Source organism: Mesocricetus auratus, unplaced genomic scaffold (genome assembly GCF_017639785.1).
Source record: "Mesocricetus auratus isolate SY011 unplaced genomic scaffold, BCM_Maur_2.0 Super-Scaffold_100051, whole genome shotgun sequence".
Classification (NCBI taxonomy): domain Eukaryota; kingdom Metazoa; phylum Chordata; class Mammalia; order Rodentia; family Cricetidae; genus Mesocricetus; species Mesocricetus auratus.
The window spans coordinates 698,326-842,504 of record NW_024429228.1 but is presented as its reverse complement, the minus strand read 5'-3'; the positions used below and the strand labels follow the sequence as shown (position 1 = coordinate 842,504).

The window sequence follows — 144,179 nt, the reverse complement described above, 5'->3', positions numbered from 1 at the left end:
GGGTATCTATTCCCACAATGAGGGATGCTCTCTCAGCCTGGACACTTGGGGGAGGGCCTAGGCCGTGCCCTGAATGAAATGACAGACTCTGGAGATCCCCCATGGAAAGCCTCACTCTCCTTGGGGAATGGAGTGGGGATGGGGGGTGCTGGGAGAGGCAGGGGATGAGGGGAGGGAGCTGGGATTGACATGTGAAGCAACCTTGTTTCTAATTTAAATAAAATAATTATAAAAACATAAAAAAATGAGAAACTTGACAAAAAAAGATGTGGTGTTCTGGGAGGAATATTATGACTAGACACATGATTGTCTTGGGATGCTTCCACAGTGAAAGTACTGTGTCCCACTTGGAATGTCCAACACTAAGGTGAAAGACCTCCTTTCACCTGTCCTTGGAGAAGTTAGAGAGCAAAGAGAAACCTCTGAGAAGCGGCAAAGACAAGTGGTGAAATGTTTTCATCTGGACTCTTTCAAAAGCGCCAGTGTGGGTCACAACTGACCTTTGAGTTGAAACCTGAGAGGCTCCAGTTTCTCTGTGAGCAGCCAAATTTAAATATTTCCCTCTCATTGATTGCTGCTTAGCGGCACATGAAACCTAGGCTCTACAATCAGAGACCCCGAGTTTCTGTTGGGTCCCACAGTTTGTTAGTATGAGGCCCCTCGGACAAGTTACTTATTTTTCAAGGACCCTGTTTCCCATTGGCAAAAAAAAAAAAAAAAGGAAAGAAAGAAAAAGAAAGAATGAAAGAGAAAACAGAATAAAAAGATTTTCTTCACTGGTTGATTCACTGAGTTGCTTGGGTACTAACTATAACAAAAGCGCTTAGAACAGTGATCCATTATGTAGAACACAGAAAAAAGAAATGCCTTTCAGTCCATAGTTTCCTTGATCTTCAAACATACTGTTCTTTTGGATGAAAGGAAGGTTTATTTGGTACTAATTAATTTAGCAATTATTTTAGTTACCTTCTGGACTGCAAGGCGGGGGCGCAGGAACGGGAGAGAAGGAGCTCACATCTTGAGACTGCGTCAAGTGTTGGTGTCATGAGGCAAATCTCTGGGGAGAAACGGGATGCGGAAAAGAGACGACACTTCTGGAAGTGTCCTGGGGTTTCAAAGCTTCCGGAGTAACCAAGCTACTCTTCAGAAGACTGCATAAATTCATTATGTATGTGCACTCAACAGGACATTATGGAGCATTAAAACAAAACCAGTCATGGAAAACTGAGGAGACCAAAGTGCGAACTAGAGAAAGAAACCAGCCTGAGAAGTTGCACAGTGGGTTTCTCATATGTATGACATCCTGGGTAAGGCAAAGCCATAGACATTGCAAGGTCACAGTTGCCAGGTGTGAACAGGTATGGAAGCTGAGTAGAGAAGGTTGTTTTTTTTAGGACAGTGAAACTATTCTATAAGATGCTGTAGTGGTGGCTGGTTGTCATTGTAGGCTTGCCGAGATTCACAGAAGGTACAATACCAAGAATGACTCCTACTAGAAAAATACTATAATGTGTAGATTGAAGATGGTTGTGGTATATCCATGTAGGTTCATCAGCTCTAACAAATATAGCTGTCTGGTGGGGAATTTTAAAATTATTATTATTGTTGTTATTATAGTTATATTACTGTGGGAGTATGCACACCGCAGAACCTGTGAGGAGGTCAGATGACAACCTTCCAGAGAGTTTGTGGGAAAGCTCTGTACATTCCACTCAGTTTTGCTGTATAAATCTAGAACTATTTTAACAAGAATATCATACTAAAGAGATCATAAAACAAAGCAAAACAAAATAAAAACCTTCATGGAGAACAGAGCTCATACTTGGCAAATAGACAGTGGGCAGGTATGGGCAAGAGTACCCCTGGAAAACAACCCAGAAGAAGAGAAATAGTGGTTCGGGGTGGATGGAGTTTGGGGTGTGGGATGTGGGGTGTGGGAAAGAGTGTGTGCTGATCACCACACAGATGAAATGGGATCCAATGGTGGAGACACATTTTAATGTCTGTACAAGTAACATTTTATTCCTTGGATTTATATTACAGAGATCGAAATGCAGCCCTTGTGCCAATTCTTTTTTTAATTTAAATTAAAAACAATCTTATTTTACATACCAATCCCAGTTCCCTCTCCCTTCCATCCTCCCATTCCCACTACCAACATCCCCATCCCACCCCTTATCCACTAATCGAGGAGAGTGAGGCCTCCAATGGGGGACCATCATAGTCTGTCACATCATTTGGGGCAGGACCTAGGCCTTCCCCTGTGTGTCTATGCTGAGAGAGTATCCCTCCATAGGGAAGGGGCTCCCAAAGCCCATTCCTGCACTAGGGATAAATGCTGGTTCCACTGCCAGAGGCCCCAGCCCAGCCCCCCCAACTGACACCCATGTTCAGGAGGCCTGGTTCTGTCCTATGCTGTTTCCTCAGCTGTCAGACTGGGGTCCCTGAGCTCCCATTTGCTCAGGTCAGCTGTTTCTGTGGTTTCCCCAACATGTTCTTGACCCCTTTGCTCATCACTCCTCCCTCTCTACAACTGTATTCCAGGACTTCAACTCAGTGCTTAGCTGAGAATCTCTTCTACTTCCATCAGCTACTGGGTGAAGGCTCTAGGATGGCATTTAACATAATCATCAATCTCATTATAGGGGAAGGGCATTTAAGGTAGCCTCTCCACTATTGCTTAGATTGTTACTTGGGGGTCATCCTTATGGATCACTGGAGATTTCCCTAGTGCCATATTTCTCGTTAAACCCCTAATGGCTCCCTCTACTAAAGGTATCTCTTTTCTTGCTCTCCTTATCTATTCTTCCCCCAACTCAACCTTCCTGATCCCTCATGTTCTCCTCCCCTCTCCCCTTCTATCTTCTCTTTCTCCTACTTCCCTCCCCTCCCTTAGTGCTCCCAATTTACCCAAGAGATCTTGTCCCTTTCCCCTTCTCCTGGGGTCCACGTATGTCTCTCTTAGGGTCCTCCTTCTTTCCTGTCTTCTCTTGGGTTGTGGATTGTAGTCTCGCTATCCTTTGATCTATGTCTAATATCCACTTGCAAGTGAGTACATACCATGTTTTTCTTTCTGTGTCTGGGCATACCTCACTCAGGATAGTTTCTTCTAGTTCCATCTATTTGCCTGTGAATTTCAATATTCCGTTGGTTTTTTTTTTTTTTTTTTACCACTGAGTAGTACTCCATTGTGTAAATGTGTCACATTTGCCTTATGCATTCTTCAGTTGAGAGGCATCTAGGTTGCTTCCAGATTCTGGCTATTACAAATAATGCTGCTATGAACATAGTGGAACAGACGTCCTTGTGGTAGGTTAAGATTTATTTATTTATTTATTACGTATACAGTGTTCTGTCTGCATGCATGCCTGCAGGATAGATGAGGGCATCAAATTTCATTATAGAGGGTTGTGAGAAGCCCTGTGGGTGCTGCTGGGATTTGAACCTGGGTCCTCTGGAAGAGCAGCCAGTGCTCTTAACTGCTGAGCCATCTCTCCAGCCTTGTGGTATGAATGTGCATTCTTTGGGTATATTCCTAAGAGTTGTATTGCTGAATCTTGAGGTAGACTGATTCCCATTTTCCTGAGAAACCGCCATACTGATTTCCAAAGTGGCTGTATGAGTTGGCACTCCCACCAGCAGTGGAGGAGTGTTCCCCTTTCTTCACATCCTCTCCAGCATAAATTGTCATTGGAGTTTTTTATTTTAGCCATTCTGACAGGAGTGAGATGGTATCTCAGAGTTGTTTTGATTTGCATTTCCCTGATGGCTAAGGATGTTGGTGACTACTCTCTTGAAAAGTGGGATGCAGAACTAAATAGAGAATTCTCAATAGAGGATTAGAGAATTGAAAGGCACTTAAGAAATTACTTGTACCAATTCTAGAAGAAGGTGGGGAGAATAACTCTAGGAACTGGAATTGTTGAGCATGCGAGTGGCTGGAGATGGTGTTTGTCTTTAGAGTTTCAGTGTCCATGTATGGGCAGATACACAGTGGCCTGGGTTCCTGGGCAGGAGTCAGACCATTTTATTTAGGGAGGAGCAGGTAGGGGACCTGGAGGGAGACAGTTCCTGCTCCTCCTCTTTAGTCAAGAGCTAGAAAAAGAAAGTGAAGAAAAAGAATGACAATTGTCTGTCTTGGGACTATTTTATTTCTATATTTTGACCAGTGTACAGTGGAGGCTTCCTTGTTCAGAATTTGAGTATGAAAGTATTTGCATTCCCAGAAGAGCTCACTGTCACTCTTCAACTGTGTCTTGTGCAAAACATCCTGTTTAGGGGACGGAACTGACTGCGAGAAGTGGGAAAAGGGTACAAATGGGTAGGGGGAGGACATGGTCAGACTGCATCAATACTAGGTTGAAAATGTCCTTACGAATCCAGCATTATGTGCAGTGAGTATATAAGTATACTACACACACACACACACATACACACACACACACACACACACACACACACTCACCATACACACAGATCCCAGGAGATGTACACTCACACTGTTAGTTTGATCTCTGGGGGCTGGATCACACTTTGTCAAGAATAAGGTCGATATAAACATGACTAGGGGAAAAATCTTGGCCAGCCTGGTCAATGACCCTATTACTCCCACTCTTTAGAGTTTAAACAGATGACTCAGGCAGAATTTACCCATGGATTTTTCCATGTTGTTTTGAGAAAGCACCAGTTTCAACCAAGCTATGGATGTTACTACCTTTGTGTATGAAAATCCCCGTAGCTGCATTATGCAAGAACATGAGGGGTCAGGGAGCCAGGGTTCCTGAACAGAGACAAAGCCAAATGGAGATGACCAGTTAAAGTAAAAAAGCAACTTTAATTTTGAGTTTTAAAATATTTAGGGAGTATGTGTGTGTATGTATGAGTGTGCATGCCTGTGTGTTTGTATGTGTATGCATGGTGCATGTGTATGTGTGGTGTGTGTATGTATATGTGGTATGTGTGTGTGTGTGGTGTGTGAGTGTGGTGTATGTATGGTGTGTGTGCATGGTGTATGTGTGGTATTGTGTGGTGTGTGTGAATGGTGTGTTTATATGTGTCTGTGGTATGTGAGTGTGTGCACATGTATGTATATGTATGGTGTGTGTGTGTGGTGTGTATGTGAATAGAGTGTGTGTATGGTACATGTGTGAGTGTGTTTGTGTGTATATTTGTATGAGTGTGTGTATATGTGTATATTGTGTGTGTGTGTGTGGTGTGTATGGTGTGTGAGTGTGGTGTATGTATGGTGTGTGTGCATGGTGTATGTGTGGTATTATGTGGTGTGTGTGAATGGTGTGCTTATATGTGTCTGTGGTATGTGAGTGTGTGCACATGTATGTATATGTATGGTGTGTGTGGTGTGTATGTGAATAGAGTGTGTGTATGATACATGTGTGAGTGTGTATGTGTGTATATTTGTATGAGTGTGTGTATATGTGTATATTGTGTGTGTGTGTGTGTGTGCTGCACACATGTAAATGATGACTTGTAAATGAGGATTACCTGTAAGAGGCACTTCCCTCCTTCCACCTTGTGAGTTCTTGGAACTGATCTCAGATCTCTCAGGCCCAGAGAAGCAAAATGTGAAGATTTCCTTGGAACCTATTGAAGAGAGTCCTTAAAAACTGTGGTAAGGATACTCAAGTGTAGCTCTTCACAGTTGTGGGCTTCTAGCAGGGGAGGGAAGGACTCAGTGGCTGCTAAGCAGCTGGCCTCTGGGAATTTGACCATGCTAGGGTGAGTGTATGGAGCACAAACTGTACTTGGTGGGGTTTTTGTCTTTGTTTTTTGTTATTATTATTATTACTAGTATTATTCATTATTATTATTATTATTTTGGAGAGGAGAAGAGGGTGGACCTGGAAGGAATGGGAGGTGAGTGTGATCATGGTGTATTGTATGAGATTCCCAAACACATAATAAAAATATTATGTTGGGAAAAAAACTCCTCTGGAAGAATATGAAAGGAGCGTTTAAGTGCTAAATACAAAGTGCTGATGTTTTTCATTAGTCACTATTATGAATTAGTCTTTTGCATACACTTAATTCTGAAGAAATCATTAAGACTCTTGTGGGGACACTGGGAATGAAGCCAGTGTTTCCAGCACAGTAGAGCAAGGGCTCAACCTCAGAGCCACACCCCATGCCTAGAAACTTCATTCTGAGACTGATTAAACTGCCTAGGCTGACTTCAAACTTGCAATCCATCGTCCTCAGCAGCTGAAACTGCAGGCATGCTAGTTGAATGATTATTTTTTAAATAACGGATTTGTTGGATAATAATAGTAAAATTTATTAATTAATATAGAGAATTAAATTTCAATGCAATTTAAGTTCCTGACTGTTGCATTTATGCTATATACCAGTACTGCAGCCAAGGCTAAGGTCATAAATTGGTTTTAAAATTTGCCAGAGATGAGCTCTCTCTATGCTTTCTACACCTCCTTAGGTTTCAGTCTATGTTTTAGTTACCTGTTCAGTTTTCACTCTGTAGCTATTTTCACACACTGAGGGCTGAGTCTCTGTCAGCCTCCTCAGGCCTCTAGTACTCAATCCATGTTTAGGCACAGAAAGTAACACATAAATCATGAGTGAACACCAATGGTCAGGAAATGGCCAGGAATCCATCAGTTTCCAGGTTCCTCTACGTTGAGACATGTGCCACATACCTTCTGCTTGGCTTCCCTGTCAGGCTCCACCCTTCTCTCCACACTGATCTCTGCCCTAGGAGTTGACTTCTGTCGATTCAACTGAAGGGGAACCCAAGAGGTAAAGGGGTTGTCACAGCCTTCTCAAGGCAGTTCTGACTTACAGCCAGCTTCCAGTGGTTACCCCCCCCCATGCTGGTCTAGAGAGACAATGCTCCTCTTCAAAACTTTTTGTGACTTTATGATAACTCACTATTCATGTAGAGTTCCTACTGTTGCCTGCGGTTTGTCTATTTTGTTGTGAAACTTCTGTCACTGAACCCTGCAGGAATGACCAAACTTGAGTATGACATTTCTTTTGTTCAGAGTCCCTGGCTGAAACAGATCAACTATTACAACAACAAAAATCCATAATTTGGGGCATGGGAGATGAGTCAGTGGGTAAGAGTACAGAGCAACTGTGAGGACTGAATTTGAATGCCCAGAAGCCAAGTGACAGCTGGACACACAGTGGGAACATCTGTCCTCCCCTTGCTCCTATGAGGAGATGAAAGCAGAAACAGAGAGTCCCTGCAATCTCAAGGGCCAGCTAGCCTACCAGGTACAGTGGAAAAACAATCAAGAAATCCTGTCTCAAACATCTTGGCAGGTGACAGCCAAGCCCTGAGGTTGTCCTCTGATGTCCACATATGCATCACACACACACACACACACACACACACACACACACACACACACACACAGAGAGAGAGAGAGAGAGAGAGAGAGAGAGAGAGAGAGAGAGAGAGAGAGAGAGAGAGAGAGAGAGAGACAAGAGACAAGAGACAGAGAGAGACCATGATTTTTTGGTTTTTCAAGATAGGATTTCTCTGTGAAATAGTCCTGGCTGTCCTGGAACTCACTCTGTAGATCAGGCTAACCTCAAACTCAGAGATCCACCTGCTTTTGCCTTCTGAGTGCTGAGATTAAAGGCATATGCCACCACTGCCCTGCCACCTACAATTCTGTACTGTTTGCTTCTAGACACCTCAAAAAGTTCTACAAGTATACACTTCTATTGGTCTCATCCTACTTGCGATGGTTTGAATGAGAATGGCCCTATAAACTCATACGTTTGAATGCTGAACTTGTTGGAGGAACTCACTGGGGACAGGCTCTGAGGTTTCAAAAGCCCACACCATTCTGGTTGACTCTTTTTTTTCTTCCTGGTTGTTGTCTGCACATGTGGGCTTTCAGCTACTGCTCCAGCACCATGCCCACCTGCCTGATGCCATGCTCCCTGCCATGACAGTCATGGGCACCCCCTCTGAAACTGTAAGTGAGCTCTCTTCAAATGCTTTCTTGTGTAAGTTGCTTTGGCCATAGTATCTCTTCTCAACAATAGAAGCGTCACCAAGACGCTACTAATGTATCAAATCCGTCCCACAAGCCACTGTTTTAGCTACTTTCCTGTTGCTTTGACTTAAAACAAAGGCAGCAAGCAAAGAAAGTATTCATTTTAGCTTATGGTTGCAAAGTGGATGCAGTCCCATCGTGGTGGACAAGGCTTGGCATGAGACGGCCAGGGGCCAGGGACAGAATGCTGACTCCCCCACATTTTATCCTCACACAGGAAGCAGGAGGGGAGAAGGAAGGGAAGGAGGAAGGGAGAGACAGAGACAGGAAGAGCACAAGAATGCAGGAAGTGCAGTTAAGCTATAGAACCTCAGCACTCTTCCCCAGAGAGGGACTTCCCCAGTGAGGGACTTCCCTAAAGGTCCTGTGACCTTTCAAACAGTGCCACCACCTGGGAATCAAAAGCTCAAGTATATCCAAACCACCACAGCGACCCACCCTTAAACTAAGGTCACACCTGCTTTCTTCCAGGGCTCCATTACTGACCCCCATCTGTCTTTGGGGTGTTTCTTTCTCTTGGAAATTTTAAGACATCTCTCTTAGGAGCAGTTTCATGTGTAAAGTTAAAGATAATACGAATATTATGGTTTTTTTTTTTGAGTATGGTGGACATGATGGCAAAGGGAAGGAAATACTTGCTTAGCAAGGTTAAATGACTTCTTTACTAAAGGTCTCCAGACCTCGGAAGTGCATGAGAGGGAAGTGAAGACTGTCTCTCAAGTCAGACAAGTTAGACAACCCTGGTTGCCACTGAGCAGTGCTTGGCGCTCTTCAGGCCACAGCTGAATAACCTTGCTCTCTGAGTGTGTTCTTCATCTCATCCTTCTTCCTTCATTCGTATTCACACAAAAAGTCAATAAATACTGACAAAATTGGCCACAGTTCTAAGAGACAGCCCATCAGTTCTGTGTTGACCCGAACTCAAAAGCTGTGGGGTGAGGTAGAAAGTGGCCGGTACTCCCTGTGACTTCCAGTCTGAGGTACTGGTGGGGACCCACCTGGTCATTCATTTACATGTTTGCTGTTTTTATTTATTTTAACTTTTAAGTTAGTGTGTGTGTGCCCGAGTCTTTGCCCGAATGCATGTGTGTGTGTGTGTGTGTGTGTGTGTGTGTGTGTAAAAAGGAGGCCAGATCCCCTGGAGCTGGTGTTACTTGCCCTTGTGAGCTTCCAAGTGTGGGTTCTGAGAGGTGAACTTGGTCCCTTTACAAGAACACTATGTACTTTTACCCCCGAGCCATCTCTCCAGCCTCAGAGGTTTTGTAACCTAGAACAGTTGCAGATGAAATTTCCCCCGCATCTTTCTGGTCTTACTCCTGAGTTATATGGGGTAGAAAAAGAATGGGCCTAAGGTGAAAGAGTAGCATATATCGGTGCTTGTAATATCCAGGGAATTTATTTGTCTCACTCTCTTTTCTGAAGGAGCTCACAGCCAAGTAAGAGAGGAAAGAACTGAAAAGAAATAGAAATCACACAATGGATGTAATGTAGCCTAACGTAACCAATGTAACAACATCGCAGCCTTAGTCCATTTTCCATTGATAGAGTAGAATACCTAAGGCTGGATACTCTGAAGAAAACACTTGTATTTAGCTCATAGTTTGGGAGGCTGAAAATCCAAAACCTGTAAGCTTTGTTGATTTGACTCCTGGTAAGGTGTCCCCAGCTAGTTCACTTCATGGTGAGTGACATCATTGCGAAAGGGAAAGATCACATGGTAGACAAGAAGTCAGAGACCAGAGAAGGGCATTCTACCCCACCACAGGGTTCTGCCCCACCACAGGGTTCTGCCCCACCACAGGGTTCTACCCCACCACAGGGTTCTCCCCCACCATGGGGTTCTACCCCACCACAGGGTTCTCCCCCACCATGGGGTTCTACCCCACCACAGGGTTCTGCCTCATCAGAAGGTTCTGCCCCAGCTATGGGGTTCTGCCTCATCACGGGATTCTGCCCCACCACTGACCGAGGATGTATAGAGCCAGGACTGTGGATAAGAATCTCAACGAGTGTGAACCAAGTAAACAATCCATCCTCCTTCCATGTTCTGCTAGGTATTTTATGACAGCGATGAGAACGATGACTGATACAGAAACTTAAGCGAGACGTGTGGCTGTTGCTGTGACTCTGTTCACACGTACTTCAGAAACTTTGGGATTGGTTTGTGGTAGGAATCTGGGGATGTTTGGAGGCAGGGGCTTGAGCGGCCTGAGAAGGCTGGAAACAGAGCAGAACAAGTGATTCTGATGGGGGCTCAGAAGACCAGGATGCCAATGCACATGGATGGTGAGGGCTGGCATCACAGGGTTTCTGAGGGGACCTCTATTTGCAATTGAACTATATGCCAGTCCTCTTTGGTAAGTCCATATTTTGTCTGAGTAAATCTGAACTTACAATAATGGACTATGATAGTTTGAATGTAAATGCACCCATTAGCTTATAAGGAGGGGTACTATTAGGAGGTGTGGCTTTGTTGCAATAGATATGGCCTTGTTGGAGGAGGTGTGCCATTGTGGATGTGGGATTTGAGGTCTCATATATGTTCAATCCATGTCCAGTGTCTCAGTTCATTTCCTGTTGTCTTCAGATCAAGATGCAGAACTCTCAGCTCCTTCTCCAGCACCATGTCTGCCTGCATGCCGCCATGTCCCCATGATGACAGTGGACTAAACCTCTGAACTGTAAGCCAACCCCAATTAAATGCTTTCCTTTATAAGAGTTGCCTTGGTCATGGTGTCTCTTGACAGTGGCAGAAACCCTAACTAAGACATGGACTAATTAATTTAGAGGAAGACATTTTAAGTCAGCATAACATTTAGTACATGGCATCGTTTTTGCTGGTTGCTTTTAGCCAGTTTTATTGTGAGAATCAGAGGTAAAGAGCAGAACAGAATGATTTGAAAAATATGCAATTTGGCCAGGAAATGAGTATATTTAGAGCCAAGAATAAATAGAATGTGGCTATTAAAGAAACTGTTACCATTAAATAAACCCGTATTTTGCACCGGGAAAATAGAGAGGAAGTGTTAAGGGCCTCTCGTGAATCAGCTAGCCCTCACCCACAACGTGGTCACGGGAGGAAAGGTTTTCATTCATTTATGACTGTGTTGAGAAAGGAGCTCTGTACAGCCTGCACACGCAGGTTCTCTTAGGGGACTCTTCCCTAGGTCCAGTTTCTTGGATATTCAAGGACAAGTTGGACAGAGTCTGATAGAGCCTTAGCACTGTTCACATGTTTCTGGTTGTGTAGGCATGAAAAGTGCAAAAGTTATAGGGTTTTGGAGGCCAGTGTTTTGATTAAGAGGCCAGGCAGTGTGTGATGGGGTCCGATCCCCTCAGGCAGTCTCTGGGGTGGGGGTCTGTGTGTGAAGCTGTAATAGTAGCACTCAGGCCACAGCGATGACCCCAGGACACAGATTTTTTGTAGGAGAGAGCCACAGACAGTGAACACAGTCCAGGAGAGAGGCCTCAGGGACAGGGCTGCCCCAGCCTGCTGGAGCTCAAAACTCACTGTTGCTGGATATGGAGTAACAGAATTCAACCTTGTGGAATTCTGTCTTGTTTTGGTCCCGTCCATTTTTGCTTTTCTCCCATTCTTCAGTTTGGGGTCTGGGAATGTTTATTCTGCGCTACGAAATACTACAAGTATATAACTTCGTTTTAATGTTACATGGGTTCACGGCTAAAACTTTATCTTGAGTCTCAGAAGTCTTTGAATTTGGACTTTTGAACAATGTTGTAACTGATAAGAGTATATGGTCTCTTGGGGATGAAATTTCTTATTAGTAGACATCTATGAATCTTTTAGGGCCTAGGGACAGAATATTATGGTTTGGATAATTAAATGTTCCCCACAGGCTCAAGTGCAAACCCATGCTCCCCAGCTGGTGGTGCTATTTTGGGAGATATGGAAGCCTTAGATGGGGCCTATCTGGAAAAGACAGAGCTCCAGTCCACATCCTTGAAGGTTATACTGGGCACCTGTCTTTCCTTTTCACTGCTTTCCATCCACCATGAGGGGAAGAACTTGCTCTGTACTATACCCTCTAACCACTGCGAGGTTCTTACTCCGTATTATACCCTCTAACAACTGCAAGGTTCTTACTCCGTATTATACCCTCTAACCACTGCGAGGTTCTTACTCCGTATTATACCCTCTAACCACTGCGAGGTTCTGCCCGAGTGCATGGGCCCAAGCCACCATCGACTGAGCCCTCCTATACCACGAGCATAGCAATCACATCCTTAAAAATTCAGTAATAGCTTCTGGAGAAACAAAGCAGACCCACTGATGTCTATTTGTCCAGCTAAGTACAACTAAACATCTGGAATGATACATCTAAAAAATAAGAAGTATTTTTTGAAATTTCTGAAAGTTCTGAAAACTAGAAATAATAAAGCAGACTGGTCGAAGGTCTTGGGACCCAAAGGACATCACATGGTAGCAAGTTCCTGATTTGTTGGCTTGTTGCCTCATATGTCCCAGCAGAAGGAGAAGATAATCCAGAAATGACAACAGAAGCTCCTGCTCTCTAGCCAAAGGACCTAGGAGGGAGCAGGCTAGTAGGCAAAGCACTTTGAGAAATGAGTCACCCCACGGCTTCTTTGGTGGTCCTCAGAGCACTGCATGTCTGTGGTGGGGCATCACATGCTGGCACACACGTGTGGCAGAGCTAAACTGCTTATGTGACAAGTCACAGAGCAAAGCAAAGAGGAAGAAACTGCGGCCCCACAGTTCCCTCCAAGATGCCCCCTAATGACCTGGACATCTTCCACTAGGCTCCAGCTGTTAAAGATGCCACACTTTTCTCCAAAGCGCTACTCTGGGGATCAGGCCTTTCACACATGGGCATTTTGGAGCACGCCATTCCCAATCCTTAGCCACCATAAAAGCAAAACACTGGGAGAAAACACCACAGAGCTTATCATCAAAAGTCAGCTGGACCTAGAATACAGTCCAGGACACCCTCTTCAGAGAAAGCTATTATTGGTATATTTGGCAATTTTTTGGCAAATTTAAAATATTTCAGTAAATGTAGTTTGCTTTCTGTTGACCTTTACTTACATGAGATTTTTATTTGTAATACAAATATTTTATTGGATAGTTGAAAACATTGATTTGTTATTACATACACATGAATCCTCTTTATGCCAAGGGACCATTACTGCTGAAAAAATGGTTTCTGACTGGTTGAAATCTTCTCCAGGGATATAGAAGAAAAAATTGAAATCATGTGGAGCCCCAAATCCATCATTTACCAGCTGTTTAAAATTCACTCACTCTTGGGAAGTCCCTGTTTTCCCATTCTAAGCTGAAAATACTAGCACTTTCCTCATTTAAACCTGCTTTTTAGTTTGAGATTCAGATGATATCATAAACACATGTGTGATGGTACTATAAAACACGATATAAATCTGAGTGGTTTTGCACTGGATTTCTAATGGATTTAATGGTAGAAGGTACCTTGGCCAGTTGGAGCCAAGGGGAGCCACAAAGACACCATGCAACAGGTCCCATGTGAGAGGTTTATGGGGGTGGGGTGTGCAGAGGCTGCCTCTGACCAAGGGCAGAAGGAAAAGGGAATGGGGAGAGAAGGTGCTTGCTTTTTATAAGGGGTCATAGCACATGTGACCGGTGTTGCACCTTGGTGGCTGATGATGATGTGTTCTGTTGTCACAGGGTCCCTGAGGTTTGGCATCTGGAAATGCCTGAATGCTGACGGGAGTGACACATTTTTTTTCTTTATACCTTCACATTCTAACAAGACGCCTTCAACACAGCATGTGTGGGATTGTCAGATGTCTCTCTGAATGACACAGAAAACTATCTTTGCTCACGTGGAGGCAGTTAATGCTGTAGAGACATCAGACCAAGTGGGTAGGGCAGAGCCGAGAGACGCAGGACTGTGGAAAGCAGTTTCTAAAAGTGGAGACTGGGTTGCTGTCGTCGCCAAGATAATAACTGGGAAGTGACTTGGAGGAAGTGAAAATGTGAGCCACGTGAACACTGGAGGAGGAGAATTTGAGGCAGAACTGGTGTATCTACCGCCTCTCTTACTTGAGGAAAATCCAAACTGTAGGTGTGGGCGTGACAGAGTTAGGCAAGGAAAGAAGGAGAAAATGACATCAGAGAAGTCAGGGAAAGGGAAAAACTCTGTGGGCTATGACTAGGGAAATGGGCCAACTCAGAGTTGTGAGGGGCAGAGCAACACAAAGAGACTCGCCTCTCAAATCACTACCACACCAGACTGCTCTCTGGAATGAGGACGGAGGCTGAAGACAGGGCAGGATGAAGCAGAGGGACAGTCGAGTTCTTGTAGTAACTAGGCAAGACATGGCGGTGGCTTGTGTGGTGGTGATAGAACCAGACACACAGGGAAGGATTCAGATTTGGGGTATATTTCAAAGGAAAAATCAACACAATTTCCAAACTGACTGATTATAGCGTATCAAAGAGATAGAAGGCTGTAAGATGACTCTAATTGTGTTGACAACTAGAAAACCCAAACTGCCAACTGAGGAGGAAGGGCCCGTTGGAGGGGCCAGCTTGAACAACAGATCAGGAGAGAAGTGAGCATATTAGATTTGAAGTGCCACTAAACACCCAATACAACCACCCAAGATGTCTTGAACATAAAAGGTTAGACTTGGGAAGAAGATCTATGGCAAAATTAGCAACGGGAAACTGTGGGGCACGAGTGACGTTTAAAGCTGTGAGACTGAGGTGACAACGTGAGAATGGAGAGACTGAAGGATCAGTAAGTGAGTTTGGGAGCACCGGTCACTCTAAGAAAGTCAACCTTTACTCCACACCCAGCCCTCCCACAGCCTCATCTACAACCGAGCCTACTCCCTACCATCCAACCCTCATTTCTCTACAGCCTACCAGCTCCGGCCCAAGTCCCACAGCAAGTGGCCCAGGCTAGTCTGGCCACCCATGCCTTGGCAGTAGCCATCCTCTAGTCTTCTACAAGGCTCCAGTTCCTGTGCCCCAGCAAAGATGACCACAGAAAGCCACAAGCAATGTGGCTTTCTGTACAGAGCTGTGGAGTCCATTCCCTACAGACACATCTACTAAACACTCCCGTGTCTAAGGTTTGGGAACATTGCTGAAGAAGAGGCTGGTAAGACTCAGAGGATCAGGGAGTTTGCTGTGATATCATGTCTCCCCTAATAATATCAGTAATACCTATAAAGTCTCACCAACATGACTGCCCAAATGTGAGCTGAACAAGGACGATATCGTTGGACATGCCAAACCGGACAGCCAAAAGCCCAGGAGACCTCAACACTACACAAACAACTACAGGCAAAAAAGGAAAGCTGGGAACAGGAGAGAGCGACCGTCCCAAGAAAGAGCACTGTTTTCCAGTGCCAAACAGTCTGCCCTGGAGACTTACACACAGGTAGCAGCATATAGATTGAATAAGTTATATTTAGAAATTCTATATTTACACATACATGCATGCAATAACAGTTAGCGAAAAGGGAGGCCATGATTTTGAAGGAGAGAGTGGAAGGGTATAGGTTTGGAGGGGGGAAAGGAAGGGAAAATATTATAACTATTAAATCTCAAAAATAAAACATTATAAAAGAGGATGCTGTCAGAGCAGACTGAGAAATAATTACAAGGAGAGCCATGGACAATATAAGAAATAGGCAGCATCCTGGAATCCAGGAAAGTGAATCAGGAAGAGAATATGATCAATTTATCAAATACTTGAGTTTCTCAAGTGAAAAAGGACTAGGGCCTTTCTATTTAGCAATCTAAAAGGTTATCAGTGACCCTGACATGGGCAGTTTCGATAGTGTTAACGGGTCAAATTCCTGTTTAAATTGGACCTAAGAAAGAACATGAGGACAGGAAATAGAGGTCATGGCACGTCTCTCTCAAGAAGTCAGCCTTCAAAGAGGAGAGAGGTGTTAGGGTAGCTTGCAAGGGAAGAGGGCTAACAGGGTTTTGTCAGGAAGGAAGAAGTATGTACATGTGTGTGCTAGGAGGAATGGGGCTCAGGGATGTATGTACACGTGTGTTCTACCAGGCATGGGGTGCAGGGATAGGACATAGGTGAGCTAAGCCACTTACTTCTGCATAGGGGCTTCTTTGGACAGCGAGAAGGAGGGACTCTAGGGTATAGAAACACAAAGGAGGACAGATGACACACAGGGACATAATCAGCTCCTTTAGAGAAACACCCTCTCTGGGAAGACACAGCGAGAGTGCAGATGTGGCGAGAGGGCCAGTGTCCGTATGATGGCGTCTGTTTATTTATCAGGGCAATAAGAAGCGCCATGATTCAGTAGAATGCAAAGGCAGGGTAAGAATGGAACATCTGTGGAAACGGAAGGCAGGAAATGACTTCCTAAGAAAGTGGTAGAGTGAGTGACTAAAGAAACGCCTGTGACTGATGGGATGCATCAATGAAGGACACAGACGACAGATTTTTATCATTGTGGGTCTGCGTGCTACAGAGTTGACAGTAGGTGGAAAACCTAAGTGTGCCGAGAATACAGTAGAGAATCCCAGTCGAGTGGTTTGTGCTTTTCACAGACAGGGTATGGGTTGTGGTGGGTACCTGCAGCTTTCCAGGGCTGTGAGGGCAGAGAGGGCAATGGGGTTGCGACTTTGCAGCTTCAGTTATTGAGGAGATGGGAGCGTGAGGAGCAGCGAAGGTGCAAAGTCTGTGGGTGGAGGCTGCATTGAAGACTGAACGTGGTTAGCGGTCTGACACATGTGCCGCATCTTCCTTGTTCCAGGCTGTGTTTAAAAGAGTGTCTAGGGAGGCAGCCCCAATCAGAGACAATTCTCATCATTATAAGATCTCTATTTTGTTTTTCCTTAGTTTTGTCTCTTTCGAGAACACATGTTCTTGAATATGAATTTTCATATTCAATGAATCAAGCTCCCAAATAACCTATAATTTTCAAATTAAAAGTGAAATGAATTTTCAGAGGGAAAAAGTTGAGAAAATTCATCACCTACTTTTAGAAAAAGCATAAAAAAGTGTTCTTTAGCTGGCAAGAAAATTGCCCAAGACCGCTGAAGTAGATCGAGCATGAATGCTTTAGGCTGAAGAAAAGATCCAAGCTAGGAGTGCTGAGGTATGCAGATATCAGAAGAAAGCAGATGATAATTAACACATAAACACAACAGTACCAACTGATGGTGCGATGCCATTCCAAGAGCCACAAATACATAGATAAAGGTAAAGAACATGATGTAACTCAGTGTCAGGCCAGCTTGGGGGTGGAGTAAGTGAGCCTGAGAATTCTAGAATCCAAGCAGTATCCTGGAAGAATAAGGCACAAGGATTAGTCAAAGGTGCTGGTTATAATCCTGTTAAAGGCGGAAGCTATTAAATAAAATAGTAGAAATAAAATCAATAATTAAAAAATTATCTGAAGGAGATAAAAAATTCAGATAGGAAAGGAAAATCACCACAGGACAAGCAGGAACAATAAAACCGCAGATCCCAAGCAATACCAACCTCCATCACCAGTGTACCAGTGTCTAAACATCTTGCCATAGTGAGAAAGTTAAAGGGCAGGAGAGAGGACTCAGACAGTAAGGTCTGTGCAAACACACGGACACTAGCTCAGTCAGCAGCAGCCATTGTAGCGCATTCACGGCCCCAGTTCTTGGGAGGTGGAGAAAGCAGATGGCTGGGACTTGCTGGCCAGCTGGTGGAACCTCAGAGGTGAGCCTCAGGTCCAAGGAAAGGCCACCTCAAAAACAAGGTGGATGGCTCCTGAGGATCAGCCCCTGGGGAGGACCTGTGGCCTCCAAATACACACACATGTGTGCATTCACTGGCACACACGTGCTTACATACACACAGTTTGCACACACAAGTGTGTGCTTACAGCATGATCCAGCATGTGTAGGTATACCCAGACACAGACACACACAGACACAGGCACACACAGACACAGGTACACACAGACACAGACACAGACACAGACACACACGCACGCACAGTGGGGAGTTCCTTTTAGTAGTACAAAGGAGAAATACAGTTTGTCATCGTGTTTTAGGCTAATTAATGCATGAGTAACTGGAGGGACTTAAAAAAGATAGAGCTGTTTCTTGTTATCAAACAAATGCAGAAGGAGCCCCTGAATTAGCTATGATGCAGATAATGTAGTACTGACCATAACCCTAAAAGACATCTTCTTGGACAACAGGATCTTGAAAGCTCCAAATCAGGATCCCGAGAAACTAAAACCCAAATGTTAAAATCCTGAAAGTCAGAAGGGTTTTTGTTGTTGCTGTTGTTTTTAACTTTTGTCACCTTATTTGTTATTATTTAAATTTCAGCATTCCTCTTTTATTTTGGTTTCTTGAGTGTTTTTATTTTTCAAAATTTTTATTTATTGTTAATCTTTATTACCCACTGGTATATATTTCTTTTCGTCAGTCAGTCTCCACATTGAAATGGAAATTATATACAGATGTTTAGACTCCTAATTTGTTTTAGGCATCTCTTTGCAAATGTTCATTTATTTATTTATTTTTCTTTTCTCTTTTTTAAAAAAATTTTCATCTTTTGCAGATTTAAAGTGCATTGTCACACCACATACTTCATGTGTAAGCACTCTGTGTGCATAAAAAACCACTCAAGTTCTTCAGCAAATGGAATTCTCCTCTTGGAACACATGCATTTGTAAAAGAAAATTTCCCAGGACCTAGACTCTTTGGGTGAGTCTCACGCGCAGTGTCAATCCAGTATGATTTGTGATTAATCTTACCAGAAGACTTACCTTGTCTGTCACTGTAGTTCAAAGGTTTACTTTATATATCATTTTAAAGTTGTGTGTATGTGTGTATGCCTGTGTGTAAGGAGGTGCTCTAAGTGCAGGGACCATAGAGTTGGATCTCGCTGGAGTTAGAATCACAGGCTGTTGTGTGGGGCTAGTACGGGTTCTGGGAAACAAACTCAGGTCCTCCGTAAGACCAATATGTACTCTGAACTGCTGAGACACCTCTCCAGGCCCTTGCCACTGTATTTTAGATGACCACATTGAAACAACTGAGTGCACACATCAGCTAATCACAGTGTGTATGTTTACGCAATTCATTTCCTGACTAGTTTCTTTTTATTGTACCTTTGAGAATTCCATACATGTATATAGTCAAATATGATCACATCTACTCCCATTTCCCCCTCCAACTTCCTGCATGTCCTCCCAAGAACTCTCCCAACTCTTGTGTGTAATATCATATTCCGTAAGTGCAGTTGGCATTGTCCCTGTGAACATGACCGTGAGACCATTCCCTGGCGTGGTCTCACTAGTGTGGAAACCTACTAGTGACCACATCTTCAAACAGTGGTCGTGCCCACCCCAGCCACTATCTACTGCCAATAGCTCCTCAGTAAGGGGCAGACCTGGAGGTTGTCTACTCCATCTATGCTGGAAATCTGGGCTGGCTTGACTTTGTATAGTTCTTGTGAAGGGGACCACAGCTGCTGTGAGTTCATGAATGCAGCAACCACGTCTTGTCCAAGAGCCGGCATTCCACAGCAGTCCTCCCCATCTTTTGACTCTCACATTCTTTCTGCCTCCTCTTTGTGACTGAGCCCTGTGGGGTGCAGTGCTAATATAGATGTCCTGTTTAGGGCTGAACACTCCATTTCTTAGTCTCAGCACTTTGACCAGTAATGCAGCAACCCATTGACAGCTGTTCATTGCAAAAACAAACCGTCCCTGACCAAGGTTGTGAGCAGCCAAGGTCTACAGATGTAAGCATAGATGTCCAGAAGGCAATTTGACACCTTGACCATTGAGGAAAAAGGAAATATTGGATTCTATCCTAGAATCTATAATCTCCCCAGCCATGGGCTTTTGACCAGAATTACAGGCATAGTCACGAAATTCCCTCTGGTAGAATAGGTCTCAGATCCAAGGAGAAAACAGTTCCCTAAAACCATCACGCCGTTATTGCACCAATGGGCACATCTTGTCCATCAAGTCTGCATGGTAGCATGCAGGAGCAGGTCTAGGTAAGAACTTCTGTCTTTGTCTCTCCCAGCAGCCTGCAGGGCACTTTTGACATCGTGAAAACTATTCATCAAGGAGGGAGTTTCCAGGTTGATTTGAGACTGACTTCTCTATTTCCGGCGACCAAAGTGTGTGGTGTCTTTGGTAATCAGGTCTTAAAATATAGTTATTGTGGATGACCAAGGCCAATCAAGGATGATAGCTTATATTGTTTTAGAGATTTCTGCAATCTCCCTGACCAGCAACTCATAGGGCTGGTATCCCTTGATGTATTCTGTGATTTTCATCTAAACACACATTTTCTGGGAGTGACATTGTCAACCCATTGCAGAGTGATCCTGCTTGAACTGTTTTTAAAGTTGTTGTTTCGAATACTAACCATGGGTTTCTATAAGACTTTTTCATAGACCCTTAGCTATGTATGGCTTCTGTGTGGCTTGTCAGGCTCCCTTCCTTTGAGGCAACCCTCCCCTTTACTTCCTGATTTTCCCCAACACACATGACCTTCATGCTTAAGTCTTTTGGCCCTCAGTAATCCGCTTCCATTAGCATGGCTCCCAAAGGCCCCTTTAACCACTTACGCTTATGTCCATGGCTAAAAACACAAGACCAATGATCTGAAGCTAGGGTCTGTGTGTGAGAGAGAATGTGCCATATTTGTCTTTCTGGGTTTTAGTTACCTTAGTATAATTTTTTTCAATTCTATCCATTTATGTACAAATTTCATTTTTCTTTAGAGCTGGGTAGTATTACTTTGTGTACATGTACCATATTTTTCTTACTGGTTCATCTGTTAATGAACATTATTCCAGTTTGATTTGTGTCAACATGACACAAGCTAGAATCATTTGGGAAGAGGGGCTCTTAGGTATTTGAGAAAATACCTAACTAATGTTTGTCTGTAGGCAAATCTGTAGCGCATATTCTTGATTACTGATTGATGAGGGGGAGCCCAATCTACTGTGTGTGGTGGCATCCCTGGGCAGAGGGTTCTGGGGGGTATATAAGAAATCAGACCGAACAAGCCATGAGAAGGAAGCCACTAAGCAAGACACCTCCAAGGCCTCTGCCTCAGTTTCTGCCTCAGTTTCCTTGGATAATGGTCTAAGCTATAAGATGAAGTGAGTCCCTTACTTCCCAGGTTACTTTATCACAGTAACACAAACCTTACTAAAGCAGACATCACACTTGATTCCATTTCCCAGCTATTGTGAATAACGCAGCAATGAACAAGGCCGTGTAAGTGTCTCTGCACTAGGACGTACAGTCTGTTGTGTATACACTTAAGGGTGGTATACCTGGCTCAGGGAAAGCCTCTTTCTAGTCACTGAAGAAACCTCTAGACTGACGTCCACAGAGGCACTGGTTCACACTCTCACCAGCAGAGTGTTGACTTATCTCTTTGTGATGGCTCATCTTCTCATAACTGTTACAGTCATGCGATTGCTACATTAGTGTATGCAAGCATTCAGAAATGCTATCATTGCCTAGGTTATTATGCAAAGTGTCCTGGGAATCTGTAGTGTTTTAGATGTTTCTCAAACAAATCTTCCTTTGAGTTTAAATAAGCGTATTTCACATACTGTCTCGTTTTTTTTCTATAATTGAGTGGCCAGGATTTTAGATGGTACAGATTTTCATTTTTGGCAAATAATATGTAAGTATAGCCATGGAGGCATGGCTTCTCTTTCCCTGTAGAAACTCTGTTGACCTACCTGCTAAATTTTGTTCTCGTGCAGGGAACGGAGTAGCTCTTACAAGGACAACCTGTGGGTTGATTCAGACAGACAGACAGACAGACAGACAGACAGACAGACAGAGCAATGGCCTTTGTTCTCCACTTCCAGTCTTTGTTCATTTATGTTTTAATTCACACTCCTCTTACTCCTTCAAACATTTTGTTTTACTCCCTCTGACTTTCTTAGATTGGAGATTGACAAGTGTATATCACCCCTTAGATGCTACTGAATTTTGTAATGTCCTCCAGGTACCCAAAACCCCCTGTTGCCCAAACTCAACAATTCTAATTGCTTTGGCCTCAGAATATCTTAGAATGATAATCAGAACGCCTGCTAGAACTGTGAAGGGCAGGTCATGTACCCCACCGAGGAGACCCCTTGTGGTTGGGGTAGGCTGGGTATTGAGCCCAAACCTGCAACTACATTCATACCAATCACAGCTGCAGTCACCTCCCCGCAATCTACCCGAGCCGTTTTCCATGTGACGAGCTGGACAGAGATGCTCGGGTGTGAGCATCTGAGCTGCCGGCCCCTCTTCTGGTCTACCTTGTCTGCCTCTTCTACACTTTTAACCATTAACAGCAGTTGCCATGTGTGAAGTGTCCCTATGTGGGGGACATTTTACACACGTCTTCTCCAGTCTTATTAACACTCCTATTTTAATGGATTTAGGGACTAAGTTGAGAATTAAATAAACCACCCAGAGCCAGACAGCCCGGTAAATGGTAGGGTCTGTGTGACAACTCCCCCTGTGCTCTGCATGCCTTGAAGGTTGTCTGGAGATCTGGGAAAGCAGTGAGACAGATGTTGTGCTAATACCACAACGGGAAGGAGAAGGCTCAGCGGACAAGCCAGCTATGGAACTAGGAGAAAAGCAAACCCTTATTGAACAGGTCCTACGTTTTAAAAACGACGCTAGGAGCTTTCACAATAACCAAGTAAGGGAGACAGACTCTTAAGAAACTGAAGCCTAGAGAAATAAGCAGTGTCCACAAGCCAGACACCAAGCTAGGAAGCTGTTGAATGTGAAACTCGCTTGCTTGAAGTGTGGAAGGCAGCGATGTTGTATTACCTGTTTCAGCACTTTTGTTTTGGGCAGAGCAGAGAAGTTAATGAGAACTGACAAGGAAGCCCTCTTCACATATGTGCAAAGACTGACACTTTAGCGTCAAGGCAAGTCTGAGATAAGAGCACAGAGCCAGGACAGCAGCAGGCAATCAGCTTTGTCTTGGGGGCCAGCCCCAAAGCTGTGGCTTTAGCGGGGCCTTAGCTACTCTGAGCACCGGTTTCTTCACGCGTGAAAACAAAAACGAAAAGCATGCGCTTTTAATCATGGAACCATTTAAAATCCTTCTCATCCCTTAAGTTCTGCGTCTCTACGGGAGACGCCAGCCTTGTTCCTCTTCTTCAAGTGGCGTATGGTGATGATTCTGGGCCGGACCTGCATAATCCTCAGCATCCGGGATTGTTAATTGGTTTTGGTGCCCTGGACTAAGGCTGAGGATGCAGAAGTGACCGCCTTGCTGCTCTTGCTGGCTTCTCCGAGAGCGCCTGCTTGTTGAACCTGTGGACACCGCCTCCCTAAAGCGATCTAAAGGAAAAGTCAGCTTGGGGAAAGTGTGACAGTCGCTTTCAGGGGCCCGGCAGCCTGACAGGAGGGCTTATCTGCTGCAGCCGGTGCTGCGCTGCGGGCGGCTGGCAGCTGGCCCGGGTGGGCGGCAGCGGAGACGCGCGCCCCTGGCGGCGAGGGCGACTGGTGACGCTGGGGCCTGCAGAGCCAGCGGGCTTGCGGGAGCTCTCCTGCGGGCCCGGGCCCTCGCCCCCGCCGCAGCGGGAGGCGTCGCTGGCGCCGGACGCGTGTGGGAGGCGGGGACGAGCCACGGCGAGCAAAGTCCAGGTCTGCCACCCGCTGCGACAGACACGCGTCCAAAGGCCAGGTGAGCGAGGCCGCGGCGGGAGACCCAGGGCGGCGGGAGGGAGGGTGGCTGCAGCGGGACCCGCCCGGGAGCGGCTCCCACCCGTGCGCCCGGCTCTGCGCCTTCGGCCAGGGGTTCCCCTCTCCCGGGAGCTGGGCTGGATGAGCTTGGTCCTGAGGCTGTGGTTTCTCCCCAGGCTGAGATGGATCTTGAGGCTGCAAGGAACGGGACAGCACGGCGCCCCGGGACACTGGAGGGCGACTTTGAACTAGGCAGCATCAGGTATACAGGGCCACAAGGCACAGGCTTTTCATTTATACCTGGGTCCTGCAAAGAAGTTGACAAAGTCGGTTGCTGCCTCGGGCCTCTGGGAAGAAGTTTCAAGTGGCCTTGATGAATGTCACCCGGGTTCCTTTTGGAACGGTTCAGAGAGAAGAGGCTGTCTTCAAAACTGCTCCCCTCCTGGGGGCACGGGTGATTTGATGAATATTGGGGTTGTGTAACTTTTGTTGCATTTTTATAAAGTAAACATTTAAAGGCAACTCCCTTTAGCCATCATCTGGCTACAGCTGGTCGAGCTTCAGACACCTGCTGTTGATGGCTGTGCTTTTGACTTAGGGTAGTGAAGCAAGACACCCTCCCTCCCCTCGTCCCCTTATTTCTCTTTGTTTCAGGATTTCCCCCTCCTCCCATGGGTACACTGTTTTCCCCATCTTCTCTCCCCTCTGTGTGTGTGTGTGTGTGAGAGAGAGAGAGGGAGGAGAGAGAGAGAGACAGAGACAGAGACAGAGACAGAGAGACAGAGATGGAGAGCAACCTCATTCTTCCCTAACTTCTGCTTCCAAATCATTTTTGTCCAAGTGCAAGGGGAAATCGCGACACTTCCCCGTCAGTGGCCTTTTTCCCTCCCTCTCTGGTGTGGTCCTCCTCCAGTCCCTGACAAGCACACATGCAGACTTTTGTCAGGCAAAAGAGCCCAGTCAAGTGTGTTTGTGTGTGTTTCCTCTTTCATTGTGGGAATAGTGAATCATTTTCATTTTTAGCTTCAAGTAGTTGATGAGGCTATTACAGTCTCTGAGTTCATGCTAGGCCACCCGGAATTAACTGACACGTGTCATGGAGTTGTCACCTAGAGGGACACATTTATCAGTTTCTGTAATTGGTCTTCAAGCTGCAAGGGGTCTGATTAGCCAACCGAAAATATGCCTATCTGATGCTGAAACTGGCACTACTACTATCTGTTAGTTTGTTTCGACAGTGACATTGACCTGTGCATTCTGAAAATGCTGGCACTTATTCACAGAAAATTTAGGTTTGTCCATATAGAATTATAAAAACGTATGGATGGTGCTACTTCCAATAGAAAAATGTGGCTTTGTTGTCTGGCAATTTAGGCTGGGGATGACTGTGGACCTATTAATAGCTGGCATTTTCACTGAGAAGGTTATTTATGTAGTACACTCTCTGAGCACACTGACTAGTGTAAGAAGGAACAGTCCTTGCAACGGGTGTAGCAACACTCAGGATGGACCAGGGAAGCTCTCAAGAAAAGCTCACAGCCTTTCCTGTGGCTGGAAAGAAGGAAACAGCTCAAAACTGAATACAGAAAGTTACAAGATGAAATATGAGACTGATTCTTACATAGTCCTACCAAGGACTGTACATTTGAGGAAAGCTAAGCCCACCCTCTGTTATGTAGAGCAAACTGAGAGGGGCTAATGTGCTTCTTCCAAACATGCTACACAGTCTGCGGCACATCCTTTTGTGCATATTTAGTGGTACATCACTTGGAAGGTACCAAGTATGAAGAAAAATTAGTAAGGACTGAGAAAACAGGAGAACACAGCAGAAGTATTTGTCAACTTTAAGTAAAGTGGTTCCCATAGGTCTCAATTACTGAGAAAAGGGTGGAAGGGAACGAACAGAGAGAGCTGTGGGTATTTGGGGAAGTCTTCCTGATAGCAATAATTTAGAGCAAAAAGTCCTCGAGGTTGGCTGTATTTGTTGTAGCCACAAAACCGCAGAGAAGCCATGCCTGCCTCCCTGAGCAGGTTCAGTAGGGCTAGGCTTGGGAGATGTGCTCATGAGGAGCCAGCAGGTAGTACAAAGGTTTGGGTTTCACTCTGAGAAAAAGGGCGGCCGCTGTTCTTGCCCAAGTAGAGAAGGAGCTGACGTTTTTAAATGATTATGTTGGCTACGGGATGGCAATAAACTGAAGCCAACATAAATGGACGTGAAGTGGAAGCTGACACAGGCTGCTGTCCTACCCGGAGAGAAGTGTTTGGATCTTAGATGTGTCTTGAATACAGAAGAACACTGTTTCCTAAAACTGCTCCCATCGCTCAAAAGAGTTATCCCCTGTACATCAACTTGTATTTGTCTTAGGAAAAGCATGATTTAAGTGATTTGATGGACATCATTAAGATGTCCGTCTTCTCTCTATTAGTTCTGTAAGGCTAGTGACCTTTTCTTACTTGTCCATGTCCTTGTGGTACCTTGGACAGTTACTTGATGGCTCACTTGCAGTATTTGTGAGGCTGGATGATTTTTGACTGCGGTAGTCTTCTTGTAGTTAAAAATGTTCTGATTCAAAACCATAGATACTGACATTTATGTTCCACTGATTTTTCATAACAGTTTGTAATTTGAACATTTATATTTTTACAGCAACCAAGGCAGGGATAAAAAGAAGAAAGTGAATTTAATTGGACCATTGACACTGGTAAGCTGTGAAATGTTAAATGGGAATATTCCTGCCTTTCATTCACATTTGGGAGCTTGAGTCAATAGCCAGCAAACAAGTACTTGAAGTCTGTCTGTCTTATGCAGTACTGGATTGTTCTCGCTGTACCAGTGCTGTGTGGGTTGGCTTATTGCAAACAGTGGCCTCAAATCACAAGATGGACGAAGACAGAGGTGGGACAAGCTGGCTGTGAGCTCACTGCAATGTAGGGAGAAAAAAACAACAAAATGAAGCATTTTAGAAACACCACTGACTTCAGGAAATGTTTCAAAAAACCCTGTCTATACCCCAAACCCCTGCAAAAAAAAAAAAGTAGTTGAAAACAACATTTAAAGCAAGAAATCTATCATCTATAAATGCAATTAGCCTACAAGGACATTAATTAAACTTGGCATAACGATTGCGGATTCTGATTCTGTTTCAGGCCATTTCCAGTGCTTTCAGAGGGTACAAGGAAGAGCAGCACATGTTTGCAAGAAACTGAGTCTGTTTTCATTTGTAATGTGTCTTAGAGAGGCAGGCCAGAAAAGTGTTTACCTGCTTTGGGTAAATGTGATGTGTCCCAAACAGACAGCCTTTGACGGGGAAAGAAAGAAAAAAAAAAAAAGAACTTGCATGCATGCCCCATTGAACCACCAAGTTAGAAAGCAAATGGATGAAAAGGCATCAAAACGCCCTCATGTACTCAAGGCCTGCTCACACTCTTTCCCCCATTCCTTGTTTTTGTTTAAAGAGTTCAGTGAGAGTAATTTTGTATTTAGCTTTTATTGTGCATGTGCTTATGGTATATTTACTTATTATGGACAAATGGCCCAGGACCCCAACACGGTGTGTGTCTGACGTGTCTGAGTGCAGGGGTATGTGCCAGGGCACATGTGTGAGAGTCAAGGGACAACTTTTGGGAATCGGTTCTCTTCCTCCAAACCTGTTGGATTCGGGATCAAACTCAGATTGCCTGTCTTGATGGACAAGTGCTTTCGCCCACTGAACCGTCTCACCAGCCTAGAGAGAAGAACTTTAGTGCTCCCGAGAATACATTGTGACACAACATGCAATTTTAATTTCAGTTTAGAATTTGTTTCCTACATAAAATAGAAAAAATATATAGTACAAAGTGGAATAATAGACATTTTGTTTACATTTAATACTTTTAGTTTAAACTGAATTTAAATTTAATCACTATTCTGCATGTGCATAGGTATTTTTGGGTGGAAAGACTTCAGGACAAAGCTGGTGTAATAGGATTAGAAATGCTTGTTTTGTTGAAAAAGACAACTGAAGACTAATCTAGGTTTACTTAGGAAAGTCGCCTAACTTTAAATTTGACTTTAGAAATTTAAATTTAATTCAGCTAACATGAAAAGCTTCAAAATCTTCTCCAATGTCATATAATGTGCACTAGAAAACAACACAGCAGGACAATCTGACCAGGTGCCCTGACAGGAGATTGAAAGATGCAAATGTTCTAACTCCCTTCATTTACAAGCCACTAACAATGGACCTTGAGGGCACATAGGTCCTTTTGTAGTAATTAGGATTGATCTCATTTACATTTGTTCCATGCTTGTCACTGCCTTTGTTTTACTCTAAACTCTTCCTGGTTCTGAGACTTCATTTCCTTTAGTTCTCCTGCTTGCCCTGTGTGTTGGATGGTGGAATCTGTCCCTGCTGTCCTTGGCCCCAGATGAACTCTGAAACTCTTTGAGAACAGTTTGCACACATACCCAGTCCCCACTGTGTGCTCCCAACCTCAGCATCACTGGGTATTGACCAGTGTGACTCAGCCTCAACCCTCAAAGATTCCACTCTTCCATCCTGAGTCATTGCCTACTTTTCAGATAACTGTTTCTCGTCGCAAAGGGGGAGATTTGGGTGAAAATGAATGGAGTATAAAGTTTAGAAAGAAGGGAGACATGGAAGAGATGGAGAGGAAGCTAAAAATGGAAATGCACCAACCAAGCTGTAGTCTGGAAGACAGAGGAGAAAGAACAGAGAAATTCATAGAAGAGCAATCAAAATACTGAGCAAGAGGTGTAAATTGAAGAAGATTAAAAAGAAATTGAGTTACAGTCTTCTGAAGTGGTATTTGATTAGCAATTAGGAACTGCACACATCACAGTGATAATTGGTACCCACCCTGCTGCCCATCCATAGTTAGCACCAAATCCCAAAGCTCTGATGGTCTCTCCTCAACTGTAAAGTGGTTTTCAGTCATTCTGCTGTGCTCTGCGTATTTCTAAGCCACCTTTCTTTACAAACCTAATATCCCAACTTGCTCCACATTCCCTATTCTTTTCCAGTTGATTCTTTCTCATCTTTCAAGATTTTTCATGAGCAAGATGAGATACCATAAAGTTTTTTTTATGAACTCTTCATTCCTGAATTGCCTTTACAGGCTAATTTTCCCTTCTCAAAGGGATCAGGCCTCAAACTGAGAAGGTTCTTTTGTTCCTATTTTCATTTCTACTGAAATAGGATTCTGTGCATACACTGTTTTGAGGGGTATGTTTATGTGTGTGAACTTAATGTCTATCCCCAACTCACCTTAATTCACTACACACAACCGCTGAAAGATTAAACAGTATTTCTCAATGAATCAAAATCTTTATTCCCTTGATTATATTGTAATAGTTCACCCAAGTTAAACATTAAGTAGAAATAGATTGATTTTTTTCTTTTCTTTTTTTGGAGGGGGCAGTTTCAACAGTTTCTCTGTAGCTTTGGAGCCTGTCCGAGAACTCACTCTGTAGACTAGGCTGACCTTAAACTCACAGAGATCTGCCTGCCTCAGCATTCTGAGTGCTGGCGTTAGAGGCATGCACCACCACCACCCAACTGTAAACTGATTTCTTTACATGTACAGAAACCATGAAATTAATCTGATAATTAACTGGATTTTGATAAGCATATTTGCAACTTCAATAATACAACTAACTTGAAATAAAAATCCCAAAGCACAGGTTATTAAATGGAATTATATTTTATTTCCTTTTTTCAGTTCCGCTATTCTGACTGGCAGGATAAATTGTTCATGCTCCTGGGCACCATCATGGCCATAGCTCATGGATCAGGTCTTCCCCTCATGATGATAGTCTTTGGAGAAATGACAGATAAGTTTGTGAATAACGCTGGGAACTTTTCCTTGCCAGGTAATTGTTTCTCTACCTTTTAAAAAATATATATTGTATTTACTTATTTATTTGGGTGAAGGGTATTAGAAACTGATTTTAATCTACGTCATCTGTTTATTTATTGATTCAGACACCTAGGTGACCTAGATACCACAGAGAGAGTTGTGAAATTTTTATAACATTTTTAAATCCAAAGTGTACACGTGTGATGTCTGACCTTTAAAACAGTAAGGAAGTACAGGAAACTCTGCATCTAAATTAAGTGGGACTGTGGTATCACTATGCAGTGTCTGTCCTCTAGTGATGACAGGAGGTTTCAAACACATCAGGTTTGAAGCATCCTGGAACTTCTTAGATGCAGTAACTATTGAGGGCTGGTTTCTGAGTTTTATCTTTTCTTCTCTTGTCTACTCTCATTTTGAATTTTTGGAACAACCAGAATAACTAGAACTGAATGTGATACTTTACTAAATAGCAATGAAATCAGTATGGATCTAAAAGAATGGAGTTTCATGGGCCCATGTCACCTAAAAGGGGGTCCCTGTAACACCGTTAGGGTAAGGAGCAGTTAGACACACTTGTTTTCATATTAGTTCAATTTATTTCAATAGAAATATTCCTTTGGCTTATTTCAAGACCAAAGGCCCTGTTCTTCCAAGAGACAATGAAAAAACAAACTGAAGCTTTGGTGGTACATAGATGATAGAATTAAAAAGTAATAAAAAAGCCAGTCTTCATTGTAAATATAACTGAGTAAAATATACCCCATAATTTATATGTCATTATATATACATTTATATATACATTTTCACCATTTACTGACTGAGAACTACATATTTAGTTGCCATTAAAAGGCTTGAGTGAGTTATTTAAAAAATGTGATTGCTTGATTAATATAGAAGATATGTTTACATTAACGATGATAAATATTAATTTTTTCTCAGAAAGCTAGTGAAAGTGTCCATAGAATACTCCTTGTGTTAAAACAGAATTCCAACCCAGGTCTTTTTACCCTCCCAGCTATAATCATGACCATGTATATTTCCTCCAGTATAAATAATTATGTTTCTTTATGAGAAAAAACTATTTCGAAGAAACCTTAAACACTGTAAAGATAATTTGAGAAGAACAAAATAGTTTTGAAGGTCTTTAATCGGGTCTTGAAAGATGGCTCAGTGGTGAAGAGCACTGGCTTCCCTTTTAAGGACACAGGTTAAAACCCTGGAGCACACATGGCAGCTTACCAGAGGCCTCCGAGGGCACTGCAAGCTTGTGACGCATAGACATACACATGCAGGCAAGACACCCATAAGCATAAAACAAAATATACCTTTATCAAAAAATATTGAGCTGGGTGTGGTGGCGCACGCCTTTAATCCCAGCACTCGCGAGGTTGAGACAGGTGGATCTCTGTGAGTTTGAGGCCAGCCTGGTCTACATAATGAATTCCAGGACTGCCAGGGATGAGTAGAGAGACTCTATCTAAAAGGAAGAAAAAGAACAGAAGGAAGGAAGGGAGAAAAAAGTCAGGAAGAAGAAAGAAAAATAAGGAATAAAGAAAGAAAAGTAAGTACAAATTAAAAGTATTTCAGGAAGTATAAGTAGGACTTTTCCATTTGTTTCATTTTATTTCATAGGTCTTATCTGCTACAACCACATATTAACTTTATATCTTTTACATATTAATTACACACACATACACACATACACATTATGGTACCCATAATGCGACATGCCAACCAAAAATTGTCTTCTGTATACCTTAAGGACATTACGCTGTTAAACTTGTGGATGAATTATGGGTACTATATGAATTTTCCACTTATATGGATTATCTAGAGTAGTAAAATTCATAGAAATGTGAACTAGTAGAGTACTTATCAGAGATTGGGGGAGAGATATGGGGAGCTATTGTTTAATTAGCATAGGATTTTAAAGAGTTCAGATACTTGGTTGGATGAAAATATTTAACACTTTTAAACTGTATCCTTAAAATTGTCAAGATGCTAAATTTTATTCTATGTGTATTTTTATTACAATTATTTTTTTAGCGATCCCCCCCAAGGAGGGCCTCACCCTCCCTGGGGATAATGTGGGGATTGGGTGGGGGGCTGGTGAAGGGGCAAGGGAGGAGGGGTGGGAGAGGGAGCTGGGATTTACATGTGAAGCATTCATGTTTCTAATTTAAATAAAAACATTACAAAAAATAACCAGCTTAAAATAATGCAATTTACTTATCATGAATGAATTTGTATCATAGTCTTACTTCTGTTTTTTTTCTAGAATAATTCAACTGCTTGATTATTTGGAGCAGTTTCCTTTTTTTTTATTTTACTTGTAGCTAATTATGCAATTCAGTGGCTTTGAAGTCCGACACAGCAGACAGGTACTTTGTGCTAAGGGCCAAATTCAAGCTCTCTCTGCGGAATTGAATGAGTAAGAGATTACTGGGCAGTAGATGCAATAGAATTAACAATTCTGTCATGGTATCCTCAGATTGTAAATGCTGAGGTCCTACCCTTGACTCTAAAACCTCATGGTCACAGGCCATATTGCCTGTCATGGAGGACGTGCAGTGGGACTTCCCATGACTAATGAATTTAATCCATCCTGTAGTTTGTGACAGTGACAATATACTTCATTCTCTTTGAAGAGAAATGAAGTCATCAATGAACTCATGCCCATTGTAGCATGTTCTTTGCTATGTTTAGCCATGTAGAACTGAGCTGAAAATCACTGGGCTGGGTGCTTAGCTGAAGCATTCGCTTTACTCATCTGCTTGTTTTGTGGTTTCGACTATGTTATTTAGAATTTTGTTGGATTCTTGAGCAACTAGACTCACTGAAAGCTAAGTGAGAATGGAATATTAGAGGAAAAAAGGGTTAGGTTACAAAAGCCTCCAACAGTGACTAACTGTGGACAGAGCCCAGCTTTGTCAGCAGAGTGAAGCTACTTCATGGCAGGATTGCCCTCTCACAATGATTTGGTTGTGCACAAACTATGAACAAATGCTTTTTCATCCAAAACCTTAAGAACAGAGTCATAGAAAACAGTTCATCTGAGGAGTATCAAAGACTTTGCTTAGGACAATTCTGTGTTGCTATAATAATCTAGAAGATTCGGAGGGAGAGTGCTGTGACTTGCATGCTTTTGCATTGCTTCGTGGTAGAGAAGAAAAGGTATGTTTGAGCCCCGAGTTATATTAACTGTCCGTAGCAACCAAGCTGTTTGAACAAATGCCATCCACCTGTTCATTTGGTTAAAGAATTTTATTTTGAGAGTCCAATGTGATAAGGAAGACACTTTCTCTATTCCTTAATGCCTCTGTTTATTATTATTCAAATCCTTCGCTCAATAGCTACATGATCATGGCCAAATTGCTTAACCACCATAGTCCTTACTATTTTAAAATTATGTTTGGCCGGGCATTGGTGGCACATGCCTTTAATCCTAGCACTCGGGAGGCAGAGGCAGGCGGATCTCTGTGAGTTCGAGGCCAGCATGGTCTACAAAGTGAGTTCCAGGACAGCCGCCAAGACAATACAGAGAAACCCTGTCTCGAAAAACCAAAAAAATTATGTTTGAAAGATGTTCATGGATTGACTGATGGAATCAAATATAAAGCATTTAGAACATGATATATCCAAGAAATGAGACCACCGGTCTAATTTTGTTTCACCATCTACAGCATGGGTGAATTTTATGGAATCTCTCGACAAGGAAAGGCAGCTGTAGCATGCCTTGCTTAGGGAGGGATCAAGAGAGTGCTCCATCCTGTCACACTAGAATCAAGGGGTACTTTAAAAAGACTTGTCATTCTAAATGAGCAAGACAGACTGGGGTAATCGGGCTTGAGTAAGATCTGCAAAGTGTTTTATTCTCAAAGTTCTCCATAACTTTTAGAAGAGCAAACTAGGTGACCAACTGGGACTGTTTACCAGTCATATATTTTAAGTGACTTTGTCAATACAGAGCTCAGGCCCTTTGCAAACTTTGATCCTGTGACTCTTCTGGGAGCCCATGCACACGTTTGTCTGACTGTGTCTGGGCACCTGGGACACTGGCCCTCCTGGCAGCCCCGAGGCTGATTTCTCACCCAGAATGATGTTAGCCTTCTTGGCCCAGGACTCTTAGGAAGGAGCAGATAGGAGCAGAAATGCTCATAGGTACGTATTTCCTAACACGGGCGGAGTCCACTTGAGTCGCGTTATCTTTGAAGAGAGATTTTAAAGGTTTCAGGTAGAGATCGGAACACATGGAAATTTAAGATTTCATCTAATTTCTAAGTTCAGGGGGAGAAATACTTAGTGATTTCTACAAATGCTGTGGCTTCGTAACAACTCGTCTGCCTCTTGTTCCAAGCATAGTCCCAATCTCCCAAGTTTAATGAAGTCCCCGGGAGGGAGAAGGACACACACAACTGTACTTACCTGATTAGAAGAGAAATAAAATGAGGGGATTCCTCAAAGATTCAACAGCTAGCCCTCCACATCAGTAGAAAAAAACTCAATAATTGGGATTGTACTCAACTGCTCTGCTGGCAATCGATCCTGACACAGTTTCAGTTTAAAATACATTTGGACCTTTCATCTTCCTTTGGAGAAAGATAAGAAGGGCACACAGGCACACAACAGCAAGAAAACATGACCCCTGGGCCATTCGCACGGGATAAAAGGATAACGAAAGAGCACTTCCTATCCTGTGACACCGAAGAGTGGAAAGTGCCTGCCTTGTTCTTGCACAACCATGCTCAGGGATATTTTATTCTGCTATTTCATAAACATTGTAAATACATGGTTTGCGTTTTTCCTTTCTGTGGGTGTATTTTAAGTGGAAATAAGTCACCGCCACACAGATCAATTGGCAGAACGCAATGTGAGAGCAAAGGGCGCCCTGCCTGGGCCAAAAGCACGTTTGCTGCTTGTTAGCTGAGTGGCTTTGGTCATGGTTATTTCTCTGCTTCAGTTTCCTTTTCCATAACTGATGCTTTTTGAAATAGTCCTACCTCATCAGGTTGTTATGAAAGGTAAATGAATCCATGTGAAGCATTCAGAACAGAACCCGGCATGTAACAAACAGTCAGTGAATAGTAATTGTTATCTAAGCATAACAACTGAGAACATCTTGTTGACGTTTTTATCACATTGGCTCACGTTAATTAGTCTGGTTCTTTTCAGTTGATGCTGCCTGAAATGTTCAGACCCAGTATGCCAGGGCTGTTAATAAGCAGGATGTTATGAAGGGACTGACTAATAGCCAGAGATGCAGTGGCTTATTTTTGAGCCACTCACTTGGGTTTTCCCCTGTCTGTAATTTTCTTCTTTTGCGATGGAAGCAATCTGGCCTTCCCGTTACTTTCGTCATTGGGAAATATGTAAGAAAAAAAGGCATAAAAATAAAAATTAAAAGGGCAAGTCTTCTGAATCACCAGGAAAATCGTGGTGTCCACAAAATCTCATCGTTTCCATTCTGACCAGTTCTTTCTGCCTCCTCTGCCTTTAGTATTCTGTGAGACACCTCTGTGCCTCTACCTTTTCTCAACCGATCCACCCTGCCTTAGGAAGCTGCTTGGCCACGGGCCCAGAGCATGCGGGAGGGGTAGAACCAGGAGAGCTTGTCTTACCCCATCTGGACCTGTACTTCAGTGAACTGAAAAATACCCTTGGGTGTGAAAAAGAGGGTTGTCTTTGGGAAACTGAACTGCAGCATCTTCTACACATGGGTTAACAGATTTTTAAAATCTAGCAATTCCTGTTAACAGTCCTTCTTTTTAAATGTTGCTTTTTGTTTTTATTTAGTGAATTTTTCATTGTCAATGATAAATCCAGGGAGGATTCTGGAAGAAGAAATGACTAGGTAATTAATGTGTATGTATATACTGTGCTCTACTTTTAACACTCCATTTAAAGTGGCCTCATACTGCAGAGTTGGGGGAATGTATGAAATGGCGTCATACTGCAGAGTTATGGGAATGTATAAAATGGCCTCATACTGCAGAGTTGGGGGAATGTATAGCATGGCCTCATACTGCAGAGTTGTGCGAGCGTACAGCATCTGCAGACTTGTGGGAATGTATAAAAAGCCCATTTCTTTCCCAAGCTCCACTTTCTCTGTTTATGCCCCAGCCTCCAGTTTCAAGAAAGTTGCTTTCCTTATGACACTTCACTTGCGTGTGATTCCTAGCAATAGATACGACTTTACATGATCACAGTAGCTATCCTTTTTAATGAATTAATAAAACACAGTTTTTGTTCTCATTTTGTCATTTTGATTCCAGCACAGTCATTTATGGCATCCATACCCCTTCCAGTCTTCCTAGAAAAATCTCAAAATCCTGGAGCACAGTGTTTGCCTATGCTCCTTATTAATTGCTCTTTTTATTCTAAGTAGGGCTTTCTGCCTGCTAAAGCAGATCTAAAAGGCTAATTGAACATAGTTTGTAAAATTGGATTAAAGATAGATTTTGGATCATTGAGATGGAATTTATTGCTTTTAAAGACATCACTCAGTTGTACTTCTGTTCCAAATCAATTTGAATTTATTAAGTTTTTCTTAGAAAACTAATTTTAAAAACCCTGTAAAGGTGGATGATTTGGGGTTTCTTTAAATAAGAATCTGGAAAACCTTACAGTAAGAACTGCTTGCATATTTTACATGCTTACTACTGTTTGCCATGGGGAGGGGGTAGAGACCGTTTATTGTATGGTATTTTAGGAAAATAAATTTGCTGCTACAGAGCGTTCATCCTGCCATATAAGGAGAGAGAAAGATTGGCACATATTTGTGATAATGTCTTCCATGTCTATGATCTGTTTAGAAAGTTGATTAATTGCCAGTTCTGAAATATCTTCCTAAGAGCCTGTCTAGCTGGCATAGAGGAACATGCCTGATAGCTCAGCTCTTGGGAAACTGAGGCAGAAGGGTCAGAGGCCAGTATGAGTCTGGGCTACAGAATGAGTTCAAGACAACTCAGAACTATACAAGGAGACTGCGTCTCAATATCAAACAAAAATGAGCCTTTCCAATTATTTTCCAGATATGCATATTACTACTCGGGTCTAGGTGGTGGAGTTCTTGTTGCTGCCTACATTCAAGTTTCATTCTGGACTTTGGCAGCTGGCCGGCAAATAAAGAAAATCAGACAAAATTTTTTTCATGCCATCCTTCGACAAGAAATGGGCTGGTTTGACATCAAGGGCACCACTGAACTCAATACACGGCTGACAGAGTAAGTGTGTTATTAATATCAGATTTTGATGAAGAAATGATGTGCTTTGTAAAAAAATTGTCAAGGGAAGGAAGATTTGAAACAGCATTAAATTATGACATTAAGCCTTAGCTATGAATCGAGTATATGTCTGATAGTCATTTCTAGAAGCCTCTATAGCTTAAGCCACGTTTTCCATTTATATTAGGGTTTTTTCCCCTCTAACTATTTGAGGACCAAGGGCATGTTATATGCCCATTTCTCTCCCGTGGAGCTTACTACAGGCCTGGAAGGTGCTAGACCCCAAATACAAATGGCTGAATGGATGAGCAAGTGGTTGCCTTAGTTACAAAGACTTGCTTTAGTAAAGACGGACACTTTGCTTACTTAACAAGTATTTGAGGGTCTATTACATACTAAGTGTCCTCTGGGGGGCGTAGAATATGAGCAAACAAAGCTGCTCTATCTCCTTGGTGCTTTGCTCCAGTTGGGGGGGGGGGGGATAGATGGCAAACATTTCCTCGCCGGGCATTCTGACGCATGCGCAGATGAGGTCAGAGAAGGAGAGACGATCAAGGTGTTTAGGGCCTCTGTGCCTCACTCTGAAAGAAACAGCAGCCACGCGAAAGTGTGACATTACAGTCACACTGGCTGTGAGAACACAAGCAAGCTTGCAGGTTGCATACCGTTTGACACGCCTGTAACCGTGTTCTGGTGTGTGGACTTTCTGGATTTTGACGTGTCTGTGTACACTTTACCAATGGGTACTCTGAAATGGAAGACTCTGAAATGTTTTTTTTTTTTTTTTAGCACCAACACAGTGCTCTTAAGGCTTCAGGTGCTGGCTATGGAGGTCCATGACTCTAACACAACACTCCAGGGGCGAGAGCAGGGGGTTGCTGAGAGAGAAGGGTCAGAGATTACAATAAGCCTTGACTAAATAGCAAGACCTTGTGTCAAAAAGTCAGGAAGGAAGAGGGAAAAGAAAAAAAGGGGGAGGAAGGAGGGAGAGGAAGGGAGGGAGGGAGGGAGGGAGGGAGGAGGGAGGGAGGGGGAGAGAGGAGGGAGGGACGGAGGGAGGAACGTTGGGAGGGAATATTTTATTTTAGAGAAAGGATGTTCAACTTAGAATAGGACTTTTTTTTTCTGTGAATGTCTTTTACTATTGTAATACCTTTCCTAATTTCTTCTTTTAAGCAAATTGACTCATGTCCATAGTGTTAAGGCTTCTGTAACAGGATTAACTAATTTCGTAATACCAGCTTCAGTGGCTTTAACATGGTAGAAGCAGGGATGAATCCTGAGTTTGTGTTTCATGGGAAAACACTCAAGAGGCTAAGACTGTAAACAAGGCTTACAGTAAAATGGGCATGTTTTTCTTGTCTTTGTGTTTATTAAATGTCTACTTCACCTTTCTGACTGGAGACCTCCTGCCTGTAACCACTTAGGTGTGATCTTTTTTAGTGACATCTCCAAAATCAGTGAAGGAATTGGTGACAAGGTTGGAATGTTCTTTCAAGCAGTGGCCACGTTTTTTGCAGGATTCATAGTGGGGTTCATCAGAGGATGGAAGCTCACCCTGGTGATCATGGCCATCAGCCCCATCCTCGGGCTGTCTGCAGCTGTCTGGGCAAAGGTGTGTGAAGCCCAGATGTTCTCGTGTGCGCTAACTCATGAATCCAGGGTGTTGCTCTGTGTAGCCAGAGCGTATGTCTACTGCCCAAGCAGATACATGCTGAGTGTCAGTGGGAGCCATGTCAATCGCATAGACATTTAATATGAAAATTAATGTTTAATATGACTCCAAACACTACAGTTCTTGCCTTGATCACTATTCTTAATTTCACTCTTACCTCCCTGGATAAGTATTCTCATGTGGTATTTGAAATGACAGGTATGGTTATATTTTTGTTTCAGAAAACACATATTTAAGACATAGTCCTCCAAACGATTGAAAGGATATGGAAGTTTTAAATGGGGCAGGGGTTATGTTCCCTGTGACAATTACATACCATTCTGTCAGTTTTACCTTGTACGCATACATATAAAATCATATTTACTTGAACCAACATTTTAGAGTTGAGCAAATTTGCTGGCTTTTTTTTTTGTATAATCTGAGAGTGATGATTCACTTAATTACTTGTATCTCTTTTCTTTTGATTTTTCTCCTGTGCCATTTTATTTAACCATCCTATTATTTAGTTCTATTATCTAGAATTATCATTAATAAGTTTGAAAGTATAATTTTCATTTTACTTTGCAAAAAATGAGGATTTAAGTTAGATCCCCAGAACCCAAAATTAAAAAAAAGTCATGGGTTTGGTGTTACAAGTTTTTAAGATTAGTGCTGGAAAGGTAGAGACAGGCAGATCCCTAAGATTGGATGTTGAGCTAGCCCAGCCTAACTAGTGGACTCCAGGCTGGGGGTGACTGCTGAGCTAGCCCAGCCTAACTAGTGAACTCCAGGCTAATGAGAGACTATCTTTAAGAAACATGGATGCTCAACTTGGAATAAGATATAGTATTTTTGGTATTCATATTCTTTTTACACACATGAATATTGACACATGTTCACACACACGAATTGTGACATAACAAAGGAAAAGTATAGTTAATCTTTCTAAGGTGTAAGGTTTGATTTTATCTAACTTCCCAGTTGACAGATAAAACGTATGAGAGGTATGGAATTTGGCAGAATTCCCATATACATTCCCTGATGACTCAGGTAGCTCAGATCTATGTAGCCCTTGTAGGAGACACTCTAGGACCCTCTTGGAGACCTGGCTTTCATGCTGTAAAGCATAGGGGTTGGATGGGAAAGTGGGAGTTAAAACGCTGTGCAGGCTGCCTTTTATCCCTTCTCTCCATGCAAAAGTCATGACTGTCTCTCTTCCAAACAGATACTCTCCACGTTTAGTGACAAAGAACTAGCTGCATATGCAAAAGCAGGAGCCGTGGCGGAAGAGGCTCTGGGAGCCATCAGGACTGTGATAGCTTTCGGGGGCCAGAACAAAGAGCTAGAAAGGTCAGGAAGCTCCTTTGTCCGGTGGTTCAAAGAATCCACTTTTACATGGTTTCATTCATTCTCTTGTGGTATGTGTTTACTACTTTCTTTTTCCTGATACTGACCTTTCCCCCACATGACCCAAGCACCTTTCACTATTGGCTGTGACTTTTCAGGCTCAAACTGATGGTTCTCAGCCTGATGCGTTCTACAAACTAACTCCATTAGAGGCCCAATGATGCCTAGGGGCGAGCTTCCCAGAATAATGTTCCTAAGCGCATAAAAGGGAATATGCGGGGTTCCAAAGGATACCAGTATATAGTTATTAAGGTACTTTTACTTTTCCACCTCCTTTACTGGCTATAAACTAAAATACAGAAGAGAAAAAAATCTGAGATATGGATCTCCTAGTCACAACCCAGGGTTCTCGGTGGGGCTGTAAGAACCGGACATAGCGCCCCACCTCTCATCTGCCCTTCTGCCTCAATGCCAGAAGCCCTTCTCCATGGTCACATGCTGGAGGATGTGGGCAATTGCTCAAAAACACAACAGCACAAACAAACAGAAGCAATTTCATCGAGACAGAATGATAAAGGGCGCTACATATTTAGTACGTATGTCTTGATGAGTTTGGAGATCAATGTACAAGTACATGAATCATTAATGTTCTCATTAAAATAATTTCCCCTACAATAGTTGAAACGTGACCCCATATAAATTTCTTCTTTATGTGAGACTTTTCATGCCCACAGCTCTGAAAATTCTCTACCAAGGTTCCAGGATTAAATTCAAGGCTTCTCCAATCCCTTCCATTTCATTTTCTATTCTCCTGTTCTTTATCCCTCTTCGAAGCCACCATGTTTCCGGTTCTCTAACCTCTTCCTTTTTTCCTTCCTCACTGCTGCTTCCTGTACACAATAGTCCACACAGACCACACTAGCCCTCAGTTGGACCTCAGGATGTCAGTGTAATCATGCCGCTCCATTACCCACTGAAGGTAACTACAGCATGCCCACTCTCACTGGAGCGTTGGGTCACACCGGGCACATGTCAACCCTGCTGCTGCATGACCTGGAGACTCTGCCACCCAGCTGTAATGACAGTGTTGGAGGTGGTGCCCTGGTTGCCTCCTCAGACACAGCACGGCTTGATGAATGCAGCACTCACAGTGCAGGAAAGTACTTCAAGGCACTGGGCGCTTAAAGGCATTTAAAAAAAACCTTCTGTGTGGCAGCATACATTTAAAAAAATAATGACTAATGAGTTCCCATGCCTTATTTGATTGGACTAAAAACACGGTGAAGTTGCTGAGGAGTTTTGATAAATTTACATGATGTTCTCCCTCTGAGTTTCATTGTAAACCCACTAGATTAGGGAGCCAACGATGGCATTTCTACTGTTCGAATCTAGTATGGAAGAATAGAATTAATCTAACTTGATGTAAAAAATATTTTAACTTGTTAAAATCATTCTGAAAATTTATATACACACATATATATCTATAATACTTATAATTGTGGAAGCCAGCAATATGAACTTAAAATATTCAAATACTAAAATATTTTTTCAAAAATAAGATGATAATAGGATGAAACGTTATAAGAGATGATATTCTAGTATGATAGGGACAACAGGAACAAGAAATACCAAGTTTGCTACCAACCATATGCTCGTCAATATACTAACTACCCTTTGTAATCCCCTGCCAGCCTCATGGTTATCTCCCTAAATAGGGTTTAGCTAGTAGAGTCCTTTCCTCCATTTCTGAAACAATGAAGCTAAAACAAAACAAAATGGAGAAAGACCAGTATGTCTTATAGGAACCACTTTCTAACCTTATACCTGGCTTGGTAATTGAAGATTGCTTGTTTTATAAAGATCAAAGCAGAAAAAAAAAAGAAAAAGAAAAGAAAAAGATCAAAGCAGGAAACCCATGGTTCATGTAAACCACGGGCAGAATTTCTCACCCTTACCCAGAAGAGCAAGCTAGGGAAGATTTTCCTTTCTATAGAGAGGAAAACTCTGTAACCATTACAGAGTCTAGGGGTTGGCTTTTTTTGTTTGCTTGTTTTGTTTTGTTTTGTTTTTTTCCTCCCTTAATCCTGACTGATGAGGCTGGCTGGCCATGATGATAACAGGATTCTTGGTATCCCAGGAGTGAGACTTCCAGTTTGGGACAGCCATGGGAACACTAGTTGGCGTGGTAGAGTTCAAGGGACATGAGGCAGACGGGTCAGGGGCAGGCTAGGTCTGCTCTAATGAGCACTGATTCTGAATGGGGCAGTTCCCAAGAGTTTATTCCCCTTCATGGCTATCATCCTTAAATCTCTTACTGAATAAGAGGTGATTATGGTTCGGGTTGTAAATTATTATCCTCATTCTAACATTCCCCTCTTCATTTTCCGGTAGGTATCAGAAACACTTAGAAAATGCCAAAAAAATTGGAATTAAAAAGGCTATCTCAGCAAACATATCCATGGGCATCGCCTTCTTGTTAATATATGCATCCTATGCACTGGCCTTCTGGTACGGATCCACTTTGGTTATATCAAAAGAATATACTATTGGAAATGCAATGACAGTAAGTAAAACCTCTAATATTTATGAGGAATCTGAATTTATTTTCCACCCATCTTCGCTTTCTTCTTTAAAGATTTATTTTTAGTATTAGTTCAAGGTAGGTGTGTGTGTGTGTGTGTGTGTGTGTGTGTGTGTGTGTGTGTGTAGGTATCCATGGAGGTCAAATGTGTAGCATCCCCCTGGACCTGGAATTACAGAAGGTTGTGAGCCTCCTGCCATAGGTACAATGTGAACCAAACTTGGTCCCTGCAAGAGCAGTATGCATTCTTAACCCTGAGACATCTCTGCAGCCCCTGCCTATTATTTTCCCATCTTCCTTCTTTTGGAAGAATAAGTTGTGATTGTAGGTTTTATCTTTGCTGTTGTGTGGGTAGAGCTGACTTTCTGGAACGTACAAATCAAGTCCTAATGATGAATGAGGAGAAGATAATAACATGTGGTTCAATCATGGGGGAAATACATATTCATATACAAAGGAAAATAAAAATATGAATGGAATAGTATGTATTGGAATTATCCTTATTCTCCTGTTGAGTTTAATTTGTGGATACATTTATTATTATTATTATAGATAGATCATTATGTAAACGAGCATTGGATTCACACCACATGAAATATCAGCTTTTTAAATATAAAAGAAAATTTATGTCAGTGCATTTGTTTATGTAAAAATGAAGATAACATTATGATTACCAAAATAATGTATTCTAATTATACTAAAGATTAAAATAAAAAATTTAAATTTAAATTATAAGAATATACTTGATGGTGACTTTTAGTGTGTATTTTTCAGATATGTATGTTTTTTCTCTTCCCTAACTGAGGTCATAATATGTAGATCTTTGGTAACATTTTCTGTAAACCAGTGATGTTTCGTGACCATCTTCCCATGTTGGGGTTGGTCAGTACAAAATCGTTTAAACAGAAATGTTTCAAAATTTTCTTGCTTGTTGCAAGAAATGAAAACCCTAAGTATAATTTGGAGCTCGTACTTTCTCCATATGGAAACTTGAATGTCACACTGTGCCCTACCAGGCTTTACCAGGCCTTGGCGAAGGTTGAGGGCATTAGTAACAGCTGAGCCTCCTCAGCCCCCCGCTCTTCTCTGGCTTGAACTGTGGCGGTTCACCATGGTTTTTCACTTCTTCACTCTTTCCTGATGTTTTATTAGGAAGGAAGGTTGCATCTTGACTTTGCCATTAACCTTGCGTGATGACTTAATTTGTTCACGTTTGTAGCATGAGGACAAGGGTCACAGGGCTGAAAGAAACTTCCAAGATAGAGGGGACCTGGCAAGTCCCACACCAAGGCCTGAGACTATTGCATTAGCATCTACTCTGGTGGAGAACTTTTTCTCACTGGTCCTTATTTATGTTAAGATAAGAGATAGGTAATTAAATGCATTTGAGTTTTGTAAACTTGAACATCATTGTTGCTTCAGAGAAAATAAGCTATATGTAGAAGTTTTACCATGCCTGGAAAGAAAGAAGTAATGTATTGCCTCCTATATTCTTCTTAAATTACATGTGCTGTTAATCTGGCTTCCCGAAATTGTATTCTTGGATTTATGTATCCATTTTCCTTCCAGTGAAAAAACAAGAAAATAATGTATTGTTTTACGTCCCGTAGAACAGAATAACCAGAGTCATTTCCTGTTCTACAGAGGGGTGAACTGACTGGGAATGGCCATGTGCACCTTTAATCCCAGCAGGGAGACTGGGGCCGAGAATAGGAGTTCTGATGAGTTCCAGGTCAGCCTGGGCAGCATAATGGGTTCCAGACCATACTGGGCTACAGGAAGATGTTGTTTTTAAACTATAAAGTGAAATGTTAGATAATTTGCATAAATGTTGTTCATATGTCCATATATAAATCTATAATAGCCTTTTTAAGGAAAATTCCATGGGGTCAAAATTTGCAATGTTGACCATTTTGTACCGTTCTTTGCAGAGTTAGAGAAAATGGTAAATAATGACACTAATGACAAAACACTTTAGCTTCAGCACTAATGAAATGGGTTCCACAACTCTTATGACTCATAATTATATAATCAGGAAAAATGTAGCAAATAGTTTGGCAGACTAAGCAAAACTTGGTTTTGATGCTGAAAAACACAGTCAGATAAGAAAATGCTGTATTAATTTTTATAAATTTTGTCTTTTACCGAAGTAGTCTTTATTTCTTATTTAAATGATGGAAGTGCTTATCATACTAATTACATACATGTATCAAATTACCACAATGTTCCTGTGAAGATGTACAAATGCTATTTCTCAGTATGAAATAAATCCTGAATCCTAAGCCCGCTTCTTTGTATATTACATTTGAAGCACGCTCTAACTCTGACGGTGACATCCTGTGCCTAACTGCCCTCCATGCTCTTTGTATATTACATTTGAAGCACGCTCTAACTCTGATGGTGACATCCTGTGCCTAACTGCCCTCCATGCTCTTTTGCTCAGGTGTTCTTCTCAATCCTCATCGGGGCTTTCAGTGTGGGGCAGGCTGCCCCCTGTATTGATGCTTTTGCCAACGCAAGAGGAGCAGCTTATGTGATCTTTGACATTATTGATAATGTGAGTCTTTTGTTATCTGGAAGCTGAGGGAGTCATTGTGGTGCTGGAAATCCAGTATGGCTGTAGACTACACCTTTTGATTGATATGTACTAAGTTAATTAGTAAAATACACCGTGACAATGGGAGACTACTGACCCCTCCATGGTAGCGAATGCAATGAGAGGACCCCACAAGTTTATCTGATAATATAATAGCACTAAGCTCACCTGAGTGTGTCTATATTCATCCATTACTATAGTGCAGTGTAAATTATTTTTCTGATTTGTCTCCTTATTATGCTACAGGCAGATGGAGAGTATTAGGATTTCTATATAGAACAGTGTGAGTGGCGATAAATTGTTTATAGGACCAAATTAACAGTGAGTTTTGCTATGAGGTTTCCTTTTCTCACTGAATTGTCTATTTTGATCTTAAATCAACTATATTGGATAAATTGAACTGAGCACATTGAAAATGGAAGATTTTTTACATACTAAAGTATGTTATTTCATTTACATGGTAAAATTTAAAGTTGAGAACTGAAATTAGAGAATTAGATCTAATTCTGAATTCTGAATGCATTGAAAGTTTACATAGTTCCTAAATAATGTTGTGCTCCTCATTTAATTAGTCTTCTTGACCCATTCTGCTGCATTTACTATTTAGGAAGAAATACTTGGACTTACCTAATATGTTTCTGTTATTTGTAAAGAAAAAGCACACATATCTGACCATTTAGAAAATCTATAATGGAAGTGAAATGTTGCAGGAAATAAAATGAATATTGCCTACGCACTTTTCAGGAAAAAAGTTTCAGTAAATCACATACACATATGTATACACACATGCACATCATACATGCACACACACACACATGTACACACCTGCATGTACACATACATACACATCCGTGACATGCATGCCCACGTGCCCACATGCACACACACATGCACATGCACACGCACACACACACCACATCTTCACTGTGTGTTTGCTCACACGAAGGAGATCATGTTATTACTGGTTCTATATTTGATTTTGATGAGCCCTATTCCTTAAACATATAACTGCTTATTCTTTGATAAAATAGTCATTGAATTTTGTTTTATTTAGAATCCTAAAATTGACAGTTTTTCAGAGAGTGGACACAAACCAGACAGCATCAAAGGAAATCTGGACTTCAGTGATGTTCACTTTTCCTATCCATCTCGGGCTAATATCAAGGTACCAGCAGCAATACTGAGATTCCCAGCTTAAGTTACTCTGATCACCATACTATAGTCTGATTCCTGGGGTTTTTATGTACTTTGTCCTGTTAGAGTTAAAAATCTTAAAACTGACACCCCTCCTGCCAATTCTAAATAGGATGGAATTATTCCTTTCTTGGAGCTGTGGTGTGAAGTGTGTTCTGCCTTGCTTTCCCCTGCAGATCTTGAAGGGCCTCAACCTGAAGGTGCAGAGCGGACAGACGGTGGCCCTGGTTGGCAACAGTGGCTGTGGGAAAAGCACCACTGTCCAGCTGCTGCAGAGGCTCTACGACCCCACAGAGGGTACGGTAAGTGGGAAGAACCGAGCTCCCCAGCTCAGGAAGTTGGGCACAGATAGGCTCTAGGTATTGTTTTCTTACAAACACACCTGTGTGTGCGGCTGATCTTGGCAAGAACACACAGTGTTGCAACACGTTGGGACAAAACACATATTTTGGGGCAGAGGGACAGATACTTTCAATGAAAAGCCTTGAAACAACGGGACCAAGCAGGACTCTTCTGTCACCCTAACACTGAGGGGATTGCTCCTGTGAGTCCGATTTGACCAAACAAATTCCACTTAGCTATTCTTGATAGCCTGGTAATTGGGGCCACAAGCATTTTAAAACAGCAATTAAATTCAACAAAAAATGGTTGTGTTCTTTAGCTTTGGTCTCTCTAAAGGAAAGCACACAGAAACCTGAATCTCTTACTGGAACATGAATGGCGAGAAGAGGTTAGAATAATCTTTTTTTTTTTTTTGCAGAGAACACACACACCCTTTACCTAGATATACTAATCGTCTTTATTTTGACTTACTTCATTCTCCTTCAGAATAAATTTCCTAAGAAAATGAGAATGATGATCAGAATTATTGCAAATAATTAGTAAATAATACTAACTCACTTTATATTCCTCTTAAGTTGTCCAAACTTAAGGGCATTTCCTGATATTAAAATGTTAGGCAACAACTATGAAATACAACTTCATAAAGGGTCTTAGCTCTGTTTCCTTGACAAACACCATGACCAAAAGCACCTGAGGGTAGGAAAGGGTTTATTTGACTTATACTTACACCGTCCATCATTGAGTCAGGACAGCAACAGGATCTTGGAGCAGAGGTCGTGGAGGAAGTAAGTTTGCTTGCTGGCTGTCTTAGGATCATGCTCAACTACATTCTCTAGCCCAGGATAGTCCCCAGGGAATGGGAATATCCACAGTGTGCTGGGTCTCCTACATCACTTAACACTTGACTGTTTAAGAAATTAATGTGAATCTATGAAAGAAGCCCAGCTCATTTTAGGATATGAACAAATGATTTTAGAATAAATATAGAGAGCTAGTTTTCTTTACAGGCCCCTGCAGGTCTACCACATTCCAGTATATAACCACTTCCAAGAGTATGTAGTCAACAGATGTATTATATATTTCTGCTAATGCTGCCCATTACTAAATTACTTATAAAGAGTTGTTTATTTAGCTTTTATTCACTAAGGAATAAGTGCTTGTCAAACAACAGTAAATCAGTTATTATTTAGAAGGAAAAATTATTCTTAAGTTAGTAATTCTTTGCTTTTATAACAATTTTTGAAAAAAATAAATGTTCAAAAGTTAAAAAAATGATAAAGTAAGACAGGGGTTGGTGGCACACGCCTTTAATCCCAACACTCGGCAGAGGCAGGAAGATCTGTGTGAGTTTGAGGTCAGCCTGGTCTACAGAGTGAGTTCCAGGACAGCTTCTAAAACAATATAAAGAAAACCTGTCTCGAAAAACAAAAAACAAAAAACAAAACAAAACAAAAAAACAAAAAACAAAAAGATAAAGTGAATGGTGGTATATTAAGCATAGCAAAACACCAAAACGCCATCTAAATATCTGTGGGCTAGTTAGGTAAGGGGGCACTTTAACTTAAATTTATCACTGGAAATTAACAGCAGTGGCATGCCTAAAACAGGACAGGAGATATATGCAGAGAGCACTTGAGTAGACAGAAGACCTTGGGGTCATTTTTTCAGCACCATTACAAATAACTATATATCCAAAATTTCTTTCAAGTGTGGATAACTAATGATCCACACTTGAAAAAAATATATGAAAATATCAGGAGAAAGTATGGGCGCTTCACTTATTCCTGTTCATCTTATACTCTGTTCATCTTAATTGTTACATCCAATTTTCGATGACTTCAATACTAGCAGGACTTTCTCTTAGTAAAGAGCCTCTGTGCCTCAGAAATTAGGTTGTTTAAAGTACTGAGTAGGAAATCTCTCTTTCTTCCTTTCAGATTAGCATCGATGGGCAGGACATCCGGAACTTCAATGTCAGGTACCTGCGGGAAATCATTGGCGTGGTGAGTCAGGAGCCCGTATTGTTTTCTACCACAATTGCTGAAAACATTCGCTACGGCCGTGGGAATGTAACCATGGATGAGATAAAGAAAGCCGTCAAAGAAGCCAATGCTTATGAGTTCATCATGAAATTACCACAGGTAAATGTAGGCAGAAGTTTCTGTCCTGCAAGCCACTCCCACGTAACCACACAGAGGATTAATATTAATTATAAATGCTCGGCCAATAGCTCAGGCTTGTTACTACCTAACTCTTACATGTAAATTAACCCACGTTTCTTATCTGTGCCTTGCCATGTGGATTGGTACCTTTTCTTGGTTCGGCTTGCCCATCTTGCTTCTCCCTGCGTCCCTAGGGACCCCTCAGGCTCCTTCCATCTTTCTCCCAGCATTTTCAATTTGGTTCCCACTAACCTTGTCCTGGCCAGCTATAGGCCCATCAGCTTCTTTATTAAACCAATCACAGTGACATATATTCTCACAGTGTGAAGGAATATTCCACATTTCCCCTCCCCCTTTTGTCTAATTAAAAAAGGAAGGTTTTAACTTTAAAATTGTAAAATTATACACAGCAGGTAAAGTCTCATTAAAATCAGAACTGTAAAATGAGCAACTGAGTTCTTGCTTCATAAGGCTAAGTTGAAGTTTGTGTCACAATGTTGTAACACAACTTTGCTGGGTGAATCCCTTGAATTATTCAGTTAAGGGTGACAGACTGTATTTTGTAAGTAAGTGATATGAAAACATATAGGATATGCCGGTAACTTTTGCAGCTCAGTGTTCATTTATTTTAATTTATGGTACGTTATGACAGCCAACGCTTCAGCTGTGTTCATCTGTTTCTACAGACTCCACACTTTTGTATTTAACATGTTCTAAGAAGGCTGACATGGAACTCAGTGGTGGGAGACTTGCCTAGCATACTCAAGGTCCGGCCTGGGTTTGATCCCCAACACTGTAGTGATCGGATGGAAATGTTTCCAGAGTTTCTCTGGGTTTTTCTGTTTAGAAATTTGACACTCTGGTCGGTGAGAGAGGGGCCCAGCTGAGTGGGGGACAGAAACAGAGAATCGCCATTGCCCGGGCACTGGTCCGCAACCCCAAGATCCTCCTGCTGGACGAGGCGACGTCAGCCTTGGACACTGAGAGTGAGGCTGAGGTACAGGCGGCCCTGGATAAGGTCAGTGTCTGGGGATAAACACCCGGATGGGGGCAGGGAGCAGCCTGGAATGTTCTGCAAATTTTTGTCATTTCTTTTGGAATCTAGATTGAGAAACAAACCCATAGGGCAAATGAGGCCATCTCTTGTGATTTATCGATTCTCCTGGCCCGCTGCATTATCTGCAGAAAGAGGCCAGTGAACTTGGCTGGCTCCACCGTGGTGCAGTGAACCTAGATACAGGCTTGTTGGTGGAAACGTATAGTTCTGCTTCTTTCTTGCTCATAATTTTGTTTGACAAAAGCACTTCTGCTAAAATATGTGAAGAAATTAATTATAATTTCTAAGTATTTTTCTATAATAATTTTTAGTTACAGCATAGTGTCTATTTCTTCATTGTACTATGTTTTATTCTAAACTTTAAGTTATTTTTGTGGATTTATTAATTTTGTTAAAACACTAAAAACAAAAAACTTACTTTGAAATAAATGTGAAATACATATAATTAAATATGTGACTATATATATATTTATATGTACATGTACATATGCACATGAATTATATTAAGATCAGGCTCTGGAGAAAGCTGTGACTTTATAATGACCCCCCCTAAAATGTTTCTCTTGGAGTGTTCAGTGCACTGCACAGCTCAAAGGTAGAGCTCATCAGACAAACATGAAGATACTTACCAGTTCAAATAAAAACTTATTTGTTTGTTTGTTTATAGCTTCCTTGAGTATCAGATACCACCATAGGCTTCCAGAGTAATCTACCCTCATATTAAAAGGGTTGGTCCTCCTGTGTGGTCTGGAACACAAATGTGACTTTTATCTGTTATGAAGGAGTGGTGTCTGTGCTTTAAGCACACTAAAATATGGGGTGTCACTTTCATTTACTTCATTACTTTATTTACTTACTACATAAGGCTTAATTGCACCTGCTGATTGACAGCATGTTTGTACCATACTCCCAATGTACCACAGATTTCTTTGTTTCCCCACTAGGCCAGAGAAGGCCGAACCACTATTGTGATAGCTCACCGATTGTCTACAGTCAGAAATGCAGATGTCATTGTTGGGTTTGAGGATGGGGTCATCGTGGAGCAGGGAAGCCACAGTGAGCTGATGCAGAAGGAAGGGGTCTACTTCAGACTTGTGAACATGCAGGTATTGGCTGTCAAGGATGGTTTCTCTATGCTGTCTGGGTTGCTGATACGGTAGTCCTTAAATTATTAAAAAAAAAAGGTTACAGCTAATTTCATACAAGAAAATAATGACTAGGCATTAAAATTAGGTAGAACTGAAGCCTTAATTTAGGAAAGAGTGAAGGGCTCAGGGGAAGGCAGACAAATGGAAAATTCAGTTACTGATTTCATTAGAACAATGATTATTGATTGTATGGGCAATGTGTCCAAACTAACTGAAAAGGAAATGGCCTCCCCATGGAAAGAGAAAGAGATCCACGGCTGGGCAAGGGGTACACTTTACACATGCTTTGTAGACAAACTTGGTAAAGCAAATGGCAGCACCCACAGCTTTAGGAAGTGAATAGTTGGCTTTTTAAAAGTTGTTTGCTCTAGTCACTAAGACATTATTAGTTTGTCTCATATTGTGCACTATCATTTTATCAACCTTGCAGAATAAGTAACCTAAAACGTTCCCATGACTATAGTTCATAAGTTTTAAACTATGTGTATTTGCTTTGGCATCATAATAAGCTCATACATGTGCATCGTAGATTCCCCCCTTTATATTCCAGATATACATCATGAAATATTATTATCTCAGTTACCCGGGAGTAATTATAAGAACTGCGTGAAGCTATTAGTTTCTCTAAAGTTGAATACTTAGCTTGTTTCATTTTTTTGCTTCCTATTTAAACATTGCAGTACAAGCACAAATTAAAACAGTGTTAGCAATTCCCTCAGTTTCCCAACAAGTCCCAACCCTGCTGAGTGTGGGTCCTGTATTTGGATTAGCAAACCTACAGTGAGCCATTGCTATAAGTGTAAGTACCTGACACTGCAGAGTGAGAGCTAGGATGTTGCTCTTCCAGAGGAAGAAAACAAATTGATGGTTTGTAGAGACTGGGCAGTGTTATGGAGCATTAGCGAGAAGATGATTGCAGGCCGAGGGGAGTAATAGCTAATGCTCTAGAGCACATTATGGTAACTATGACTGACAGCAATGAGTTATATACTTCAAAAAAGCTGGGGGAGTTCATTTCCTTTTCAGTTGTGAGGACTGAAACCAGGCCTTAATTCAAGGTGAACATTCTACCACTGCGCTATAGTCCTAGCACAAGGAGAGAGGACTTTGAATCTCTCCAATAAAGATGATCATTTTTTGAGGTAACCGATATGCCAATCACTCTTATCCGTCATGTGATCATATACACGTGCTGGAGAAGTGTCCTGGTAGCTGGGTACAGTAAGTAGCTCAGCCAGTTACATGCTTATCTTCTAAGTGTGAGGACCTAAGTTTGTTCTCTGGAAAAAAAGAAGTTAGATGTGATGGCATGTATACATGTGCTGGGTAGGTCAGGTGGATCGCTGGGAACTTCTGGTTATTCAGCCAGCTTACTTGGTGAGCTGCAGACCAACGAGAGACCCTCTTTCCAAACAAACAAACAAAAAAAGCAAACAACGGAAATCTGATATCGCCTGCCCTTTGCTCACCTGCTCACTGGGGCACAAACACACTCACACACATACGTTTGCACCCTACACATGAGCACAAAGGAGTTTAATCAATATGTGCGATACATGTCAAGTAAAGCAGATATATATACATATTACATATATATGTATATATATGTATATAAAGTTACGTGGACATCTGAGTGTACACTGGAAAGCTACTGATGTTTTTTAAAGGATGGGTTATTATTTGGATCTCATTGAGCTGTTGTTGCTGTTTTAAAGAACCTGGCACAGAATAGTTACTGAAATTTTCAAATTCCCCAAAGAGTGGAATGCCAGGAAGTTTTATAATTAATTTTTATATAAATCCTCTTGATCACTTTCTATTTTAGAACATATATAACTATAATAGGTAATGTCGCTTGGACAAGATGGGCCTCTGGAGCATGCCTTCTTGAGTTAATGGATGATGAGGGAAGACCCATCTTAACTGTGGGTGGAACCACGTCCCAGGCAGACAATCCTGACTCAGAAGTGTAGTTGCATTACTGATCTCTGCTTCCTGACTGTGGGTGAACCGTAGATGCTTCCTCAATCTTTGGCTGGACTGTAACCTGCGATTGTCAGTCAATTAAAGTCCTTCTTTGTCCCTTCAGTTGCTGCTCTGTTATTACAGCAACTGGAAAAAAAACAGAGACAGCAAGGGTATTTTAAATCCATTTTAGTTTTCATTTTGATGTATTAGCAAGGTGATCTGATGACATGGGGGGTTCTCACATCTTACCTGTCCCTGCTGTCCCAACCCCACACTACTACAAGGACTTTGGCTGAGAGACAACCAGATTGCTCTAAACTCTATATCATTCTGTCTGGGCCCTCTTTCCCAAGAAAACTTGTATATTTTCAAACTGAATGATGGTCCAATATGATTAAATGAGAATAATACAAAACTACTTGGCAGTAGTGCTACCAAATTTAGCCAAATTGGGCCATGTTATAATCCTCTGTGAATAGGACTTAACTGAATCACCTCTGCTGCTTCTACAAGTTCTGGGGTTCTCAGGGCCTGTGACTGTTTCTCCCTAGGTTCCCTCACCATGCCTACTTCTGAGTTTTGTTTTACCCTCCTAGTTTCTTGTTGGTCCTGTTGGAGAGACGGAGGACAGAATCATGGTGACCCTGAGAATTCACTGGATGCTCAATTTAGAGCTTTTTTTTTTGCTCTCAAACCTCAATCTGATTTTAATTCAACTTTGTAAAAATTTTGATGCATGTAACATTCAGAGTTGCTTTATTATTCTAAACTTGGAGATTTTATTCATCTGGACAAACACACACACCCACACACACACACACATACACTGTAATGTCTTATCTCTCATTCAGACATCAGGAAGCCAGATCCTGTCAGAAGAATTTGAAGTTGAACTCCGTGAAGAAAAGGCTGCTAGTGGCATGGCCCCCAACGGCTGGAAATCTCACATATTTAGGAATTCTACCAAAAAAAGTCTTAAAAGTTCACGAGTGCATCAGCACAGGCTAGATGCAGACGCCAATCAACTCGTAAGTTGTTCCCCACTCCAGTAAAGCCTTTGCCTTAGGGTTTTGCTGCTGAAATCCTTAGTCTTCAAGAATACATGGTTCTTACCACGGGCCACATGTCCCTTTAAAGAAAAGGAAATCTATTTTTTAAATGTATTTGACAGTGAATTAAACAAATGGGAATTTAAAAAATGGATTTCCAAGGGGAAAACAGATAAAATATAGTCTTTGTGCTGTGATGTTTATTCTTAAATTCAAATACTATATGCATCTTTGTAGTCTAGAGGTAATAAAGCTAGTCACACATGAGTCCTGGGATCAGCATGTGATGATGAGAAAGGGGTTGTGATTGATTTGGCAGTGCTGGGCAGAGTGTGGAGGCCAAAGCCACGTCCTGTGGTTAATGATGATGATGCTCTTCTACATTTGAGAGGATGTGGATCCATCCGATCCTGTCCACTGCCTTGCTTCATCTGACGGTGTCACTGCGAGAGAGGCAAGGCCATGTAGCATCAGACACTGAAGGGAACTCTACAGCTTAGCTCATGTGGTCTAGCCACGACGGGCACGCAGACCCAGAGCTGAAACTTCGATCCTGCTGCCTCACAAGCTGCAGACCACACCATAGAAACTGCCACCTGTGTGTAAGATTCATGGCCAGTCCCGTGTCATCAGCAGGCACTTTTAAGGACAGGACTTTTTTTTAGTCTATAAATTTTCTAGTCAAGGACAGGCTTTTTTTTTTTTAGTCTACAAAATATTTGAGGATAATAATCATGCCTCCTCTTTGTCTACAACTTTGTCTACAGACACCAGCTTGTGTCTGAGGCACTGGTATCACCAGCTTGTTCTGATATTTGTATGTTCTAGGATGCAAATGTGCCACCCGTGTCTTTTCTGAAAGTCTTGAAACTGAATAAAACGGAGTGGCCCTACTTTGTGGTGGGAACAGTCTGTGCCATTGTCAATGGGGCCCTCCAACCAGCGATCTCCATCATCCTGTCAGAGATGATAGCTGTAAGTGTGAACCATCCCACGGCAGCCTGGGAGGAAACAGCTCGTCAGTTACTGCTCAGCTCAGCCTCACCAGCTATGGGGTTAAGTAGCTTCAAATTAAACTAAGTCAAAGCCCTTAATTCTCTTTGAAAGTCAAGCTTATTATAAGAGAGCATGAGTAGGCTTTGAGGCATCCTGTTACAACATTAGTGAACTTACAAAGAATAAAGTAAATGAAGAAGGCACTCAGTTGTCATCACTTGGGTGACACCTGTGCCAGGTGGTTGCTCATATTCATTTTCAGAGAGAGGCTGGCACTGGGCTCACAGGACTATAGGCCTGGAGGGGTCAGGATGGAGGAGAGGATGAAGTCATCCTAGTCTACTGTGAGCCCAGGTTCTAGGCACAGACTGGCCTTCATGTTGAGTGTGTGGGCGACACCAGGAATTACACTTGCACCTACACTGTTGTTTCTTCATCTATAAAATAAACAGTTTGAAAGTGTGTTTGAATATGGAGAACACATAGGTAACCATGCAGGGACATTTCAGAGTGTCTACCCAGGTGTGTGGCCTCCAATCCAATCATTAATTCATTGAGGGATGTGTGCACAAAGTTATCCAAAATGTCTGTCTTTGTGTTGTGTAAACACCTAACTCCCTCTAGTCTTACTGGGGAGACTTGTTGGGTAAGAACAAATTGTCTTTCAACACGCTGGGATGGGTTAGTCTCGTGATGCTGGACACTGATATACATTAAGACCGAAAAGAAGCAACAAAAACATTAGAAAGGACCCTCTGAATCTTACTAAACTTCAATATAAGACAACCCTTGGCTTTCTTGCCGTTCAAGAGACACATGGCTTGCAGGCACATTTTTAGGATCCAGACACTAGAAAGACAGTTCACAAAATAAGTTATGCTGTGCCTATAACAGCCACCTTTTTGGGGCCTCACACACACAACACACAAACAAAAATCCAGCTTTATAATGTGTCAGGTACTAATAAGTGTTTTAAAGCAGGGGACAGGAACAAGGGAGAGGAGGTTGGGCTGAGTAAGCTCCTGGAGGGGAAGGTTGCGGGCTGGGGTTGGGGGGACAGAGGAAGAGGCATTTCAGCCGGCTGCTGTGCCACATATGACCCGTAATCCCCAAAGACGCAGACGGCTCCAGGGTCTACAAGGAGGAGAGCCAGAAACTGTTTATCAGGACCGTGAAAACATGCTGGTGATAAAGGGGAAGAGAAGCTATGTGACAATATGCATGTATGTAATGCCACGTAACAGTAGTTAAAGCCGTCAGTCTTACGCCAGGTGTTTGGAAACCCCATGTATTCAACAGCTGCTTTCGCAGATGTGACCTGGAAGCCACTCTCTAGGGAAGGGGTGAGCGGGTGGGACCCAGCCATTCACATGGGTGTTTGGATGCTCTCTTCTAGATCTTTGGTCCCGGGGATCCTGCAGTAAAGCAGCAGAAGTGCAACCTCTTCTCCCTGGTCTTCTTGGGCCTGGGAGTCCTTTCCTTCTTCACTTTCTTCCTCCAGGTAAGCAGTGGCCATTGCTCTTCAAGCATGCGAATGGAGAAATTGACCCAACTTCCAGCTCCTCACACTGACATGAGTTGAGGAAGGGGGTGTGGGGGGGCTCGTTAGAGGGCATGTTCCTTCACTGCAGGGGTGGCACTGCAGCTACCCAAATGATAGGTGTGTCTTTGGTCAATGGTTGCTACCACCGAAGAAGACTCAGGCTCACTCGCTGCAAACTGAAGACAAACACGGTACAATAACATCCTCTTTTTTCCCCCCAATCCCAAGTAACTTTAAATGTTTTCCTTCCTAATTGGCAAACTTAGAAAGAGCATGCATTTGCATTCGTATAGTACGGACCTGGTCAGAAGAGGCTAGTCAAAGCCAGGCAGGTGGTACGTACCTGTGGTCCCACACAGGAAACTGAGGCAGAGGAGTCACAAAGTAGAGTTTAGCCTGTGCTACTCAGTTAGGTTCTGATCAAACAAATTAACAAGAACGAGAATTTGGTGGCTGTTTGTCTTTTCTACCTAATTAAGCTTTCCCCAAGCCATGCTCAATCCAGTGGGCATGACGGGCTTGTTCTCAAAGACAACCCACAGTGCCAGTACAATGTAGCTAGTCATGTCCAGCTTGCTTCTCCTTTCTCACTGTGGAGCCAGAGGCAACAGGAAGATGAGATTTTTATCTGGAAATCATTGCCTTGTTAGGAGCATCTTGGAGGTCTGATGCAGAGCTAAGCCCAGGTTCACTGGGGAGTGGTGGGATTCTGGGAGCTATAGGAGTAGTGAGTGGGGCAGCGTGCAGCAGCTAGCCCTCCTGCAAAGGCAGGTGAGGACAGACTGCCGCAAGGGACCCATAAGGCGGCTGCACCCCCCACACCAATTCCTGGCTTAGCGAAGAGTTCAGCAGTATATACTCCCAAGTGCCGGCCATGGCCTGCCCCTTCACTTGTGGCTTTACTGGAGCCCAACCACCCGCCGTGCTCCAGAAGCAGTCCAAGCTCTGGACATCTGGCTCCTCTCCATCTTGGACACAGTTGTTAGGGACAGGGAAATTGTCTGGCAAGGAGACTTGGAGAGGAAGTAAACATAATTGTTGGCTAATCCAGGAGCAGGTGGGGCCGAGCCAGTGGGGGTGGGGTGGGGCGGGGAATATCCTCTTTCTACAGCACAGCAGCCAAAGTGTGTCTCTGAGTAGAACTTTGTTTCTTGTTTTCATTATGTTGGAAATGTTAGGAATATGCCAAACATTCTAGTTCAATATGGTATCTTGGTTACTGAGATGCTACCCTCAAAAGTCATTGAAATGATAGAGAAGCCAAAATGGGACACATACAGGTTCTCAGTGTTACAGTTCCAACACACACCAATGACTCTCAGTGCCTGCATTGGAAGTTGGCCTTTGTTATTTGAATAGTCGATCAACAAACAGATATGTAAAATCAATGTGAATGCTTGTAGTTGTGTCAGGACAATGATGTGAATCAATGGGAACCCGAGTCTTTTTCTCCCCCCCCCCCACCTCAGGGCTTCACATTTGGGAAGGCTGGGGAGATTCTTACCACAAGGCTGCGGTCCATGGCCTTTAAAGCAATGCTTCGGCAGGTGAGTGCACTGGTCATGACTCCTGATGCTAGGCTCTGCCTGCTGTGGTTGGCATGACAATGGACGTATTTCCCCTCCAAGACTTCCATGAAAGGAATGACTAGTGTCCTGCAAGTTACCTAGTCCTGAACTAGTCAATGACTTCTCAGGGTCTTCATGGGAGCAGGCTTTTCAAGAGTTCTTTGGCTTATTCTGCAGCGGCCTGTCTCCATGGGAACACTCTCATTTCCAGTATGTGTGTCTGTTCCTTGGATTCTGCACAGACACTGGCCAGTCTTTGTAGGGTCCCTTTGTTCACAGGAGAAGGTGGTTGGTAGCATCGGTGTTCATGTGCCCCAGTTGTCCTAACCATGCTTTCCCAAATGCTAGAAGTTATGTTTTGTCTTGAGCTGTTTTCACATTGATTCACTTTTTAATTTATTGAAACGTGACTGAGTATGTAAGTTCACATTCTGGGGTAGGGTGTGTGGGACATGTAAAAACGTATGTTCCACCTTTAAAGAAAAGATCCTAGAGGGAGTCAGTTGCCTTGAATTGGTTGCATCTCTTTTCACGCCGGGCAAACAAGGGGCATCTTGCTTTGAGCACATCTGAATTGATGAGTTCTTTTGGGAACCTTTCAAACTCCAGCTTTGGGGGGCAAAAAGTAAAAGATATTGCCAATACGTACTTATAACTCATGTCAAATCTAAGATATACTTTTAGAATCCTTGTTTAGACAAGAATAAAGCAAAAGTGTAGCAAGAAGTCAACATTTAATTTCCCTGTTTACAATTTATAAGGAAGACCTGTCTCTTAATGAGAGAGAGCACCCTAGGGGGCAGAGGTGTCCACAGCACACGTTGTGACAGCTATATCCACAGGAATCCAGCTTTAGGTGGAGTGGCAGGTGAATCTGTTCCTTACCTCCGACTAGAGACCCCTTCCTATTACGAGGGACAGTCAGGACATGTGGCCTAATGTGTATGGAGTGGGGTGCTCAGGGTTGCACCTGGACCACCACTCTGTGCAGAAGATCTCCCCTGAATTTCTTAGCCATGTTCAGTGTGGATATTTCTCCTCACTGGAGCACTGAGAGATTGTATTATTTATGCCTGTTATAATTGTGACCTAACTTAAAGATGTGCTTAATTCCACAGGACATGAGCTGGTTTGATGATTACAAAAACAGCACTGGAGCACTTTCTACAAGACTCGCCACAGATGCTGCGCAAGTCCAGGGAGTACGTAGCCTGCACTCTGCTTGTCTTTCCCTTAATAAAGCAAGCATGGTTACTCCATCTGTGGAGATGCTTTCAGTTGGGGGTGGGGGTGGGAATGGCTCAGTGGTGGACAGCTTGCCTGGAGTGTAAAACATTTTTAAAAGATACTTTCAGTTGGAAATGTCAGAACATCCAGTTGAAACCAACCTGAGCAGCAAAGGGAAAGCTTAAGCTTCAAAGTAGATTCATCCATTAGCTCAGAAATGGCATCAGAGACCCAGGCTCCTTCTGTCAGTATTGGCTTCATGAGACTTATTTCTTGGTTGGCAACCAATAGCAATTACAGCTAGAAGCTTGTTTGTATCCCATCTATGGAAAGGACATACGTCTGTACTTCATCCATCAAAATGAAAACCATTTCCACAACTCTAGTTGTAGTTAATAGGTCACACACCCAACCTGAGCCAATTGCTATCCTAAGAGGCATGAAAGCAATGTCCATGACAGTGGTCCTGGTTTTCTAAACTGTACAAACAACTATTTCCACCTTTGTATGTTTTGTGGTTAATGGTCTTATAGGAGGTGAATATTTTGTGACATGGTTTCTAGACGAGTGTGAATTTCTGTCTGAACAATTGAACCAAATTTTTATGTAAATTACTGGCATTGGGGTTAGGTTCCCCTTTTGGAAGTTGTGTGTCTTCAAAGCTCATCCATACAGTAGGCGATTCCATGGGCTGAAGGGAGGAGCCTTGTGAGTTAGGTACAAGTGTGGGTTTACTGAGAGAGTGAAAGCCTTCACATTCTGGATAGGAAGCCCAAGACAAGAACCTGTGGTTTGGATGTTACCCAGCTGCCTTACTCTTTTTCTCTTGAAGGCCACGGGAACCAGGTTGGCTTTAATTGCCCAGAACACAGCCAACCTAGGAACCGGGATCATTATTTCATTGATCTACGGTTGGCAACTGACACTTTTGCTCTTATCAGTGGTTCCATTCATTGCTGTATCAGGAATTGTTGAAATGAAGATGTTGGCTGGAAATGCCAAGAGAGAGAAAAAAGCACTGGAAGCTGCTGGAAAGGTGAGCTAAGTGGGCTTCAGCTAACAGACGTGCTGCTTGTAGAGTGTCGTGCTTGAATTGTCACATTTACTGTTTTCACTACCGCTGAAAATTTCCAACTTGTGCAAAAATGCTTTACTGTATCGATAATGCCTAGAACTTGAAAATGAGATGGGTCATCTAAAACTTTCAGTTTCCAGACAGAACTTGTTATAAAGGTCTTCCAAACTACCCAGATGCATTTCATCTTGACTACACATCTTGATGTCATTGATAGAACAAATGATGCTATTCTATTGAAAAGACAGAGGATAGAAGTGGATTATTCAACCAGCCAGTTTTTACCTGTACTTGCCCCCAACCACTATTGTTAGTTTTATTGTTAACGTTAGAAGCCACTAGGTGGCAGTAATTCCTTATTTTGTGGTTCTACTGTGTAGTGAAAATTAAGAGTGTGTGACAATCGTACTAAATATATAAACTCATTCTTAATGTCTTCACAGTCGTCCTGTGAGGCAGATGATAATGCTGCCTCACATGTGTATTTGTGCACAAGCATGCACACACAAGTGCCAAGTGTTCAAGACATAGAAGCACATTGAGTGTGGTTCTTTATTGCTTCCTGCCCATTCCTTGAGAGATGGCCCCATCATTTTGCCTAAAGGGGTTGGCCAATGAACAACCAGGATCTGCCTGCCTCTGCTCCCACACACTGGAGTGACTGGCTTCTTACATGGATGCTGCATATTTGAACTGAGGTCCTTGTGCTTTCAGAGCAAGAACTCCGACCTGCCGAGCCAGACCCTTCATTTTGCAAATGTAGAGGTGTGGACAGGAAGCAAACCCAACCCAAATCTCTCACCACCTCACTCTCTATAGGTATTTAAGTATGTCTGAACCACACATAAACGTTTGATTTGTAATGCACACACATTCAGATGGTAAGGTGTAGATTGTCTTCACGGACATATCTGTTCTTGTGGCTGTATGCATCATTCTTTAATGAAAACTTGGGGGTAAAGCAGATGATTAGTATAAACTGATGGCTCCTATAGCATCAGTCTTATTACACCTTCATTATAGCTGTGTGTGCTGGGAAAGTCAGTGTCTTCACCTGCAGGCTAGACAGGCTTTGATGCTGAGTGACTGTCTACCTATGAGTGGCTGACAGGAAAGGGTAAGATTAAATCTAGCTGTAGTGCCCCATGCATGTATGCTCATCACTCAAGAGTTAGAGGCAAGAGAATTGCCATTAGTTCAGTGCCATTCTGGGCCACATAGCAATACACTGGCACACAATAAAACAAGCAAATAATAATGCCCCCCGCCAAGATTAGGGTTGCAGTGGGACATGTTTCCACTACACAGATGGTATCCACTGAGCTCCGTACCCTCCTCCTGTAACTGGTCATGGCTGCCACTGCATGGGGTTAGCGTTCCTTAGTTTCTGTCAGAACACTTGTCATTTGCATATGATCTTGTCCTGGAGCAGAGTTCCCTAGGAACGTGTATATTGTGGATCCTGGACTTCCTTTGTGAGTGTGTCCAGTTGCTGAACACTCTCTTATTTACTGCCTTTAGACATCGTAGGGTACCATTTTCTTTGCTCTGTGTGCCATAGAAAAACCCAACCAAACAACCAAAAAAAAAAAAAAAACCAAACCCCAAGCTTTGCTCCCTCTGTGGTACACCTTGAAGTTCTTCTTCATTCCTCAAGAGAAAATTGTCAGAATGAAAATCAAATTTTCTTAGACAAATTGCACAAATAAAAACATCTTGAATCTACCCAACATGGTAATTGTGACTCTACTGAGAAAGCTAATATTTATATAATAATAAGAATTTGGCAGATGGAAGGTAGTTAGAATTGACTAGTGTTTCGATAGACGGAAACTTTCAGTTCTTAGTTTTGGCCTTCTGTTCACACCACGTGAGCTGAAGAAGACATTCAGTTCCAGTGGCCTGTCTACATCGGTGAAGAGACTCCAAGCGCAATGCTGTCCAGCTTTCTTTATAAACTTCCTAAAAACTGTCATCCTGGGGATCAGATGAATGGTTTTCGAGAGGTAGTCTAATGATATGTTTCAAAAAAATATGAGAGATTGAAACTATTTGAATCTTCAAAAATTCAGTCAAGGTTCAATTTTGTTTTCTCCACCAACTGTTGATTCACCGAGAGAACTGGGGTTAGAATGGAGTGTCTGGTGTGGTGTGGCCGCTCATAATACTAGTACTTGCAAGGCAGACGAAGGAGGATTACCCGGTTTAAGATCCGTGTGGTCTCCATTGAGGTCCAGCCTGGTGGAGCACCATCAGGAGAGAGGGCTGAAAGAAGGCAGTGGGAGCCTGGGTGATCTCCTCCCCATCATCTGTTCAAAAGGAAATGCTCCTTTACCTGGGTACAGATTTTCATTAATGGATAAAATATATCAGGAATTGGGATCGTCTCATTTCAATTTTCCAAGGAAAGCTTAGCATATTTGTTGCTGTGCAATAGGGGAAGGAAGGCAAAATATTATAGCCACAAGTCATAGTTATACTTGTAAAGCAATCCTCTAAATGTAAGATTAATATATGTACATCCTACAAATTAGTTCCACCAGCATGCCCCTTGCAGTCCAAGTAATGAATTTATATCATGGGTGTCCTGTCTAGATCCCATTTACTAAGCCCAGGAGCCTGTGATATCAGAGCTAGACCGCAAAGTTAATCCATGACCAGGAAGTCAAGAGTTGATGATAAACTTGTTTACAACTGGTTTCTCTTTGTGCAAATCTCAAAAGAAACAGAGCAGCATGGTGCAATTGGCTGAGAGTCGACTTGGCATCAGGTGGCCTACCAGTCCTCATGCCCTGAGTTAATGTTTAGACCTGCAGGGAACAGTCTCTGCACCTTCCTCATCTGTCAAAACAGGAGCAACACTACCCCACATGGATTTCCTGAGGCTAAAGAAGATTGTGTTCTTTGATGTGGCAACATTTTGGCTGCTTCTGTTGTCTGTTGGACTATTTGATTAGAGCTTTTTAGTCTAAGATAACAAATATCTTTTCCTACTTACAATGGGAAGCTGAAATACAAATGTTAAAGCTGATGAAACATAACCGTAAAATTTAAGATCTGATATTCCTGGTGTTGATGGTATATTCAGGCAACATGCCTATAGAACCATGATTTAGACTCAAGAGCTAATCACCGACAATACTCAAAGGGTAGTTAAGCTATAAGACTTGAAAAACAAAACAGCAAGCCTCCTGGTTGGCTTGGGATTGACATAAAGGATGTATTTCAAGTGCAGGCGTAGGGCTGTCTCTTAGATCCCTCGGTTGTATTCTCTCTGAGTCTCTGTCTCTTAGGTCCATGGACTGTATCTCTCTGTCTCTTAGGTCCCCTGGCTGTGTTCTCTCTGAGTCTCTGTCTCTTAGGTCCATGGACTGTATCTCTCTGTCTCTTAGGTCCCCTGGCTGTGTTCTCTCTGAGTCTCTGTCTCTTAGGTCCATGGGCTGTATTCTCTGTAAACCTCTCTGCACATATGTTTCATTTTTCAAACAGCTGCATCAGATCTTCTCCCCAAATGATGACCCCTGTCCCCTCTGAATCCACAGGACTTCCCAACAGATACTTGCCTCCAGATCCAGGAATCCAAGTCTGATTAACCAGTATCAGGCCTGTTTCTTTCCTTTAAACAGCCGTTTAAAGCAAAGCCATGTATTTCCAGTTGGAGTCTCCTTTTGCTTGTGGGTAGACAGTGTGTCTACGAAGTGGTGTGTCCAGGGTGAAGATGACCATCATTTCCAGTGGACCCCCTAAGGCCATTGCTTAATCATGTCTTCTAGACTCACAAGGTCACTAAAGGACTGTGATTGAAGTCAGACATGTGACTGACTGCAATATTCTGGCCCTCAGTCGTCAGCCTCCATGAGCATCCAGAGACATAACTGCTCTGCCCATCACATCCCAAGGCCAACTTTGTTTGCAACTTAGTCTTAAAGAATGCATTCTGCTGTTTGCTTTTATTTGAAGAAATCTAAGACTCATTGGCTTGATCCTCAGAGTACATATGATAGGTATTTTTCATTTCCAAAATAAAAGTGCCATTTCTAATGGAGAGCTTTCTGTTACAGATTGCAACAGAGGCCATAGAGAATATTCGGACTGTTGTGTCCTTGACCCAGGAAAGAAAATTTGAATCAATGTATGTTGAAAAATTGCACGGACCTTACAGGTAATAAACACACGATTGCTGCATACTCAACTGCTTTCCCAGGGCTGTGTTGCTGTGCCCTAAAAGCACTAGAAATTTCTGCTCTGAACAAAAATGACTGACTTTTTCTGATAATCATCGAGTCCCAGGACTCAATTTTCCTTTCTCCTGTGAAGAGGCATCGAGATCTGCATGAAAGCTTAGTCATTGTGGTGAGACCCAGCAGCGGCTCGGGATGGGCACGCTCAGGAGAAGTAGTCCAGACCTTTCTTTCTTGAGTATATAGGCTGATTTAAGTATGAGTTCCATTTGCTCCACTCCAGAGGACAGACAGCGTCTCACTTGTCTTCTAAATATGGACGAGCTCCAACCTGTTCTGAAGAAAAAGACATGCAGCCTCTTTTATAGTTGGCTCATTAGAAAACTCCATGTGTTCTGTTTTCATCTTCACGCTGACAAAATTGAGCACAGTGTATAGACTGGAAGAGCAGTGGATAACCCTTCTCCCTCCCTCTCTCCCTCCCTCCCTCCCTAACTCTCTTTCTTTCCTATAGGATTTATATAGCCCAGGCTAACCTACAATTTGCTATACAATCCAGGCTAACCTTGTACTCATGATTTTCTGCCCAGCCTAACTCATGCTGGTATTATGAGGATGTGCCACCATTCCTGTCTTATGGAATCAGTAGTTTTGAACACTTGCACATCTGAATAAGAATCCTTGAAATTCTCAATGTGTTCTGATTTTCACTTGTGGCTATTTCCATGATGCTAAAGAACACACAAGCTATCTTTTTCTGTCTATTTGATATTTGATGTGAATGTGTACCACTAACCCATCAAGGCATATTTTTAACTTTGAAGAATGAATAGCTGAAAAATTAATTTGATCATAACTGAAAATGGTTCCATTATGTTAAGTGTAACATTGTAATCACAGTGTTCAATTTAGTTCTCGAATAAGCATAGTACCTTAGTCACAGCATGCAAGTGACACTTCTGGAATCAGTACAATACCATGGACACAGTAAGTGACACTACACAAATCAGCCTAACACCATGGTCACAGTATACAGGTTACACCAACCAAAACAGGACAACAACATGCTCATAGTATACAGGTGACACCACCCAAATCAGCAAATGACTTTTCTTCACCAAATACTTCCTGGTTTAAGAGTAAAGAAATTACTGGGGAGTAGATTTAGGAACGTTATAAAGTGTAACAACAGTTCTAATTAGAAATAGTGTAAGACAAATTGTGGATGGAGCTAGCAGGACCAAGCTTGGAGAACTTTGGATGTATATCTATACAAACATCAATTATCCAACATTTGTGAAACTAAAATCCTTTTACTATGTGACTATAGGTTGTTTCACAGATATGTGAATAATCTGTATTCAGATAATTACAATGCTATTTCTAATATTGGAATCCTGGTGTGTTTTTGACATAATTATTACATAATATGGTTTGAATACCTGAATATTAAATAATGTATAAGAGCAGTTATTGTTTGAACAACCACCATGTGCTAGGCGCTCTGATAGGTATTCATGCTATTTACTGCATTTAGTTCTCAAAACAACTTTTCATGACAAGGACTATTTCATTGTGTTAGGCAGAAATGCATTGAATTACCTATTAACCTATTACCCTAGAAGGCAGGCATTTAGCTCAGGCTGACCAAGCTAAAGCTGTGCTCTTTCAACTAGACAGGGAGTAAGGGAATCTGAATAATGGTTATGAATATTAATTGTGAATAAAGGAATTTGCCTTTCAGGAATTCGGTGCAGATGGCACACATCTATGGCATCACTTTTAGCATCTCACAAGCATTTATGTATTTTTCCTATGCCGGCTGTTTTCGATTTGGTGCTTACCTCATTGTGAATGGACACATGCGCTTCAGAGACGTCATTCTGTAAGTAGCTCTAAAAAGCAGTAGGATTCTTTTATACTGGTCGTATAATAGAGTTTTAATAGGCTTATGTAAAGGTGTGGCATAGGAAAAAACAACTCTCCAAAGATGAGATCAAGGAGTTCGTTTTCAAAAGCTGTGACTGTCGTAGGCACAGAAATCCCACCTTGCAGAGTTACGTCATCCGAGTGCTCTAAAACTCATCAAGCTTGTGACGCTGGTTGCGAAGCATGAGGTTGGTTGTCTATGTGATACACTTGGTCACAGAATGCAAGCAGAGAGAGTTGTACGAATGGAACTAAAAAGTTGTTGCCGATCACAGACTCAAAACTGGGTTCGTTAGGTTAAGTAGCTTGCAACTTTTCCATAACCAAAGCATGGCCTTAACCGTGGAATGGGAATGTCTGACTAAAGTCTGGTAAACCTGTTCTTTGCCCTAAGTTGGTGAGAGGCAGGTATCAAGTGTCTTTCTTCTATGTGTAGACACCCAGGGTTGCCTGCATTGTTTGTTATGGGGGTTGCTTGCGTTGTTTATTATGGGGCTTTCCTGGGTCACTGTTTATTATGGGGCTTGCCTGGGTCATTTGTTTATTATGGGGATTTCTTGCATCATTGCTTATTTATGGGGGTTGCCTTTTTTCTTCCATCTGGTTTGGGTGCTTTTGATGAGAAGCCACTTAATATAGATGCATGGGTTTATCTCTAGGATGTCTGTTGTATCTCTTGATTTATGTGTCTGTTTTTATGCCAATATAATGCTGACTTGGTTACTATAGTTTGTAGTTTGTCTCAAGACCAACTACTATGATGTGTCTTGCTTTATTCCTTTTGCTCAATTATATTCTATTTTTGCATGTAAGGTTCCATGCAATTTTAAAGGTTTTTTTTATAGTTCTGTGAATATCATTATATTTTGGTAGTGACTGACTGAATTAAATCAGATTGCTTTGGGTGATATGAGCCTTACACAACATACTTCCAATCAATGAACATGGAAGTGTTTACTATTCTTTTCCTGGCAGATTAGTTCAAGGGCTTTTTAAAATATTTTCTTGAGGGACCAACTCTTTCGTTTATCATGTGTACCGTTTCTTGGTTTCTGATCTTCTAATTTTTGTTCTCTTTTGCTCATGCTTTTCCTTTTTTATTTATCATTATTATTGTGTAGTGTATGTCTGTGTGTGTGAGAGAGAGAAGAGGAGAGAAAGAGAAAGAGAGAGAGAGAGAGGAGAGACAGAGAGAATGTGAGGATGCATTATGTATTTGGCTCAGCACATGTGTCTTTGGAAGTCTTTGGAAGTCCGTTCTTTCCTCCATGCTTGTGTGGAACACGATTTTTCCCACTGAGCCATGCCCTAGGCCCTTATTCTTGCTTCTCTTAAGTCTTGGGATGCGTTTTTAGGTTGTCTATATGAAGCCTTTCTTCTTGTGTGGCTGGCACTGACTGTTGTAAAGTTTCTTCCTGGTATTCGTTTTCTGCAACCCCAAGAGTTGGAGTAGACTGTGTTTGTGCTGGCATCTGTTTTGGGGCCAGTGATTTCCTTTCTGACTCTGTCAGAAACCTGCTGTCTGGAAGGTCACATTAACTCTCAAAACCCAGAGCCCTTACTGTCGGAAGTTTGAACGGAGAAAACCCACACTGAGACAGCGAGCCTTGCCTCCCTTCCGGATTTTGTTGCTGTTGTTATTGGAATCTCTCAGAAGTGTTATGTGGGCTTGGGGAAATAACAATTGAAAAGCAGTTATGTAAATATTAGTTCAAAGTTTGTCTTCGGACCTTGAATACCATGGAACTAATTGTAACACCTCTGCTTCCATCCAGGGTGTTTTCAGCAATTGTGTTTGGCGCGGTGGCCCTAGGACATGCCAGTTCATTTGCTCCTGACTACGCAAAAGCCAAGCTGTCTGCCGCACACTTATTCAGCCTGTTTGAGAGACAGCCTCTGATTGACAGCTACAGTGGAGAAGGGCTGTGGCCTGTAAGTTTCCTCTGGCCAGATGGCAGAGCTTGTTCTAAAGGCTTTCTTTCTGCTAGGTCACGACATGATCTATCACATACTCAACATGGTTATGATATTTATGTGGCTAGTGTCTCACCAACTTGGCATTTTAAATTTTTCACACAACTTTACAACAGAAAAAATGAAGGTGTACTGAAGCAAAATAATTTTGACACTAGCTTAGTCATTTCTACGTGAAGCCTATGCCTATGGCTCAGTGGCGATGATGTGGCAATTTCATTTTAGACCCTGCCGCTGCTTTCTTCAGCTGTTAGCCCAATGTTTACTTTCCACAAATCAGAAACTGTGTGTTTGATAGCCTGTATTTTAGTAACTCTTGGTCTAACCGTTGCTCATCTTCAGTTTCTATCCTAATAAACTTGCTCTCAGCATGAACTGGTGACAGTTCTATACTGAATAGGCATTTCATGTTTCACTATTATTGTTTTTGGTAATGTTTCCTTGTAATACTACTTTTACTTCTAGATCGGTTTATTAAAAAACATTGTAAAAATTTTAGGATAAGTTTGAAGGAAGCGTGACGCTTAATGAAGTTGTGTTCAACTACCCCACCCGACCCGACATCCCCGTGCTTCAGGGGCTGAGCCTGGAGGTGAAAAAGGGACAGACGCTGGCCCTGGTGGGCAGCAGTGGCTGTGGGAAGAGCACCGTGGTCCAGCTGCTCGAGCGCTTCTACGACCCCATGGCCGGGACAGTGGTGAGCACACGTTCTTAGTAAATTGATTCAAGGTTGCATCTTACGTGATCATACTGACGGTTGAATGGAGGTCCAAAGTCCTATCTGATGTAATGACCACAGCCTGTAAACTCTAAACTGGCACCTGCATAAAGTAAATCTATGGGGTCACTGGGGGAGAAAACCAGACACGTAAGTGCTGCACTAGAAATCCTGGTACACGATTGATTTCTGGCTTCGGATGGACCGTTTACGCAGTCCGGTCTTCTTAAGCAAAACTGAGCTAACATCTGGAAGCAGGAAGGAGGCCACATCCTCCATGCACAGCTACCAAAATGGGAACAAAACTCCGAGCAGAACTCATTCCCCTAAAGGTTTTGCTCTCTGTCAAACTTCACTTTCTATGATCTCGTCTTTGCTTCCCGTTGAGTTCCTGTCCCGTGTCGTGAGAAAAGAGAGGAAGGGGATGTCGGAGACTGGCAACTCCCAGAGAGAGAAGAGTAAATCCAAAGTTAGCCCAGCCGTGCTGAGCTCAGCAGGGACTCTCAGAACAGGAATGCCCCCCGCTGTCTTGCCCCCTGCTGTCTGCTTGACCTCACTTCTCTAACCTTGAACTCTAGGCTGTCTGACGTTGACTTTAAACCCAAGCTCAGTCACATAGATTTATGGCACTTGGCGTCTTCCCTGGGCATAAATCTGTCTCTAGCTGATACAGGCGACACTAGAAGAAGTTGGCACTAGAAGGGTGGTTCAGGAGTTCAAGCATGAGAATTCAATCCTCAGAACTCACCTCACACCCAGAAGGACTTGGCTAGCACAAAACAGATTCCACGTTTTTTGCCCTTTTGTATGCACTTTTTGTTTTGTTTTGTCTGACTTGGTTTCTTGATCCTCATTTTCTGCTGCTTGTTTATTTTGTGAGCGAGATATTGAGCACTTACATGCACATGAAGTTGGGTTGTTAGGGAGATGGGCTGGCTGGGAGGAGTTGGGGTAGGGAAAGAATATGGTGAAAATATACTGTATGCAGAAATATTTAATAAAAAGATAAATTTTAATAGTCTGGCACAGGTGTGTTTGTCTGGAGTCCCACACTAGGGAGGCAGAGAGGGGCAGAGCTCTGAAGCTTACTGGCTGACCAGTCTACCACATTGGCGACCTCCAGGTTCAGCGAGGGACCTGGGATCAAAAAATAAAGTGGAAAATGATTGAGAAAGATACCCAACATCAGCTCCTAGGATACGCATGTGCAGACATATGCATGTGTGTACAGACATGCATACACATACATATACAAAAGCATGGGAGAAGTTTAAGACTGGCAGATTTCACAGAATAAAAGGCACAGGGACCAACTTCCAGAATCTAGGACTTTGTTGTTGATCCACTCTTCTTTTTCTAGGGGAGCAAGGAGAAGAAAGTTTACTGACATTAGGGACAGGAGAGCTGAGTGTCACATTTTGATGCAGACTTCCTAAAGGCAGATGACACAGAGATCCCTAGGAGAGGGCAGATAGACACAAGACACGTTGAAAGACATGGCTAAATGTATTCCATTTTACCTTCTAGACCACAGCAAGAGAGACTCGTCAGAAGAGCCACTCTGCTAACCATGCTGTCCTTCAGCATGTTGACATTAGACATGAGGTTGGGCATCTCACCACTGCTAGTGCATACCACAAGAGCCTTCTAGACAATCCGGTCACTTCCTATTTAGGATTGTTTCCTTAAAAAAATAAACTCTAATAGTGTGGATTTCTGTTTTTCAGCTCCTAGATGGTCAAGAAGCAAAGAAACTCAATGTCCAGTGGCTCCGAGCCCAACTGGGCATTGTGTCCCAAGAGCCCATCCTGTTTGACTGCAGCATCGCCGAGAACATCGCCTATGGAGACAACAGCAGGGTCGTGTCCCAGGAAGAGATCGTGAGGGCAGCCAAAGTGGCCAACATCCACCCCTTCATTGAGACGCTGCCCCAAGTGAGTTAACTCAGAACTTCTTAGCTGAAATCAAGGCAGGCTCATTTTCATCCATGAAGCAATCCCCAAAGTTCTTCCAATAGTCTCATAAGGAATTGCCTCATGTGTCAACATGGTCTCTTTGGGGATGACACTGACCTTGATGATAGGATGTTTGATCACCCTCACGTGGTGAAAAACCAAAGAGTTAAGATTAAGTTTAGAGTGCTTTACATCAGGTCTCATGTTAGTTTTCTGTATACATGTGAACTACAGCGTGGTGTATTCCATATGCTACTTTTGATTTTGAGAATCTTACAGAGTAGCACACAGTGGCACGGGATATGGAGATTTACTGTGTCCTTTGTCTAGTCTCCTCTAATGATAACCTCTTTCAGAACTGTAATACCACAGTAGCCAGGATGCTGACTTTGATACTGTACTGGTGTCATCCAGACCAGTTTACTCAGAGCTCTGTGCGTGCGTGCGTGCGTGCGTGTGTGTGCGTGCGCACAACTGCAGTGCAGACACACATTCTTGTACTGACACTGAAGATAACAGAACACTTCTATCATCTTTCCATAGAACACTCCCTCCCACTTCAGTCTCCACAGTTCAGGCAATACTAATATGTTCTCGATTTGCACCACTTTCCACTGTAGGGATATTATATAAGACGGTGTGTAAACTTGTGGGGACAGGTTCTCACTCAGCACCTATCAGAAGTATTTATCATCACTCCTTTGTATTTGCTGAATGGCATTTTATGCGTGGCTGAACTGCAGGTTTAACTTTATCCTGAAGAAGCTTGCCACCGTTTCCAAATGTGGGTTATAAATTTCTGAGTATGGATGTCTTATATGAACCTAGGTTCTAATATTTCTGGAATAAACACCCAGGAGTACAATTGTAGATATCAATCATTAAACTATTAAAATAGAATAAACTAGTTTCTGCATGGGTCATCTGGTTACTTCAAATTGCAAAGAAACAAACAAACAAAAACCCTTTGTAAGTCTAAACTGTGATTCCACTGAAATCAGATAAAATGGTACTAATGTGAATGGGAGGAATTTAAAAGGCCTCAAACTCTTGTGATAATACAATTGAAAACTAAAGACACTGTATTCTAGTTGAGTTTTGAAGGCACACATTCTCTGGAGCTGAAAATGCATTGTTAAAAACGCAAATATCTTATTACAGAAATGTCTATTGGTTTTAATTTTTTCATGTAAAAAGAACTGACTTAAAACTGCGTTGCCTTTATTAATGACTAACTTGCAGAAATATGAAACAAGAGTAGGCGACAAGGGGACTCAGCTCTCAGGAGGCCAGAAACAGAGGATTGCCATCGCTCGCGCCCTCATTAGACAGCCTCGGATCTTGCTGCTAGATGAAGCCACGTCGGCTCTGGATACCGAGAGTGAAAAGGTCTGCCTCCACCTGTGCTTCTAACCCAGTGAAAAGAGGGATGAGAAAAGCAGACGCGGGGGAGCAAACACCAGATTTAGATGCGATTGTTCTGGAGTAATAGAATGCATGCTTCCAATTTTTCTAAAACTATGCATATATTTTTCTAAATATAAAATAAGTGTTCAAAAGGAAAAAGCTGCAAAAATCACAATTTTGGTACATTAGCTGTCATGAAAAAACTGAAAAGGGCTTAAAACAAAAGGAGCTCAATAAGATGATATGGCAATTAGTCAGAAACTTTAAATACTTGCCAGGGTCATTTGTCTCATGGGAGCATGTTTCTGTAAATACAAAGTAAAACAAACACACTGTAGATTACAGTGGCAGCTATGTAAAATACAAGTGCATAAAGCCACATTCAAAGAGATTAGCAAGAGGATTCTGACGTTGATGTTACTACGATGGTAAAACTTTCAGTGTTGTGGGATACTCACACTTGTTGCTGTGGTTCTCAGTACAAAACTCTCTTGGGCTGTCCACAGGTTGTCCAGGAAGCCCTGGACAAAGCCAGGGAAGGGCGCACCTGCATCGTGATCGCTCACCGCCTGTCCACCATCCAGAACGCAGACCTGATCGTGGTGATTCAGAATGGCAAGGTCAAGGAGCACGGCACCCACCAGCAGCTTCTGGCACAGAAAGGCATCTATTTCTCCATGGTCAGTGTGCAGGCCGGAGCACAGAACTCATGAACTCTTGTTACGGTGTATTTTTAAAATAAATTCAAATCATTTTACACTTTGTGACGTGTAAAAGAAGTTTCTTATTGAAGCCATAAAATATAAATCTACCTTATTCCACATCCGTTTAAAGTGTCAGCCTTGATGCTTGTGTTACAAGCATCTGAAACTGGGGAGTTGGAAGTGACATCATCTACCAAGTACCAGATAGACCAGCAAAGTGCAGACATGTGCATGAGAAGGATTTATAGAAATCCCAAACTAGGATGAGTTCCCGTGGTTCTGAATAGGTAGGTCTGTGGCAGTATGGTTTGTTAACAAGTTTCTGAGGGCAAAGGAAAGTTCCATTTGCGCTCTGAATTATTCTAATGTGGAATAGGGGGTGCTGGTTGTTATGACCATGTCATTTTTATTAACATGTTCCATCCTACATACTAAAGGGGTTCAGTGCAGTATTGCTACACTTGGAATATGCACCAACAGATCCAGCCACCCTTTCCCATCCCCTCACAAACATGTCCTGATTGCTGGTAAGCACTATTCTACGTGCAGGTAGGTGGCCAGGGTTAATGTCACACGAGTGAGGACACATGGCACTCACCTTCCCCTCTGATTCATTTCACTTAATATCCACCCACTCCATCCATTTGGCTGCACAAGAGGACCTCATTTTCTTGCCTTTTTTCCTTCTTGTGCTATTGGAGATCAATCTTAGGGTAGGTATGCATTCTGGCACTAAGCTACATGCCTAGATTTCTTTCAGTCCAGTATTAATAGCACATTTCTCTATGCATTTTCTATTGACAGACAGTTAAGATGACTGTACATCTTAGCTGTTATGAATACTCCTGAATGAAGCAGGAATGTGCCTGAATACTGTCTCATTTATGTTTCTGTTGATGTTATAAAACACCAACCAAAAACAACTTGTGGGAGAAAGTGGTTTATTTGGCTTACATCAAGAGTAAAGATAGAGCCAGAATAGCCAGAATAGAGGAAGCGGCTGTATCAGTGTACATTCCCGCCAGCGATGTACAAGAGTCTTCTTTCTCTTTGCCATTGTTTATTGTTTGCCTTCCTGGTGATTGCTCACTGACTGGGGTCAGATGGCATATCAATGTAGGTAGGTTGTTTCTGAGGCAGAGTCTCATGTAGTCCAGGTTGGCCTTGAATTTGCTATTAGCCTAGGCTGGCCTTGACCTCTTAATCCTCAAGAATGATGGGATTGTAGGTGAGCACCACAACAGCCAGTTTCAGTGTGGTAGTTTGTTTTGGGTATTTATTTATTTATTTATTTATTTATTTATTTATTTATTTATTTATTGACAGGCTCTCACTGTCTTTACCCCTCTGACTTCTACAATCCTTCCACAAATATCAACATAGACACTTATTATTAATTATGAAAGTTTGACCTTTAGCTTAGGCTTGTTCCCAACTAGCTCTTACAACTCAAACCAACCTGTGTCTATTTATCTACATTCTGCCAACGTGGCTGTTTACGTTTCCTCCATAATGACTTCCTCAGTGTCTTGCTGGCATCTCCTATGTGCCTAGATTCATCCCGAGTTCCTCTCTCCCCACACGTCCTGCCTATTCTCTCCTGACTAGCTATTGGCCATTCAGCTCTTTATTAAACCAATCACAATGACACATCTTTAAACAGTGTAAACAAATCCCACAGCACTCCCCTCTTTGGCATGATTTTCCCAAGCTCCACCTAATGTTTTGTTGGGGGTCTCTTCATCTGTTTTCATCAGTTGCTGGGTGAAACCTCCCTGATAACAATTGGGCTAGGCACCTGTCTATGAGTATCATTAGATGTCATTTCATTGACTACTTTTTTTTTTTTTTTTGCCAGTCATGTGTGGTTCTATAGTAAGTCTCTGGGCTATCCAGCCGCTGTATCCTGACCCACCAGGCAGTATTAGGTGATGGCCGCCTCTTCATTATATGGGTCTCAGGCTGGACCACTCTCACAATTTCTGTGCCATCTTTACCCCGGCACATCTTGCAGACAGGACAGATTATAAATTGGGGATTTTGTGGCTGCATTGGTGTTCCAGTGCCTCCACTGTCTTACCTGGTCACAGAAGATGGCCGGCTCAGGCTCCAAACCTCCTATTACTAGGAGTCCTAGCTAGGGTCAGCTTCATAGATTGCTGGGAGTTTCCATTGTACTGGGTTTCTAGTTCATACCAGAGATGCCTCCCAATTTCAGTTCTCTCTCCCAGTACTCCCTTCCTGCATCCTTCCCACACCAAAGCCCTCATGTTCTCATCCATATTCCCCCATCCAGACCCTTCCCCATCCACCAGCAATGCCTATTCTATTTTCCCTTCATGGTAAGATTCACGTGTTCCCCCTTGAGCCCTCTTTGTTACTTAGTTCCCCTGGGTTCGTGGATTGTAGCGTGGATATCCTTTACTTTATGGCTAATATTTACTTACAAGTGAGTTCATACCGTGTTTGTCTTTCCGGGTCTGGGTTGCCTCACCCAGGATGATCTTTTCTAGTTCCACCCACTTGCATACAAATTTAATGATGTCAATTGTTTTTAACGGCTGAGTAATGCTGTTAAATGCTGTGCAAATGTACCATATTTTCTTTATCCATTCTTCAGTTGAAGGACATCCAGGTTGTTTCCAGTTGCTGTCTATTATTAATAAAACTGCTGTGAACATAGTTGAGCAAGTGTCCTTGTGGTGTGGTGGGGCATCCTTTGGGTATATGCCTACGGATGGTATAACTACGTCTTGAGGTAGATTGATTCCCAATTTTCTGAGAAAACACTGTATTGATTTTCAAAGTGGTTGTACCAGCAATGGTCTTCCCCTTGCTGCACATCCTAATTAGCATGAACTGCCACTTGAGTTTTTGATCTTAGCCATTCTGACTGGTGTAAGATGGAATCTCAAGAGTCATTTTGATTTGCATTTCCCTGATGGTTAAGGTTCTTGAACATTTCTTTCAGAGCTTTTTGGCCATTTGAGATTTCTCTGTTGAGAATTCTCTGCTCAGATCTGTATCCCATTTTAAAAATTTGATTATTTAGTTTTTTTGATGTCTAATTTCTTAAATTCTTCATATATTTTGAATATCAGTCGTCTTTCCAATTTGGGGTTGGCGAAGATCTTTTTCAGTTCTGCAGGCTGCCATTTTTTTCCTACTGATTGTGTTCTTTGCCTTACAGAGGCTTTCAGTTTCATGAGGTCCCATTTATTGTTGATCTCAGTGGCTGTGTTAACAGCATTCTTCTGTTCAGAAAGTATTTTTTCTTTTCCAATGTGTTCAAGGCTATTCTCCATTTTCTTTTCTATCAGGTTAAGTGTGTCTGGTTTTATGTTGAAGTCTTTGATCCATTTTGAGTTTTCTGCAGGTGATAAATATGGATCTATTTGCATTCAGTGTTCCTTCTGTGTCTGTTTTGTGGAATAATTTGGAGTATTGGTGTTAATTCTTCTTTGAAAGTCTAGTAGAATTCTGCACTAAAACCCATGTGCCCTGAACTTTTTTTAAAAGTTGTCTTATAATTTCTGCTTCTAATTCCTTAGAGGTTATAGGTCTGTTTAAGCTTTCTATTCTTGATTTAACTTTGGCAAATGGTATACACTGAGAAAATTATCCATTTTTTTAGATTTTTCTAATTTGATGGAATACATGTTTTTAAAGTATGTCCTTATGATTCTTTGGATTTCTCTGGTGTCTGTTGTTTTATTCCCCTCTTCATTTCTAATTTTGTTAATTTGAATACTCTCTCTCAACCTTTCAGTTAATTTAGATAAGGGTTTGCCAATCTTATTGATTTTCTCAAAGAACCAACTCTTTGTTTTATTGATTCTTTGTATTTTTGTTTCTATTTTATTAATTTCAGCCTCCAGTTTGACTGTCTTTCCCTCTACTCCTCTTGTGTGTGATTACTTCTTATTGTTATAGAGATTTTGGGTGTGATGCTAAGTTACTAATATGGGATCACTGCAGTCTTTATGTAGGCACTTAGCACTGTGAACTTTTCTCTTAGCACCTCTTTTATTGTATCCTATAAGTTTGGGTTTGCTGTGTATTCATTTTCATTGAATTCTAGAAAGTCTTTAATTTCTGTTTTGACCTAGTTTTCAATCAGCAGAGAGTTGTTTAGTTTCCATGAGTTTGTAAGCTTTCTGTTGTTGATATCCACCTTTAATCCATGGTGATCTGATAGGATGTAAGGGGTTATTTCAATTTTCTTGTATCTGTTGAGACTTCTCAGGTATATAGTCTTTTGTGTTTGGGTGAAAATGTTCTATAAATATGTTAGGTCTATTTGGTTTATGTCTGTTAGCTCCAGTACTTCTGTTTACTTTTTGTCTGGATAACCTGTTGATTGGTGAGAGTGGGATATTGAAATCTCCCACTAGCTGTGTGCTAGAGTAATTTAAACTGTAGTGGTGTTTCTTTTTACAAACTTGGTGGTTGAGGCATAGCTGTTAGGAATCTTAATGTCATTTTAGTGGATTTTACATTTGATGAGTATCAAGTATTCTTCTCTATTTCTTTTGATAAGTTTTGTTTTGAAGTCTATTTTGTTAGATTAAAATTTTTTTCAAGACAGGGTTTCCCTGTGTAGCTTTGGAGCCTGTCCTTGAACTAGCTCTTGTCTCGAACTCAGATATGCCTGCCTCTGCCTCCCAAGTGCTGGATTAAAGGCGTCTGCCACCACCACCCAGATTATTTTGTTAGATATTAAGATGGCCACACCAGCTAGTTTTTAAGGTCCATTTGCTTGGAATATCTCTTGGAACCCTTTACTCTTGGGTAATGTTTATCCTTGATGTTGAGCTGTATTTCTTGGATGCTGCAGAAGAATGAATCCTGATTTCACATCCATTGTGTTAGTATGTGTCTTTCTATTGGGGAACTGAGACTACTGATATCGATATCGAGAGATACCAATGACCAATGTTTTTGCTGTTATTTTGTTATTGTTGGTGTGTGTGTATACTTTTTCTTTTTTTAAATGATTTTGCTGGTCTAAGATGATTTATTCCCTGCATTTTCCTGGGTATATTTAACATCTGTAGGTTGGAATTCTCCTTCTAGTTCCTTTTGTCAGGCTAGTTTTGTAGATATTATTTGTATTTGACTTCATCATGGAATATCATGGCTTTCTTTAATGGATTTATTCATTTTCCCAATTGTCTGTTTTCTTATTTTTGTTAGTGATTTATTCATTTCCTCTTTAAGGAGCTCTATCATCTTCATGTAGTTGGTTATAAGGTCTTTCCTGAGCTTCAACTATGCTGGAATAGGCTAGCTGGGCTGTATTGTCCTGGCTGTTACTGTGTTTTTATGCTGTTGTCTACTCACCTGGGTTCGGGATGATTATAGGCTTAGCCACCATTTCTATTTGATAACAGATTGCTGACATCCATATCCTATGTTACAAATTGGTGGGGAAGATAGATAATACTCAGCTCAGGTCATATAGTAACTTGGTGCCCCATTATCAAACTTTCAGGTTCCACTAAGGCCCAATGGCAGCCAGCTGTGGTGGTATGAATGAAAAGGACTCATGTAAGATCCTCCATAGGGAGGGACACTATCAGGACATGTGGCCTTGGAAGGAAATGTGTCACTGGGGTTGGGCTTTGAGGTTCCAAAGCTCAAGCCAGACCCAGGGTCATTTTCTGTTCCTGCTGATTCAGATGTAGAACTCTTGGCTCCATCTCCAGCACGATGTCTGCCTACATGCATAGTGCCATGCTTCCTGCCATGATGATGATGGACTAAACTAATTATGAGCCATTTCCTTTCTAAGAGTTGCTGTGGTCATAGAAACCCTAACTAAGACACAGGCCAAGCACAGTTTCCCAAAGGGAGAATATCTGTCTGTAGATGACAGTAGAGACTTGCTCCAAAATTCCAGAGGTCTCTTTTATTCACATATAAGGGCCTGGCAAAGGTTCCGAATAGCATTCCTATCTGCCACTGATACCTCAAGTACCATCAGGTCTGCCAGGTCATATAGTCTTAGACATAGAACAGTCTACACAGCATCCTGGACCTGTTGGAGAGCCTTCTCCTGTTTGAGGCCCTACTTAAATCCAGCAGCTAAGTTACTTGGTACATGGGCCAGAGCGACACACCCATGTGAGGAATGTGCTGTTTCCAGAATCCAAATGGGTCCACTAAACATTGTGCTTCTTCCTTGGTGGTGGGATGGGCCAGGTGCAATAACTTATCCTTCATCTTAGAAGGGGCGTATCTTCATTCCCCACACCACTGGCCTCCTAAGAATTTCACTGTGATGCAGGCCCTTGAATTTTGGTTGGATTTATTCCCATCCTCTGATACATATATGCATTACCAACGAGTCTAAAGTAGCTTCTACCTCCTGCTTATTTGGTCCAATTGGCATAATGTCTTCAATAACAGTGAACCAATGTGGCATTTTGTGGGAGACAATCAAGATCCCTTCTAGTTAAGTTATGCCAGAGGACTGGAGAGTTACTCCTGAAGTAAAACTGTAAAGCTATACAGTCTAGCCAACTGAAAGCAAATTGCTTCTGGTGGTCCTTATATACAGGTTCCGAGGGAAAGGCATTTGCTTGATTTGAAGATAGAGTGTTTACCTTGGTGGAGTTGTCTCTGCAGAGCACTGAAAGTGGGCCCACTTCACTGTGCAGGGAACTGTGATACACGTTCTGGCTATGAGGTGCTCAAGTGTAGCTAGCCTTACAGTGGAAGTGGCGAACTCTCTGAACAATGGAGGATCTCCTCTAGTACAGCTGATGCCACTTCAGCTGCTATCAAGAGTCTCTGGATTGGCCACCTCGGCAGTGGTGAGGGGACTGAAGAGCTTCTCTGACTAGTTGGTCAGTGGTACAGATGCAGAAAGAAGTTGGGTGGGATGTGGTGACAGGGAACGCAGTCCTCCCTCTGCAATGTTTGCCCGTCCTGACAGCATGGAGGAGAGGCAGTGGGGACCCTGTACACGGCAGGAGGTAGCACGGTGCTCCTAAGAGGCAGTGCACATCCAGGAGCAGGACTACGACTGCTCAACGGAGCCCATGGCACTTTCTTCTGCTTTTGATCCTTCAGATGTAGTATGTGCCGAGAAACACGAGACAGTGGGATCTACAGTACTGGTCAAGGCTCCTCAGCCACCCGAGAACAGAGAAGCAGCGGAAGCCATGTTTCTCCCACCCTGTCAGTCAGATACTGTGTGAGGCACAGGGGGAAGGTGACGGCTGAAGTAAGAACTGTGGTGTTCCCTGCTCCTTCTGTAGTGGTGCTCTTCCAGGACAGGGCTCTGATTACAGCTGAGGAAAACGGCATTGAAGTGAGCTGTGGTGGCACAAGCCTTTAATCAGGAAAATAGGGGTAGGTGAATCTCCATGAATTCAAAGCCAGCCTAGTTTATATTAAATGAGCTCCTGGACGGCCAGGGTAAATAGAGAAACAAAAACCAAACCTACAACCAAAATAAACATTAGAAAGCAAAACAACAGCAAGGCCCAAAACAAAACTCAAAATAGCAGCTATGCACGCCTGTCAGGGCAACAGCTAAAGCTACTGGGTTGTTCAATTCTCTCTTTAGCAGGCACCGTGGGCAGGGCAAGTGCTGGGGGCATAGGGAACCTTCTCTGTGATAGCCAGGCACAGCAAGGGGACACCTGTCTTCAGTCCTAACACAGGCCAGTTCTACACACTGCTAACCATGTCCTTGGTCTCAGATGACAAATGCCCTATTCTCCCAATTTGTACATTCTGTTGTACCACGCTGGAGTCACAAGTAGCTAACCCAAGTCAGTAATATCTGTAGTTTCAGAGAGGTTCTGGCCTCTTGACCAGTCTAAAATAGTTCATTTCCAAAGATGACTTCTGTCTGCAGCACCCTGGGTACACACTACAAGATGTGAAATCACCTTCCAAAGGCAGACTTCCCCAATTTCCTTCTTACTGACTGCAAAGTTCTCACATTCGTTTCAAATGATACATTGCACACACTTGTCTTTTTATAAGTGTTCCCAGGTTCACCATCCACACAGAATTGAACCTGGGTCCTCTGAAGAGCAGCCAGTGCTCTTAATCTCTGAGCCATCTCTACAGCCCAGACACTACGTTTTTAAGTGGTTTATTATATAATATTTAACTGGTATCAGAAAATTCCAAGAAAGAAAGCAGTAATCATTCTTTTCAATTATAAGATGAGAAGCTATATGATTCTGGATGCTTTATTCTTTGAGAATATAAACCATTAAACTGAAATAGCAATGGGAAACAATTGTAAACTCCTGAGAATCATATTCAACATTTAACCCTTTCAAAGTCTAGCTCTAACAATTAGGTTTAAATGGAAGTGCCTTAATTTTGCATTCACAAAACGAGCTACAACATATCATACAAGTTTTTCTATGATTTTCTTCCTGTGTTCACATAAATATTTCTAATGCAACTTGATTCTTTTGTCTGTTCAAAAGAGCTATTTTAGATCACTATTGAACTGTAGTGGTTTTCCCATGAAACCTAATAGGCTTGTATCCCTATGCTGGGTATGGAAGGCACTGACTTCAGGGAAATTAGCATCTAGTCATGTGCTGTATATAACTTCTGGCAATTAGAAAACATTAAAGTGCTTGAAAAGTAGTCTACAATTATGTTCACAGAGGACAATCTATACATGTGCCAACAAAGATATTTTAAAATTAGAGTAGGATATGCATTGTTAAAATAATCAGATTTGCATTGTTGAGGCTTAAACATTGCATAGTTCTGTATTCCCCATGTCTGACTTTGCATTCAGCTGCAACACAAGAAGCTTTAAGATGCTCTGCTTTCTAAGGTAGAGTAAATCTAGAGAGCATGACTGTGCTAATCACCACACAGACCAGGTCTGGAAGTCAGCATTCCTCCATGGCACATCACCATCTACTCTCTGTACCGAGTTGACCTGTGTGTCTCTGAGTCTCTAAAGATGAGCGGTGTTCATCAACTGTAGCATATCATGGAAAGCATGAAAAATCATCTGAACTAGCTTTTTTGAATCAGTCTCCGGACACGATTTCCAGGCTGAACACGCCACCACAAACCTGTGAAATACAATACATGGATGGTTATGCCATAGGTTCAGGGCTATGATGCTAGATGTTCCATCTGGTTGCTCACACATACAATGTGAATTCTTAATGAGGCTAGGTATATGTAACCTGACACAGATAAAGACAGAGCCACAGTTACACAATACTATGGACCACGAACAACCTCTTGAGCAGGAGATTATGTTTAACACATCCAACCAACTAACCAACCAACCACCAACCACCCACCCACCCACCAACCCACCCACCTACCAACATAACCACCAACTAACCAACCAACCACAAACAAACAAACAAAACCCCACAAGAATTTTCTTCCTAAAAGTTGCAACTAGAATGGGTTACAGAATGAGCTCATGTCATTTTTTGTAATAAAATCTGACCTGTATAGCACTTGACAAGAATTGTAAAGAGACAATAGGAATAGATAAGAAACAGAGAAAAGATATTTCTACAAGAGCAAGAGAGGTCTCTCTTATGACAAGTTTTGCCTTCCACCATCTCCTACTAGATTTCCCTAATGGTACAATTCCAGGTCTGGAAAGTGAGAAAAGAGCCCCATGTGGCCCATGTTGATACCTAAGACCACATGGAAGCCCAGGGTCTGGGCCACAGCTTGTGGCCTTGTTGGAGTACGAGAGCCATGCAAATCTGGGTGGCCTGCTGTCACTTGGGGCCATGGTGTTGTCTGGGCCTGAGTTGCTGCCAAGTGCCATGTCTGGGTCCATGGCCCTACAGTAGCCATTGTCTGAGTTGATATCTGAAGCTACTGTTGCCAAGGACCCTGTGGTTGACTGGGGTCTGGTCAGCCACCCGAGACCACATTGATGTCTGAGGACCATGCTGTGGCCACTGCCACAGATCTGAGTGGCCTGTGCTGCTACCTACTGCAATAGTGACATCCGGATCAGAGCTGCAGATAAGGGTCCATGGCCCTACTGTAGCCAGGGTCTGGGATGATGTCTGTGACCACTATTACCATTGGCTGTCTTACAGATGCTTGAGTCTGGACTGCAACCTGGTGCTGTGTTGGTGTCTGAGATTAATTCTGCCACTGGAGCCACACTGATCGGAGGGCCTGTGCTGTCTCTGGGGCAATTGTGACATGTAGGCACGGCCGCGCTTAGGACCATGTCTCCATCCATGGTCCTACTGCAGCTGGGGTCTGTGTTGAAGTCAAGGCCTATGCATGCAAGCATGTGTGGTGAAATATGAGGGCCATGCTGAGCTGACCCTGCCCTTCACTGGATACCGCAGCAAGAGTTGGCCAGCACAGACGAGCTGGTCCCCGCACTTGGGAGAGATGGCCCTATTCCCAATATATGGGAGAACTGGCCCTGATGGCATGGGCATAGGAGAGCTGACTCTGCCCCTCACCTGAGGAGGGTGGCCTGGTAGCTTAGACTGACCAGCTCAGCTACCACCTCAGGCCTGCATGTCCTGCTGGAGTGTAGGAAGGGACTGCTCCTGCAGAATGATACCGACAAGAACTTCATGACTCAGGGCAGCTACAGAATATCTGAGAGGAGTTTTGGTGAGAGTCTGGTGATGATGGTATGCCAGCAACCAGAGGCCTTGAACCAGGCAGTGACTCACTGCAACGAACATTTCCAAGTAAAGCTGATTGGACAAAAGGGTATGCTGTGTGACACACCGCATCTCTAATGAAGCGGTGTTAGCGTGGCAGGAAAGATAGAGAGACAACAAGGTTTTGTTTTTAATTTTCTCTTTAAAAAAATTCTTTTAGGGGAGAACTTCAAGGGTGAGGGATAGATATGGGGGGCTGGGAGATGAGTATAATTGGGGTACATGATATGAAATTCCCAAAGATTCACTAAGGAAATTATATTTAAAAAAGAAAGAAAAATGTTTCTAAGGTTAACTATTTGTATTTAAGAATTTATTTTTTTAAAAACTTATGGGTCACCATGCCTGACTTAAGCTCTATTACAGAGCTATAGTCCTAAAAACAGCTTGATATTGGCACAAAAATAGACAGGTAGACCAATGGAACCAAATTGAAAACCCTGATTTTAACCCACACACCTATGAACACTTGATTTTTGATAAAGAAGCTAAAATTACACAACGGAAAAAAGAAAGCATCTTTAACAAATGGTGCTGGCATAACTGGGTACTGGTATGCAGAAGACTGCAGATACATCCATGTCTATCGCCTTGCACAAAACTTAAGTCCAAATGAATCAAAGACCTCAACATAAATCCAATCACACTGAAACTCTTAGAAGAGAAAGTGGGAGATACTCTTCAACAAATTGGTACAGGAGACTGCTTCCTGAACATAACACCAGTAGCACAGACACTGAGATTGACAATTAACAAGTGGGACCTCCTAAAACTAAAAAGCTTCTGAAAGGCAAAGGACACAGTCAACAAGACAAAAAGGCAGTCCACAAATTGGGAAAAGATATTCACTAACCCCACATCTGACAGAGGGCTGACCTTCAAAATTTACAAAGAACTCAAGACAAAAGTCTTGAAAACAACAAAGGATCCAATTAAATAGAGAACTAAATAGAGAATTCTCAATAGAGGAGTCTAAAATGGCTGAGAGACACTTGAGAAAGTGCTCAACATCCTTAGCCATCAGGGAAATGCAAATCAAAACAACTCTGAAGTACCATTTTACTTCTGTCAGAATGGCTAAAATCAAAAACACCGAAGGCAATTTATGCTGGAGAGGATGTGAAGAGAGGGGAACACTCCTCCACTGATGGTGGGAGTGCCAACTCGTACAGCCACTTTGGAAATCAGTATGGAGATTCCTCAGGAAAATGGGAATCAATCTACCACAGGTCCCAGCAATTCTACTCTTAGGAATATATCCAAAACACAAATATATACAACAAGGATATCTGTTCCACTATATTCATAGCAGCATTATTTGTAATAGCCATAATTTGTGTGATGGGAAAACAAGATAGAATAGTTAGCTAATTCTGGAAACTTATCTCACAGAGGACTGAAAGCTATTCCTTACAACCTGAGCCGCTGACTCATCATGTTAGAAGGCAGCAGGGCTTCAGTGTAGAGAAAGGCTCTCAGGGTAGGATGCTGGCTTAGGTAAAGTCTCCAGACTCTTGAAAGCTGTATCTTCTTGATACACACAGCTGACTCCTCCTCATCTTTACCATCTCAGTTCTGCTACCACTCCTCAGGGAGGGACCTGATCACCTGGACAAAGTACTCCTCTCTACCAGTTAAGCAATCTGATGTGGTAACGGGTGACTTCCTTCACAGTGTTCACCACTAATTAATGTACTTCCAAGTAGAAAACACAGTGTTTAAGAAAGAACATCTTTTTTTGTCTTTTGTCCTTAGTACCCAAAGCATACTGCTAAAGTCTACTAAATATTTCCTAAATGAGTGAATGAATGTGCTCCCCAGGACCATTAAAAGTAGTTTTCTAACAAAAAAGTGAGCTGAGCTATCTGTGGCCTGAACTCGTGTCACTGGGGATAACACAAAGCCTATTATTTGTCAGGGAGTATGTTAACATGCTTATTCACACTCAATTATTACTTTGGTCCTTGGACTCTTATATGATGAAATACCAAGAACCATGTGTAACTTATTATTTAAATTTTAATTTCTACATTAATGTACAGAAATAATCCTATGATGATATAAAATTCAGGGTCTCAGCGGCCAACAGTGACAAGTGACACTAGTGTAACTATGCACAAATCATGCAAAAGGAAAGCAGATAATAAAATTCCTTGAAAGGAATGTATGAAAAAGAATCACTGGAAATAGAAATACTATTGTCCTACATATGATTACTGAGTTTTCTGTAACCCACCTAAAATGCCCCAAGCCTGATTTCAGTCTGCAGATGTAGACCCACGTGTATGGAGGGCCATATACATTTACAAAGTTTGACTTGCTGAAAAATACGTTGTATAGGTCAAATATGTTTTTAAAATGTACAGGTTTCACAGATGATGGCATGGTTACTGAAAATCCTGAAATATCATTCTGCATAAAAGTGCCCAGAGTGATCTTACAAGGATCTCAAAAGCAGAATAGAGAATTATCAATACATGTTAAACACCTAGGGGCAAGGTGATTGCTCCTATAGCAAATGACAGATAATACGAGTAAAATCCTAGTATAGACAAATACTAAAATCACGAATGCACTATACTTCCTACTGTGTCCTAAGAATGAAGGGGCTAGGCTCACCTGTCGTCTCTGATGTGGTAGAAAAATCCATATCCATTGTGTACCATGGGAGCCACGACTCCCTGGATTCGTAAGTAACCAACAAGACTTGTTGAGAGGACAAAGTTCCCGCCTCCTCCACTGTGTGACACAAAGAAAAGATGGCCATTAGAGGCAGGCACTGCGTTCCTTCTCACACCACAGAGAAGCACGTGGTGCGCACGATGGCGCACCGCCCCACGTTACCTTCTGGAGAAAAGCGGGTCCTCAAACAGCTCTGGGACAGGAAGGCCTTCCTCTTTTGCTACGAGCAAAAGACCTAGAAGGTGACGGTCAAACCCTGCAATGAAATCCCAAACCTGAAGTCAGAAAACGCTTTCTAATAACAGAATTTTCAAACAGAACAATTCAAGTTTGAGTACCTTTTCCATTTGAACAGTCTTTCATCATCTTATTATGCTTCTCAAAAGCTTGTAACATCTTTTGCTGCCGTTCCAGAAGCTGTGTCCAGAACGAGAAGAGTAATTTTCAGTATAAATTAATAAATCAAATCAGTAACAAAGTGCATAACCCAAATAAACAGCAGCACAAGAAGACTACTATCACCATGTCAGAATCTGGGTGAAGGGAAAAAGACTCAGAGGTAGAAGTGCGTGTGATGCGTGCTCCTGCCTTTCCTTAATTCTACTGCTTTTCCTCCCCCCAAAGCCTTGATTTTCTATTTTCTTCTTTCCCGAAACTGGAAAGAGCAGTGCTGAACATTGCTTTGAGGCACTTGTAATATTAACAAACAAGCAAAAAGTGGAATTTCAAAACTAAAGCATAACTAAAAATCTAATTTCTATGCAAACTAACATGATTCTGACTTCAAATTAAAATGGCAGAATTTCAAACAAGCAGGGAAAGAAACACACTGTTCAAAATAAAGCACACATGACCAGTTCTGGTCCTAGTGACTTCAAAGAAAAAGTAGACATTCAGCTACATGGCGAGAAGCCTCCCTCTAAAGGTGTTGGAGAGCTCTACATTGTGGGGGTATGATCTAAAGGTGACGTGCTGAACGACTCAGCACTGAAGACATCTGACTCAGAAAATGGCATACACGCCTTCTTTTCAGATCTGCTGCCCCGTGTTCCTGGCATACTTCAGTGGCAAATGAATACTTTGCAAACTTTAGGGAAAATGCCTTCAAGAGTTTTGATGATCCAGGGGAACAGAAGCAAAGAAGCTACTCACAGGACAATTCTGGGAGTTTTCTTTCCAATACTCACACTGGTGGAGGGGTCTTGCATGGCCTGGCACCAGCTGACCGCCTCCGCTGTACAGGAGCGCACAGTCTCTGTTCGGCCGTGGTAAAAGTATCTTGTCATAGCTGTTTCATAGCAGCAACCAGGGCTAAAATCATTTTTAAGAGTACCGTAAGAAAATGTTTGGATGTTATCAGAAATACAGTCACATACTAAAGCAACCTTCTGGTCAGACAAGGCCTACAAATCTGTCCAGAATCGAGACTTTCAACAGAAGCTGTTTTCAAAACCAAAGAGCAAGAAAACAGTGATAACACAGGCAATTTGAAAAGGCGTGGCTGCTTTCCGGTTATACGGGGTATGCTTCATAGTCTGTGGCAGGCATTTCTGAGAAGCCCCCAGTGGCCCACGCCTCTTGCTAGCCATGCTTTGGCACATTCTAACTGTGGGTGGAGTTAGTGACTTCCATTTAATGTAGAGACAACAGCAAAAGCAAAAGACTGTTAAGTATGTATACAGAAGAGATGGTAGTTTTTTTGATGGAGTGTCACAAGAATCCATGCTCCTTGAAGTCAGGGACTTTGCCTTATATTTCTCACTATTAAACACATATGCCCTTACATGAACACATATAATCTCACACACTAATATTTGAACTTGAAATGCCTTTCTAATTAATTTTGTTGCTGAGATGCAAAGAGCAAATATATGTGCATAATTTCCCAGGGTTTTTTTCTGGAACAGTCTGTCCATCAATACCACCCATTTCTGTAATTTTAGTTCTTTCATGTATTAAGCTTGTAATCTGTCTCCAACCATGTGGGAAGTGGTTACAGGCATTGAGAAGTTCTCAGTACTCACAAGTTAAAGTAACAGGAAGTATGATTGTAGCAAAATATTTAATTTGTACAAGCTAGCCCAGCTTTATCAGTAATAAAATTTCCATTTTCTCTCCAAAAAAAAAAAAAAAGACTGTTAAGTTACAAAGAGAGGTCTCCTTTTCACTTCCTTGCTCTGAAAAAAGCCAATTACCATGGTGGGAACTGCCCTATGGAGTGGGGTAGGCAGTTAAAAACTGGGGATGTTGCTCTAGACAGCACTCAGGGAGTAGCTGAACTTTGCTAGTAAATTTGTGAATGATCCCGGATGCAGACCCTCCCTTAGGAGAGCTGACAGATGACCATGCTGCCCTGGATAATACTCTGACCACATGATAATAAGACATGCGCCAGCTAAACTGTGTTGTGTTTTATTCACCTATGGGAACTACGGCACACAAATGCTTGTGTTCTAAGTCAGTACAGTTTCAGTAATTTACTACACAGAATACATGCAGAGTCACCTGTTGCATGATGAGAACTCAGTGGTTCCCCAGAAAAGCAGCTGTTTCCCCAAATGATGAATGACATGCAGTTTTAGATACAAAGGGCTCTTACTTTGCTGGAAGTTTTTACAGTCAATGAAGATCAAGTTCAGTGAGAGTGGGAAGTCTGAATGATGACACTACTGGGACTCAACAGCACAAAGATAACATCTCTTTTAAAAAAGAGGGGCGGGGAGCTGAGAATTATCAAGATACATTGCTCATATATGTGAAATTGTCAAAGAATAAGCAAAAGGTGTTTTATTTAAAAACATACAAAGTGGCCGGATAGCCCAACTTCCGCCTATAATCTCAGCTACTTGGAGAGCTAAGGCTGGAGGATCACTGAATCTGGGAGTTTGATATCAGCCTGGGTAACGAAGCAAGACTTTGTCAAAAGTAATAAAACAAAACAAAACAAAAAAAAAAGGAGTGAGGAGAACTGAAAAAAAGTCATCATTGTGTAACCTGTAATTCAAAGGGATCTTGGCAATAATTATCAAAGGCTATATTCAGGAAACTAGGCATGCCATGCCTGCAGACACAATACTCATGAGGTTAAAACAACACTAGACTAACATATGCAACACAGTAAGATCCTATTTTCATATAATCAAAAGCAGATTCAGGAAGGAATGTTTATGGTGGGTGTTGGGTGACAAGCAGCTAAAACAGAAGGCCAATGGCATAAATAAATTAATCGATTGTCATAAAAAAACAATTATGGTTAGTTAGTCCAACAAACAATAAACAAAAGAGCTGATTCTCATTGATTCTCTGCCTTTCCCTACTAGTTTACAGATAATACAGGAGGTAGAGTACCACACTAGAGAACACTGGGGATTCAGAAAACCACACAAAACAAACAGATATGACCCAGTTTCCTCATTAAATACAATTCAATAAGAGAGAGACAGGGATTTAAAGACAGATCAGTGAAGTATAGTGAGCAGAGCTTAAGAGGAGTGCTTGCCCTTTCCAAGGCTGGATGTGGTGAACTAGTTTGCAGCAATACAGTTTTACATAAGCTGGAAGTTAAGAAAAATTGTTCTTTTTTAAAGGCTGTTCAAGGCTCTGAAAAATGCAAAGATGTGGAGAAAAGATAGAAATAGTATGTCAGGAAAGTTGCTTAACGCTGCTTTCCTCTGCTCAAGGAATTTGGTATTTAAGATTCATGAACAGAAAGAAAGCAGAATAAGCAGGAAGTTACTGGTAAGGGAAAGAAACTGAACAGGGCTTTCAGTAATATTACTGGCAGGTAAAAAAAAAATACTAGCATTCAGGGCTACAAGGAGTAAGGATGGGAGCGGACAAAACCACAGGTAGGCCCATCCACTCATCTTAGTTGATACTGAAAAGCATTTGGCAAAAGTGTATATACATTCGCAATCAAAACACAATAAACCAGGAATAGAAGGCCAGTTCCTCAACATCATATGGGCCCCTATGAAAACCCAGCTGACACAAGGAAGAGAGAATGTCTACTTCTCCACCTCCATCCCCACCACAGCACCACGAGAAAGGAAAACACCCAATCTGGAAATGAAAAACCCTTGTGGCAGATCAGCTGACTTCATTAAGAAACTATAGTGTCTTCTACAGTGCCAGGGAAACTTGAAATCCACTGGAAAAGGCATGAAATTGGACCCTGTGAGTAAATTTCACATATTAACAACCCCAAAACACAAATAGTTTGATTCTATGATGAATCCTAACATAGACCCTTTCCTTACATAATACACAAAAATGATCACAGCAAGAACAGTTATAAAATCTTAGAAGAAAACGGGAAAATCTTCACTGCTTTGGATTTGGTTTGATTTCATTGATAAGCAACAAAAGAAAAAGAAAATACACTGGATTTCATCAAAATGTAACTGTGTGGGTCAAAGGATACTGCGAATAGAGCAAATGGCATCCCACAGAACAGGAGCTAATGCTCACAAGCCATTAATGTGCACACCATTTCATAAGGTAAAGCCGTCCTGGAGACTGGATCCTTCAAAAGTACCAAACAACCGTGACAATGAATCATGGGAAAGCCTACAACTGTCACAGACTAGATTCTAGTAAACTGATAGATCTCCAAAGAAAGAAAAGGTGAGAAAATCCGCTGTGGAGTTAGGGAAACAATGGCTATGTAAAGCCATTCCCAATAGCCTGGGAAGTGAAGACATGAAAAGGAGAACAAATGCTTTACCGTCCATGAAGTCTGTAATATGCAAGCTGAAGTGCAAGCTGAATAAAGGTGTCAGGGTGCAACGCCTCCTTCTTGGTGAGATGTTTGCCAAAAGATGTGAAAGCATATGCTGCGATCTGCAGATCAGATGCCTGACAAAGTCAAACAGGAGCAGTGAAAAATCACTGGACAGTGAGACTTCAAAGGGGATCAAACTATTATTTGCATTAATCATCAGACGTAAAGAATGAAAGGCATTAAGGTTATGATTTTAAAGTGTTTTATGAAGCCATGCTTGGCTAATAGCCACATTTTCATAGACGGCAGCGGACAGAGAACACATTACTAATCTAAAAGAAAAATGAAGAACCTACCCCTTTGAGGTGCTGGGCTTTGGCTTGGGAGATGTCATTTCGTATTTTCTCATCCACAGTGAAAACCAGCTCTTCAGGGAGCGGTAGATCCCGGACTTTTTCTGAACCCTGGAAATAGAGGACTTTGAATATATCTGTGAAACGAGCAGAAAAGGGTGATGGACTTGTTCTGACATACCTTCCACCTTCCTTCAGTCTCCAAGACTCTCTCATCAACATAATGGGCAACGTTCACCATAACCATTGCATCGAAAGGAGCATGCTAAAATGAAAATAACAGATTTTGAGTAGTTTGTGTCAAATTGAAATCAGCCCTAGGACTTCTTACTTTCTTTGCTTTTAGTGGATAAGATGTGCCCACCTTCCAGTACCCGACTTCTTAATTTCAGATGATACAATTTGTTCCTACACAATAGAAATTGCTTATTTTTCAAGACAAGGGAAAAAATGAACAGGTGTTTAAAACTGACAGCCCATAGTAGGGCTCTTAGAGTTTTGGCTATGTAACTGTAAACACAATCCAGAGAGGTTACTGGGAGTCTGAGCAGGTGGACCTGTGTCATGTGAAAATATTCTGAAATTATAAACACTGTAATAATCAGGTAAGGACACCAGACTAAAGCAACTGAGCATGAACATCTCCAGCTAAGAGAGGACCACTAAGTACTAGAAAGCAGTGCCACCATGCAGAGACCTACAAGAAAGCCTAGATATTGCAGAAATAACTTGCAATATTAAGCAATGTAGGAAAGATGGGTTGTATTGCCTTTATCACCTATTTATCAATAAACCATCTCCTTCTGAAATAATAGCTACTTCACTATTCTTTATGCTACCACCATATCCCTCTGTGTTAAGATGAAGGAGACTGACTCTACCCAGGAGGTTCCAAGGTTAGACAGTGGCCTAGGCCAGGCTAATGAGAGCACACTTGATTCCCAACAACCTGTGTTTCACACAAGTCAATAATAACCAATGAGAATGATTTCAGGACCTTTTCTGGAGCCATTGAAACAAGTTGCCTATTTCCCCTGGAGTCAAACACCTAAGAGAGCTGCAGTGACCCTAAAGCTGTTAATATAATAATCACAGTGGGCAGTCTGAACACAGCTCCAACTGCAAAAATGAGGAAATATCTTTATAATGAAAATATCTGGACAGTCTATGTCTCCATTACCCATATTTAAGAATATAACTATGCCAACATCTTTATAAACTAATGCCAAGTAAAATTTCATCAATCAAAACTGAATGAATGATTAATAAAACCACTGCCAAGATTAGGGCCGTAGCTCAATGTAGACTGCTTGTAACATGCACACAAAACTGTGTGTCCAACCTCCAACCCCTAAGACAAAGCACTGCAGGCCCGAGGCTTGCTCTGGGTCTTTGTTTGGTTTTGTTTCCTTGTTTACAGACTTCCTGAATGGAAGACAGAGCTGGTCAAGTCCATGGGAAAAGATAAAAGACATTTTACTGCTTATAGTCTAGTGTCCCAAAGAGCTGTCATTTTAGGAAAATAGTTATGAAGTCCTTTCCCTATGCATAGAACACCTACATAATACCCAATGGTATCTTTCAAATAAGGTTATTAACTTTAGCAAGAAAATGCATTTTTAATAATTATTTTTCTTTTCCTTTTGAGATTACATTGTTATTACATCATTTCCCGCTTCCAAGTTCTCCCATATACCCCCTTGCTTTCTTTGAAATTCGTGGCCTCGTCTCTCATGATGCTTGTTATAATCATATGTGCATATGTAGATACATATATTTCTAAATATAACCTGCTCAGTCTGTGTAATGTTACTTTTATGTTTCATGGATGACCATTTGGTACTGGACAGTCAACTAGTGTGCTCTTCCCTATTTGATAACAATAGGTTTTAAGATATCACACTTCAAAAAAATTACATTCAGAATTCTTTTTTCATGTTCCTAACTGTTAGCCCACAGTACAAGAAAAACTTGATCCATGTTCTGCTTTCACTGACAACTCAGACCTAAACCTTTTATTATAATGAGATACAATTAAAAAAAAGTATTTACTTTCACTACCTACACATAATACGATACAAAAGTTAACTTAAGAAATTAAAGGGGGAGGGGCAAGCACCCTGATTACAACATACTTACATCACAACAACAGCCAAATACTCCATTAGCAAAGGATATCAAATTATAGGACTTGTCACCCCAGCGTACTGCTGGATCTCCAGCAAGAAGCATTTCGAAGATCTAAAAAATATTGTACTTTATTTTTCCAAATTAAAAGTATTTTGACATTGATTTGCAAGTAGACTTAAGAGTACATATTTCATTTTTTATTTTTAAGTCAACCAAATTTAATAAAATGACAGCTCTGTTAAGATTCAACAGGTAATAATTATGGGTCTGGTTTCAGCTATTTTTTAAATCTCAAGTTATGAAAATCTAACCAGAAAATAGAATGGTAATGCATTATTAATTAATGGTACCAGAGCATCCATATAATTAAAAGCAGACGTGTTTTGAAACTTAGGTAATATAAGAAGCCTAATAAGCTCAGGGTAAAGTATCTTAACAATTCACATGCCACTAAGACAACCTTTCTCAAACTGCTGATCCTGCCAAACTAATGAGTCATGAAACAATTTACAGCAGCATAAGTAATACTCCTTACAAACAATAAAGCAGAATAGAAATAGCAGAGTACAGGACAGATAGTAAAAGTAATCACTGTTTTATGAAACTTCAATTCTGTGTGTGTGTGTGTATTTAACTACAGTGGGCTACAATCTGTTTCCAAGTATAGGCTATGGTTTGAACAACAATGAATTATTCCTTAAATGGTATTTCAGCCATTTCTTCCTCTCTGAAATAAAAATTGTAATCCTGGATTTATTCCCCTATAATTTAATACTGATGAATGTATTAGGAAATAATAAATTCTTCCAAAAGGCTTTAGGATTATGGTTGACTAGTGTGTCCAATAAAACGGAATGACATGACCAATTACTTGCAAGGGTGATAGAATTCTTAAGGCAGAACCCACCCCAAATGATGCATGTACACTGGTGTGGGTTACAGGTGAAGTTTTACATCACCTTTGGAAAGACAAGTTGACTTGCCTTAGTATTCCATGCAAATATTCTATGTATGCAATTGATGGAAAAGGTTAGAAAACACTGACATGCATGCAAATAATAGCGACACTTCTTTAAAAAGGGGCAAAATACATCTAAATAGACTTAAACGTCAAGTATTTACAGAGCTCTATTCACTATGTATGTATGAGATTCAATTTAGTGCATAATGTAGTTCATAGCTAAGAAAAATTTCAAGACCCTGATTAAAAATAAAATCTCATGTTCAACAGATAATAATAGTCCTCCAGAAAATTGTGTAGAAAGATAACAGAACAAAAAAGTTACCTCAGAATAATCTTCTGGGGTTACATGTGGGCTGGTGTCTTCTATGGAATACACAAATAAACTGGATTGAATTTTTTCTAGTAAAGTCAAGTTCTCTGGATCAAGACCAATCAGATATTCTCTAGCCTAAAAGGCAGGAAGATGATTAAATATTACAATTTAAATGTAACACATCGAGAAAGTATCAAGAGTTTGTTAGAGAAAGTCTATTTAAGAACAGCATAAGACTGTAATTAACACAGACTCACAATGGGACAGTGGGCAGAGAGTGAGAGACTTCAGAGTGCTCAGCCCTGAACCGGATGCCTCTGTCACTCTTCCCTTCAAGGCTCAGGGGTCTGTGCGGACCGGGGTGGAGGTGGAAAGACTCTAAGAGCCACAGTTGATGGATGACTTCAAGGAAACAGCATTTCCAGACACAGCAGGGCAGATGCACATGCGAACTTGTGCCAGCAGGCACGAGACCTGCACAAGCTCAAGCCAGACAAAATCCCAACATGGAGAAGGGGAAGTGAGCACAGAGTCCCACCCCTAACCAGTAAGCTGTCTGCAAAAGACAGCTGCGGGGAGAGGAAATCAGCTTTCTACACTCCATGTAGGCCTCATGATCAGGGGGAGCTGGCTAACACAAATCTGACTCTGGGTTTTTAGTGACGTTTTTCATTTGTTTTTAAGAGAGAAAAAAAAACATGAAGGTGGGTGGGTAGAATGGGGAGGAGAATCTGGGAGGAGCTGTGTGATAAAAATATACTATTTAAAATTCTCAAAGAATAAAAACAAAAAATAAAATTAGCATACAAAAAGAAGACTACCATAAATTACCTTTGCCCATCGAGTTCGCTCCTCACTAGTTAATGCTGCTATACCAGGTCCAACAGGTTCACTAGAGCATTTCTTGTGGATATATGTCAGTTGTCTTATGGAAGATTGAAAAAAAAAGCATACTCAGAAACAGCATGGACAGGACACATAGCAGTTACAGAAATCTTTACATAAACACACACTAATATTTATTTGTATTTGTAAATATATGTATGTAAAAATGACTATATATTCTATTTTCACAAAAAGCATATTGGACAATAATTTATATTTAAAAATAAACTTAGATGATACCATTTAAACTTTGAAAACATGGGCATTTCCAGGGTTCAGATAAATAAATACCTTCTCTATGGGAAAACCTGAAAAAGTACTTTGGTAGTTAATCTTACAGCTATTATATATCTGATTAAAAATTGTGTACACATATATAAAAAACCAGAGAACTTACTGTGTGCTCAATTCATATTTGTGTTTTATCAAGAAACAGAGGTAGTTACTATATAATCAATTTTAAATGCTTTCATAACTATCACTGTATTAATGCTGATAATTATACCTTAAAGAGTTAGCTATGTGTGGTGGACCATGCCCTGTAATCCAAGAACTTCAGAAGGCAAGGCAGCATAGCAAGCCTAGACAATACAGCAAGGCCACACCTCCAAGAGAGAGAGAGAGAGAGAGAGACAGAGACAGAGACAGAGACACAGAGACAGAGACACAGAGACAGAGACACAGAGAGAGACAGAGACAGAGACACAGAGAGAGACAGAGACAGACACTGAGACTAAAGATTCCACTGGATGAGGATAAAATGTTCCATCTTTCTTTAAACATACAGTAGGTAAATAATAGGGTTTGCACGTGAAGAAATTTTCATTAGCTCAAGTTTTACAGAGTTTCTAGTTTTCACCCTCTTCCTCACAGCACATATCAAGAAGTTACGACTTAAAAATATCAAGGGATTATTTAACAGATTATTGTAGCTTAGTAAGTGGTCAATAACCAATAACCACCACCAGTAGCATCCTTTATTTGTGATATCATTCAAAAATAGCAGGCAGTTTCCTCTGTTTGTGTTTCCAACACTGATGCAGAAATAATTTCCTTGCAGCAAAACTTTCCCTTTTTCTCCTTCCTTCCTTCCCTCCCTCCTTCTTTCCCTCCCTCCCTCCCTCCCTCCCTTGCTCCTTCCTTTTTAGTTTGTTTTTGAAAACAAGGCTTCTTGCTCTGTAGACCGGGCTGGCCTTGAACTCAGAATTCAACCTGTCTCTGCTTCCTGCACCACCACCTCCTGGTTTTTCGGCTTTATTTTCAAACTAATGGTATTCTATGAGCCCATGGGGAATTCTTCAGCTTGCCTTGCTTCTTTTTCTGCTTACCTCAGAGGGAAAAAAATTAAAGAATACAAACATAGAGGTGATGTGGCAAAATTTGATAAACTGGTTTGCATTCAAATTAAGGACTAGTTATCAAAAAATTGCTCTCATAGAGCAGAAGACCAAATCAGTATCATCTCCTATTCTGTGTAGAACACATAAAATCAAAGAGCTCTGTGTAGAGAACTACAGCATCCATATACCAGTTAGGATGCTTGTTAGTGGAATTGTGCTGAGCACCTGTCCTTATCTACTGAAGCTGAGTGAAACACACCCCACGACTCACCAAATCCTCTTGAGTATAACCTAGATGTCGATGTTTTGATTAAGGGATTTCCCAGTAGCCTATTTCATTACTCTATTTCAGACTATGTGGTGATGTATATTATATGGGTACTTAGCAAAACTCTGGATGTATGTTTCTATTTGTTTGTACAATTTATTAAAAATAAATCATTTAAGCATGAGGGTATGAGCTGAATCTCCAGCATCCATGTGTAAAACTAGGCATGTTATGCCAGCACCACTTGTTGAAGATGCTATCTTTTTACCATTGTATAATTTTAGCTTCTTTGCCAAAAATCAGCTGTTCATAGGTTTGTGGATTAATCTCAGAGTGTTCAATTCGATTCCATTGGTCTACCTATTTTTGCCAATACCAAGCTGTTTTCAGGACTACAGCTCTATAACAGAGCTTGAAGTCAGGAATGGTGATGCCTCCAGATGTTGCTTTGTTGAGCAGTGTTGTCTTGGCTATCCTGGATCTTTTGTTTTGCCATATAAAGTTGAGAATGGATCTATCAGCAGTCTTCTACATGCCAATATCCAGTTATTGGCATGTAGAAGACTGCAGATAGATCCATGTCTATCGCCATGCACAAAACTTAAGTCCAAATGGATCAAAGACCTCAACATAAATCCAGCCACACTGAACCTCTTAGAAGACAAAGTGGGAGGTACCCTTGAACGAATTGGTACAGGAGACCGCTTCCTGAACATAACACCAGTAGCACAAACACTGAGATTGACAATAAATGGGACCTCCTGAAACTGAGAAGCTTCTGTAAGGCAAAGGACACAGTCAGCAAGACAAAAAGGCAGCCCACAGATTGGGAAAAGATATTCATTAACCCCACATCTGACAGAGGGCTGGTCTCCAAATTTTACAAAGAACTCAAGAAGCTATTTTGCAAAACACCAAAGGACCCAATTAAAAAGTGGGGGACTGAACTAAATAGAGAATTCTCAATAGAGAAGTCTAAAATGGCCAAGAGACACTTGAGAAAGTGCTCAACATCCTTAGCCATTAGGGAAATGCAAATCAAAATAACCCTGAGATATCATCTTACTCCTGTCAGAATGTCTAAAATCAAAAACACCAATGACAGCTTATGCTGGAGAGGATGTGGAGAAAGGGGAACACTTGTCCATTGCTGTTGGGAGTGCAAATTTGTACAGCCACTTTGGAAATCAGTATGGAGATTCCTCATGAAAATGGAAATCAGTCTACCACATGACCCAGCAATTCTATTCTTAGGCCTATACCCGAAAGATGCCCATTCATACAACAAGGATGTCTATTCAACTATAGCAGCATTATTTGTAATAGCCAGATACTGGAAGCAATCTAGATGCCCCACAACTGAAGAGTGGATAGAGAAAATGTGGTACATTTACACAATGGAGTACTACCCAGCGGGAAAAAAAACAATGGAATCTTGAAATCTGCAGGCAAATGGACGGCACTAGAAGAAACCATCCTGAGTGAGGTAACTCAGTCACAAAAAGACAAACATGGTATGTACTCACTCATATATGGATTTTAGATATGGATCAGGGGAGTGTCATCCTACAATCCCAGGGCCAGTGAGTCTGGGAAACAGGGAGGTTCCCAAGAGATATGCATTATATCCCAGAGAAGCATCTCCTGAGCAGATTGGGAACATAGGGGGAGCGGGAACCATGCAAAAGGGGGATACGAGGAGGGTAGAAGAAGACATGGGGGAGCAGGAAGGTTGAGTCGGGGTAAGAATAGAGGAGATGAGGATGAAAGATACCATAATAGTTGGAGTCATTATAGCTTTGAGGAGAGAGCGAGACACTAGTGAGATTTCCAGAGATGTACAAGGTTAACACCAACTGGAAAACTAAGTAATAGCAGAGAGATACATTAATAGCCCCTACCTGATGATAAGGTTGATGACTACCTTATATGACATCATAGAACCATCATCCGGTGACTGATGGAAGCAGAGACAGATACTCACAGCGAAACACTGAACTGATCCCCTGGAACCCAGTGACAGAGATGGAGGAATGATGAGCAAAGGGGTCAAGACCATGCTGGTGAAACCCACAAAGACAGCTGACTAGACAAAGAGGAGCTCTTTAACCCCAGACTGATGGCTGAGAGGCCAACAGGGGACTGATCCAGACTCCACGAACGTAGTGTCAGTGAGGAGGCCTCAGAAATCTCTGGGGCCTTGGGTAGTAGACTAGTGTTACCATGGCATACAAATGAACTTTGGGAGCCCATTCCACATGGAGGGATGCTCTCTCAGCCTGGACATATGGGAAAGAGCCTAGGTCCTGCCCTGGATGAAATGACAGACTCTGGAGATTCCCCCCCAAGGAGGGCCTCACCCTCCCTGGGGAATGATGTGGGGATTGGGCTGGGGGGTGGGGGTGGGGCTGGGAGGGAGAAGGGCGGAGAGCTGGGATTGACATTTTCTAATTTAAATTAAAAAAAACTAGGCATGTTAACATTTGCCTGTAACCTCAGGGCTGGGATGGCAGTGTGGGGGAGTGACAGTAGATTCCTGAAGCTTATTGGCCAGCCATTCTAGTCAACCACAGACACCAGGTTCAGTAAGTGACCCTCTCTCAAGAAAGAGGGTGAAAAATCATGGAGGAGAACACCTGTCTTCAACCTCTGTCCTACACACACACACACACACACCCACACACACACACACACACAAACACACACACACACACGTGCGCGTGCGTGCACACAGAGGCTTGAGTACATACTTCTATATATTTACATTTAATATACATTTAATATATGCAAATATAAATTTTAATAAGCCATTTGAATTATACACATATATATACAACTCAACATTTATAATATCATTTAGGAAATTTGAAGTAACTAGAGATTAATATACTAAACGACTATTGCTAATTTATGAGAAGCCATTGAATGTGTCATGGTAGTATGTATGTATTTTACTTATATTTTAGAGATTCATACTAAAATATTTACACTAAAAGGATTTAGTGTAAATTACTAAACATTTACACAGAGTGAGATTTGTTTCAAATTCCCCATGGGGAACTGAAAGACAGAGACACACACAACCACTAGACGGAAGCAGACAGAGACCATGAGAGGGAGGAGACGTGCAGGCGTAGAGAAGGCTGGAGGAGGTGTCAGGTCACATGTGATGTGGAACTGAAGGGAGGGTATTCATAATGGAAAAAGTTAGAGCTGAGCACGTTGATGTCCTCATTTTGTGACTGAGTGTCTTTATGCTTTGAAGCTTTCTGTAGTGGTATAAATGGCACATAATAATAATAATAACAATAATAAATTACATGTAAATTTACTACAATCCATCTGGAAGGATGGGAGCACACCAAACCATAACAGTAGCTTCTGGAGTAGGGAGATGGGATCAGTAATATCCAACTAGAACATATACATATATCTAAAATTGAAAAGTTAAAAGTAGCTATATTTAAGAACAGCAAGTATGAAAGTCTTACTTTATAACATATCATTTTACTGAAAGGCAATTCTTGTTTTTTATTTTTTACCCAAGCAAGAGCTTGAGACCAAAGATATCCAATAAAGACAGTCTTGTCAGATACTCCCAGTGGGTCAAGCGCTGGCTAAGGCCAGGATGATCTTGAATACCTCAGCCTCTGTTCCCTGCTGGAATGACAAGCCTGTGTGCCAGACTGCCTCTTAAGAATGTGTGTTTAGCCCATAGACAAATGCTACTCTAAGTCTTAATTAGAGCAGCTTCTCTGCTTCGAAGGGCAGTGACTGCAGAGACGCAGAGCTTGCCAGTGTGTTAGGAGTAAGTGATGGTTGAGGGAGTATAAGCAAGACATATCTACTACTCCCTGTGAGGCTCACGGACAGTGGCGGAAGGAGAAAACGACAAAAGGAAGAGCTGGCAGGCAGAGAAGGGCCACATGTGTCACCTGCTAACTGCATCCGAGCCACCATTTCAGTCACGAACTTACAGCACCTGTGTTGTAGGCATGGGTTACCAACAGGCAGTGCCCGACGAGGCACTGACCCTCTGACCTGTAAGCAAGCCTCCAATTCAATGCTTTCTTCTACAAGTTGCCTCAGACACGGGGTCTCTTTGCAGCAACAGAACAGTAAGTAACAAAGACAAATGACTTCTGACAGAGTCTCAGAGAAGGAAGCTTGTGCTGTACCCACTGCTGAGCCCAGACAACCCTGGCCAGACTCAGTGAGTGACAACGACAACAAATGTCATGAGTATGGAAGACAGTTGTATGGGAGAAGGAGCTGTTAGGGAGGCAAGGAAAGGCAGAGGTAGGGGAGAATAATAATTCTATACGTGTATAGAATTGTCAAAGGACAAAATCAATCAATCAAGAATGCAGAATTCCTTTAAAAACCTGAGAAGCTCTGGTGGGGTGATCAAACATCCTTCCTGCAATACATCAAAGACAAAAGCTCTGCCTCGACACAGCACGGCAATGTGGGTTGGACAATGCCCTTCACTCTCTGAAAAAGACACAGAAAACGAGACTCAGTAAAGCTGCATTCAGCCAACAGAATATAATTCCTCTAATAGTGTCTTCATCTCGTGTGTGTGTGTGTGTGTGTGTGTGTGTGAGAGAGAGAGAGAGAGAGACAGAGAGAGACAGAGAGAGAAAGAGAGACAGAGACAGAGAGAGAGACAGAGACGTAGACAGAAGAGACAGAGAGAGAGGGAGCACATGTGAGTACATGATATAAAACGTACCGTTTGGACAAAGTTCTGAGAGAGAAGGGAAGATGAGGAGAATCCATAACGAACATGAAGCTATGCTCGGGTAAGAGTAAATTCTGGAGTGCTACTCCTCAGCAAGGTCACCAGACACGTGTCCATGACCTGCATATTTCAAAACACTAGAAGAAAGGACTTTGCCATAAAGAAATGGCAGATGTTTAAGGAGACAGGCACGTTTAACTTTATAATGCAGACATGCATTAACATCATATGGTAGTTCAATAGTATATACAGTATACAACTTTTATGTTTACATTTATTTAAACACAATTTAAGAAAACTTCAAGGCTGTAGTTATAGCTTACTATGCCCAAGATCAAGTGTGATCCCTATAACCACAAGGAAGAAATCTCAAGTCGACAGAATTTTAGATTCCATGACATAAATACATATTCTTGAAATTTGTCCATGTGAATCTTGAGAACTCCTTAAGTTTCAAGTAGGTGTGTACCATGAGAAACATCATTGTGCTGTAAGAAATTTTTTAAGTTTTAGTTAAGACGTAGGAATGGGAAGGTGGTCCGAGGAATCCTAGAAGAACCACTTGAGAGAAGAAGCTGTTTTTCTTGAGATTATTTTAATGTTACTCTTTCATCAGATAACTTAATTGCTGACTACAGCTATACCACTATGAACCATGCAAATCTCTCCCATAACTGCAAAGCAAAGGGGTATGTAGTACTTGAACGAGGGGTGTTTTAGCTGGCGCACTACCTAGCATCGATTGAGTATGTAGTACCTGAACGAGGGGTGTTTTAGCTGGTGCGCTACCTAGCATCGATTCCTCGATGAACGTCTTCATTAGAGACAATCATTATACGCCGGGGTGTCAGGGAGGAAGTTCCCCTGTTCCTTGGCTCCGAGATGGGAAAGTGAAAGAGAGGAAAGACAAGACACACAGTGCCACTGGAACAGAGTCAGTGGCCCGGAATTATTCATTGCTCTCCATGATAAATTGCTGTGCTGGGATTTCATGACATCGATTTATCCACCATGAGGAATGACCATCTTCTGGTAACCCCATTATTTCTTCTTACACCAGTACTGAGGAGATAAATATTTTAGCTTCTCAGGATATTTCCAAGTAATTTCTTCTCTCTGACCCCTTCAGATATCTCCAGACCCTTTCATGTTTACCACAGATACCCTTTATTACCATCATCTACTGACAGCCTTTCCAAAACTAATGGTTTGAAAAAAAAATAAACATGATACCCATTCAATCAATAAAATGTTAGAAGAATGTGTGACAGAAGGGTGGAACCTCAAAAGGAACTTACCAGGATACGTGAAAAGAGATCTGAATGAAATGAGAGAATGAGCCATGGAAACTCTGCAGAGAGAGGACCAGGCAGAGGGACCAGTAACTGTTAAGGTATTAGGACAAAAGGAAACAATTTGCTTAATGCACAAAGCTCAGTGAAGCTTCCTCAGAAGTCCAGCTGAGGCTGCACCATTTGTGACTCTGAAAGGACGTCCAGTGTTTACTATGATGGAAAGGAAGTTAGCACATGGCTTTATGGAGCACAGTATTTTAAGAAAGCACTCCAGGGGCTGTGTGAAGAGATCAGTGGAGAGAAAGATAACATAACCAGATTAGTTATTAGGTAATCAAAGTGGTTCAAATGAGAACAACCTACTGGAGGCATTGGGTTGGTTGGTTTGCTGCTTTTGAGATAGGGTTCCTTACACAACCCAGGCTTGCCTTCAATTCCCATCCCATCTCCGTGTCCAGGACAGTGGACGGCAGGCCTGTGCCATCACGACTTGCAGGGAAGACGGCTTTCGCTATGAGGTGGCACTTGCAGCATCCTTTCAGTGTGACAGATAACAGGTGGGAGCAACCCTCTCAAGCAAGAAAGCCGGAAGTGCAGTGGGGAGAGAGAGGATGACGGACACTCGAGAGCAAGGGGATCTGGCACATGCAGCAGCATCCTGCGGACCGGAAACGTTGGTCAGTTGGTTCTCACACCTGCTTTGTCTGTGGTACTGTGGGTTGTGCTCAGGGCCTCACACGAGCCGTCAGGCTTTTCACCGCTGAGCTACACTCCAGCTTCTTGTTCACCACTTTTAAAGGAAGGAGCATGAGGTATACACGAAGCAGGGTAGGCTGAACAAATTATCAAGTGACTTGTAACAACGCAACCTGATGGTCTTGGGGTTTGAAGGATGGGTCTGAAGTACGTTTCTCTACATCAATGGAGGTGTGGCTGTGTTCCTTCCAAAGGCTCTACAGAGGCTACTCCTTTCCTCGGCTCAGGGATCCCCTTCTTCATCTTCAACGCCACTGAGGGGACATCACAGCCCTGTCTGTGCTGCATCTCTGTTTGTCTTCTAAGAACCCATGTGATTAGTTCAGCATAACCTCATCTCCAAGGCAGCTGACTGCTAACCCTAACTCCTCCTTGCCAGGGGCAGGGACGTGGCATCTCCAGATTCTTCTTCTCCAAGCTGCTGGTCAACTTGAGGTTAAAGGTCAGATTTTTCTGTGTTTGTTAAGAATGAGAAAAGAGTTCTGAGAATGGCAGAAAGGCAAGAAGCAGCCCTGTCTTGAAGTGAAAGAATAAACTGACAATTACAGCAAGATGCGATGGATCCACACGACAGGGAAGGACATAGCTGTACAGAACGGTAAGGCCATGCGATTGTACATCACAGGGTGGACACAGAGACAGCCAAGGGGGACACTGACGGTGTGGGTACCCAAAGGCGATCCGAAACTGCAGCACCGGGGTGACGGGGTTGGGAGTTTTAGGATCTGGGACATGTCTGTAGGAAAAGGGCTTTACTGAGGAGTAGAAATTAAGTTCTACTTTAGGAAATGAGATAACATACAACTAGAAGCTAAAGTCATCAAGCATATTACTGAACTGGTAATGGAAGAAAGACAGGTTCACACAAAGTTTCTAGCAAATTCATGAAAACCCAACTATTGAAAATATTATATTAGAAATCATAGCAAAATTCCCCAAATCCCAATGTGTTAAAAAAAAGTTATCTACATCCTACATTTTTACTTACCAGTCCTAAAATAATTCATAATCGAATCTCTAGCAATTCCCGGGATCTTGCAGGTAGAAAACAACATTCGGAACTGGTTCATGTCCAGAGGAGTATTTCCAGATCTATGTACAGGCAACTTTTCTCTATTAAAAAGTATTTCAATGAAAAAGTCATTGTTAAAACTCGCCATCAAGTCATCACAACTATATCATTCCTCCCCTGAATAACTGAGTGAGGCTGACAGCATTCTCTTATTCCCACAACAGGCAAGCTCAAGCTCAGCCCCTGCCTGGTCCTCCCGTGCCCGCACCTTCCCGACTCAGCCCCTGCCTGGGCCCCCAGTGCCCGCACCTTCCCGACTCAGCCCGTGCCTGGGCCCCCAGTGCCCGCACCTCCCCGGCTCAGCCCGTGCCTGGGCCCCCAGTGCCCGCACCTTCCCGGCTCAGCCCGTGCCTGGGCCCCCAGTGCCCGCACCTTCCCGACTCAGCCCCTGCCTGGGCCCCCAGTGCCCACACCTTCCCGGCTCAGCCCCTGCCTGGGCCCCCAGTGCCCACACCTTCCCGGCTCAGCCCCTGCCTGGGCCCCCAGTGCCCGCACCTCCCCGGCTCAGCCCGTGCCTGGTCCTCCCGTGCCCGCACCTTCCCGACTCAGCCCCTGCCTGGGCCCCCAGGGCCCGCACCTTCCCGGCTCAGCCCGTGCCTGGGCCCCCAGTGCCCGCACCTTCCCGGCTCAGCCCCTGCCTGGGCCCCCAGTGCCCGCACCTTCCCGGCTCAGCCCCTGCCTGGGCCCCCAGTGCCCACACCTTCCCGGCTCAGCCCCTGCCTGGGCCCCCAGTGCCCGCACCTTCCCGGCTCAGCCCCTGCCTGGGCCCCCAGTGCCCGCACCTCCCCGGCTCAGCCCGTGCCTGGGCCCCCAGTGCCCGCACCTTCCCGGCTCAGCCCGTGCCTGGGCCCCCAGTGCCCGCACCTTCCCGGCTCAGCCCGTGCCTGGGCCCCCAGTGCCCGCACCTCCCCGGCATAGCCCCTGCCTGGGCCCCCAGTGCCCGCACCTTCCCGGCTCAGCCCGTGCCTGGGCCCCCAGTGCCCGCACCTTCCCGGCTCAGCCCCTGCCTGAACCCCTGCCTGGGCCCCTTGGGCCCCCAGTGCCCGCACCTTCCTGGCTCAGCCCGTGCCAGGGCCCTTAGCACTTTTACCTTCTTAGCAGTTGCCAGTAGTTCAAGTTGTGCCACAGAATTAAACTTCCTCTTTCTAACTGCGTGCCTTCCATCGCGGGCCAGTAGTGTTCGAAATGGGGGCTGGGGCCCACAAAGTTCACATACAGTTGTGATGGGATACGCACATCCAGGTAGGCGACATGGAGCCACCACTCTTCCAGCTGAAAGAATTTAAGAACACTGGTTTTCAAGATACTTGAATATGCAACTGCTAACAAGAAGGAATGCTATATTTGTTTCTTTTTCTTCCATGCTCAAAACCACATTGTAAGTCACCACAGACAATGAAAAATCCTACTTCAACAACCTCCTTCCTTTCTGCTTACTCTTGGAACTACAAACTCCTAACCATTCATTGGTTTAGCTACACTATCAACACGGCACTTATGTCACTCCTGGAGTATAGGGACAGTTACCAAAACCTCACTCAATGATAACAGCTATTAAGGCATTTATAATATTCCTTTGCCAAAGATAAACTGAAATTCTAGTTAGAAATACAAGACCCTTCAGTGTGCTTCAAAATAATTTATACTTTTTAAAATAATTTATACTTTTTATGTGTCCCCTTTCACAGCAAGTAACTGAATTCCTTACCTAAATCAATAGATACTAGATCTTAGCAGTTTACCTGCATTTTTTTAAATGATGGTACAAGCTGTAGTTTGTAACCCAGAAAAAGACCAGAGTAAAATGAATACGAGCAGAGCTAGGACCTCTTCACCTCTACTCCCATTTTAATTAAAATCCCCCAGGACTCAAAATTGAGAACCAAAGAATCGGGAAGTGGTAACTGTTATTTTTTCATAAGGATCAATGTCTCATGAAAAAAAATCAGACACTTTTCTCCTTAAAATTGTAAGTTACCATCATTAGTTTTTTAATTATGAAAAATCGTTCTTTAATTCATATACTAAGAAGCAGTATAACTAAAGAAGTCAGAGAAGAAAGCTGCAGGCAAACGGAGACTGCTCTTTCTGTCTGTCTGAGACTTCTCTTTCTGTCTGTCTGAGACTTCTCTTTCTGTCTGTCTGAGACTTTTCTGTCTGTCTGAGACTTTTCTGTCTGTCTGAGACTTCTTTCTGTCTGTCTGAGACTGCTCTTTCTGTCTGTCTGAGACTGCTCTTTCTGTCTGTCTGAGACTGCTCTTTCTGTCTGTCTGAGACTGCTCTTTCTGTCTGTCTGAGACTGCTCTTTCTGTCTGTCTGAGACTTCTTTCTGTCTGTCTCAGACTTCTCTTTCTGTCTGTCTGAGACTTCTCTTTCTGTCTGTCTGAGACTTCTCTTTCTGTCTGTCTGAGACTTCTCTGTCTGTCTGAGACTTCTCTTTCTGTCTGTCTGAGACTGCTCTTTCTGTCTGTCTGAGACTTCTCTTTCTGTCTGTCTCAGATTGCTCTTTCTGTCTGTCTGAGACTTTTCTGTCTGTCTGAGACTTTTCTGTCTGTCTGAGACTTTTCTGTCTGTCTGAGACTTCTTTCTGTCTGTCTGAGACTGCTCTTTCTGTCTGTCTGAGACTGCTCTTTCTGTCTGTCTGAGACTGCTCTTTCTGTCTGTCTGAGACTGCTCTTTCTGTCTGTCTGAGACTGCTCTTTCTATCTGTATGTCCAGCTACTTTCTCCACTTCCTCCATGCCCTGTTTAAATATATTTAGGAGACCTATAACACAACTACTTTGGTGTCTAGGGTGTTTTTGTCAGGCTACAGTGATCTGGAAAGCTGTGTATAACAAACACAAGTCTATGGATCATCTGCATCAGAACCACACGGACTGGAGAGGATACGGCTCAGTGGGAGAGAGCCTGCCCAGCACGTCTAACCCTAGATCCTATGACCAATATTGGCCAAAATAGACACCACAGAGAGGAATTAAAATAAGAGTTTCTTGGCCTCCTTGTGGACTTACTGAGTCAACTATTATTGATTCCAGGAAACCTGCATTTTAACACATTCTCAGGTAAGACAAAAACTTGCTTATAAAATAAATGCTCTCCAATGATGTAAATCATTCTTTTGTGACCATAATGACAATTACTCCAAGCACTTTAAGAAATAATTTAAACATTAAAGCTACCTATATTTTAAATTCTCCTTCAAATATTGTTTCCAATTATAAGTATATAAAATAAATACCCAGTTTCTTTTTCCTTTAGCCCTTTCAAGTAATTTCTGATGCAATTTCTCACCAACTCCATTTTCAAACTTTTGAACTATTTCTTCCGTTTTCTTATATTCTTCTTCATTTGCAAATGGCTTTACTATAAAAAAGTAATTATTTAGACATAAGTGCTCCCATATCACTTCAATCATTTTTATACAAATCGAAAATTCACTAGCACACAATAAGGTTTTAGTTTGCAACATGAAAACTGTGGTGCAAATACTATTTTCCCAAATAAATAAATAAAACAATAGATATTGTATAGTGTCGTCACAATATTCTGAAATTATCTCCAAACTATTCTAGATGTCAGTAAAAGAGTCGAGGTTGCTACTTAGCTAATAAGCAGTAAAAAGAAAGTCCTATTTAAACACAGATACGAGAAGTTAAAGCCCTTTTCCATTGACATTTAGATTAGAACCATGACCCCTACACAGGCAATGTAATATGTATTTAGGGTGCCTAAGGCCAAAAATATTTTCCTACTAAGGGGAGAAAAAAGGAAGAAAGGAAAGAAAAAGAAAAACAAGAAATCCATCTATATTTCCCTAGTCCATAAAAATGAATTGTTCTGAAAATTTTCTCTCTTTAAAAACTATTGAGCACAATGTAAAATCCCATTTAAAATAGTTGTACTCAGAGAGAATAAGTGAGTACTCAAAAAAGTTAATAATCTGTGAATTAAAAGAAAGTTAGTATTGCCAGATGAAAGTAGACTTTAAAAAAAAGAAGAGAATGAGGAAGGAGGAGAAGGAGGAAAGTGGTATTTGAAAAGCAAAACCAAAGAGGGCTAAGGTGATATCTAAACTAATGAAGTACTTAGCCTTTTAGCACGAGGATGTGGGTTTGAGCCCAGAACCCATATTAAAAACAAACAAATAAAAAGGATGGAGCACAGGCAAGCAGGTGTGTACCATCCAAAAAAAAACCTAAAAAATAAAAAGGGGCAGCATACACTCAAGCGAGACACACACACACACACACACACACACTCACTCACACACACTCACTCACTCCCAGTTCATCCAGTGGAACCAAACATATTATCTCCACCCCTTCTGGAAACCCACCAATACGACAGTAAAGTGATTTTAAAAGGAGTACAGGGGCAGGGGATGGCTCAGCGGTTAAGAGCACTGGCTGTCTGTTCTTCCAGGCGTCCCGAGTTCAATTCCCATCATCCACATGGCGGCTCAGGACCATCTAACAGGATCCACATAATATACATAAAAATAAGTCTAAAAACATAGTAAAGGGAGTGAAATCTACAAGGGAGAGAGAGAAATAAACAGGCAGGAAGATGGACAGACAGACAAGTGATGGGCAGGCAGACAGAAAACTACAGACAAATTAAGCTAACACTTCACAAATCCAGTAAACATGGTGAGTCAGACACAGTGGCAAATCTATAGAGGCCCAGTCTCTGGAAAGGCTGAGATAGGAGAAGTTCAAGGCCAGCCTGGACAACATACTGGGACCCTATTAAAAAAAAAAAACAAACTAACTAAATAAACAAACAAAAATAAACTGGAGAAAATGATGACTGGTTTTGTAAAATAGAGAAAACAAGTATCTAAAGCCTGAGGAATAAAAGGTTACAGAAAATACAAGAAAGGTTAAATGTAAGTCAAGTAACAAGTCAATTCTGACAGCAGAATCCTAGGTTCAAGAATTCAAGGCACAAGGTACCTTCAAAAACAAAGGTAAATGGAAGGATGAAACAAGACTGCTACAAGGTATTTACCAAACACAGACACAACTACCCCATCAACACAACTGTTTCTCAATGCCAGGAAAAAATGGGGAAACATGAATCAGACAAAAACAAAACACCTGGATTCTACCCACAATAAAAACGTGGTATTATACTGAAAATACATATCTTATATTGAAGTATTATTCACAAAATCCAGGAAATGGAAATAAGTGTCTGTCAACTGATGAATAGAGAAAGAAAGTGTAGTACATACACAATGAAAACCTATTTGTTCAGCCATTTAAAAAGCATGAAATACTGACATTACAACACAGATAACGAAGGGAACAAAGCCTAGAACAGAAGCCAACACCGTTTGGTAACACTGTACGTGGAAATCTAAAAGGTGGAAGGTTGATGGGTCAGCAGCAAATGAGATAGAAACAAGAAGTCTGGAGTGCTACTACAGACAGCAACTGTATACCGAGTATCTCAGAAGGCTGGAGTGCTACTACAGACAGCAACTGTATACCGAGTATCTCGGAAGGCTGGAGTGCTACTACAGACAGCAACTGTATACCGAGTATCTCGGAAGGCTGGAGTGCTACTACAGACAGCAACTGTATACCGAGTATCTCAGAAGGCTGGAGTGCTACTACAGACAGCAACTGTATACCGAGTATCTCGGAAGGCTGGAGTGCTACTACAGACAGCAACTGTATACCGAGTATCTCAGAAGGCTGGAGTGCTACTACAGACAGCAACTGTATACCGAGTATCTCAGAAGGCTGGAGGGCTACTACAGACAGCAACTGTATACCGAGTATCTCGGAAGGCTGGAGTGCTACTACAGACAGCAACTGTATACCGAGTATCTCAGAAGGCTGGAGTGCTACTACAGACAGCAACTGTATACCGAGTATCTCAGAAGTCTGGAGTGCTACTACAGACAGCAACTGTATACCGAGTATCTCAGAAGGCTGGAGTGCTACTACAGACAGCAACTGTATACCGAGTATCTCAGAAGGCTGGAGTGCTACTACAGACAGCAACTGTATACCGAGTATCTCGGAAGGCTGGAGTGCTACTACAGACAGCAACTGTATACCGAGTATCTCAGAAGGCTGGAGTGCTACTACAGACAGCAACTGTATACCGAGTATCTCAGAAGGCTGGAGGGCTACTACAGACAGCAACTGTATACCGAGTATCTCAGAAGGCTGGAGTGCTACTACAGACAGCAACTGTATACCGAGTATCTCAGAAAGCAAGATTTTGAATGTTTTCAACATGATGAAATAATGCTTGAAGAGACAGATGTTAGATCTACTTTAAACAGCATACAATACAGAAGTCACACAGTACCCAGCAAATATGTATATTATGTTCGTTTCTAGGCAACAGCTTGAATTTAGTTTAAATTTTAAAACTTAAATTACAACCTGAACAACTAGTCATACTCAGCTTTCTCCCCATCCCAAACTGACAGTTAATAAAAAAGAGTACTGGAATTCAGGTGTGTGCTAATGAAATTACTATGTCTGTGCCCTACACTCAACAGTTAGATCCAGTAGTTCCCAAGTGAGATTTTCAGAATCCCAATTTTTTTTAAAGTTTCATTTATTTTATGTGCATTGGTGTTTTCCCTTCATGTATGTCTGTGTGAGGGTGTCAGGTCCCCTGGACAGGAGTTTTAGACAGCTGTGAGCTGCCATGTGGGTGCTGGGAATAGAACCCGGGTCCTTTAGAAGAGCAGTCAGTGCTCTTAACCACTGAGCCACCTCTCCAGCCCCAGAATCCCAATCTTAATTGTGGATCAGCAGCTGTTGTGGAGCCCTATCCTTGGGGTATAACATTAACACGGCCATACCACTTTAATCAGAGCGCTGAGTCTACATTTATGAAACCTTCACAAGATTTGGACTTCACAGAGAGTTTGGTTAAGGTTCAATAGGCTCCCAAGTGAGATTTCAGTCTCTTCCCTTCATGCTCCACCCACACATGATGGCAGAAGGAGGTTCTGGAGTTTCAGAAAGTGGAATGTTTGGTGCAGGCAGGGACTCCAGCTATCGGGCTTTCAGGTGGGGTAGGAGCTTTCAAAGACATAATTATTTTGAAGCCACTGGTACTCCTCCTGTAAATAAGCCTAATCAACTCCTTGGCTTACCAAACTGGACTCAGGTAGAATTATTTCTTTGGTCTGTTGCTAGGGGCCTTATCTGGGGTTAATGAACAACTGCTCATGTCTCCCTGGAAAAGTTAACATATTTGGTGCTCACAGAGGCTGGCTTAGGGCACAGCTGTAATGGGTGAGGAAACATGGACTAAAGCTGACAGGAGAGGAGCTGCATGGACAATTCAGACACAGACAGCTTCTCTTTTTATGGAACGGGGAGTCTCCTTGCTGTGGTAGCAGCTGAATTAGTCCTGCTCTGGGTGATAGATACACCTGTAAGTGAGGCTACCTGTTTCCTAGGAAAACACTTCATACACAAGGGAAGAATAACAAAGAGAAGAAAACAAAAAAAAATGTGGGTGGCGTCCTCCATGACAGTCTCCGATTTGGCAAGTCAACCAGATAAACATGGGAAAGAGATGAAGGTATTGGTTTATGAATGAAAAGGGGAAGTAAAAAAAAGGTAAGAACATGACTGGTCCCTCGTTTCAGCATCAGATGGATGAAAACAATTTAAAAAGGAAAGGTCATGACTGCTCCTAGGTGTGGTGGAGGAGAAGGCTCATTGTAGATATGAGGGAGAGCACAGTCCGAGGCAGAGACATCTGGGAAAGCTCAGAGTGGACATGACCGGAGGGGAGAGGAGAGAGACAAACCAAGAGGCCAGGAAGGTAAAGAGTGAAAGAAAGGAGCCAAAAAGGGAGCAGTGTAGCAAAACGGCTGGATTACAGAGGTAAGGGCAGCTGGGGCAAGGGCTGGAGCAGTTAGGGTAGGGGTGGGTATGTCAGCAAGGAGGGCCCTGTAACACGTAGAGACTGGGGATGCAGGGAGAAGCTGGCAACCAGCATCCACCTTCATATGTTAGCCAAGAATCTCAGCCATTAGTTCCAGGTTTGAGACCTAACAGATCTCTGTATTTTTCATGGCAGGAGGGGCATAAGGAATAGTACAAATTAGGTCTGGCTGTTCTAAGCACCCTTTCCTGACATCCAAAATTCTGGGCCGCATCAACAAACTGAACAGCGGTGAGGGAGAAAATGCTGTGGAGAGGACAGCAATGGGACTGGGCGTGAGAGGGGCAGCGACCCAGTTCACCGACAGACAGGACCGCGTTAAAAGAGCAGGTAAGAAGCAGGGTCCTTGGGCTTGGTGCGGGGTTTTGCTGCTTTGCCAAGCCCAGTGATGAATCATGATCTTTATATGGTAAGAATCTGGTTGATCTGAGTAAATTAGTGTGGAATGTAAATTGGGGTTATAAAGTGCTAAAAAGGGGGTTTAAAAAGAAAAGGGGACCTGTCTGGGTCACTCAAATGAAGTGAGGTACACAGGGATAAAGGGCCAGGAAAAGGTGCAATCAAAATGAAGAATGCATGAGGCAGACATGTAGGAACCTATTGTTCTGCACGATCAGCAATATATATAGTATGAGGAGCTAGAATACACAGGGTATAAAAGAGTGTGGGAGTAGTACTAGAAGCTAAAAGTTTTTAAGTTGGAATGGGTATGGGGTGGGGTAAAAGAAGGGGTAGAAGGGTATATTAGCCAAAACTAAGGATTTGTGAAATCGCACTAATTTGTAACCTAATCAAAAATACATGGGGGGGCTAAACAAAGGTGCTGTACATTAGTGAACGATGCTGTTCTCTTCATTTTCTCTTTGTTTTTCAAGGTATCATGTACCTTGAATTCTTAAGTCTTGGTCATTAAATGAAAATCTCAGTGCCAGGGACGGGTTCCCTTCCTATGACTTACTGTTTAGAGAGGTACCCAAAACAATACAGGTATTGCCATTGCTTTTTGTTGCCCACAATTACTAATCAGTGGTTCTCAACCTGTGGGTCGCAGCCCCTTTTGGGTCAAACAACCCTTTCATCAGGTTCACTTATCAGACATTCTGCATATAGGATGTTTACATTATGACTTTTAGCAGTAGAAAAATTACAGCTATGATGTAGCAATGAAGATAATCTCATGGTTGGAGGTCACCACAACACGAGGAACTGTATTAAAGAGTCACAGCACTAGGAAGGTTGAGAACCACTGGAATAGATGATAAGACCTTATTGCTTAAGACACCATACACTTTGGTTGCACGACACAGAGGAATCAAAGAACTGACCAGCAAACTCTCTTACTGCTGGCTAGCTTGCATACTGCTGGAAGGTACTATGTCCTCTGATGGGACACAAAAACATCAACAGTGTATCCAGTGCTGGACTCTGCATGCTAGACTACCAACGTCTAAGGCAACATTGTAACCACTATTGCAATAGAGGCAAGACTGTTTATGGAGGTAACAACCATTCTCTTTACAGGATTTGAGGCCTGTTCCTAATCCATGCCTCCTCCTGAAAGTATAATGAAACCCCATCAACAGAGAAATCAGAAGCTTCAGCAAAGAGAACCCACTGATGTTGTCAAAGTGTCTTCCAAATATATTCATAGATTTGTGATGCTCCCGACCTTGATCAGAGAAGCTTCTTACTGCAATGAGCAATAGTTAACACAGACACTCAGGACTAATTAAAGACCTCTACAAGACCAAGAGAGTTAATCCAGCATGGGGTGAGGAGGGCCGCCCACGGCTTCGCCCCTAGCTGTGGAGCTGACGGGTGCTGATGAAAAGGTACAGGACTTCTAGGGCTGTAGCATCTAGTTGGCTTCCCATGCCCCACTGGGTGACTGATACTCATACAGGCAGCACTAATTGGAATCTGTGAGTTAGTCAAGTGAATTAATAATTTCAGAGGATAGATGACTTTGGAAAGAAAATGTGATGGGAGGTGCTATGGAGGGATCCCAAAATCAGAATGGCACCATGTTGCCCTAAAGAATAAACAAGGCCTTCAGAGTTCTTAAAGAACACCCAATTCAGAACTCTACATTCAGCTGAACGATTAAGTCTAAACATTCAGCTCTCTTTTTGCCCTCACACATATTCTCTTGCAGGCAGTTGCAAAAGTGAGCAACATAGGAAAGCAGACAAGAAAGAAAAGTAGAGAGCTGCCAGGATGCTGGCAGATGAAGTGTCCTGCATATCAGATGTGCAGCGAGCTCCAGAAGTCATCCTCACTAGGAAAAGGGGGAGGAGAGGGGGCTAGGAGAAGGAGGAAGGAGATCTCGAAGGGAAGGAGAGGGGAGAAGGTGACCTCCACAAGGCACATTCTTAAGAGGAAATAAAACTGACTCAGTATTTTATGTCTCACTGTATACAAGAATGATCACCCATTCAAGCGTTTAGGAATAAATGATGAATATAAAGAAAAAAATCAAGCTAGGAAAAGAAGGTGGAAATGCAACAAACCGGCACCAAAGTAAAATGACTGGCTCACTTATAAACCAGATTCTAAAGGGGGGGCAGGAGGGCGCAAATGACCCTGTCACAGGGGTCACCTAAGATCACTGGAAAACGCAGATGTTTGCATTATGATTCATAACAGTAGAAAAATTACAGTTATAAAGCAGCAATGAAAATAATTTTTGGTTAGGAGTTTCCACGACATGAGAAACTATTTTAAATGGTTGCAGCATTAGGAAGCTGAGAACCACTGCTCTCCACCCTGAATGGCCAGTTGAATTAAGGTGAGTAACTCTTTAGAGTTATTAAAATCAGGTGGCTGCTGGTTTCAAATATGGGTGACGAGAATTAGAGGGGAAATGGAGACATAAAGGACTGTACATATGCTCTGACAGGCATTAGGGAGCAAACCGCACAACTATTTTAAGGAATTAATTTACAGTATCTAAAACTACAAGATCCAAGAAATATAAAATTAGTTCAAATATGGTGATAACAAAAGAAACGAGAAATATTTCAAAATCTTTGCCCTAAGTGGGGCTTGTACAGGCAGATGGACATGAAGGACTTACATTTAACCTGCAGGCCTATTAATACTATCAACTTTTCAAACCATGGGGAAAAAAACTTTTAAAAAGCTTTGCATATTTTAAGGATAAGCCTAGAGGCATCTACAAATTAGACCCTTGTCAACATTAATTCCATGTTACTATCAACATTAATCTACACTAGAAGAGTATGAACATACCTGCTTCAAGATACTTTTTTAAGGATTCTTTAAGTGAAGGAACAGGCAATGATGGAAGAGAGTCCTGGTATTGAAATGTTCGTTCTTCAATTGATTTTGCTAATTGACTTTCCATGATATAATCACAGTAGAAAAACTGAATAAAAGAGCAACATCAGTCACAACTTCAATCTCACAAATATTTGTAAACTTGTCTGATAAAGAACACCAACTTTAAAATTAGGAGTGCAAACATGCTAGGAATCAAAGCATCTGGGAGACCAGTAGCTGTCATCACCAAACACCAGATAGTGCAATGTGCTCCAGAAAACATTCTTACACCTAACCTTCCTGCTACTTTACATATGAAAACACACATATCTGACTTAGTCATCTGTTTGAGAGGTCATCCTTGATACCCGAAAGCAGATCTGTTAAATTCTAATCTCTTCTACAAGGCAACATTACAGGGCATTAGGGAACCTGCAGAGTCTTGCTGGGTGGGTAGAATTGGATATGTAGAAAAAGCTTATGGTCTGAAAAGCAATACAGAGGTGTGAGAGAATAGGTCATAGACTATTATAGACTGTGAGTGTTCATGTGACAAGCTGATGTAACTTAAAACTGTGCGGATGGCATGGGACCTAATCAATTGACTTTCTACATTTATGATAATTCTCATCAAAATCAAACTAACCCCATATAAGAATGGGGTATATTGGTATTAAATAAAAGGATTTCTGCAAGAATCATTTACAGATTACAAGTAAAAACAGTAACTAAGAAAACAGAAGTTAGTACTGAATGAAAACTCCCTGTCCTCTTATCTCCTATTTTAAAATAGCAAGGTTAAATAAAATATTCTGCTTATGTGCTATAAAAGCTAACAATATCAGAAACAAAGGGATGGCAGATTATTTTGGCTAATACCTTAGGACCTCAAGGTCCAACCTCTTCCTTTTTAATGGTTTCACTTATATCCCGTTTGAATATTGATAAACAGCCATGGACTTGCTAGAAATGAAGTTCTTGGTCCTACATATAGACTCTAACCATTTGCTCCCAGGCAAGTGACTGAAAAAAATGGGTGCATTTTATCTAATGGTGGTGGGCTGTCACAGAACACACTTGAAAGGACTTTGTTCTCTTCCATCTTGTGGGTCCTGGGGATCACACCTGGGTTAGCTGGGTTGGCTGCAGGTGCCATTATCTAACGATGCATCTCACTAGACCTCAAAATTTGTCCTATTTATTTACTTATTATTTTCAGGAAGAATCTCACTGGGTACCCCTGGCAGGCCTGGAATTAGCAATGTAAACCAGACTTGCCTAAATTCACACAGATCTGCCTGTCTCTGGCTCCCAGGTGCTGGGATTAAGGTATTTGCCACCAATACCCACCCAACTGTAGGCAAGTAACTAATAGAATCTCTTTATCTTTGAATGTTTAACCACATGGTCATCAGATTTTTTTAATGCCCTAAAAACCATGCCATAAAGACGATTCATCCTGAAACAACTATATCATGGATCAGAGTAGGCAGAACTGTGTGATGACCTCAACTTCTACCTACCCTTTTTTAGTCACCAGAGCTTGTCATTTTGATAGAAACCCATTACTCCTGTGGTTGCAAATGGGTTTCATCTATTTAAAACATCAGTTTAAATAAGCAGGACTTAACTCACCCATTTGAATTCTTGGGATAGAGATGCTTGCTAAAGCTTCTGTGTCTACACCTGTGATATTAAGGACCTCAGGGACAAACAGTGCTGACAGGAATGGGAACCTCAATCCTACCGCAAGTAAGCAGGAATGAAATGCCGCCAATTCGAGTGAACCTGAAAAAGGACTCTCACCCTAAAATCCCAGAAAATAACTCATAGCAGAAACCTTGATCTCTCCTATTGAGATTCTACACAGGGTAAACAGCTAAACTCAGACTTCAGATGCCACGGAATCTGTGTTCATTTAACTGCTGGGCTTGTTGTGACAGCAACAGGAAACTACTATGCAATGACAAGCAGGACTTTACACTTCCTTGTCACTTAATAGACTCCACTAAGTCGAGAGCAAGAGTACTAAGTTTATGACCACTGTGGTGCTTAACCCCCCCGCCCCGGGCAACAGGTAATGGTAGATTCTTTAAGAGTTATCTTGAGTTGTCGAAGACAGATTAAGTTAGAAAGGGTTCCAATAACATTAAGAACACGATTACAATGAACTTAACTAGAGTGACAGCAAGGCGACAGAGCCACAGAAGTACAAAAGAGAACCAGGAAGACTAAGCAAACAAATAAGAGTGTTGCCTACCAGCAAACCAAGACGAAGCCTTCAGGACTGCCAGGAGCTTGAACAATTCTGGTTTGAAACCACCACCGGGGACCTGAACTAGGCTGGTGACTGCAGGAAGGAAGAAACGCGCTCAAGTTAGGATCAGGAAGGGGTCCGGGGGTGGAGGTGGGGATGGGAGGGGCTAGTGAAAGGAGCAGGAGAAACAGAGAGTGGCCGTCTGCTAGACAGCACGTTTAAATCACTGTAGGACCAGCTATGCTCCAGGCGCCCCCATTAGATGGGCGCGCGGGGCGCGGGGCACCTCCTGGAGCCCGCAGCTAGGCAGAGGGCAGAAGCAGAGAGAAGCTCAGAAACTGCCCCCACCAACCCAAGGACAGCTTCGCACAGTGGATGAAGACAAGTGGGGGGCGGGGGATTAAGAAACAAGCAAGACCAGGGCACCCGGGCACGCTGGCTGGCTGGCGCAACTGGGGGACACCCCCCCCAAACCCGAAGGGCGAGACGCCAGGGGACGCCACGCCCACGCCAGACCCGGGATGCCTCCTGCGGCGCAGCCCGACTGCACTCGGCTCGGCTCCGCGCAGCTCCGGTAACCCCTCGGCCCCTCGCCGCCGTGCAAGGGGAAGGAGAGCGCGCCTTCTGCTCGCCGACCCTCACCTCCGCACCTCGCCCGGCCCTCCGCGATCTGCCGCCAGCAGGGTCGGCCTGCCCAGCCCGGCCAAGCCCTGGAGGTCGACTAGGACGGAAAGCCGCGAGGGTCCCGCCCTGCGCGCGTCGCGGGACGGGATTGGACGGGAGGCCGCGAGGGTCCCGCCCCACGCTGGGAGGGGTGGGCTGCCGAGTCAGGCCGCCCCGGACCTGGCCCCGCCCCCGCCGGCTTCCCCGGCTCGGGTTGCGCTCCTGGCTGCGGACCCCGGGACGCGAGCTTGCCCGCGGTCCAGAGAGACGTCGGAGGCTCCGCCCACGCTCGGGAATCACCCAGTGGGTGAGTGAAGAAGCCCGCGGCTCAGCCTGGTGAGCACCCAACCTCTAGGCGGCGGCTTGGCGCGGCGTCGCTTTCTCTTGTCACGCCCCGGCCGCCCCTCCCCCTCGCGAGTGCGAGCCTCCTTTGCGTGGCCCAAGCGAGAATTCGTGTTCATGCTAGAGTTTTACAGAGGCAGAGGCTTTTTTTTTTTTTTTTTTCTTTGTCTACCCTGTGTGCTGGCAATAGAATAGCAGTCGTACAGATCCGGTTTGGCCTCTGCCTTCCAGACTGAGGTTTGACCAGCTCCCAGCCAGCCCTCTGCTGCAAGCCTTTGGAGTCTCCCAAGAATGGTCCCTATTCAGTCTTGAATTTTCACTGGCCCAAAATGTAGCATTTTTAATCCAGAGTGTAGCCGGGAAAGACTAGAGGAAGACTATGAGATTAATTTAGTCTCACAGGTCAAAGCATTTCCATTTACCCCCCGAAATGAATTGTTTCAACTTTAATCTTATATACACGGTTTATTTCTTCCACGGTTTGATTTTACACGCTGTGCCCTACTTATCCAACAGGGTTTCAAAAAATTCATTTCAATTAATACATTAAAAGCTGCACTCTGTCTTTCCGAATTCCTTTTGATAGTGAAGTCTGCCCTGAACTGTTGAGGCCCTGTGTCATTGAAGGATTTGGTGTAAATAGTCCTACGTTTTCTACAGAATTACTAATGTGATTTATGCCTGTTGAGCTTGCTGGAGGTGTTACGTAATCAAGCTAAGTCATCTAAGTTTAAATTTGCCAAAGTGATTGTGTGATAAATCATTCTGAGTAATGATAAATTTTGCTTACAAGATAGAATTCTTAAACTGATCGAGCTTCTCAGACACCTTCATTGCACTTTCTTTAGTTAAAAAAAAACTCTTTAGAAGTTTATGTATGTTGAGTGTTTGCTGGTGGCAAGGAATCTAGGATCACTGACCGTCACTCTTTCTGTGTGCTTTGTTATGGGGTTAACCCAGGCCTTTATCCAGGGTCTCCACCACTGAGATATTTCCCAGCGCTGCCTTGCTCCCGTCTTCCTGATCTCATCAGAAACAAAGGGTTTCTACAAAGATTTTAGCTTCCCAGAAAGAGAGAAGATGTGCAGGACTGAAGAAAATGAGTGAGACATGGGGTATGTAGGAAAAAATGATTATGTAAGAACAGATAAGCAGATTCCTTAAAACATTTTCTTTCAAATGTATAGTAAATGGTTGCATGTCAAATTTCAAATTGTGTAGTATTCAGATTAAATTTGAACAAGCTTGAATTTCTTAGCACAGGACAGACAGATCTTGATTGGTGAGGAGGATGTTCTAGGAATTTGGAGTATGTTTTATAGCAACAAGTTGTCCCTAGTCTTCCTGCCAGCCGCCATTTGTTGTGGGATTCCCGCCTAGGTCTCATAGCCGCTTTAACCCCCAAATAACACACAGGACGCTATACTAATTATAAAGCTGTTGGCCATTTGCTTTGATTTCTTATCGGCTGGCTCTGACTTAATTATTAACCCATAACTGCTAGTCTAAGTATTTCCACGTGATCTTCTCTTACCAGAGAAAGGGTCCAGACCTCTTACTCCTCTGGCATCCTACATGGTGACTGACTGTACCTCTGTTTCCCAGAATCCTCCACCTCTCCTAGTCCCATCTACCTTGCTTCCCTATTGGCCAACAGTGCTTTATTCATTAACCAAAGAGAGACATATACACAGAAGGACTTCCCCCATCATAGTGGTGATTACAACTTGTTAAAGTTTCTATAAAAATCATTCATTTGTAGTACTGTGTAGCTCTTTTTAAAGATCTTTACCGACAAGTCTGAATACGGTTGACTACAAAAATTATAAGAATATTCTAAATTCTCATTTCTGTCTCCATAGCTGGCTTACTGATAAGACTTGTGGACTTAATGGAGTGTATGGGATACCCTAAAGTTATCCAAAATGAGCAAGTTGAAGAAACACATACTGAAAGGAAAAGTATCAGCTCAGGACCCCATGGCCAAAGGATTGATTTATTTGCGACAGAGGGACAAAGGACAGGGAATAAGAGACAAACACAAGAATATAGAACAAGGCAGAAGGGGAAGGGAACAAGGGAATGGGGGAAGGGACATTTGTCCTGGTGGGACTAAAGACTGCCTCTGGATAGAGAGGAAACAGACTTGGCACATGGGAAAATGGTGGTTTATAAAGTTGGGGGTGAGGTGTTTAATTGTAGTTGGACATGTTAATTAGGTGAGCCAAAGGGGGAGTTTTGATTGCTGGACTTCAATGCTTTGGTGGCTGGACATTCATAGTCAGCCTCAGGAGGAGGAAGTGACCAAATAAGGGTCTATACCTTTGGAGGCTAGCTTTAGGAATGGTAATCTAGCGGTTTTTAGCAAGGCTGAGGGAATGGGGAAGAAGGTCAGGGCCTGCCAGAGCCATGCTCATGAGGCTTAAGCTGGCCAGAGTCCCTTCACTTACAGTTTCTCATTTTTAGTGAGTGGAGGTAGCATACGCCAACAGTAAACTAATTTATGGTAGATACAAATAGATGGTATGAAAAATTAACTGTCTCCTCACGGGGCCTCTGAAAATTACCATCCCTACCAAGAGTACGTGTGCCCTGTTTCACACAGACGCACTCACTTTAGCACTAACGATAGATGTTGATTGCCATTAATGATATTTATATATGTGAACGCCTGCCACCCAAATCCTAGGGGAAGTGTTAGCTTAGCTGTGATCTTCTCATATCTCAGACAAGTCCCTTGCTGCTAAACTGAGCATTTAAATTTTTCCAGCTGCATTGAGATGTAGTTTACATACCAAAAATCACCCCCTTTAAAGTACATAAATAAATAATTTAGTGATAAAACACCCACCAATTCTGTTAGACTGTGTTCCATGGAGGCAGCAACACGGCGATAAAATTAAAGCAAACTGTCCTTTGATCAGAGGTCTCTCCTGTTGTGTCCCCTATCTCAGAGCTGCAAACACGGATAGATGCTGTGTTTATCTTACCAGGAGCTTGCAGATCCTAGCCTGCAGAAGCTGTTAGCAGCATGTTGGGTTGCCTATGCAGAGTTCCTCAGCTCACCTGAGGTGTTATTAGCTCTTGAAGAAGGGGCTGATTTGCCTCACACTTCCACATCCAAGGCCTTCCGGAAGGGGAGACTGTGGAAGAATGCAGCTATTCGCTGGCTCCCTCAGCCTGCTTTCTTCACTCAGGACTGCCTCCCAGAAAGCCATATCACATCCATCAGGAAATGTCCCACAGACATGTCCACAAGCTCATCCGGCGGAGGCCGTTCCTCAACTGAAGGTCCTTCTTCCCAGGTGACTCTGGTTTGTGCCAACTTGGCAAAACTAGCCAGCACACAGTCGTAATGTGATTTTTAGAACATTTTTGTCATTCCCCCAAAGAAATACCATTAGCAGTCGCTCAGTATCCAGCCCTACCCTCAAATGTACTTTCTGTCACTGTAGATTAGATTTACCCAACCCAGGCACATTGTCTGAGCTGAATCATACATTATTTGACCTTTTGTAGTTAGAATTCTTTTACTTACATTCTTCTGATGCATCTATGTTTTAACCTATAACAATATTTCTTTCTTTTATATTTTTTATTTTTAAATTTAAATTTATATTAGAAACAAGGTTGCTTCACATGTCAATCCCAGGTCCCTCTCTTTTTTTCCTCCCCTCCTCCCGTGCCCTCCCACCAACCCCTCCAATATCCCCTCATTTACCCAGGGAGGGTGAGGCCCTCCATGGGTGTGTCCATAGTCTGTCATTTCATCCAGGGTAGGGCCGAGAGTACAGGGTGAGACTGCTTCTCTCATTGTTGGATAGGAGCCCAAAATCCATTTGTATACCTGGGATAAACACTGATCTACTACCAAAGGCTCAATAGATTACCTAGGCCTCCTCACTGACAGCCACATTCAGGGGGTCTTGATCAGTCCCATGCTGGATTCCCAGGCATCAGTCTGGGATTCAAGAGCTAACCCTTGTCAGGTCAGCTGTTTCTTGGGGTTAAACCAGCCCAGTCTTAACCCCTTTGGTCATCAGTCCTCTCTCTCTGTCACTGGATATGATGAGTTCAGCTCAGTTCTCAGCCATGGGAGTCTGCCTCTTCTTCCTTCTGCCACTGAATGAAGGTTCTGTTTCCCAGACTCTCTGGCCATGGGATTGTAGGCTGGCACTCCCCAGATCTATGTCTAAAATCCATATATGAGAGAGTACATGCCATGTTTCTCTTTTTGTGACTGGGTTACCTCACTCAGGATGGTTTCTTCTAGTGCCATCCGTTTGCCTGCAAATTTCAGGATTCCATTGTTTTTTTCTGCTAAATAGCACTCCATTGTGTAAATGTACCACATTTTCTCTATCCACTCTTTGGTTGAGGGGGGGACATCTAGGTTGCTTCCAAGTTCTGGCTATTACAAATAATGCTGCTATGAACATAGTGGAACAGATGTCCTTGTTGTATGAATGTGAGTCTTTGTATATATGCCTAAGAGTGGAGTTGCTGGGTCTTGTGGTAGGTTTATTTCCATTTTTCTGAGGAATCTCCATACTGATTTCCAAAGTGGCTGTACAAGTTGGCACTCCCACCAGCAATGGAGGAGTGTTCCCGTTTCACCACAACCTCTCCAGCATAAATTGTCATTGGTGTTTTTGATTTTAGCCATTCTGACAGGAGTGAGATGGTATCTCAGAGTTGTTTTGATTTGCATTTCCCGGATGGCTAAGGATGTTGAGCACTTTCTCAAGTGCCTCTCAGCCACTTTAGACTCCTCTATTGAAAATTCTCTAGTTCTGTAGCCCACTTTTTAATTGGATCCTTTGGTGTTTTGGAGACTTTCTTCTTGAATTCTTTGTAAATTTTGGAGATCAGCCCTCTGTCAGATGTAAATGAATATCTTTTCCCATTCTGTGGACTGCCTTTTTGTCTTGCTGACTGTGTCCTTTGCCTTACAGAAGCTTCTCAGTTTCAGGATGTCCCATTTATTAATTGTTGACCTCACTGTCTGTGATACTGGTGTTATGTTCAGGAAGCTGTCTCCTGTACCAATTCGTTCATGGGTACCACCCACTTTCTCTTCTAAGAGGTTCATTGTGGCTGGATTTATGTTGAGGTCTTTGATCCATTTGGAATTACGTTTTGTGCATGGCGATAGACATAGATCGATCCGCATTCTTCTACATGCCGGCATCCAGTTATGCCAGCACCATTTGTTGAAGATGCTTTCTTTCTTCCATTGTATATTTTTAGCTTCTTTGTCAAAGATCAGATGTTCATACATGTGTGGGTTAATATCATGGTTTTCAATTCAATTCCATTGGTCTACCTGTCTATTTTTATGTCAATACCAAACTGTTTTCAGGACTACAGCTCTATAATAGGGTTTGAGGTCGGGGATGGTGATGCCTCCAGATGTTGCTTTGTTGAGTAAGGTTGTTTTGCCTATTCTGGGTCTTTTGTTTTTCCATACAATCTTTATTATTGTTCTTTCAAGATCTGTGAAGAATTGTGCTGGTATTTTAATGAGGATTGCATTGAAACTGTAGATTGCTTTTGGCAGGATTGCCATTTTTACTGCATTGATCCTACCTATCCAAGAGCATGGAAGATCTTTCCATTTTCTGAGGGCTTCTTTAATTTCTTTCTTTAAAGACTCAAAGTTCTTTCGATACAGGTTTTTCACTTGTTTGGTTAGTGTTACCCCAAGATATTTTATGTTGTTTGTGGCAATTGTAAAGGGTGATGTTTCTGATTTCTTTCTTAGCCCTTTTATTATCTGTATATAGTAGGGCTACTAATTTTCTTGAGTTGATCTTGTAGCTTGCCACTTTGCTGAAGGTGTTAATCAGTTGTGAATGTTCCCTGGTAGAGTTCTTTGGGTCATTTATGTAAACTATCATATCATCTGCAAATAGTGAGTTTGACCTCTTTCTTCCCAATTTGTATCCCCTTGATCTCCTTTTGTTGTTGTATGGCTCTAGCTAGAACTTCAAGTACAATATTGAAAAGGTATGGAAAGAGTGGACAGCCTTGTCTTGTTCCTTATTTTAGAGGAATTGCATTGAGTTTCTGTCCATTTAGTTTGATGTTGACTGTTGGTTTGCTGTATACAGCTTTTATTAGGTTTAGGTATGTTCCTGTTATCCCGGATCTCTCCAAGACCTTTATCATGAAGGGGTGTTGGATTTTGTCAAAGCCTTTTTCAGCATCTAGTGAGATGATCATGTGATTTTTGTTTTTCAGCTTGTTTATATGGTGGATTACATTGATGGATTTTTGTATGTTGAATTATTCCTGCATTCCTGGGATGAAGCCTACTTGATCGTGGTGAATGATTGTTTTGATGTGTTCTTGGATCCAATTTGCCAGTATTTTATTGAGTATTTTTGCATCAGTGTTCATGAGGGATAGTGGTCTGAAGTTCTCTTTCTTAGTTGTGTCTTTGTGTGGCTTGGGGATCAAGGTTACTGAAGCCTCATAGAAAGAGTTTGGCAAAGACCCTTCTGCTTCTATTGCATGGAATACTTTAAGAAGAATTGGTATAAGATGCTCTTTAAATTTCTGGTAGCATTCTGCACTGAGGCCATCTGGTCTGGACCTGGGCTTTTTTTTGGTTGGGAGACTTTTGATGATTTCTTCTATTTCTATAGGGGTTATAGGTCTATTTAAATTGCTTATCTGTTCTTGATTTAATTTTGGCAAGTGATAGCTATCCAGAAAATTGTCCATTTCCTTTAAATTTTCAAATTTTGTGGAATACAGGTTTTCAAAGTATGACCTGACGATTCTCTGAAATTCCTCAGAGTCCGTTGTTATGTCCCCCTTTTCATTTCTGATTTTGTTAATTTGCATGCTCACACTCTGCTATAACAGCATTTCTTTATTTTACCAGACCAAGTAACTCCATGTTGCATGGATAGAGATACCATATTTTGTTTGCCCATTCATCAAACAAATGTTACCACCTTTTTGATTTTCTGTGTATGTGTCTGTTTGTGTGTATTCATGTGTGTATGGCTGCATGTGTCATATGTGTGTGAGAGAACAACCTTAGAGTGTTTCTTGCATGCCATCTGCCCTTTTCTCTTCTTTTTAGGTAGATTCCCTTTCTGGCCGGACCTCCCCACATAGACAAGGCTAGCAAGCCCCAGTGATCTTCCTGTATCCACTTGTTTCTCCAGCCCAGTTACAAGTGTGTACCATTACACCTGTCTTTTTTTTAAACTGGCTTCTGGGGTTCAAACTTGGATCCTCATGATTGCAATCCAAGCTCTTTTGTGTCTAAACCATCTTCCCAACATTTTATCTTGAACTGACAAAGAAGGTGAAGATGTCTTGGAACCCTTGGGCCCCCCTGCCTCTGCTTCCCAAGTGCTGTACCACCATGCCAACTTTCCTTTTGATTTCTAAAATTAAACCCACCACCAAACACATACAATTTTTACGTAGTGTGTCTTCTCAGTTGCCATTGGTATATATTAAGAGTAGAATTGTGTTGTGTTAATCCTATGTTTAACACTTTTAGAAAGTGTCAAGCTGCTTTGGGAAGCGGCTATAACATTTTAGGTATCTGCCAACATTTTCGAATTTCCTTAATTACAGTAAGGTAACAATGTCATTTGGTACTGGCAGATCACTGCCACCAGCCTAGTGAGTGCAGCTGATATAGGTTTTATTTGCAACTCTGTAAGCACTAGCATCATTGATTATATGTTCAAGTGCTTACTAGCCATCTATACATCTTTTCTAAAGAATGTCTCTCCTAATCCTTCACTCACACTTAAATTATTCTCCCTTCTATCGATGAGTACAAATTTTGTGCAGGACTGCCCTCTGGACCATATTGCTTTCATCTTCAAGACTTCTATTGGGTCTTCTTGGAAACCTCCTCATAGCTGGGCTTGTTGACTGCTGACATTCCCTCTTAGAAGGAGAGGTCAGGAGGGTCATGAGATCCTTTTCTTAGCCATACCTTATAACAAGTTGTATGCAGTTCTGTCCAAATTGTAGGTGGCCTTGGAGAAGGGATGCTGCGTACAGGTGGGGATGGGTTGAGGGAGCAGTCCCATCTACACAGTTGAGGGAGAGTCATTTTCCACACTGATTGCAGACTGCTCAGTGTGATTTCTCTCTGATCACCTACGCTTCCACCCAGAACCCCACACTCATTGTTCTGTAAACAAGTCTAATAAATTTATTGGTTCCCCTGGATGAACAAAAGTCTGTCCATCGGGACCTTAGGAGGAAGAGCAAATGTTGTTTATGTCACCCCCGGGGAAGGAGTTTGAACAACACAGCTCTTTCTTTCCATATCCTGGATACAAAGTCCGTTCTAAGGTGAATGATGTGCAGATAGGTTTCCTCCACTGCTTGAGCTGCCTCTTCACTTTCTTCATAATGTCTGCGGAGGTTTGAATGAGAACGGCTCCCGTAGTTTCTTATTGGAGCGCTTGGGTCCCCAGTTGGTGGAACTGTTCGGGAAGGGTTGGGGGTGTGGCCTTGTTGGAGCAGGTGTATCACTGGGGGCAGGCTTTGAGGCTTCAAAAGACTCAGACCCCTGCCTCCCATACATCACCTTGTATTTGTGGATCAAGACATTGGCTCTCAGCTGCTGCTCCAGTGCCTTTCCTGCCTACCTGCTGCTGTGCTCCCATCATAATGGCCATGGACTGTAGTCCTCTGAAACTAACTCTTTCTCATATGAGTTGCCTTGGTCTTGTGTCTCATCACAGAATAATACAAAAAAGTAACTAAGACAGTGCCTGTTGGAGTACAGTTTTTTTTTTATTTTCATGATGTCCAGATAATACATCCTTAAAAAAAAACTTTCATGATGCTCTAATAAATCATTACCTCCTCCAAAGAGTTTTACATTTTTTCTTAATTTTTGCCTAAAGGGTACTTTTTGGAGTGTGTGTGTGTGTGTGTGTGTGTGTGTGTGTGTGTGTGTGTAATAGTGGTACAAACACAAATCCATTTTTTGTATGTGGAAATTTCCATTTGTTCCAGGAACATCTGATACAAAGACTCTTCTTTGTGCAGTGATTTCTTCGACCCTTTGTCAAACATCATCACATCACAAATGTTGGAGTCTGTTTGTGAGTTCTTGGTCATATTTGATTCGTGTCTATCCTTATCCAGCATAGTTCATCTGACACCTCCCAATTTGTCTTTTTCTCAAAGCTGTTTTGGTTATTCAGGGTCCCTGACTTTCCAAGACAGAGCATTTTACGATTTTACAATATAGCTAGAGACTCCAGAATACAATATTTATAGTATTGTATTTCTCGAAATAGCCCATATTTCCATTTCTTGCATTTTAATAATACTTTTCAGGTTTTAGTTAAGTCTTTTAAAATAACATGAAGTGTTGTAGCAATACAAACAGTTGCAGTTCATCATTCAGCAGTCAGAAAATGCTCACTAGTAAGTGTGATTTATAATTTGTCACCTTGCTGATTCTGGTGCTAGAGATCAAACCCAGCACATCAGACTTGCTACTCAAGTTATCCACCTTGAAGCTTTATCTTCAGCTAGTAGACTGTAGCGGTTTGATTAAGAATGACCCCCATCGGCTCACCTTTTTAAATGTTTAGTCATGAGAAAATGGCACTATTTGGGAAGGATTAGGAGGCATGACCTTGTTGGGGGAAGTGTTTCACTGGAGGTGGGCTTTAAGACTTCAAAAGTCCACACCAAGCCCACTGTCTTCCTCTCTCTCTGTGGATCAGGATGTAGCTCTCAACTTTCTCTCCAGGACTATGCTTGCATTCCATCATGCTTCAAACCATGATGATAATAGACTAAACCTTTGAAACTGTTAAGCAATCCCCAAATTAAATGTTTTCCTTTAGATGGGTGTGCTCATTCAAGGATTTTAGTTCCACCACTTGAAAGGCAGAGGAAAAAGGATCCTGCATTTGAGGCCAGCATAGTATATGTAGTGCGTACTATACCGAGAAACCCTGTCTCGACACCCCCCCCAAATTATTTTAATAAGAGTTGCCTTGATGGTCTTGCCTCACAGCAATACAGACTAATACAGATATTTCTTCTTGTTAGATTTTATAGTATAAATTTGTTTCAGACCTCATATGGATGCATGTTTTATACTATACTTAGTCTATTAAAATGCATGCACAGGCCAGGGGGTGATGAGGAACACCTTTAACCCCAGTACTTGAGAAGGCAGGCGGATCTCTGTGTGTTCGAGACCATCCAGGTCTACAAGGGCTAGTTCCAGGACAGCTTCCAAAGACACAGAAAAACCCTGTCTCGAACCCCCCCCAAAAACAATAAATGAATAAAAATGCATATATATTTTCTCTTAAGTGTTCCGAGGCTATTGGATTATTTAAAAAGAAAACTTCTGGATATTTAAGCATTATTTCTGATTTGGGTTCTGTCCTTACATTATCAGCAAATAATCCTAAACACAAAAGAGACCCTGATAAGGCTTTGTATAGAGAAGATACCATATTTCCTTTGACTTATGTTCTGTTACTATAACTGAGAACCTCAGACTGAGTAATTTATGAAAACTAATTTATTCCTTATATTTCTGGATTCTTCTACAGAGAGTTTCTGCTGTTGGGAACTTGGCAGAGACTCAAGACACTGCATCACAATGGAAAGGCAGAACAAAATAGCAAGAAAGAGCTTCCTTTCAAACCACCCACTGAAAAGTTCATTAGCTCAGTCATCCATGACATACCATGAATAAAGGAATTAGGTTTGCAACAAGTGAAATTTGAGGAACACATTCAAATCATAGAAATAGCCTTTCATGCACCTCAAACAATTTATATCTTCTCTAAGTCGTTATTTTTATATTTGCCTTTCATTTAAAGTAAATAAAATTGTAGTTTTTAGTTACTCAGTACTTTTATAAAATTTTGTAGTAAGGATACTTGTATCAGCCATCAGATGAGATGGAGACACCTTTAAACGTCTTTCTTTTAAAAATATTTTCAAACACTTTATTTTTTGTGTATGAGTGGTGTGTGTGTGTGTGTGTGTGTGTGTGTGTGTGTGTGTGTGAACCATGGGTGTTTGCTGTCTACACAGGTCAGAGGAGGGATCCTCTGAAACCAGGGTTACTGATTGTTGGGAGGGAGCCATCATATCAATTCTCTGCAACAACAAGTACACCCAACCACTGAGTCCTCTCTCTAGCTTCAGATTATGCAACTGAAAAACAATGGTTCAGCTGGTAAAGACAGGTTCCTGCTGCCAAGATTGAGATAATAGAAGGAGAGAACTGTGTGACAGACTTCCTTAGGAGATGCAACACACACGCAGAGAGACAGACAGACAGACAGACATCTATTCACTCCAGACATGTAGTTCACAACACACCAAAGTACAGACACCATCAAGGTCCAACTTGGTAACCATGTGAGTTTTCTAGCACAACAAAGGGGATTCTACAGGGAGTGAGCACTGAGAAGCAAGCAAACCAAGAACGTTGGAGCATTTCCAAGAGGTGTGTGGAGTATCCAGTATCCTGGGGCTGCAGTTTAAGGGTTCTGCCGTAATGTCTCTGGTGCTCGGAGAGCTCCGTGTGATAAGTCTGAGAGTGGAAGCAAGTCCCTTGACCCTCTGTGCCACCAAGGATAATTTTGACCTCTTTTCCCCAGGAATAGAGCTATCTTGTGTGATAGACAAATTTCTGACATGTTTCTCAATGCCCATCTTTGCTGTGTAGCCCATCCCAATATAGTATGGTGTCTGGGGTCAAGATGCAGCCAACAGTCCTCTGTGAGGTCTGGAGAGGAGGGGTTTAAAAGGTTGTACACATATTGTAGAGAGAGAAGAGCTCCAGAGCTCTCTTGGTTGGTCTGGCTAGGGACGGAAGCTTGGGTCGTTTTCCTTCCTCATTACGGAGCCTCAGTAGGGGTAGTTGTAGGCTCTAAAACCTCACCCCCATCCTGAATAGGGCTAAGTATTCAGTTAGGGCCAATGGGTTTTGGGATTCACTCTACCCACGGGGAAATTTTTTGAATGGTGAAAAGTATCCCATAATATTTTCAGTCCTGGAAGTACAACTGAAGTCCCCATGTCTTTCCCATTGCCCAAACCTGGAGAAACCTTTATAAACAGCCATTTGGGTCTTTTTTGTGTGGGGGGGTTGTTTTTCGAGACAGGATTTTTCTGTAAAACAGTCCTGGCTGTCCTGGAACTCACCCTGTAGACCAGGCCGGCCTGAAACTCACAAGAGATCTGCCTGCCTCTGCTTCCTGAGTGCTGGGAGTAGAGGTGTGCATCACAATCGCCTAGAATAAGGGATGCTCAGCTGTTGGGGTCTAGGCTCACAACCAAAAAGATATACAGTCATTTGTATCCGATTTAACTTCTCCAACTGTTGGCCAGATTGGTGTCCCTCCTTCCTAAGGAGAAGGTCTTTATCCCCATCTATTTGTTTACCCATGGCCCATGTGTCTCACATCCCCAGGAGGAGAGGTGATAATCCTCTGGTCCCTCACAATTTGGTTTTCCCACTGAGCAGGCATAGAATGAATATTAGGAAGGCTGGTCTCCAGAGTATGGTGTGCACAGCTGTAATTGTGATACCCATACACATATCTGCAAGCCCCCAGAGACTTTGGGAGCCTTCTAACCTAGTGAAACACAGAGATCCATGTGGAACGTGGGGGACACACATGTGGTGACATTGGCTAGCATAGACCCATCTGTAGTATAGAGTAGGACCCATAACATCAGGACTGGTGTATGTGGGTTGTTGGCACTTATCCATCCCATCATGGAGAATAGGAAAGTCAATGGAAGAGTCTTAGCTTTTGTGGGTCCTGTGGATGGGGTCATACAGTCCACCTTTGGTCTTAGTTCTCATTGGGTCGCCTGTTTGGGACTGGCTTTAGGTGGGAGTAGTGCACCCAGGATTTGACTCCATCTACTTTCACCACCGACAGAATAATTGTGTGGGGTCCCTTCCAGCAAGGCCACAAAGATTTCTTTTGGTGACATTTGGACCAAACGAGGCCTCCTGGCTTGTAGCTATAACGTTGCCAGGGGTAGGGGTGGGGGGTTCATATATGTGCTGGAGCAGAGGGAGCAACCTGTCTTGGGTATGTTCTGGGGCCTACACCGAGTAAAGCAAAGTAAGATTAGGTATTTCAGCTAGGACCTTGGATCTGATCCTAGGGCAGAGAGGGGAGGACTCTCAGACATAATCTCATTGGGGTCAGTCCTTGAGGATAGGGAGTACTCCTAACTCCAAGAAGGGCAAAGGGAAGGAGGGCTGTCCAGTCCTCACCAGTGTCCAGGTTAATTTAGTCAAGGTCTCCTTTAGAGTCTGGTTCATCTCCTTTATAGTCCAATTAATCCTTTCTGTCTGTCCTGAACTCTGGGGATGGTACACACAATGAACTTTTCAATTAATCCCCCAAACCTTAGACAGTCCTTGAATCACCCGAGATACAAACGCTGGTCCATGGTCTGAACCTAGTGCAGCAGCAATCCAAACCTAAGGATGATCTCTAGCAGTTTCTTTGCTACTATGGGCACTGACTCTCCTTTTGTTGTAAAGGTCTCTGTCTAACCAGAGAAGATGTCCACCAGTACTAGTAGATACCTATGTCCTTAGTGCCTGGGCCTTCCCTCAGTGAAGTCTATTTCTCCAAAGACTCCTGATGTCATATCCTTTTCCTGTTTCCCAGGCTCCTGAAAATGTTGTGGGCCAGGGTTGGTGGCCAGGCAGGCAGGACATCTGGAAACAAGGTCTTGCAGTGTAAAATTTAGGGAAGAGATGAGATAACCTTTAGAGAACAAGGTGAATGATTTTGTTTTACCAAGATGGGTGTTCTCATGAAGCTGCTTGATTAAAGTCCTTCCTAGAGCCTGGGGTAGAACTATGCATCTGCCTGAAGAATACCACCACCCCTGTTTAGTTGACCTTGTTGGACAGACCTTGGGAAAATTCGTCATTTCCAGTTGAATGATGGGTGCATCTGGGAGGGCTGGTGCTGGTAGTAGGAGCATTGCCCGTGTCGGACGACCCTGAGCTGCTTCTCTCGCCACTGGGGTTTCTGAGAGCCTCAGTTGATCGTCCCTGCCTCCACCCCTGCTGGCGTCCAGCGTGATGAATTACCAAGACCTGCTTTGGGTCCCAAAGAGCTCCCAGGAGATCAGGAATCTCTTGCTTGTTTTTGATCAACTTACCTTCAGTGGTAAGAAGTCTTCTTTCCCCGTTAATAGCTCCATGAACGTGGAGTTTGGCAAAAACATAGCAAATGTCAGTGAAAATATCCTTCCTTTACCCAACCTTAGGGCTATGGTAAGTACAATCACTTTAGCCTTGAGGGGGTGGGGCAGAGGTGCCTGGCAGATGGGCTTCCACCCACAGTGTCTCCTCCAAGGGTGCCCACTGCAGCCCCTGTCAACCTCTGCCCCCTTTTATGAAACTTCTGCTACTATACGTTTCCAGATTCAGGGAGGCCAATAGGACGTCGGTCAGATCAGGCAGGTCTGATGTTCTGGAAGCTGGATATTATGTCCACACAGTCATAAGGAGGCCGCCGGATTGAGTGTGGATGGTTGGGCAAATGTGATTTTAGGTTGGTTTAGCAGTAAAGCTTGGTGGCAGCTCAGGCGGGCATTTGTTATCCATTGTGGTAGGGGCTCCTCAAGAAACTTTCTACTGCATGTGGGGCCATGATGGTCGCGTTCTGTCCCAGAGTGAAGTCGTCAGAGTCTTTATCAAGCAGGGCCAGCCATCCAGCCACTACAGAAGCCAGGTTTTAGATAAACATGCTATTGGACAGTGCTTTGGTGCAAGCTTTTGAGTGAGCACCTCTTTGACAACTCCTGCGTTTTCATCCACAAAGAGATGGAAAGGCATGGGTACGTCCAGCAGTGCTACGGCCTACACCAAGACCAAGGCCTGTTTGTTGTCCCTGAAAGTTTTATCCTGGACCTCAGCTCAAGGCAGTTTACCCTCAGGGCCTTTGGTAGTCTCATAGAGAAGCCTGGCCATTTCAGCAAATCTGGGGATCCAAAATCAGCAGTATCCCGCACTTACCAGAAATTCTCACACTTGTCTCTTGGTGAGGGGGATCGGGATCCCAAAAATGACTTGTGTACAGGAGGTAGACAGGGCCCTTTTACCTTCACGGAGGTCAAATCTCAGGTAGGTGGCTGTTTTTGGTACAAAGTTGAGTTTCTGTAGTCTACACTCAATATCCCAGAGTCTGGAGGACCTGCAACAGTCCTTCAGTGGCCTGTCAACAGAACAATTCATCTTCAGTCACTATCGACAAGCCATCTACATGCTGCAGGAGCATGACCTGGAGAAATCTGAGACAGTACTCACTAGCGAGCAGTCAGCTGCCATCATTCCCTGGACTAGCTTCCTAGCCTCCTTCAAAATCCTTTCCCTGTCTTCATAAGGGAAGAGGATTAGTAACAACTGCCAACAGCCATCCCATGTGGGTGGGCAGGTGAGTGTGGAAAATGGTTTCTAACAGGCAACTCATAGCCTGCAGGTTCTTGGAGAATGGGAGACTTTGGCTTTTCCAACTATCGATATCATTCTAGTGAAAGGAGTGTATATCCGACGGAGTTCCTGGTTCTTCTTTCCCCATCATTGGGCACCCTGCATGGGATGGGCCTGCCTCAAGGGTAGGACTGAGGATCCCAGGCCCCCAGGGGGGCTGGTAAGATGCCTCAGAGTGGGTTTGAGGTGAGGAGAGGGAATTGGGGTCAGAGGAGGACACCTGCTTGTCTTTAACTGTAGTAGTTTTTGGGTAGGAGGGGGATCCTGCCGGAGCAACCGCTGCCATTTTACATAGTGGACCATAAGGAGAGGTAGGGGCTCCTCAGAGGAAGATGTGATGGGAGACAGAGGGTTAGCAGGGCAGACAGCAGGGATTCCATCCAGTTATCTCCACAGGTAGGACGGAAGCCATTTCCGGGGTCCTCCAAGAGGATCACACAGGCCACTATTTAAGGCATTTGGACAGGTGTCTTGGGCAGCCAAAAATCCTTGCATGGACTGTGATAGAAACAGAGTGATTAAAAATGCCCTCAGGAGGCCAGCTGACTCCAAAAGCTGACAGAGAGTGCGGAGCTTCCTGTGGAAAGTGAGATCCCCTGATTACGGGGCTTTCTTCTTGAATCCCTTAAAATGCTGTAAAACTAGGTCTAGGGGATAATTAGGGAACGAAGATGGAGCTTGCTGCATGATCTCAAAGTCAGAGAGAAGACTAATAGTGAGTGAACAAAGTGAAACCAAGAATCCTACCTGGCAAGGACAATGAGACCCGTAGTGTGCCACAAGAGAGACACAACAACACAGGCAGAGGTGACAGAGATGATGGAGACAGTAAAACACAATCCTGTGAGGGAGGGTGGGTCAGCTGCCTCTTCAGCTGATTCCCAGAAAACAGATAGATGCTGTAGACACTCCTGGGGGGCAGCGGGGGATGGGGGCGCAGGTGACCCAGATGCCCCAGACACTCCCTTGTGGGACACTGGAGGCTGGACTCAGCTGCACCTGCGGCTTTTCCCCCAAAGAGGGATCAGACATCTCTTGTCTCCCTCCGACCCTAAGAGCAATACTGCATCCAGTTTCTACTCTGTTGGTTCCAGGCAAAAGGCACCACAACCCCCAAACCTCTAGTACTTACCGCAGGAGACTGTCACAAGGGTCAGGAGACAATAGTTTGGACAGAGATTCAAACTGCTGGAGTCCTGGATCCCGGACAGCCCCCAAAATGTTAGGGTGCAAGAATGCGGGAATAATTCACCACAAAAAACAGGGTTCAAGCAATCCAAAATGTATTTGGAAAAACTGATACATCAGGGAGGTGGCAGGTTGCAAGCTCCAGACCACATCCTCAAGGTGGGGGCAATTGGAATTCTGTTTTGTGCCAGTTTGTTCTGCTCTGAGCAGCAGTCTCCAACCCCTTGCACAAGTGTCTAGGATGAAGCCCATTGCCCACCGGAATCTAACAGTAATAATGTAATAAAAATGTTTTTAGACAATGTAAAACACAAATATTTGAAATTCTCCTTTAGTGAGCATCCGGATACTTGATGTTATTTATGATTTGAACGTTGAATTGGCTAAAGTATCCTCTGACCCAGAGACAGAAAACCATTTCTATGGAACTTTGGAGCTGCATTGCTTATTATAGTGCCCTGACCAGCAGGGCACAACGGGTTCGAACCCATGGGAACCTGGAATGACGGAGACAAGAAACATGAGAGAGATGGACAGCAAGACAGACCTTCCGATCAAGCTGCCGTTTAATGAAAGTTCTTTAGGGGCTTAAATAGGGGAAATGAGATAGGGGATGCAGGACAATAAGGGAGGGGTCGGTGCCTAGTAATCGGCTGAGGAGTGTTCTTGGTCATGTACTGAGGGGTGCTGGCAGACCACCACTGAGGCTGAGCAGCAGGAATGAAGAGGTGTTAGTGCTAAGCAGCCTAGTTGCAAGGAGGAGGGTTGAGTAACCTAACTGTAGATTGCTATCAGCTTTTCCTGTGAGCCCAGGTTCTATTCATAGGGAAGCTGGGGAGGGGACGGACTATTCTTAAAATAGACTGACAGTGCCTGGCGTTGGTGGCGCACGCCTTTAATCCCAGCACTCGGGAGGCAGAGGCAGGTGGATCTGTGAGTTCAAGGCCAGGCTGGACCGACAGCCTCCAAAACAGAGAAACCCTGTCTCGTAAAACCAAAAAAAAAAAAAAAAAAAAGACTGACAGTATTTACAAGAGGTTCTAAATAATGATGGCTCCCAACATTATAGTTTTTACTCTCTACAATGTCTGTGTCACAGGGCAGAGGTGCACAGGCATGGTGTAATGTACTCACATCATTAGTATCACGGGTCTGTTTCAAAGACCACGTTTGTGGAATCCACTCTTATTTTCCCTTGTCAAGTCCCTTACCATGTCAAGTTCATCTACAATGTTCTTACATGTGAGGGACTTGAAATACATGCTGTACACAAATGGAATATAATTTTACTGAAGTTAATTAAGCACCAGATTTAAAAATATTTCCTGTCAGGTTACTGGTTACACTTTTTTCCAACATAATTTTTTTAAATTGATCATTTGCATAGTAGACCTGATCACACTCACTTCCCATTACTCCCAGGTCTCTCTCCCCACCCTTGTGACTCCCCCCCCAAATGTCCAATTTGTGTTGCCCATATACTCACTGGAGTATGGTCACACTCCCGGTGACCAGCCACTTAAGGAAAACAGAGTTGTCCTATCTCACACCCCAGAAGCCATCAGTTGTGGGCCTCAGCATCCTTATCATAAATTTTAGATGTTCTCTTCAATGGTTTCCTGTAGAGGCTGTTTCTTTCTTTTGAGGTTGTCACGGAGGTCTCCTGTGTCTCTCCCTCTCAACTGTGAGTCTGCAGTCATCAATACCACTGCAGAAGAAGCTCCCTTGTCCTTTACAATCAGTGGGAACACAGATCATGGTTTCTGGCTCCAGCACACATCACAGACATCCCCATGGCCTCTGGAGTCGGCGTATGCTACAGATGTCGTCATGCTCTCCAGTGGCAGTACAGACCACAGACATCAACCCATCCCTCTGCTGCAGCTTGGGCCTTAGACTCCATCATAACTCTCGGCTGTCGCCACGGATACCAACATGGCCTCAGGGGCAACATGAACCATGGATACATCAACATGGCTTCAGTTGGCAGAACAGACAGACCACGGACAGCCATATGGCCTCTGGTGAAAGCACGGGCCGTGGACATCTACATGATCTCTAGTGGCAGAATAGACCACAAACAACAATATGGCCCTGAGCCACAGCATGGACCACAGACACCCTCATGAACCTCTCTGGCAGCATGGACCATGGACCCCAACATGGCCCCAGGTGGCAGCACAGGCCATTCGCATTACCGTGGGCCCCCCTGGACATCAATAGAGCTTCAGGCACAGCACAAACCACAGACATCCAAATGGCCTTCAGTGGCAACATAGATTATGGATATCAACACAGCTGCCAGCTACAGCCGGGCATCCTTCCAGCCTCTGGTGGTAGTAGGGGCCTCAGCCGTTGACGTGGCCTCCAGTGGAAGCTCAGTCCATGGGTGTCCACATGACTCTCCGGCTGAATCACAGCCTGGAGCGGAAGCAAGGACCTCAGCATGGCCTCTGGCTGTAGCACAGACCACAGATACCAACCTGGCCTCCAGGGGCAGCATGGACTCTGGAGGCCTTTCGAGGAGGTCCATTCCAGAAAGCAAACCATTCTTCATCTCAGATAGCCTGTCAATGCTCAGAGCCAGGGTGACCGTGCAGCTCGGCAGCACGTTCAGGGGCCGAGTCTGTGAAAGCTGCAGTTTGCCGCCACACAGCAGCCTGTCAAACCTGCTCAGCATCAGCATGCCCTGTTGTCCCGTCGTCCTGCCCCCCACAACGCCGTCCTGTCTACTGCAGCCTTCTCCCTCGCCTGTCACCGCCGTAGCCTCTGTAGTTCCCCCGCTCTCCGCCTACAACACACTACTCTGCTCCTCCGCCTTTCCCACTTCTCCACTGAATGCAGTGGCCTTGCAAACTGCAGTGTGTCACACAGCATATTCTTTGGCCCGATTGGGTTTATACACAAATACTGCAGCGAGTCATTGGTCTGGTTCGAGGTTTCCGGTTTCTGAAGCGCTGTAAATACTGGACCATGGCTAAGACTCCTCTTGGATATTCTGCTGTTGCCCAGAGTCAGGGTGATCTGGTGGCTAGACAGTGTCCGGAGGCAGCGAGGGCAGGATCCATGAGAGCTCCAACCCTCCACACACCCCCCTGCCCTCCATGCAGGCTGCCCAGAGCGCTTGCTGCCTGCACAGTACCTCAGCCCTGCACTCCCCTCCTCCCAGCAGTGGCTCCACACTGCAGGCAGGATGTGGGACTAAAGACAAATCTGTTCAGTAACGCCACATTCTCTGTCTGCTCCGTCAGGATGCCGTGTGGTCCCTTTGCCATGCTCCCCCAGCGGCACGGCTCTGCCCTGCCATCTTTCCTTCCGGTTTTGTGAGTCCACCTTTTAAAAGCATCTTCCCATAGGACCTGCCTATTTGTTGAGTAGTTCTGGGGATGCTTTGGGCTCTGCAGACATCCTCCTCCATCACCGTGTCTTTCCTTGGGGCTTCCATGGGTCTCTCCGGCTCCTCTGAGCTGCTCCAAAGTCCCAAAATGGGTACTGCCAACTGCTGCCATCTTCAAACACAGCCACGCTTCGGACCATGCAGTGAGGCTCCTCTGGTTACGGTTCAACAAGCTCTTAGTGTTAATTTTACTCCCTTGGTAAAGTCGGTTTTTCCTTCTTTCTTTCCTGTTAGTCGGTTTCTTCTCTCTCCCCTTTCTTCCTTCTTCCTTCCCTCTCTCTTTCTTTCCTCCTCCCTCCCTTCCTTCCTTCCTTCCTTCCTTCCTTCCTTCCTTCCTTCCTTCCTTCCTTCCTTCCTTCCTTCCTTCCTTCCTTCCTTCCTTTCCCTCTTGATGGAGATTGGCCCCAGGGCCTCATCTGCAGCTAGGAACAATTGCAGGTTCACTCTGTTAGAGTGCAGATGGAGCCACCTGTGATTTCCCCCATATGCCATTCACTTTAACTTTAATTGCATGATGGCTGACTCTGATGTGACCTGAAAAGGTCAGAATGTTGATAGGAGTGTGGATCATAAAGATTGTCGGAAACAAAGGATGTTTTGAAGGGAGCAGGCAAACACATCTTGGCCTAAGTACTACCATTTTGACTTCAGACTCCATTTTACTTGTAGGGTGAAACACAGTTCAAGTTTCCAAGCCCTAGCGGAGCTGAGACCTTTCCGATGGCTGACAGACCTCCTCCTTAAACAATAGAAATAGTCTGTTGTCCCCATGGCTGTTCCTAACAACAGAAAGAACAAACGAATCCGATTGGTTGGGCTGAAGAGCTCCCATTTTGTTGGTTGACAATGATGAAACACACAAGGAAAGTCCCTAATCTTTGACTTCCGATTGGTGAAAATTGTAACTCAGCAACAAATGTTTGTGAGTTTTGTGCTTTTAAACCCTTCTTCTGCTCCTGCTTGGGGCTGCCAGGAGGAACAAGGCTCCCAAGTCCTTGTCCTGAAGCCTTGATCAATCAGTGACCCACTTATGTGATGACTTACTAAAATCTCTGGAACCCATACGTGTTGTCTCTCTCCTTCCTCGTGGTGCACAAGGGACTAGGGGCACCAACTTGCTGATGAAAACTGCAGACAGCGACTTAAGCTGACCCCCACAAGTCTACATGGGGTGCAGCCATGAAGGCAGCAGTTAAGGGGCTGCCTGTCTGGAGAAAGTTTGGCGCTTAGCAAACTTTCCACATGTGTGGTTTGTGGTCGCCCAGCCTTCTGGATACTGAGGAAAAGCTGCAGCTACGAGATTAAGAAGCAGAGATAGACTGTTACGGGAGCTAACTCAGGAGGAACAGTGGTCCTAAGACCCAATCAGCACTTTCGTCAGACTCCTTGCTGTGTGTGGCAAGCAACTTAAGGGAAGAATGATATATTTTGGTTTCAGGCCTCAGAAGCTTCAGCCCATGGTCAGATGGCGTCGTAGATCTTAGAGCCACGGCATGGCAGAGAAAATGTGACTGGTGATTGGTGGACCAAAGCTGTCAACTCACGATTGCCAGAAAGCAAAAGACGACTACTAGGAAGGGACCAGGGCCAAGATATACCCTCCAAAGGCACAGAACCAAGGACTTGCTTTCCTCATCAGGACCTCACTTTACACAGCCCTTCCACCCCTCAATATTATACTTAATTTTTTAATAAGCCAATAGATGAAACAACTTATATTAGGGCCTTCATGATCTCTCTCTGGAAATATACTCAGACACACCTGGAGAGATGTGTTACTAATCTAGGTATCTCTCAGTCTAATAGAGTTGACAATCGAGATGAAACACCAAGAAATTTATATTTTGGGAATCCGGAACATTTGATAGCATTCAAATAGCATCAGTTTGTGCATCAGAGAAGTGGGTCTCCATGGGATTGGTGATTATGCTAGCACCCACATGTCTGTATTTGTTATATTTGTTACTTTTCCCATCACTGTGATAAAATATCTGACAAAGGCAATTTCAGAGAATAAATATTTGTTTTAGAGTTTTAGGGGAATTCAGTCCATGTGGAAGTGTTGGTGTTAGGAGTAGCCCAGTCTATATTGATGGGTATCTGAGGTAGCTGATGACATCAGGGTGACTGACCAGTAATACTCAGGCCAGTGCCAGAAATGACTATTACCTTGATGGCCTGACCCTAGCAATACATCTCTGTCAGCTTGCCTATGAGGACATATGTCCCAGCGAATTTGTAGTCCCTTAAAGCCATATCACCAACTAGGGGCCAAGTATTCAAATACATGAGCCAGGAGTGAGGTAGGGAACATTTCATAGTCAAGCTGCAATAAATACATTTCCTTGAATTCTTTATGTATCTTTTGACTTGTGGTTGTTGCCCACAATGGTCTTTAAGGTGATAATCCAGCCATTTTAAAATCACGACAAGATTATTAAGTATACTCACAAGCAACAGGTATTACAGGCATACAGGTGACTCAAGAATAGCTACATTACCAAACGTCCCACCGTGGCATAGGTCCTGACCTCAGGAAAGCTGCACAGTTGAGTATAGCCCTCGTTAACTTTCCAATTGTTCTACCCTCTAGCGTGTGCCAGAGATCCAGCAGGATTTCAGTCGCACAGTCTTTTCTTACCTACAATTGTGACACAGACTTAGAAACTCCCTTTGTTAAAACCTTTAACCCTTCACATGGCTCAGGTGATGCCTGATAGATGACTAAAAGCAGGATAAAGCATGGCATCTCTGCTTCTGTATCAGTCTTTTCTGTCAGAAGACACCTGGAGTCCTGCTCAACTCTTCCTGTAGACACATAAGCCATTCAAAAATTGTCTGTCTGAAAGTTGATGTGCCCTAAATTTACCTCACCTATCCCAAAACTGTTCAAGGTTCAATGTATAAAAATAAAAGTAATGGCTGGGCATTGGTGGCACACACCTTTAATCCCAGCACTCGGGAGGCAGCAGCAGGTGGATCTCTGTGAGTTCGAGGCCAGCCTGGTCTACAGAGCGAGTGCCAGGATAGGCTCCAAAGCTACACAGAGAAACCTTTTCTCAAAAAACCAAAAATAAATAAATAAATAAATAAATACATGTATTGAAATTACTTTCAGGTTTTAAATATCCTTATGTAGTAGCCCCCAAATGCACCTGGAAGTCTCCAGCCATGAAGCAAAAAGGTCAACACACAAGGGTAGGAGGAGATGTATCTCCAAATTCCCATGTCCAGTGACCTAGATACTTTAAAAGGTCCAACATCCTAGAGTTTCCACTGCCTCCCAGAATAGCCTGCCACTGGCAGAGGAAACCCACATGAACCCACAGGCAAGCATTCACATTCAAGCTGTCAGACACCAAATGAGATATAAGCTGTGGAGAGACAGACTAGGGCAGAGTCTCAATCAGTATGGCAAACTCAAAAAGACAACCAGTACTAAGACAGGGCCAGCCACTAGTTACAGAATATTTTCCAGTGCCCGCAGCATTACTGTTTTAGCTTCTGATTCACAGAATGCAAGAAAATACATAAGTTCTATTTATCTTGATTGTCTGAAGGGTTAGAGTGTTCCCACTGAAGTCCCACTGGTAACTTTTGACTCTCCCATCTGACTTGGAAGACAGCTGGTCTCTCCTTGATGACTTCATATTCAGAAACCAGACACACTAGATATTTAGAACATGGACTGACGCAAAGACAAATGAAACATTTCTTGGGAGCAATCACTCTGAAATAGGTAAGAGGTTCTCAAATCTCCCTAAGGTGGCCAGGAGTTAGGCTCTGATAAAAGGGGTTGAGAATGTTAATTTAGTGATAGGTTCTGATAATTACTCTTGGACATTTTTCTATCTCTCTCCCTCTCTCTATTCCTTTATTTTTGAAAACTTTATCGACACATGTCTAGAATTTTTCCATTTCTTTTAGATTTTCCAAAATAGAAACATTTAAAGTATCCCTTTACCCGGGCCCTCTGCAAACATTTAAAGTATCTCTCACCCAGGCCCTCTACATTTCCTTGGTGCGTGTTGTTGCCTGTCCCTTTTTAATTCTAAATTAATCAATTTGGGTTTTCTCTTTCCTTTGCTTATTTTAGTTAGATTTTGAAAGAACCAACTGTTTAAGAGTTTGAGTCTTAAACTCAAACTCAAACTGGTTGAGTTTGTGTCTTGTTCTTTTAGTTTTCACTTCCTTAATGTCTGCCTAGATCTCTATTGTTACTGTCTCTTGCTTTGGATT

The 144,179-nt window shown here is 42.7% G+C and overlaps 3 protein-coding genes across 11 annotated transcripts; 2 read left to right on the top strand and 1 right to left on the bottom strand.

The window, feature by feature from the left end:
- Positions 1-22,939: 22,939 nt before the first annotated feature.
- Positions 22,940-73,232, top strand: LOC101827092 (phosphatidylcholine translocator ABCB4). Of its 6 annotated transcripts, none has more exons than XM_040735815.1 (28): positions 23,249-23,718; positions 23,894-23,979; positions 26,365-26,419; positions 29,439-29,589; positions 35,370-35,427; positions 36,608-36,799; positions 38,243-38,414; positions 39,679-39,803; positions 42,192-42,363; positions 44,825-44,938; positions 46,032-46,142; positions 46,348-46,473; positions 48,451-48,654; positions 49,523-49,693; positions 50,677-50,838; positions 53,700-53,876; positions 54,726-54,872; positions 56,290-56,394; positions 57,906-57,983; positions 59,123-59,206; positions 60,064-60,267; positions 64,368-64,468; positions 66,232-66,372; positions 68,192-68,348; positions 68,968-69,087; positions 70,836-71,042; positions 72,306-72,452; positions 72,977-73,232. In XM_040735815.1, the coding sequence occupies exons 2-28, from the start codon at positions 23,900-23,902 to the stop codon at positions 73,181-73,183; spliced, it is 3,768 nt and encodes a 1,255-aa protein (XP_040591749.1). In that variant the 5' UTR covers positions 23,249-23,718; positions 23,894-23,899; the 3' UTR covers positions 73,184-73,232. The 6 variants fall into 6 exon arrangements, 5 of the variants coding, with proteins under 5 accessions (XP_040591749.1, XP_040591750.1, XP_005084016.1 ...); XM_005083959.4 differs by having other exon boundaries at positions 23,255-23,718; positions 68,890-69,087; XM_040735816.1 differs by lacking the exon at positions 50,677-50,838 and having other exon boundaries at positions 23,254-23,718; positions 68,890-69,087.
- Positions 73,233-81,373: 8,141 nt separating this feature from the next.
- On the bottom strand, positions 81,374-119,593 carry Crot (carnitine O-octanoyltransferase). Of its 4 annotated transcripts, none has more exons than XM_005083958.4 (18): positions 119,479-119,593; positions 118,840-118,929; positions 116,550-116,685; positions 108,604-108,728; positions 106,454-106,635; positions 105,280-105,404; positions 101,882-101,990; positions 95,835-95,928; positions 95,013-95,138; positions 93,736-93,837; positions 91,778-91,861; positions 91,600-91,707; positions 91,247-91,377; positions 87,708-87,831; positions 86,859-86,937; positions 86,683-86,776; positions 86,458-86,577; positions 81,374-82,242 (listed from the first exon to the last, which is right to left on the bottom strand). In XM_005083958.4, the coding sequence occupies exons 3-18, from the start codon at positions 116,662-116,664 to the stop codon at positions 82,122-82,124; spliced, it is 1,839 nt and encodes a 612-aa protein (XP_005084015.1). In that variant the 5' UTR covers positions 116,665-116,685; positions 118,840-118,929; positions 119,479-119,593; the 3' UTR covers positions 81,374-82,121. The 4 variants fall into 4 exon arrangements, with proteins under 4 accessions (XP_005084015.1, XP_040591748.1, XP_012978942.1 ...); XM_040735814.1 differs by having other exon boundaries at positions 119,487-119,509; XM_013123488.3 differs by lacking the exons at positions 108,604-108,728; positions 116,550-116,685.
- Positions 118,616-142,290, top strand: LOC110343500. Its single transcript, XM_040735845.1, has 3 exons — positions 118,616-118,656; positions 119,218-119,835; positions 138,190-142,290. The coding sequence occupies exons 1-3, from the start codon at positions 118,616-118,618 to the stop codon at positions 138,437-138,439; spliced, it is 909 nt and encodes a 302-aa protein (XP_040591779.1). The 3' UTR covers positions 138,440-142,290.
- The last annotated feature ends 1,889 nt before the right edge of the window (positions 142,291-144,179 follow it).

Coding starts and splice junctions, on each gene's coding strand:
- LOC110343500 (XM_040735845.1), top strand. CDS start 118,616: ATGACCACTGTGGTGCTTAACCCCCCCGCCCCGGGCAACAG. Junction 118,657..119,217: donor CCCCCCGCCCCGGGCAACAG/GTAATGGTAGAT, acceptor CAGTGGATGAAG/ACAAGTGGGGGGCGGGGGAT. Junction 119,836..138,189: donor GAAGCCCGCGGCTCAGCCTG/GTGAGCACCCAA, acceptor CTTTCTTTTGAG/GTTGTCACGGAGGTCTCCTG.
- LOC101827092 (XM_005083959.4), top strand. CDS start 23,900: ATGGATCTTGAGGCTGCAAGGAACGGGACAGCACGGCGCCCCGGGACA. Junction 29,590..35,369: donor TGGGAACTTTTCCTTGCCAG/GTAATTGTTTCT, acceptor GTTTTTATTTAG/TGAATTTTTCATTGTCAATG. Junction 72,453..72,976: donor TGGATACCGAGAGTGAAAAG/GTCTGCCTCCAC, acceptor GGCTGTCCACAG/GTTGTCCAGGAAGCCCTGGA.
- Crot (XM_005083958.4), bottom strand. CDS start 116,664: ATGGAAAGTCAATTAGCAAAATCAATTGAAGAACGAACATTTCAATAC. Junction 95,139..95,834: donor AGCGAACTCGATGGGCAAAG/GTAATTTATGGT, acceptor CCTGCCTTTTAG/GCTAGAGAATATCTGATTGG. Junction 86,777..86,858: donor AGACTGTTCAAATGGAAAAG/GTACTCAAACTT, acceptor ATTTCATTGCAG/GGTTTGACCGTCACCTTCTA.